Here is a 144,179-nt window from a genome sequence, read left to right on the forward strand (position 1 = left end):
GTGTTTATCAAGCTTTGGGTTAGGGACCAATGATGGGGGCTTTCTTGAGTGGCCTGCAGAGTAACAGAGTGAGACTATATTCTCTTATCAGAAGTATTTGAATGTAAATCCAGATGCAAATGGTCTTCAAAATTGACTGAGACAAAAATATAGATATGGTTCGACATAAAGAATATTGAGGAGCCCAGTTTTATACTGTTTAATGTTGTAATAAACAATAACACTATAGCTTGTAGTCATTGATTCATGATGAGATTATGATTATTTAGGACTTGAGTTTTAACCCACCCCCCAGTGGTAACACTTTCTATGAAGCTCATGTCTATAATTTATTATACTTTGCTTATAACACTGTATAATTATAGTTAGAAGCACTCATGAATATTCATAACGCTGTATAAAAAACTAGAAAAAGTGCTCCTCGGAGCACAGGTCTCCGCCAGGTCAGGTAGGTTATTGTGGCCTCCTGGTGGCGCTATAATAGGCCAATGTGAAAAGGGTGGCATTTCTTCTTAGGCCTTTCAATGGGACACTGCATTCATGATTTGAGGCATTTTGTTCCAAAAATGTGTTTTGCTAAATTAGACCTGCTGGTGGCGCTATAAAGGCCAATGTGAATGTGAAAAGGGGGGCATGTCTTCCTCGGCCTAGTGGGAATCTGCATGCAAACTTTCACGGAAATTGCACACTGCATTCATGTTTTGAGGCATTTTGTTTAAAACTGACCAATCCTGCAAACTTTGGAAGCCACTGTAAGCCAAATAGGATGCAATATGAAATATCGGACAGAACCATCAGAATCACATGACTATGGAGATGCAGTGTACCAATTTGCGTGTTTTTTGGACAGAATCTGAAGGAATAATCTCAAAAAATATATTTTACATAAGTCGGCCTCCTGGTGGCGCTGTAAAAAGCAGAAAAATGCAGTCCAATGTTTTTCCTTGGCCTCTAGGGAGTGTGCGTGCAAAGTTTCACGCAGATCGGTGCAGTTATAGTTAAAAATGCAAATCGGCCAGTTATAGCGCCACCATGAGGCTGATTTGAAAATGTTCAAGTGGCATTTCTTCCTCGGCCTAGTGGGAATGTGCGTGTGCAATTTTATGGAAATGGCAAGCTGCGTTCATGATTGGAGGCAGTTTGTTCAAAACGGACCAATCCTGCAAACTTTGGAAGCCAACCTTAGCCAATGAGGATGCAATATGGGAAATCGGACAGATCCGGGTTGATCACATGACTATAGAGATACTGTGTACCGATTTGCATGACGTTTGGTTAAAAGCTGTAGGTGTAATGGGAAAAAATGGGTTTTGCACAAATCGGCCTCCTGGTGGCGCTATAACAGGCCCATGTGAAAAATGTGGGCCAGAGGTTCTGAATTGGCATCCAGGGAGTGGGTGTGCACAGTTTCGCAGCGACCGGGCCAACGGTGCCGGAGATTAGCTGGTAACACACAGACAGGACACACACACACGGACGGACGGACGGAAGGACGGACGGAGGGTAAAACATACTCTCTCGCCATGCCTTTCGGCCTGGCGGAGACAATAATCATGTTATAAAGCACTTTATAACTTATAAGGTCAAGTAAATGCATAATACTATGTTTACTTACTATAACACTGCATACTTACAACTATAAACACTCATACTGTAAGTACTTAAAGCATTTTATAATGACTTAAAAGCTCTAGTATCATGATGCTTCATAATTGCTGGTTTCTTTTGACCAAGATCATTGTTTAATTTAATTATCATAGTTGTAATTTATTATAATACTTATAGTGCATTATCATGCATTATAGTCACATTATAAGGGTTTTTAAGTTAAGTAATAAGATGAATGTGATTTCATGACAATAGATTAATGCTGTGTGTAGATCTTTGGACCAAATGTGCAAATATTCTGTATATAGAGCTGTGTGGTTTTTGTTTTCTTTTTGAAATAAAGTAATGACATTCCTGGAGTTGTAGGCAGAAATGTTTTGCTTGTTGTCCTTGCATAGACTTAATTATATTTTCCACTTAATGACCACTCATATTGACTTATAATCACACCATAATGCATTATAACACTTATTATAATGCATTATAGAATTATAATGTATTAAAACAATGTGAATAATATTTCACAATGATCCTGGCCAAAATAAAATCATCATAAAATGCTTTCTGATGATTAGTCTTATAAAGCGTTGCGAATATTTATGCGTGCTTATAACAATAAGCACATAATTCATTCTAAGTATGTTTAAATAACCAAACCTTTTACTTTTCTTTCTTTACATACTGTATTTGTTGTCGTTTTTCGTAAATCTGTCAAACTGGCACTTTCAATTTGATGCATGTAAAGGTAATAGTTAATTACTCTTTTACTTTCATATTCACTCCATATGAGCGAAGGAGCCTGGAAAGAAAAGGGTGAACAAATTGATTGGGAAATATATTTTGAATGGTTGAATCAAACACTCATCTCTGTGAAACCCCCCCCTGTCGGGTAAGGGTTTGTCTGTTCCATCATACTTAAAGCCTCTGGCTTTAAGTATGATGGGACTGGAAATATGAACCACTTTTCCTTCTGTAATAAATGCACTGCCATAAAATAATGTAGATGGTTTACGGTCATTTTGTTTTTAATTTAGAGTATGAAGGACAATGTATGAACATTCATGTGCCATTATAATATAAACACATTACTCAAAAATGTAAAAAAGAACATTTCCCAAAATGCTATCACAGCATCGCTTATAAGAGGTTTATTAAGGGTTAAACATGTATATTTGTTAAGAAATTGCTAGAACCCCCCCATAAAGCCTTTAATTGCAATGAGGATGACTAGGATATAAAGAACAGTATAGCATATGTCACTGTACAAGTCACGTAGAAGCACTCAGATGTATAGGGGGGGAAATCCCTAACCCACAACAGATCTGTAAAAAAAACAAAAAATAAGTCTAAAAGTCTAAAAGCCCCACTAGCCTCACCCAACCGGACCAAAGTGGTTCGAACCGACCAACACAATCTTGACCTTGGAGCTTGCCGCTCTCAGCCTGGGGAACAGGGTCAAGGGCGGCACAAGAGAAGTGGGAAGGCCATTGGGGTCACCAAAATCAGTAGGGTTCATTCTCCAGGGAGCATGAATGCACTTTGCAAGTTTAACAGCATAGCACCCATTACATTTTGAGATATCTTGTGTGGATGAGACATTTTGGCCTAGGGGTGGTGCTAGAGTAAAGGCCAAATGCAAAAAAAGTCCATGGTAATCCAGCCAGTAGTTTTATAAATATGTTCTTTTGAACAGATGGACGGACAGACGGATGGAATGACCAACCAACTGACCGTCTGTCCGACTGAACCACATGACCATTCTCTAACAATAAGAGAAAATAAGGGTGAGAAGTCAGAAGGATGCACAACAAATCTAATGTAATTTCTATTTCTATCAATACATCAGTTTGAAATAAACAAAAAAGAACAAGTGCCAAATGGCATTTGTATTGGTACCTGTGCAAAAGAAAGACAGCTCTGTTTTGCACAGGCCCATATTGAATGGTGTGATTCTTTATTTTGAGCATATCATGGTCCATATACAATATTTGACCTGCAGTTGCACCTTATAATGGGTCTTAAAATATATGTTAACCTGCAGGGCTTTGCTTCCAGTTGAAGTGATAGCCTATAAAGTAAAACTGTGTTCAGTTTAAATAGACCGTTCATTTAGAAGAGTCTATTTAGAATCAAACACAAAACAAACAATAATAATGGTCTGTACTCATCAGATTACATCTCATTATGTTCTTCTGGTGGTTACTACTATGTACAGCCTATTTATATAGTTTTATAAAAGTAAAGCTTTCGCTGTTTCTAATCTGGTGAAGTGTGGTTGATCACCATGGCTTTTTATATTTGTACGGTAGTACAATTATGTGTCATTAGGAAATCATAAAGTCAAATTAGTATATTATTGCAGTATTTTGAAAACAGAATCTATCTCTATCTTTTATATACTGAACCTATAGTCAAAGTCAAGAAAACATAAAAAAGAACATATGTTGCAAGGCTGAATCCTCACATTAAGGGACTTGAGAATACCACAAAAACACATGCACAGCTGCCTGGGAAGTGCTTATGAAAAGTTTGAGGTCACATTCTGACATGAGCAGTTTTATTATAAAATCCCTGCAGTACAAACTCTGAATTGCAGCCTACTGTAGTGTACGTATTTGCATTAGTAAATATGACCAATTCTAATGCATAAATGAATGAAATCGACACTACTAATATATAAAAATAATAATTCTAGTCATTTATGAATTGTAATCCTCTAAAACAAATAAATTGGTAACAGTCATAAAATATATAAAAAACATACATAATTCATATATCAGGCTTATTCTTCCACTTGACATTATTGGGGGAGGGGTCTAAAACTGCTCTATCTACCAAACAACTCTACCCCCTGGTAACTATTTTTCATTCCTTCTTTCTTTTTTCTTTATTATTATACTTGTTTTTAGAGAGCAATTTAGAGGAAATTAAGTGGCAAAATATTCAATTACATGACATTCAAGTAGATAAGGCACTGGGCCTGCCAATACCTGTCCCAAATAAGTTTGAAGCCTGTTTGGCTAATAGCACCATATTATTCTTTCAGCATCATTTTCACATTTTCCTTGTGATATATAAAAAAAGGCAAGATGTTAAGATTGTGAGGCGTTTCTTGACCCTTCCTGACATAGCCTTGCGAGCCAGTCTCAACTGATTCATAAAGGTTGTATAGAAATCGTAAGCTATTAAAACCATTATTGTTATAAAGGTATTCATAAATGATGCATAGCACTGGTTTTGTACCATGTTAGGAGAAAAACACACACTACAGTAATTTAACTTTCAACTTACATAATATACTGTTCAATGTTATGCTGCAATCAAATGAGTGCATTGTACACATGTGGTTGGTTGGTTGAGCTACATCCCTAACCATCACTGCATGCTAAATTAGTAAGCTAGCCATACCACATCCCTTAGTGCTACTCTGTAAGAGTTACATTTCTCTGAAAACAAATACAATTCCACAGGTTTATCAACAGAGAAAGTGCAAACAAAAATGTATCATTGTTTCACAATCATTCCTATCTAGTTTTTTCTATCGTTTTTACAGAAGGATTTCCTTTCTTCCCTGTAGAATATCTCTGCCGTACATGAGCAAAATAATTGCCCCACATACATACGTCTGACTGATATATAAATGAATATTGTATAAGGCATTTTCAAACCCGGATGACCTGTACAAGTGGTTCACGTGTATGATTACATGTTATCTGTGCCTGAAAAAACAAATCACTGCTATCCTTGTGACAGCATGTAATTGCACCTTTACAGAGTTCGTGTTAGGATCGATCCAATGTACTGTCACCTCAGCGGCGAGTAGTACGCGCGTTGCCACGGGAACGCTGGCTGCAGGTCTTGCAGCACTGTGCTCGTACTGTGGGTAGGTGGCAGCGGCCCAACCACTGGAGAGTCTGACAGAAGCGGAGTGTAAGTCTATCACGTACACATGTCAACCCTGAGAGAGAGTTACATAAACAACTCATTAGCATTAATTTCCCAACACAGCAATCGCATGCACGTACAATGAATTGTAATGTGCTTATAGTTATAAGAACTCATGAATTTATGAGACTAATCAGAACACATTAGAAAGCATTTTATAATGACTTATAATGTCAAGTATCATAATACTTCATAATTGCCTGGACGCTCACAGAGACTTTCTTTTGGCCAGGATCATAGTGAATTATCTGTCAGTACACAGAATAATGACAAATCTTTTGTAACCCCCTGAGCACAAGGTTAGAATATATGGTAGTGTACTGAAAGCCGATCAACCCTGAGAGAGAGTTATATAACAGTGGTTCTCAAACACTTTCATGTCAAGGACCCCAAAATGTATATATTTGGCCGTGGACCGTCATCTGACTACATTTTGTGTCAGGGACCCCTCATACAAGATTTATGTTGTATAAAGTTTCAAAAACATTACAAATGTGGCAAATGGTGTCAAGACGCGTTGTGAGCTTGTACTGTAGATCGGCTATTTTCAACTAGCCGATGTATATACGGTGAAAGTGTATAAAATATTATTTTTTTATTTTGATGCTAAATTATTAAATTTTTCTGGGGACCCCCTGGAACCCTCTCAAGGACCCCCGGGGGTTCCCGGACACCGCTTTGAGAACCACTGACATAGAAAGCTCATTAGCATGAATTTCACAACACAATGAAACAATGACAGAACAGTAGAACAGTTCTGTTCTAATGACAAAACAATGACAATTATTTTGCACCTTGTGTCGTGGCAGGAATTAACCTTACTTCAGTATAGAATTCCCACAAGGGTAGAGTGGAATGAAAATGAAATGAAAGAATCAATGTATTTATTATGCAAAAGACGAAAGCTCTCAGAGACCCTCTCGATTGTCAGACATACGTGTGTTCCCTTTATACAACATTACATTACAGTCATTTAGCAGACACTTTTATCCAAAACGACTTACAATAAGTGCATTCAACATCGGTATGCAAGAAAACTACTAATCACCGGAAGTCTTAAGTGCATTCTCTTCTAAAAAAAACAACTAAGAGTATACCTAGCGCTAAGGTAAAAGTGCAATATATCAGCTACATACAAAACAAGAGAACACAAATAGCTGGAGGTGTGGTTAGTGGACAGAGTCATACATGGCTCTTTTTACTTGACCATGCTAGTTTTACAAAAAGTTACTCTGACAGATTACCAACAGGTGAGAACATGGCTTGCTTACTCCTGTGAGTTGTAAATAGACCTGTACAGTGAACAGATGTCCTCTTATTAGAAGGCTCATATGGTTATAACTATAGTCACGGATAGAAACAGTGTAGTATTGTCATGAATGCTATTACATTTGCCCTGAGCAGAAGGAAATTGAATGTCATTTTCATACTCAAACCAACTCCGGCTCAACCAACTCAAAAAGAAAATAGCATAACTGCATTTGTATTTAAAACTAATGCATGATTATCCTACTATAATTCTAGTAACCTGACGGTGGATGGGGTCTTGGGACTCCGATCTAACTGCGCATGCGTCGTTGCCAGGTTTCGCGAGAGAAACAAGCAGCGAGGTCTATGAAAACGAGGCCAAACCAAACGAACCCTATACCACCAACATTGGCCCTACAGCGCTTACAGTACGCCGACATGGCAACACCCAGACCCCGCCCACTCTCTGACTACGTCTACAATTCTTTCTGTGGAAAGTAAACACATGACCAGACGGCCCGGGCCGGGCGAGTAACATGCATACGCCATTCTCCGTGCTGATATATATATATATATATATATACGCCCGTGGGGAGGGGTGACCGCGGGCCGGGGGGGGGACGCGCGGGGACGTGCGCGGCGGAGAAACCGCGCGACAGGACGTGCATTAACCCCAAATTTGCAACTGGGTAGCGTTAGCAATTAGCATGCTACGGCTAACAGCTACGTTAAACATCTTATCAACAACCTGTATGAACGTTCTTCCAGTCGTTGGCCCTACAGCGCTTACAGTACGCCGACATGGCAACACCGAGACCCCGCCCACTCTGACTGTCTACAATTCCACACGCCGCGGCCGCCATTGAAATCAGCAGCTCGCTCGCTTCACACAGCTCACGCACAGTTACCTCCTAAATGCTGAAATAAGCACACATTTCGAACCAATGTGGTAATATTCTCACACAAACAAGCCCAACTTACATTTCTGTCCATTACAAATGTCACAAGACACGAAGGAGACGAGGCAGCGGCCACGCGGAAGTTGCGGCCTAGCGCAAGCATAAGCCTCGCCTGGGAGTGGGGCCTTTACCCCAACATCGCCGCGCCGCCCGACGGATGTCGGCGCGCTGCCACCCGCGACGTCCCGCGCCATGTAAACAAACTACCGGTTGTTGCTAATACTGTCTAAAGCATGTATGTGAATGCTTATGTCCAATACTGTGTTGCCGTTAGTTGGGTTTAAGGCAACAGCTGCCTATAATGGGCCGTCAGTGTGGAGCTAAGCCACGGGTAGTGTTAGCATGCGGCTAACGTTAATGTTACACAACGCAGCTGTCGTCACTCAAACGGCTACGTTAAACATCTTATCAACAACCTGTATGAACGTTAGTGTGGTCAATGTCATCAATGCTAACTAATTAGCCCGTTGAACAGTGTTATTTTGGGGACTTTGCTGGGTTTCTGTGACACAATATCACGATGTAGCAACTCACAGTGTTATGTCACACGCAATTGAATAGCTTAGCACTTCCGGTCGTTCCTTCACAATAAAGGTTGCAATCAATTGGAAATAGCCGATCTACAAGCTCTCAATGCGTCGCGATGCGTTGTGAAAATGGGGAGATAGGGAGATGGGGAGAGAGAGACAGAGAGAGGGACGGAGAGAATACTCAAATACCTTGAGTAAAAATACTTCAGAGTACTCAACATGAGTAAAAATACTTAAAAGTACTGAAAAGTTGAAAAAAATAGTAAAAATACTTAAAGATTGATGAAAACACTACAAATACCTAAAAGTTGATAAAAACACTACAAATACCTAAAAGTTGATAAAAACAGTAAAAATACTTAAAAATCTGTAAAAAAAACTTTAAAGCTAATAAAGTCATTAAAAACACTTTCACGTAAATACATTGAGTAACAATACTTACTTAACTACTACCACAAATACTCTTTTAGTACCGCCTCTTTTAGTACCGCCTCAATACCAGCTTCAATGCATTACTGAAATTACATTTATATGAAATACATCACAACACCCTCCTATAATATTAAAACAAACAGCCGAAGGGGTCCGCCATGTTCCACAGGGGTGCGCGGGCCCCCAGGGGGTCCGGGGAACACCCAGGAAAATAAAAAAGAAATGTTGAATTTTTTTCTTTTTTCTTTTTCAGTTTTGGAATTTTTTGTCCCACGCTTTTGGTACCCCAAAATAGGGGGGCGCCACGACGGGGCGCGCGCGGGGGAGAAACCGCGCGACAGGACGTGCATTAACCCCAACTTTGCAACTACTTTCGCCTGCGCCCTTCACCGGGTATGGTCTAGTAGTTGTAATTATACACAGTAATGTACTTAGGAAAACATGAATGATAGTATACAGTGTAGGAGTCTTGGTGAAAACATAAATACAAAGACCCAAGACGTCCAGGTGGCATGTACTGTAGGTAAAACACCATCATTGCACTGACCGGGTTTGATTCCCAGCAGAATTACCTCCAGCTTGGCCATACCTTCCAATGAACATAATATTATAGTGTTCCGAGTAGGGATCTCTTTAAATGACTGGCAACCTGTAGCACTCACCCCACAATGAGTAATTATTATTAGCAGGGTTATTATTATTATTATGTATTTATACTAGGGCTGGGACTCGATTAAAAAAATTAATCTAGTTAATTAGAGGCTTTGTAATTAATGAATCTAAATGAATCGCATGTTTAATCGCATATCAATATTTGACCTGAGAAGCAATTTCTTTTCAGTTAAAACAGATTTTGGATTTTTTGAGTGAATACATAAGTTTAAGCAACAAAAAATAGTTCTGCACACAACCGTGTTTTTATCCACCCTTCCATCAGAGAGTTTTTTAAATCTAAATTTCCCATCCACTGGGCCAAGCAAAGCAGTCTGATCGGCTTCTTGTCCCATTGCGTGCACTGGGGTGTGTTGGCTGTTGGTTGGTGCACTGGTATGATCGGTACACCTGAAACTCGTCCAGTGAGAACGGACGCTCTGTGGTGCATAAACCAAACGCGTTTAATTGCGATTAATTCTTTTAATCGCGTTAATTTTCTGTAATTAATTAATCTAAATTAATCAGTTAAAGTCCCAGCCCTAATTTATTTTATACATATTTTGGACAGTTTTCCTGCAACTGCGATGCAATTGTTCAGAAAGTTGTCCCATTATTGCAATGCGAGTGCATCATGTGGGCCTCAAATATCACTACCCACTATTTAATTGTTATTTCATTGCAATTCTTTTGCTATTTTCTCATATTGCTGCAATGTCAGGGAGTTGAAACCCAAGAAGTGCTCAGTGGGTGGTATATGGACAACCCAGAGCATCAGTGAATATGAGGTTCCTTCCATCCAGGTGTTACTCTCTTTATTCTTGATGAGCCGGAGGTGTAGAGGCTAGGTTGACTCAGACAAACTGTCACAACATGCCTGTTGTACAGATCAAAATACCTGAGTGGGAACATCTTACTGTTCACCTACGCTTTTCTAGAGGGAGGATTTTATGAAGAACTCCAAAACAGTTGCTGTCATTATACAGCAAGACTTTGTTTCCTGATGCAAAATAGTTATACAGTATCTGTCTCCTCTTCCACCTTAACACCTCAGTATTACCAATATAATCATAAAGAAGGCCTGTAGCGCCAATCAACCAATTCAACAACAACAACAACAACTGTGACTCATTTAATCTCTGTGAAGGACACTTCAATTATGTTGGGTAAATGCAGCCTGGCACTGATGACGTGGGATCACTAACAGGTTCCCCACGATATCAGTCTGGACTTTGGCCCATTGGCAGGGAGAATAGTGGGCGGGAGTACTTGCCTTGACAGACAACCCGTCTAGCCAATCAGCGTAAACAAAACATCTGACCTCATCACAGCTCGTCTCAATGTGGATACCACTACAAGTATGATCCTTTTCTACACGAGCGGGAAGCAATGTCTGTTTCTGCGGATATTAACAATGTTTGCCGTCTTTGCAAAGATACAGTAACTGTAGAAATCATGGCATTTTGTGTAACACCCCCAAAAAAATGGGAACCCAACGATGTATTTCAACGTCTGGATGAACTCGATCTAGCATTGCAGCGCCAGGTAAACAAATCATCTCGAATTCGCAAGAAGCGATTCATTCAGGGAATACAGGACTCAATATCAACCGGCCATAAAGCGGAAACATTCGGAAGAAACAGATTCAGAAGTTGGTGCAACAGAAAAAAGAGAAAGAGAGTGTCCATCGATGAAAAAAAGAGACACCTTCCCCCAACCCCCAATCGCTCTCAGTCCAGAACATAAAGAATTTGACAGAGGTAAGTTGTAGGCCTACCACAAACTGAATTAAATCAGCTAGCTAGCAACATGTTTTTAAAGAATAGATGGTAGAGGACAATGCCAGTTGCAATACCGTAGCTAAATCAACACGCCACACCACATTAATAAATAAACCATTGTATGAAAATGTACTTGTGCTGAATGATATCGTGGGGAACGTGTTAGTGATCACACATGGTTAGTCTGGCAATGCCAGGCTAGTGCCAGGTGGCACAGAAAGTGCACTAATCACATGCTCGTGGGAACTTAAGTTCGAATCCGACTCCCATCATGTCTCTCTGCCCTCATTTTCCTGGGGGGGGGGGCATTTCACTGCTTCAGCCCAGCCCTGCACATGAACTCTGCAGCTGCACTGAGGCCCCTGCTGGAAAGCATCCCAGCCCAAACATTAACATAACTAATAATTGGGCCGCGCGACCCGGAAATTAGCGTAACTAGAAGCTCGCCCCCGCTACGCGGGGGCTCGCGTCTAGTTGCCCACGCCACGCCCACGTTGCGCCCGCGGCCACTTGGCAACTCATATAAGTGGCGTAGCGTCATGGGGGTCAGTGGGGCCGTGGCTCGGTCATGTGGCATAGAGGGGCAGATTGTAAATCCCCAGAGGAAACATCCGTGGGCTACCATTGGTTCAGCGATGTGTGCGGTCGCCCTGCGGCCCCTCCTCCTCCACCAATGTGCAGTATTGAGAGCCCTGACGTCACAACAATTGGAGCGATGGGCACTGCACTGTGGTTGGTTAGGGTACACCTAGGGCCCAGGTAGAACCCAGTTAAAGCCTGCATGGGCAAACCCAGTTAGGACCCGCCTTGGTCCCACATAAACATGGCTAGTTGGGGCCCACCTAAGGGCCAGGTAGAAGCTACTTATAGCCTGCATGGGCATCGCAGTTGGGACTGAAGTGGATGCCGCTGACATTGCTGACATGGGGTCCATATGGTTTAGCCCACCTTGAAACCATATGGGAACTACGCTGGCATGCTGGCTGTAATGCAAACGCTGCATCATACCTGCAGTGTGTAGTTTGATGTTGTGTGTGTAGCAGATATACCTGCAGTGTGTAGATCAATGTCCATATGAAAGTCAATGCCCAGCAGTGTTTTTTTTCCCCAGCAGAGTTTCTAGTGTCTCTGTGTCTCTCTGGAAGAGGTTGCACATGAACTCTGCAGCCGCACTGAGGCGCTCCAACACAAACACTCTGACATTAAGCTGCTTCACACACAACAAACATCAGCACCACGCTGCTGTTTGTCCAAAAGACACAATATCTCCTCTCCCACCGACGTCATGTGTTCATTTATCGACAGCCGTACAGACTCCTTTTGACACATTTTACCTCGTTTATCCAGCTCTCACTGACTCTCCACATCGGGCTGTTATTTTGCTGCGATCAAGTCAACGATGTGAGAGATTAGCTATCACAGACGGACGGACAGGGGGTGAAACATAGTCTTGCGCCATGCCTTTCGGCCTGGCGGAGACAATAAAAAAACGAAAGTAAAGGAAATGGCCATTTCTGCAACAGAAGTAGTCAACAAACTATACTATGAAAACATGGGCCACATTGGCAAAGAATGTAAGAAAGAGGCAATCATGTAGAAAATAGCCGATCTACAAGCTTACAAAGCCTCTCAACGTGAGGCGTTTCGAGCTTGTAGATCGGCTATTTTCACAATATTTACTTGTGGAACGGAGTCAAACAGAATGGGGGGGTCCCAGATCAAGTACGTGTATTTGGGGGGGGGGGGGCGGCGTGAAAGGGTTGATAAGCACTGCTCTAATCAGAGCGAAATTATCTGTAATTACTACATGACCATAATGCAGCCTAACATGCGTTGCACGGGGCGGTCCTGCCATTACGTTAGTTACTGTAGTTGCTGTGGAGCTACATAGTTCTCCAGAAGACACACACAAACATACACCAGCTACAATGGACGAACTGAGCAGCAATATTGACATTCACCACACGAACGTGCATTGTTGACAGACAAAGTGATTGCACAGCCGCTGCAGGCATGACAACCACGTTAGCGTTAGCGACATGGCAGCTATCACAGCACCCTGTCCGTCGTGCTGCAACTGCCTGTGATGGCTACAGCAGTAACAGCAAGCTGTCTGCGATGCCATTGTCTGGAGACTGCTCTTAGCGTGACACGACCAATGAGAGTGAGCGCTGTAGTTGTTGCTAAGATACGGTGGCGTCTTTGCCCCATAGCTTGTAGATCTCTCACACATGATTGGCGTAGGCTGCGTTGCCAGGTCTGACTTTGTGTGTAAGCAATGGTCGGCTTATTTTTGCGCGCCTTTGGGCTCGTTTGCATTGTGCGCACGGCAGCGCTTGTTTAGCGTACGTCAGCGCGACGTGGCAACGGACGTGGCAACGTGAAAGGTGATTGGCTGGTGAAAAGAAACACCCGGACGTGAATTTTGTGTTGGCGAAGTGATTTGCATAAGTATTGGAGCATAATGCGTTTGATATTAATTGTACATCCTGCAAGTACAGTGATGGGATGCGAAGCAGCTGGTGTCACAGGCAGAATATTGAGGAATTTTGGGGGAAAATGTGGAGTTAGTTGGGCCATGTGTCTGCTTGGCAATTGAGCACATACACTCGTGTACACTCCATGACTGTGGCCGTCAATTATGGTAGCAAGATAATCCTAAAACGGGAGCAAAAATATTAAAAAAAAATAAAAAAAAATTTTGGGGGCCCAGTGGCCCACTGGGCCAGCGGCCCACCGGGCATTTGCCCGGTACGTCAAATGGCCAGTCCGCCGCTGCTCCTATCTACTGTAAAAACGAAGAATAAAAATAATCTTCAATGTAATTTTTTTTTGTTCCAACATGATACACATACAGATGGGTAGATATGGCATTTTGTCTGACTCTTGTGTGCACACAGTGTGTTCTGAATCAATATAAACCTTTTAACATCTGGCTCCTTTGCTGTGAATGTGAACAGGTACGATAGATGACCAAAATGTATAAAACAGAACGCACATAGCACTTTAATTTGGATTCCATTTGATGTTTTAAACATCTGGTCTGTGCCTATACAAACTCCCTATGTTGGAAGTACAACATTGATACAACAGCTCCGGCCAAAGGCTGTGAGCCGTTAACTGTAACTTTACACCTCATCAGGAACTCATGGCCTGATATTCTTTTCTTGCTACTCTTCGAATATGAGTGGCCGGGAGTCTAATGTCTATTTATGCTAAGACATGTACTCAATACAAATTACTTATTTTCAACTGAAAAACACAGAAAATCTGTTATTTTACATTGTTGTTTGAGTCTGTTCCTTCTTTTCAAATACCTTGGAAGAGAAAAGCAGGAGACAGGTTGGGGAAGAAATCAAGTAAAAGCCCACTCTTTCCTGCAGGAAGTGGAACGTGGGTGAATAGTTTAACGCTGTGAATGGAAGATGCTGTAGCTAATGGATTTCATTTCACTTATAACACAGGTATTTGTAGTGTCTCATGCTATCTCAAAGTATGATTTCCAGAGAAACATAACCGTTTCCTCTTAAGAATAAGGTGAGGAATCCGCACACTACTCAAGAAAAGAAAAAAGGCAAAAAACTATTTACCTTCAATAAGTATGTAAACAGTAGGTTGCCACCCAAAATGTGCCAAATATCCACAAATAAATGTTTTGATACTACATATTCATCAGTTACTGATGATCTCAAGTCTTCCTTGCCTGAGCAGTGGACAAATGCTCGTACTGTACTCTTCAGTGCACTGCATTTGCACACTGTTCAGTGCACCACTGTATACAGTATAGCAAGCAATTTCAACCATACTATAGAAGTGTCGGAAGTCTATATAGTTGACACCCTGATTCAGTTAAAGACAATAGTGAGCTGTTCAGGTAGCCCCGTCTGTGACCTCCCACTCCGCTGTAGATCCGGGACTCTGTCACGTATGGTTAAGATCCGACTGATGGGGGCGACTGGCGAAACGGTCAAGCGGTCAAAGTTCAGAGTTTTTGCCGGGCTGCATCAAATGTAACATGGATGGAAAAATCCCCATTTAACACTTGCATGACTAGCCGGTCAATCTGGACGATTTTGAGAATTTAAAGTGGATTAACTTCTCTCAGGAAGCTCAGAGGAAATTCCCTTTTCATGAATTTTCCTAACTATTTGATACAAATCATCTCTGTTTTTGTTTTTTTCTGAAACTTATTATAAATATGAAATCAGACCCATATATACCATCCCAGCCGTTATATTTTGGCTAATTTGACCGCTCTCACCCTTACTCCCCCATTTAAGAACAGTTAACACCTTCGAGACCCCCCGCAGACCGCGCAGCCATGCGCTCTGAACAGCCAGCGCTCTATGCTCTATGTTTTTCCACATATTTCTATTATTATTATTATTATATGTATAATTACATTATAATGGTAATGGTAAAAACGAATGAAATGGCACCATTGCACAATTCTTAGAAAATACAACATGCTTAGTTTTAAAACTTTTAGTTTTGGTTGAAATCAACCAAAGTTATGTTCTGTTACTTTTACTTTACTGGAGTATTTGCAATTGTCTATACTTTTAATTATTTGAAAACTTTAGTTGGCAGTTACTTTGCAGATATAAATGATTACGTTATAAAACATAAAACACAGAAATACACACTACTGCTTCATGCCTCACTGTTGTATCAGGGCACACACTCAGACAGATACAACGCATGCAGTAAAATGTTCATAGACCTGATGCTTATGCAAAAATTCCCTTTTCACTGCGAAGCTGCGAAAAGCGAAAAAGAGCAGATCTGCATAGACCTTGTCACGCAGGGACTATTTTAGGCTTGTAAATAAGATATTTTGCGCAGGATTGAGCACATGTGTGAAACATACGATGTGTTCACTTGTGCGCTTTTTTCACACAAAAGTAGAGAGAAGCTGTGACCTCACCTCACAAACAAATGGACAAGAAATAATCATTTTGCAAACAACATCCATGTTCTCTTCGTTTGTCAGCAATGATGTAAATGGAAAGTTTATTTCAGCTAGAATGTGACAGTTTGACATAGTTTGAGACGTTTTTGCTGCGCAGCCAGTCCTCGTTTAAGTTCACCTCTTGTTCTGCTACGCACAACAGGGCATATCTCCGCCAGGCCAGGTTTACCTATCCAGGCCATGAAATTCATAGGCAGTCATATTAGCCAATTAGAATGAAATCTGCTAAAACTGACTCATATACTGATACAGAACCATATATAGGCTATATATTGTCGCTGTTGGATGGAAACCTTGTATGTTCTTTTTTTTATTATTATTTTAAAACAATTTAAAATTGTGAAAATAGCCAATCTACAAGCTATAATTATTAATTATTAATAATCTTTAATCATTTTGGCAAAGAGGTATAGGTGTAGAGGGAAAAAAGAGCAGACCAAGTAAACAAAAAGGTTTAATCTGAAACACAATTTTATACAATATAGAGGGGGTCCCAACTATGTGTGAACCCTAACCCTTTTTTATAAAGATTTTACATAAAGAATCTGCAGTTACCATTACAACTAAATTACTATTTTATAATGTTTCTGCCTGCCTACAACAACATAATGTGTGTGAGCTAACTGACTGAGCAGAGTGCAATTGAATGTTAATAGCTATTTAGAAGACAATGGAACCCCCCACTGAGTGGGTGAGAAGGTGTCAGTTGGTCTGGAGCACAGAGGGGAGACAGTAACCAATAGGATCGCTTGATTTGGGGATCAAAAAGACAGTTTTTCAGGCTGTGTGTGGGATGAAGAAACCCCAGTCATGCTAGTGTTAAAAGGTTGTTTCAATTATTTTTTCCAGATCAAATGGAAGAGACATCAATAGGATACTGGGACTACCTTTACAAAAGGCAAGATGTGACCGTAACAACGGTCAGCCCCTCAGCCGAATTTTAGTGACTGAGTCCCAGAGCTACAGCAGAGGGGGATGTCACAGACGGGGCTACCGTTCAGGTAATTATAATGTCAACCAGTTGTCAACAGGGAAACTAATGATCCAACAGAATAGCCTGTTATCTATTATTTCACTGACAAAATACCAAATTCCTTTCTGTATCGTTCTTAAGATGAGTTTTCAGCAATGCATGTTCTAGATACATAGATAATATGCCAGACCTCCTGTCTTGAATGACTCTACCACTGAAAACCATGCCCTATTGCTCTTAGACACACAAGTGTTAATGTGCATAATCTTGCGTTAATCTTGGTGTTACTGTGTGTGATGGACAGCTCCTATAACTTCATACTGGCATACAAAAGAACCTAAATGAAACACGCCAACAATTAACAGCATTATTACTTCAGCTGAATGTACCCGTCAAAATGTCTGCTGTGAATATTGTCCATAGCTTCAGTTTAAGACTTAGAATAAGAAATGCATAAGAACTGAAACCTTCATACAAAGGTTTTATTGAGATAATGCTGCCAGCCAATATTATGAAGCAAATATTATATTGACCTTGTGCAGTTTTAAACTTGTGATGCTGTGACTCAATATAGACAGATAATTAGTCCTGTCATTCTGTGACTAAATAGCATAACAGCTTAATATTCAAATTACAAAGTAAAGGATATGGATATGGCACAGAAAACACAGATCAACAAGAGGAAAAATGATTAAGAATATTGATGACATTTTCTCTTAAAAAATAAGCCATACTGTACTACACACAGGGTTATAAAAAACTAAATAATGAAGTGCATTATTTCACTATATTTTAAAGTATGCCATAAAATGAGTCCAGATAATCATCAGCAACCAAGCCACTGTTCTACCCTACCACACCAAGCAACTTTCATCTCGAGTCACAAAAGCTCCGTTTCACAGCATCTCCAGTGTCTCCCAGATCATAGAAAACCCATGACATCAGTAGGGTACAAATGTCACAGCTGCAATTCAATACATAGCATTTCCTGTGTGCAACTCCCCTTCACTCACACACCCACCCACGTTCATGTGTGCAAGCGCGCGCACACACACACACACACACACACACACACACACACACACACACACACACACACACACACACACACACACACACACACACACACACACACACACACACACACACACACACACACACACACACACACACACACACACACTTTGACCCACTCACCCACTAACCCCATCCCCATCCTGCTCCCAACCCTTGTGGAACAGTAAACAACACATTGGGCAGTGGGACGTGGGAATTCCTGTGCTCTTAAGTTGACTTCCTCTACTCTCTTACTATATGCTTACTGTACGTCACTGTGGAACGTCCATAACTAGCGGCCCCTAGTGGCCACTCTGCTCCTTATATCCTAGCCTCGCGTGGCCAGACTATATCACTGCGTGGATATGAGTCTGGTGCTTCTATGAGGATGTTTTTTTCCCCAAGGGGCGGGATCAAAACAATGGCTCTGCACGCAATTGGTTAGACCTACAACCAACTACCAATTACAGTCTCTATTTGAATACTGGACCCTGTTTGGTCACCCCAGACTTCGGGAGCAGGAAATGGATTCACAACGGAGTGGTGCCAGACACAAATCACAGAGGGCTTTTTTTTTTTGCACTGGCAGATTCGTCTGGTTCCAGGCTACTTATATCCATAATTTTCGCCCAAACTGTGGAACGCTCTTCCAGCCCATGTTAGAGTGTCTCAAACCTAGTGTTTGAAAACTCACTAGTACACATTGGCTTTCGATGATCCAGCCTGAGAGCTGCTGTTTCCGTTTGGTAATGTGTCTATGTGCTGCACCCTCTGGCCCCTATTTAGAGCCACACTGGCTAAATCCACTATTTGGGGATTTAAGGTGGCGCAAGGGGCGTTCCTGTACAAAAGTTGCTATTTTGGGACACCTGCCTTATCCGCAAAACACCTGCACTACAGTTGCTTGTAAATGATGGTAGTTGCGGTTGTGAGCTTGTAGATCAGTTATTTTCAAATAGCCAACATATAAATATGCACATTGTTTAGTAGCCAACATATATAGGTTTGAGGTGCTCATGTGGCCTATAGTCGCTTCTTTTGGGCTTGTTTTCATAGACCTGGTTGCTTATTCCTCTCGCAAATTCTGGCAACACTGCTCATGTTCCAACATGAACTCTGCTACCGCACTGAGGCCCCGTAACGTTGGACACCATATGCCCATAGGCTCTAGCCTTTGATTGCCTTTCAATACAACCATATTTGATGGACATAAGTATCACCTACGTGTTACTGATTAGTGAGAATTTTATATTATTGTAATCAGTTCATTATTTCCTGCGTAATCGATGAATAAAACTGAAGTGTGTAATTTGGAGAGCATTGCGTGACGCACAAATTGTCTTCTTTTATTAGACTATCATCTTATATTAACACAATTGACACAAGGAATTGACACTCTCCCTTCAGCAGATTATAGAATCACAGAAATTCATTGAGAATTAGGAGAAAGGGAATGTTGAATGTTGTGCTGTTGTGCGCCCTGGCCGACATGTCTATTGCTGCAGGTGCACTCTACCAAACGAATTTGGCATAGCGGGAGGTTTTAGAATCCGCTATACGCTTTCCCAAACGTGTGTGGGTAAAATAGCAATTTGGGGGATAATGCAACAACAAAATACCGTTTAGGGACAGTGACAGCACCCTTATCCGTAATTCACGGGTAGCGGGCAGTAACTCACGGGTAGTGGGCAGCGGGTGCGGGTAAAGCAGTGGCAAGAATAGAGCCCTCTATGTGTTTTCCGAATGTTTATTGTTTTTCTCTTGGTATTTGTTTTTGCATTTATTTGTTTTACTGAGTGTACAGCACTTTAGTAGGTCTATAAATAAAGTGGATTGGACAATATATTCTGCCCTGCAAAGCCTAAGTGCAGTAACAACGCATCGATAAAGGCGGATCAAAATGTCTTTAAAGTGTTTCAATTGGCCACTCAAATGTGTTAATGGAATAATTTTATGAGGTACTTATTTATTCCACAAAATCATGATGGCTTATTTTACCTGTGAGACAAATAAATAGGGGTGTGCCGATTCATTTCACGATACAGAGTGTGCCAAGCAAAAGTTCAACACATTCGCTGCCCGTCTTGATATTTGCCACATTGCTGCGCCTGCCACTTAGCACCAGCTGTGCCAATAACAGTCTGGATTTTACTGTGTTCTCCAACAGCTGTGGGAATCTGGTGACCATCACACGTAACCAAGGGAACAGAGGCTTTGTCTACTTAACCTCCCTCCAATTTTCCTCTTCCTCTGGTGCTCCCCTCTGTCTTTCCTTTTCCTCTTACATGTCACAGTCCCACTCATGACACGCACGCACGCACGCACGCACGCACGCACGTGTGCCCAAACCACACCTATGCATAATGTAACGGGTAGTGCAGGTGTTTAGCGGGTAAGGGAGGTGTCCCAGAATAGCAACCTTTGCGGGGGAACGCCCCTTGCCTAGTCCTAAATCCGAGATTAGTGGCTTTAGCAACTTGAACCTGGAATAGGGCCCTTAGTCTTGTTTCATTTCAGTTTATCAGGTCAAGTTGATAAACTGACTAAGCCGATGCCAATTAGGAATGATGAAGTACATAGGGAAAGCATACCCCTACGGTTATGCCATACTCGTTGTGACCATTGTACCCATTGACAGACTACCCGTTGTACCCGTTGTCAGAGTACTTCACAGTACATATTATCATAGGCTATGATGTCAGTACTATTATGTCATATTGATGACATCAGCGATCCATATATGGGGATTTGCAGATTTTATTTTCTTCATATTTTTGGAGATATCTATAACTTCCAGCAAATCTCTTACATACACCAACACTGTTCTAGTACTGTTCATGTAAGCACATGTGACATGATCATGGTCAGTTTGGCAATCAGTACATTTACATGCACGTGTTAAGGCATGAAATAAGGAAACACTTTTATATACGTTGTGTTTCGAGTGTTACTCAAAAACCTGAGTATACATGTTTTGGTCAGAAATCATAATTATTCTCCCCCCTACCGTCTCCAAAATAAGTCTCACATTTTCAAGAATGATAACAATAAAGATTCATATAAACGATAATAATGTGAGCATCCACACCGATAAACAATAACGTTCTGTAAACATGTTGAATGTGATATATAAGATCAGGAGTCCGGAAAATGAGGCTGGCACAGACATTGGGAATTCCCAGCCAGCAAAATGATGTGCTGTGGGAGCACAGGGATTACATTAAGAATAGCAACTGCGCACACACACACACACACACACACACACACACACACACACACACACACACACACACACACACACACACACACACACACACACACACACACACACACACACACACACACACACACACACACACACACACACACACACACACACACACACACACACACACACACACACACACAGTTCAGTTTTAATTTACAGGCAAAGAACGTTACTGCCTGCCTCCAACAAGCAGAGTTATTTGTCAGTTACTTTGAGCTGTATGCAAATGTGGCCAGACCGGCCAGAGATTAGTGAGCACTGAGCACAAAAGCCCCTGTAACATTTAATTACAATAATTGTTAGAAAAATAAGAAAACAAGACATGACACACAGTCATGTATACCAGCTTTCTTTCTTTTCTTTTTCTTTCTTTTTCTGTGTGTGTGTGTGTGTGTGTGTGTGTGTGTGTGCCGTGTATGCGCGGCTTGTTTTTATAGACCTGGTTCCTGATTTGTCTCGCAGAATCTGGCAACACTGCTCCCCATTGGCTTAGACCTGTTGCTTATTTCTCTTTCAGAATCTGGCAACACTGCTAGGCCATAGCTTGGGAGGACGAGACCGCCCGTTCAGAGTATGGGAAAGTATCCCCATTGGCTTAAAGGACAGCCAATGATTTAAAACATGTCGCGAATATGTCGAACACATGGATGACTAGTAGGTCAGTCTCTTCTTAGACCAGCGTGCTTTGCACGCTGGTAAAAAGAGGAGAGAAACCACAGGTATAAATATGTCAAATAATTGCATATTTATTGTAAGCAAACAACCTTATTTGGCACGCCTAACTGAGAAAAACACACCACGTACACTGTGTGGAAGCAAGCAATTTCCTGGACCCTACACAAATAAAAGCCTGGTCTAGGGATAATGTAAATGAATTGCTCAAACAGGTCATCTTTAATTGACACCTGTACGACAAGAGCATACGAAATCAGTGTTTAGAATTATAACTTTATGCTGTGCCAATGTATTTAATATTCTGTATCAATATTTGGTTGCTTTCATACTGTGTGTGTGCAACTGATTTTTGTAATGTATAAAAACTATGTGGCTAATACACCTTTAGCTTCATGGTTAAATAATCAAAAACATTTAGCCCATATAGTTAGCATCATATTCTATTTTTGTGCACATAATACACAGCTCTGTTTTGTTCAGAGCTAGTTAATTTGCAATGGGTTTGTCCACTTTGAAGAAAGAGCCATGGTGTACTGAGGGCTTGGCATGTAACAAAACCATAACAAAGAGAGTGAGTTCATTTCTGGTTGCAAACCATTGTTGCATATGTCATTCCAGTTCCCAATCAATGTTTTTTTTGTGACTCTACAATGTGTGCTGCCTCTACAGTGTCAAATGAGGCACAAACAAAACACTTAAATAAAGTGTCCTTGAACTAAAATAAATAGTTTAAACAGACTTTACTCACCAGTGGGAGTGCTCTCACACTCTGACAGATTACACTTCTGAATGCTCTCAGGTGAGGGCTCATGGTCACACTTGGCCTGATCCACTTCTTCCTCTGTCTCTGCCTTGGTATTGACACATTTGATTAGCCGTCTCTGGACACCACCACCACAAGAAGCAGAACACTACATGGGGAATTGGTTTGGGTTAGGAATTAAACATCAATCATTTTGTATGTACAGTAAGTATGTATGTATACATACATACATACATACATTCATACATACATACTGTACATGCATGCATGCATGTACAGTATGTTTGTACTGTATCTACAAACATATATCTGGCTCCTCAAAACTCTGCCAATTTTACTTGCTTTACTTGCTTTACATGCTGTGTGATTTCACAAAACAGTACCACTGTACCAACAGGAAATGTCTGATAAATAGAACATGAAACTCATGACGAATTTGGAAGTTGGACAGTATTAAATATAGCCTATAGGGGTGTGCCGATATATCGTCCCGCGATATATCGCGATACGTTTTCGTGATGATATGTATTGTTTTGGGGGGGAAAAAAAGTTTTGCAAAGAAAAAAGAAGAAAAAAAAATCCCCCCAATAATATACATCCTGTATAGTGCAGCTTTGTTACTTAACACTGCATTGTGATTTGACGCAGCTTTGTTGCATGAACATGCAATGAACCATAAATTGCCATTGATAAGTAAACACTGGACAGGGAGGCCACACTGTTATTAGAGTCTGTGTCTTGTTTTAAAGGAAGTGTGCAGACCTGACAGTCCAGCTTTACAGTATATTTACTGTATATGTTACAGTACTTCACATAGGAGAAATCAGTACGAGCTTGAAAAGTCTTGCCAGTACAATTGCCATTTTTTGCACTGTACTGATTTCCCTCATGTACTGTAACACATAAAAAAGGTTACTAGAGTAAGAAACTGTGCGTGTGTGTGTGTGTGTGTGTGTGTGTGTGTGTGTGTGTGTGTGTGTGTGTGTGTGTGTGTGTGTGTGTGTGTGTGTGTGTGTGTGTGTGTGTGCACGCACACTAATTATTTGGGCTGAATAGTTTCACATTTATTGATGACCTATTGCTCTCTTGCTTTGGTGGCAAAGATTCCGTGTGGGTGATAATGGCTTTTGTCATGTAAATGAGCTTGAAGGTCATCACTTCAGTGATAGTCTGTCTGACTCAGACATTTTGAAAAACAAGAGCAAGACAACAGCAATATTGCATTGACAACAATAGAAGTCTAAAATCAGTCCATGAATCAGTAAATGAGAAAGTAAATTGGAAATAAATTGGGGGCACAGATTGACCACATTATGTCTGCTAGACTGATATTGCACCCAACATCCAATTAAATAAACACATTATATTCATATACCTTATAACCTTGGAAAAATATGATAATTTGAATTCACAATAGATTTAGTTAAAAAATAGAGCAAGTCGACCAAAAATGAATAAAACAATCTATAGCTAAAAGCTAACAATTATAACGATTACAATGATTATAATAATGTAGCTTGAAGGTGACATATTGCCACTACTTAATAAATCCATACAGATAATAATAACAGTTGTAACGGCAATACTATTTTAAGTGGCTCTTAATAGGGTTAAATGTATTTACCTAAATTAAATTATACTGTGTATGTGTGTTCCGATTTGCATGATGTTTGGACAAAATCTGCAGGAGTAATACAAAAAAATGTCTTTCGCAAAACTGCCTCCTGGTGACGCTATAACAGGCCGATGTGAAAAATCTGGGGCAGAGGTCATACAGTACAGTACATCCAGGGAGTGTGTGTGCACAGTTTCATGTCGATCGGGCCAACGGTGCCGGAGATTAGCTGTTCACAGATGGACAGATGGACAGGGTGCAAAACATAGTCTCGGCGACAATCAGTGCTTGTTTATAGGCAGTGGTTTTGTATGTTATTGTTATCCCTGTGGCATGTGCCAAGGTGAGTGTGAGACAGAGCCTGAAAGTGTGTGTACAGTATCATGCCAAAACCATGCCAAAAATATCAGCATGATGACTGGTGACGACATTCGACATTGATTTTGGTGTAAAATCGTTCAGCTTATATATGTGCTTCTGCAAATAATTACTAATAACTAAATAATTCTTTACAGAAAATGTATTTCAAGCGCGATACTGAAGGTGCTGAGGCGGGGCTGATCAATTTTACGACAGCAGACCTTAATGTGTAATTCAGTACAATTACAACACAATTGTAAGTTTAAGATGAAACACCCTGTTAGACAATTCCTTCATCTTTTTCGTTATAAGGAACAGGTTGGTGTTTCTTAACTTTATGACAGGTGGTACTTGATTATGCAGTGTTATAAGATATACTTTAGTTGTAGTCCATATACAGATCAAATACTTTTAGAAGTCTTTAGTTCAAGCAAAAGACCATAAAGACCCCAACAGGACCTTTTGCCAATGTTGAAAAGTTTCATGTAACATGACTCTTATCTTGTCTGCTTTTCTAACTCTGGGGGAGGAGAAATCCTTGAACCTTGAACATGCTGTGAGTCATGAGGATTGAGGAAGGATGAACAAATCAAAGAGGTATGAGTGTGGGTCCCGTAATTACTGCCTGAACAGCATGAAATGTAAGGTTGCACGGGGTGTTGAACAGCATGAGATTTGAGGCACCATGAGACGTGGTGGTTTGATTTAGTAGTTGATTTAACAGAGTTTCTTTTATTTCCCACGTCGCAGGTCCATGGACTGTCACTACGGACCCCCAGCTACGGCTCAAGACTGTGACTGCGGACCGGGCCTCTCCATGGAGCACGACCATGGATTTCTACTACACTACACTATACCACTATACTATATATACTGTATATTATCTTAACATTCTTATATTATACCATTATATACTACATACACATTATTGCTGTACTATATTATACTATCATATATATCTTACACTATTATATGTGCTACTATTGTTACTGTTACTACTTGCACTGTATCTCTTTCTGTCTCTCCTCTGTCTCTGTATCTCTTTCTGTCTCTCCTCTGTCTCTCCTCTGTCTCTCCCTCTCTCTCTCTCTCTCTCCTCTTTCCCCCGACGGTCGAGGCAGAAGGCCGCCACCCTAGAGCCTAGGGTCTGCCTGACGTTTCTTCCAGTTAATAGGGAGTTTTTCGTTGCCACTGTCGCAAAAATTGCTTGTTCAGGGTGGGATTGTCGGGTCTCTTCTCTACATGTAAAGTGTCTTGAGACAGCTTGTTGTGATTTGACACTTTAATAAAATTGAATTGAATTGAATTGAATTTAAAGACCACTTCACCCATTTTCACCTTATATAATTGGTCCTCACTGATGCTCATTATGGCATTTCTGTCTACTTACTCTCAGAGGAGGGCTGTGGACAGTTCAGAAACCTGTCTACCGGTGACATCATTTATAGGCAGGTTTGATCATTTCAAACAACATTTCAAACTTTCTATTTTAGTTCATTAATGCAAGAACAATAGCTTCTATTTCAGCATGCTAACTTTAAGAGAAAGGCTGTAGTTTCTATAAGCTTTGAATCTACATTGATTATGTCATTGCTAGGTAGGCTTCTGAACTGTCCACCATGAGATGTACAGTGAGTAGACAGGTAAGGGTGCCATCTTATAATGAGCATTATTGACAACCAATTGTATGAAGATAAGATTGAAAATGGGTGAAGTGATCCTTTAAGGGTTGAGAGTTTTCTTAGAGACACTGTAAATACGGTTTGGATGGAATTTTTAATCATTTTACATAGCGTATCAATTCTGTCTGACGATTTGATGTGTAGGATTTCTTCAATAAAAAGCAACCCCTGACTTTAAATGAAATAGTGGTCATTAGAAAACAGAACATGCTAGGCTGTACATATATTATTATTGAATTGCAGCATCATTTTTACGATGTATTATGAATCGAAATGTAATTTGAGACCTAGCTTTTTACAGTCCTTGTCAATTGTAAGTCTACTGTATTCGGTCCAGTCTTTAATACGAAAATAAATATTTCATCAAATCTATGAGCACAATACTGGATTATGTGCTTGCATGTGTGTGTACTTGTGGACTATACCTGTCCCCAAGAGCCAGTCATCCATTGTACACAAGGTTGGATATTGCAGGACTGAATGCTGCTGGGCAAAAGGTCAGTGTCACATCGATCTTCCTCAGGACAAGGGACCATGCGCTGCTGCTCACCACCTCCGCACAGTTCAGAACACTGGCACACACACACACACACACACACACACACACACACACACACACACACACACACACACACACACACACACACACACACACACACACACACACACACACACACACACACACACATATGAAGTTTGAATAACTCAATACAAAATGTTCAGGAATAAAAGATCTGGATTCTGATTTATTATCCAAAGTAACATGAGTAGTTAAAGTCCCAGTCCGCATGTCCCACCAGTGACCTCCGGACTCATAGGCTGCCTTTCTTCTCATTGAGCTACAGATATGATAGCCCTGGTAGTGTCTGTTGATATATATAAGTCTTTCCATCCCTGATGGACCAAGGCTCTGTTTTGCTAACTACTCTAGATCACTGGTTCCCTAACCATCTACCGATAGAGAAATTGTACGTCTCCTCGGAAAATAAACTAGTGAAAGTAGCTGATCTACAAGCTCACAAAACTTTGCTATCTGAAAAGTTGTGAGATTGTAGATCGGCTATTTTCACAATGAAGTATGTCATACATTGAAAAAACATACTCTCAAATAAGCATGTCATGTTATCTTTAACAACTGCACAGGTATTCATTGATACAGCCATGTTGTTTGCAATGCACTTTAAATGAAGTCTGCATGAAGTGAGCCTTGAACAGGCAACCTTGCGGTTGTCAGGCAGATGCTTTAGAGAGAAGCCATTGGACCAACAGACCTGAACTGGTGAAAAAGGAGCTCACACAGATGATACAGTTTCACGCAAATAGCTGAAAAATCCTGGGTTTAAGTGTTTTTCAAACTGCTCAAAATTGCGGACAATCTAAGGGCGGAGCTTACTGGTCAAAGTGATAGATGTGTTCCTCATGAGTCAAGGCACAAGTGTAAGCAAGTTTCACGACTTTCGGCCAAACGAGGCATGACTTATGCCTGTTTAAAGTTTGCATTTTCAAAAAATTGCTATAGCGCGCCCCTTTGGCCAATTGGTGTAAGATTGGTTTCAGTGATATTTGGAATGACCCCCTACATTACTGCAAAGTTTCAAACAAATGTGAGTCTGCATGTATGTTTTAGGCGCAGATGAATAACTGTCATAAAACTGCAATAGTTCAAATCTATCTCCTCCTGGGATTTTTGAGTAATCTGCACGAATCGTTTTACACATGAACTTTGGACCTCTGCCGACAAAACGTTAGTGGCGGATTGTCCATAATTGAAAGAATTAAGCTTTTAAGAGCCAATGAATGTTTTTCATATAATTCAGAATGGTGGGAGATCTAAAGGTCAGAGGTCAAAAGTCAGACCACAAAAGTTGTTGGGCATGAAGAGACGCATGTGTGTATTGAAGTTTCATGGCTGTAGGTCAAACAGGGCATGAGTTGTACCTGTTCAAAGTTGCCACTTTCAATTGAGTGCTATAGCGCCACCCTTTTTTTAAATCATTTTTTTATTTATTTGTCAAGTAAAACAAACAGGTGAGATCACCAACGCACACAAGAGGCCATACACAGGGAAAACCAAGACGAAAATAGCGCCACCCTTTGACGAATGAGTGTGAGAATTATTTCTTGATCGTTTTTCATGACCATCTACCATATGGCCGAGTTTTGTAAAAAGCGTATGCACGGTTAAGCCAGAACTGCCAAAAACGGCAGAAGAAGAAGAAACAGAATAATGCCAATAACAAAACGGAGCCTTGCTCTGCAGAGCCTGGCCCCGTAACAAACTCTGCACCATGGGCGACCGGGCCTTCTACTTAGCTGCCCCTCGACTGTGGAATGCCCTCCCTGACCACCTAAGGGCTCCACAGTCTGTCAACACTTTTAAGATAGGACTTTCCTTTTTAACAAAGCATTCGTTTAGCTATAGTGTTTTACAGTACCTCGTAGGTCTTGCTCATGTGATTGTTTTTCTCCTTAAACCTTTTTAGATGTGTTGTTTGTTTGAGATTTCCACTCTGTATTATAGCACTTTGAGACTTGTTTCAAATGCACTAACATAAAATGTATTATTATTTTAACACATAAAGCATTTTATGACTTATAAGGTCAAGTATGAATGCACTGTAATCAGCTATTAACACTGTATAATTAATTACAGTTATAAGCACTCATACTGTACGTATTTCAAGTATTTCATAGTACTTCATAATTGTTGTGCACTGGTGGACCTTTTGGCAACATTTCCACTGCATCCCATGTTCATTCTTATTGTAATGCATTATAATAATTTAATAATGGTTTATAATCACTGTTATAAATGCATGATAAGGACTTTTCAGATGCATTATACTGTGATTATACCCAAGGTTGGTTTCACAGTTTCCCTTATTACATAAATGTGTTGTTTTTTGTGTGTTCCTGTATGCTGAGCATAGATTTTTTTTTTAAAACATGAAAATCCCAAGCTTGGAACAACGGCAATAATCAAAGTTTTTCAGTAATTTGTCTGGAAAATAAGTGTTTAAATTCTTTTTGAAAAAATCGTATTGTGAACCTAGTATCGTGATTCGAATCATATCATGAGTTGAGTGAATCGTTACATGCCTAGTCTACTGTCTGTGCCCTGTGTATGCAAATAGCATGTGCATGTTCCGTGCATATGATTTGAGTGTGTGCTGTGTAGTTGTGTTTGAATCCACAGAGACGATTGGTGGGGTAACTTCACATGTCGGAAAAGTTCCTCTTCCTGGCCATATTTTGCTTCTTCATGTCGAAATAGAGGCAAGGCCTTTGTTTTCATCCGCCATATTTATCATCACCCGACAATTCTTACTCTGTGATTGACAGGATACGTCCGCTTGATAATCTACGGTGGTTTCTACTCCATTGATAAATGAGATTGTACTACTCGATCTTATTAGAGTTCTGGAGGATTAAACGTATACATAGTCATGGAAGATACTGTAGTGTAGAGCAAAGAAAAATGTTCTGTACAGAGGGTTTTGGGAGAGAGATAAATACTTTGCACTAATTGAATAGGGAGGATTTTTCACACACCACACCAAGGGACATGCCATGATGTAACTCTAAATACGTATCTTTAATAGTTGCTCCATTGAGTTTAAATTTATATTCCAAAATTGTCTCCTCATTGACTTAAATTGCAGTGAGACAGAGACACAGAGAGAGAGAGAGAGAGAGAGAGAGAGAGAGAGAGAGAGAGAGAGAGAGAGAGAGAGAGAGAGAGAGAGAGAGAGAGAGAGAGAGAGAGAGAGAGAGAGAGAGAGACACACACACACACACACACAGAGAGACGGTGAGAGAGACAGGGGAGGGGGGTTTTTGGTACTCACTGGTCCCCAGGAAGATGCGTACCAGTCAAGGCAGGGCTGGAGGTTACAGGATATATGGGTTTGAGGCCTAGGGGATATTGCCTGGCAGTGGAACGGTCGAAGGGGCCTCTGATCCCGCATATCAAAGCAACTGACCTCTCGCCAGGATTCTCCACCCCCACAGTTCTTGGAGCACTACAGGTGTAAAGGTGTGGAGTGGTAGTTATTCAAACATTGCAACCTCCTATCTTGTATGCTGCAGTCACTACTATTTTTGTACACAAGATGTAATAATAAAGAAACCTTGAACATTACAAAATGTGTTTGGTTATATAAACTTGGGTCAGTGCAATGAATGGAGGAGTCTGATTTCACCTTCCCAGAGTAAAACTTCTTTGGTACTAAACCCAAAAAACTAAATATCCAAACATTTATATTTATACATTTATAAATATTAATACTGGCAATGTAACGTGTTAACGCATGACCGAATTAACGGCATTGTTTATCGCATCGACCATAAAGGTTTCACCTTTTTGACCGTTTAAAGTATCCGTAGATCTAACAAAGATGGTTAATTTAGGAAGATACACCATTCTGATTGGAGCCACTAGAGGCGACATGGTAGAGTGAGAGAGAGTCGCTGGGACAGAGAAAGGTTGATAATACAGTACATTTTCTCCTGATTCGTCTCTCTGAAAAAAACTATTTTAGTATGAAAAACTAAATGGGGCTAAAGAATGTTTCAGAAGCTGTGTTCAAGTTCACTCTTCCATTGGAATTAACAGACTCCAACCTGCTTCCGCTCTCCTAAAAAAGCAGATACGGGAAGTAAACCGGAGATGGTAGGTCTTGCTATTTTTGTCTTGGGGTCTAAGCTCCGCAAGGCTTCCTAATCTGAACATTCCCTGTGTGCATCTAAACAAATCACAGCGATTGGGGGGCGGGATATTAAGGACAATCTCTGTGTTTGGGATTCACTTATACGGCCATCTCAACCAAAACAGCGACTGACTGGGAACGTGTAAACACGGAAGCGCTCTACATGAAAACTACATGAAAAACACCGGGCGTGGGTTCGCGTGTGCACAGTCAAAATTGTATACGGCGCACCCAGTCATCGTAAAACGGCACACTAAAGTGCAGAGGAACACCGGTTGAAATGTGCAGTTATACAAATAATATGAAGACGCAGAATCCGACGAGAAGTCTCGTCGGTGGCAGGCAAAGAGTTAAGAAAGGCTGTCCTATTATCCTAGCTTACTTTACAACACAACAATACCCAAAGTGCAACGTCATCCTCTCAGATAAAGTAGTCTGACCTTGATCCACTCCCCTATTTTCCATTTAGAACAGGGGCGCAGGTAACATCGCCGTGCTGGCACAGGCCTCTTGGTGATGTCACAGTCCGAGTCTGATCCAGTGCTGCAGGTCAGAACCCTCCAGGTAGCCCCCAGACCACAGCTAGTAGAGCACTGCCGACAAGCATAGAACCATGACACAGGGAACACTTACTGTGCACTTGATCACAAAAAGATTAGTGTCACAGGATCAGCTGATAGAGAGGCCAGTTGTATGACATTTTATGAAGGTTATTTTTTTAATGTAATTGGAGCCAAATGCATAACCTGGCTATTGGGATTTATTTATGATGTGCAAATTGATGGTCATTCTTGTGTGCATATCATGTAGCAGGAGAAGAAATAAAACCAAATGTGAAATGTACTATAAGACTTCAAGACGTTAAGGGACTTGATTTGAAAGGGCTTTATTTAAAGAAGTGAAAGCCCACATAATGAAATCTCTCTCAAAACAGCAGGAACATTAAGCTTGAGCAATGTGTCAGCCCGATATTGTGTCAGCATACTGTAATAAAACAAGATAGGAACATTCATTTTGAGACACTACTGAGCTTTGTTCCTCCACCACTGTAAGATGACACCATTACAATCTGTGGAATGCATGAAGTATGGGTGGAACTCACTGCGCTCCAGTTGCCAACGACCCAGTAGGCAGCTGTAGTGACTAGGGTGGAGGCTGGGGCTTGGAGTGTTGTTGGCACTAGAATTGACCACAAAGTAGGCGGATGTGTTGCTAGACCAGCAACAGTGGGCTGCACAGTAGCCATAGATATAGGAGGAGTGTCTGTTAGAAGCTGGTAAGATGTATTGTTGTTTTCTGTGACGCTGCTGCCTCTGGATCTCAGCATTGGAGGAATGATAATGGCATTGTAGTCAACGTCAGACCAGTCATGTGAGAAGGGGGTTTGTTCAGTCAAGACGGACTGTGTAGGTAGCTGTGGTTGTGTTGGAGCTGGCTGGGATTTCATTAGGCTGAACAATTGTGAAGACTGAGTGCCTTCCTCCATCTCTGTGGGAGGTAATAAGTGTGTTCCATTTACCAATGAGGTCTCTTGTTTCCCTGAGATTGGCTGGAAAGGAATGGGGGTAATAATGGGTTCCTGGAAGACAGGATAGGATGTTACATTGGATGTTGAATTGCCTTGCATATCAGCAATTGCGTCTGTGTTAAGATGATGCTGTTCAATGGCAATCGGCATTGTTGATGTCGTTTCAAACTGAAATGCAGTTTCTATAGAGGGGGTATCTGCTTCCATTGTACTCTCTACATGATAAACATCCTCCATCACTTCAGCACTAACTGGGGTATTTATGATGTCAATCTTACTAACTGGACTGCCGGTAGTGGTAGCACTATATTCTACTTCAACAATAATGTCTTCATTAAAATCTTCCTCTTCAGTATAATCCTCATGGTTTCTCTGTCCAGTTTCCTGAGTTGGCTCGTTTGTAGTTAATACCAGACTAGGCACTGTGTGAGGATTTTCATGACGTCTAAAATCACCAAGCCCCTTTTTCCATTTCTCTGCATATCTAGTTGGAGAAAATGAAGGTGAAGGAACAGTTGAGACGGGCAAAAAATAGTCCTCAGAAAGAAAAACATCAGTATTTTCTGATTCTTTCGGAGAGGATTTCTTTGACAATGGTTTGTCGTTGTCGTCAACATTGTCCAGACTCAGATGCTGTGGATCCTCAACATCCGAAGTGTACACATGAACCATAGAAATCGTATCAATTGGTGAGGTAGTTGTGGGAACTATTCGGTTTTCCCCGTAACCATTTGGGATTTTGGGCTTGGGATCCCGAGGACGGTCAAATCCCAGGTTGTCCCCTTTATCATTGTCATTGTTCCCAGGGTCAAAGTCATAAGACAACTCCTCATGGAACTTTATAAAATTATAGTCATAATAAAAATCATCCACTTGAACATTATTGTTAATGGAATGATCGAGACTCTGTTTAATGTGATTGTTCTGAGCAAAATCTGCCTCGATGATGTTATTGAGGTCATTGTGACTCCTTGGCTGTGCTCTGGTCGTACCGTGTTTGGATCGAGGGTTGGCTTCAGGTATGGAGTTGATTTCATTGAAGATTTCCTTGCTGGACCACCCGCTTCCCGAAGACTCACTAATGTCAAAGATGTCTGTGATCTGTGGACACTCCTGGAGGCTGCACGGAGTGACAGAAATGGGTTTCTTTTTAGGATCACAGTTGATGCCGGTGTTCCTAGAGCAGGATACGTTTCGCTCTTGCAGGCCACCTCCACATGTCAGCGAACACTGTGAGGAGACAGAGGCACAATCCTCTTGGTCATAGGACAGAAAGGTTGGCAACAGCATTATGAACATTGCACTAAACTGAATACATTGCAATCTTCACAGTCTCAATTTAAAGTTTAACCTAAATACAATCTTTATAGTCAACATGCAGACATTCATAAAGGGGAGTAAATAAATGAGGCATTGTAAATGGCAATTGTTGATATCTAACAGTTTTCTGTTAAACTATTTGGTCTGATCAGATAAGTGAAAGTATACAGTGTGCTACTATGAGAATCTACATATTGCTACCCTGTGTGAGTACATGATGTGTCACTTACTCAATACTCAAGAGCAATCATTTGTTTATTAATTACTTTTTTCTTTCTTTAAATTCTTTGTCTTTTTATTTGGTGTGCAATAATAAATATTTACCTACCTACGCTGCTATACTTGCCTCTACAGTCTAATATACATTTTATATATTGTATATGGTTTGCTAGCTTCTTTTTGCCTATCTTTATATTTACAATAGCGTATCTTTCTAATGTATAGGACAGGCTGAAACAGCTAGATTTTCTCAGACCCTGGAGGCAGCAGACAAGAATAACATTCCACAATATGGCCTCACCTTTGACCAGTTGCCTGCGGTCCAGTCTGCTGGGCAGGGAATGTGTGTGTTGCAGGAGGTCACTGATTCAGGGGCATTTGTTTGTTTGCATTCAGTGGGCTGGAGGGCTCTCTGTTCCTCCACACTCACTGCCTGGATGCAGAGTACTGTTCTTTTAGCCAGGCCTAAGCTCCCACAGCTCGATGAGCACTTCTGCCACTCTCCTGCCCACCATCTACACACCATGTGAAACACCAGATGGACAGAGTTATAATTTAGTTATGGATGGATGATGGGAAAATAGCATGGTTTCACAGTACATGTTCCTATTAGTGTGGTGCTCAGGCACACACGTGTGTAGTTCTGGGTGTGCTAGGTATACTAATGGTGATTGATTGACGGTGCTTCTGCATCTCTCACGTGTTCTGACATTGTTTATGGACCTGTGTTTGTTTGTCAGTCTCATACTTGCCCTGATGAAGACCAGTTGCGGTCGAAACATGTTGGTAAACATTTTGTAGACATGATTAAAGTACCTTGATTTTATGCCCTCTTGTTATTTTTTCAGTGCTCGGATCTTTCCTCTACTGCAATAAAAGGTGTGTATGGTATGTTAAGTGATAAGGTAACTGAATAGTGACATGTCACACACCCGTATGGCTGGATCGACTGGCTGAATGCACATCTGGCCATGTAGGTGTAAAATGTGTTAAAGCCAGAAGAATACAGGGACTAGAATTGTTGTGTTATTTACAGTGTAAATCAGTGTGCTTAGAGGTGTGTGAGTGTGTGTGGGCAGGATCAACTCACATGGCCGGGCATAGCTCTTTGTTACAGCTGGCCTGCTTATCATCCGGCCGGGTCAAGGGGTCACAGTAGTCTTCTTCCATTATTCCAGACATTCTCTCCACACAGTGAACTATCTGACGCTTAACACCTGCAACACAGGTGGGTGGGAGAGGGAAACAGCTGTTTGAAATGTCACATACTGTGCATGCAGTCCTATACATGTTACATGCACTACTACATGCTATTCACACCCACACACACTCATGGGTCAATAGGTCTATACGTAAACTAAACATGCAATCACAGAAGACCACATTGACACACATGCACAGAACTTATGTACCAACTACTAAGCAAATTAAGAAACTAAAAATACACAACAGTGGCATACTCTGGTGACACTTAGAATTTATATTTATCAGTTCAATCATTAAACAAGATGGCTGTCACCCTTCATGTGGCCAGTGATGTCACTACTGTAGTCATTTATTACGTGTCTATGATATCTGAATCTAGCAGTGTAGGTGTCGAACTCTAGATGTTCGTGCCGAAATTAAAACTTAAATATAGTAGTGCACATTATAAACACACCTTAAAATGGTGTTGTTGGTTCTCTGGCGAATATTGACAATGCATGAAGAAACCATGGCCATTTGAATGCCATTCACAAGAAAGTATGTTGTGGTGTAAACATGCAGTATATTAAATTCACGCTTTCAACTGCATTACCACGATAATTCAACTAAAATAAAATACAGACCAAACATTCAGTGTAGTATTACCTACAGCAGTGGTTTTCAACTAGATTAGGCAGGGGGCACAATTGTAAAATGACTTGAAGTCGAGGGCCACAAGACCGTGTTCGTGGTTAATGTATGGCCGTTTGTTGTGTGCTATAGGACACAACAATGGTCATATTATGTCCATTATGCAGGGCCTGCTTCATACTGCATTTATACCTTTTGATGTTTGATAGGGTCATTTCTGTGCCAGTTTTTTATAATGCACAGGCTTTGATTTGGATATCAAGAGCACAAGCTCTTATGATGTGTTTCAAGACCCATTAGTTGAGAGTGACCCATAAAAATGGGTCAGCCCAGGACGCTATTGATGAAGTGGATGAAGATGTAGCAGATGGAATCCACTCAAAAGCTAATGGATGCAGGAGAATTCTTTCTTTGGTGTAACGACAGCCACTCAAAACTAAAACAAATAGCTACAAATGGATGGCATATGGTGTATGAAATGCATTCAAAACTCACCTGTTGTGCTCTTCTATGTAAGTTCTAAGAATTCTAGTGCATGATGTGCTACTGAAATGTAGCGATGTAACTTTTGTCAAGCTACCCATCTACATGGTGAAAAAAAACAGCTGAACTACTTGAAAGCTACCTGAAAGTAGTGAGAAGTAGACAACATTTCTAGCTGTTTTGTTCTTTGTACCATGAAAAGGTCTACTTTTGATGCTTGCACTTTTACTTTTGATACTTCAATACATATTCACACCAGATACTGTTCTTAAGTACGTATGATGTGAGCTTTTGTAGTCACAGTCTTGTAGCCCCCAACTTCAAGTAATTGTATAACTGTGGCCTCCTGCCTAATCTAGACGAGCTACGACAACACACAGCACAGCATGATCTACAGTAGTACATTAGGAAATACATACTCAAAGATTACATTTACCCACTATAGAGATCATGTGTACCGATATGTGTGAAATTTGGATAAAATCTGACGGCTCAACATAAAAAAATGTGTTTTACATAAGTCGGCCTCCTGGTGGCGCTTTAAAAGGCAAATGTGAAAATTGCAGGGCAAAGGTTTTTCCTTGGCCTCTAGAGAGTGTGCAAACAAAGTTTTACACAGATCGGGTGCAGTTGTAGGTAAAAACACAAATCGGCTTGCTGGTGGCGCTATAAAAGGCCCACATCAGAGGTTCTGATCTGGCATCCAGTGAGTGTGTGTGCACAGTTTTGCTGCGATCAAGCCAACGGTGCCAGAGATTAGCTGTTCACAGACGGACGGACGGACGGATGGACGGACAGACAGGGGGTAAAACATACTCTCGCCATGCCTTTCGGCCTGGCGGAGACAAATATACTGTGTAGGGCAGTGGATTAATAAATATAGACTATTGAGCAGGTTATTTGTCTCGATTTTCTGTACTTTTACAGCCTTTTCTGTACTGTATAGTGTATGAGAAGGCTGTTTGAGTGCAAACCTTGGCAATGTCCTGTGTTTTACATGTACTGTACATCATTCTAAGCACATACAAGTAAGCACATACTATTATTTATGATCCAATATCCCCTTTTAGCTGCATATTTTTAGAAGGGTTCACAGGGTTTACAAAGCATCAGTCAATCTGACCTTTACTGACCCTGCTATGGTCACTATTTTCTTTGAGCTCACCCCTGCTCACAGACAACATCTACAGTATAGACAGTTTCAAGCTATAAACAACAAGACAGCTGCCCTGAACACTCCAACTTTTGTGAACATCCGGTTTGTGGCTGCTGCCTTTGGACTATCAGAGAAACAGCTGAGGTTTGCAAAAAATATGTATTTTCAGTCAATATTACCAGCTGAGGTTATTTTCAATAATTATTTTCAAAACTACTACTATTTTATGTACTAGTCCATTTTAGACACATGGCATGTTTATGTACGATAGAAGGTGAGTTACACATGTTTGTTTGTTTCAAGAGCGCAACAGGCATTTTTTGAAGTGGGGGGAGGGACCGAACTCGGACCTTGAAAATCCAATAACCCCCCCCCCCCCCCATTTCAAATCCTTCACATTCACAACTGGTATCGTCTCAGTAGGCATTTGACAGCAACTCATTTGTTCCAAGTGTTTTGGCTCCTTTTCTGCTTGATACAGACTGTGGTGTGTGGCAGATATGTGGTGAAGGGCAAAACTGTCCAGACATGTTTGTCTGGAGGCCGTCTGCTTTGAAAAGATGTTTGTGGCCCCAGACGGGATTGAAGTTGTCAAAAAAGGTCTGTCCTTTAAGATTGCATGTTGCAGTTGGCAACTCTTTCAGAAATAACTTACTGATGATGGACGATATTGAAACAGCATGCTTAAGTTCATCTTAGTTTTTAGCGGCGCTAGCCGCTCTATACCTTTAGGTATAGAGCGGATATTAGCCCTCTATACCTGGCTTTTGCGTCAACGTTCTGATTGGTCAGGCTCGCCAAGGTTCTGATTGGTCAGGTCCGTCAACGTTCTGATTGGTCAGGCTCGCCAAGGTTCTGATTGGTCAGGTCCGTCAACGTTCTGATTGGTCAGGCCCGCCAAGGTTCTGATTGGTCAGGTCCGTCAATGTTCTGATTGGTTAGGCCCGTCAAGGTTCTGATTGGTCAGGTCCGTCAACGTTCTGATTGGTCAGGCCCGTCGAGGTTCTGATTGGTCAGGTCCGTCAACGTTCTGATTGGTCAGGGAAGGGAACTATTCATGACATCAATATTATATCATGAATACAAAATTAGATGATTTATATAAACTGTAAAAGTCCGGAACATAAACACTCTGGGTACGGCTTATAAATTGTATAGATTATTTCATAACACATAGATATCTTTCTGGTACCACATGTATACACACGCACACACAAAGTTTATTTTTTAGGTACCCACTCTATCAGCTATGACAGATCAGTTTTTGCCACTTACCTTGGAATGCATTTGGTGATTCGCTTCCAATGGCACTATTTAGTGCCACTGGAAGCCTTGAAATAAATTTACAGAGATTTAATATTGTTTCTCTAGTAGAAACACATATCTATGACAAAATATATCAAAGGCGCCGCTACCTTCACACAGGTGTGATTTTTTCTAGCGAGAACAGCTTGGTTTCTCCTGTGTCACTTGCCTGGGAAAGGAACATACGGTCCGTGGACTACACGACGGTTCGGCATTCTGCATGGTATGCGGGATGACCGAACCCAGGTTCCTCAGGAAGCGGGTCAAGAAGTTTGACAAGACTTCTGACCCACCTCATCATGGAGGAGTCCATGACAGTCGAACCAGCGGAGGACGAACCCCCCGCCCGACTGCTGCGAGATGTCTCCCCCACGTTGAGCTGGAGCGCTCAGATGGACGCTGTTGACCCAATCCTGGACGCGGCCGGTCTCTTCGGCAACGCCATGGCCATAATAATGACGTCCCGGTGGAAAACAAAGAAGGAGGAAGATGAGGTCCTGAGGATGTGCCTCCCAAAAAGGGCACCCCAGGCCCCAGTGCCCGCTCCTCGCCGCCACCAAGCGTCGACGTCCCGTGGAGGACATCTGCGTCGACAGCGCCGTCGCCAGCGCAGTCGCCACTGAGCCAGTCCATCCCGCCAGGAACCAGGCGCCGCTTCCAGTCAGTGCCTCATGCCAGCTACAAGGGTGTGACAGCAGGAGACGGTGGACAACGTCTCCCCCCTTTTGCCTAGAAAACGCCTATTTTCACATCCCCATTAACCCGCCACACAGAAAGTTTGGCGTCACAGGGGATTCCTAGCCAGTCACTGGAGGAATATACAATTCGGTTCTATGACGTATGAGCGAGATGTCTCGAAAGACACCCTTCTTGTTTACGGACGAGAAGAGAGTGTGTTATCTTGAATTGTAGGAACTGACACACCCCTGACAATAGGAGAGACAAACAAACAAACAAAGGAAGTCGGGACGTCAGGAGGCGATCAGAATCCAGCCAAGCCAATAGAATTGTCTGGAAGTGTATGAAGTAATGCTTCTGTGATCACACCAGAGGGCGCTCTCCCATAGCGAGACATCTCGCTCATATATCATAGAACCGGGGTTACACTTAGTAACCTATTGATTTCCCTCATTTAATTGCTGACATTCATTCACACATGCCTCATAACACTGACATGACATGGCACTAACTAAAAAATAATACCTTACCTGCTCCACAGGTGGCACTGCATTCTGTCCATGAGCCATACTTCCACAAGAAATCTGAGATGGGGAGGTAATTGTCCTCTGAGATCTCTCGTCTGATCGTGTATTCATAACGCACCCCTGGGTTGGTTTCTTGGAAGAGGAGCTAGAGCACAAAACAGGGTGGTTTTCCAACAAAAAGGGAGATGAAACAGCTTGATAGGACTTTACATTACAGTGCAGTAATAACAGTACAGCAGTAACTGTTTAAAACAGTAATGTTATAGAATTTATTATTTGCCCTGGGTGTGGGGAGTAATAAAGGACAGAGAGGGTGATAAACAGCGTCCCACCCAGTGATCCATAGTTTTTGTGGACCTAAAGGAAAGAATACACTATACTGTACTTCCTGCACTTTTGCTATGTGAAAACGGGGTATAAGACGAGAAAGCGGGATGACTAAGCATCTTGGGGACATTCAAATATCAATTACATGATGCAGAATAAAAGAAGACCATGCATTTGACAAATGATTTCTAGAATTAAATATAATTTGTCATTCACATCACAAACATAAGAAGTTCAGCTTTATGAGTAGAATTCATACAATGTATTTTTTTCTGGGAAAACGGAACATGTATTTCTTAAAAACAATAAATGATTGAACTCTCCAGTAAGGTTCATGCTGGGATGCTGGCAGCTGAGAATTTAAGTAACTAAACACAGTAGATTTTCGATGCAGTTAACAATCTACCTTAGATAGTTTCCCAAGCATCTAAAAATTTCCATTCCAAATGTTCCATTTCCTGTCAGCCTACTGTCCTTTCAAATAAAGGCATAAAAGCCCCCAAAAAAATATCTTAAAAAAAAAAAAAAAGTACATGTTATACAATTTTGCTCAGCTGCTGATCAGTCTACTTACTACTCTATAAAATACATATAAAATGAAATAAAAGCCACCTATGGTACTTTTTATCTTCTTCTGACTGCTTAATTTGACAAAAATAAAAATAAAAAACATATTTTAGGCTAAAGGGTAACAGTACTCTTGTTTCATTTTTCTTTTTTTAATGTTAAGTATACTTGATGTGAACATGCACGGTACATCATTACCAGACTTCATTTTAAACTTCAACTTCTTGTTTATGCCCCAAAACGACTGGATATACAGGTTTTGTAGCAATTTGTAGTAATTGTAGAAATATTAGACCTTAACACATTTTCATTTATTTTCTATACTATATGTGGTCTGAAGCAGTTATAAATGTGTTCATAGAGTAAGAACAATATATTGATGAATCCCAAAATTTTGCACAAAGTGTTTAAGCACAGATTTCTGCTTAAGCACAATTAGTGAATGAGGCCCGTTGTCTTGTGTGATATATGGCCCCTACAGGTAAACAAGGGGAATTAGTAGCCAGCTGTTGTGTTTCACAACAAACCAGCCCCCTTCACCCCTGCAGTAGCTCCCTATCCCAGGTATATCAAAAAACTATTCACATACACTGACAAGAGCTCACACTGATGGGAGCCCAAAGTCTTAGCAAGTCTTAGCAAAGGAGCATTATTTCTCAATGAAACATTAATATGAGTGCATATTATACCATAATGGAGCTTTAAAAAGTATGTGGTAATGTGTATTATATGATATTCTATAGTCTCACTTGGATTTCAATCCACACAATAAAGTACTCAGTGTAAATGTGAATGTTAAATACATTTTGAAACTCAAGTGTTACATTAACAGACTTTACTGCACAAAGAAATTTCCCTTAATTAATAATTAATGAATAAACCCCAATTGAGACCACAATTACAGAATTAATCAGCCTCACATCTGTGCACATCCACATTTGCTAGTCTGGAAAAAATGTGCCACATATAAATAAGCAGACACCTGTACGGCATTGCACAGAGAAAGATTAATCACAAGCCTGACTGTTCGATAATTATTTCCCTTAGCTTGTGTGGAACCATTAAACTCATTCAAGCTATCTTGACTCTGAGCTATTCAAATTACACCTCAAATTAAGACTAAGGTTTGGTTGATTGATTGAGGTTTCTATGAACAATAATGCATATACTGTACATGAACATAATTATATTTGTGGATATCTGTCAAACGGATAAAACACAAAAAAGGTTGAGGGCTTATTTGTGGTCCTTTGAGAGCAAATGTGTGTGTAAAATGAGTGCCATAATAAATGGTAAAAACAAAATCTAACTAGAAAAAGTGCTCCTCGGAGCACAACTCTCCGCCAGAAGACTTGCGTTGGTTCGAAGGTCGCGAAGGTCGCTATCCCTCTTGTATATGTAAGTGTCCTATCCATCCTGTCTGGGTAAGTGTCCTCTTCCGTTCATTCTGTGTAAGTGTCCTATCCCTCCTGTCCTATCCGTCCTGTCTATGTAAGTGTCATATCCCTCCTGTCTATATAAGTGTCCTATCTGTCCTATCTGTCCAATAAGACAGATAGGAACAATTGGACCGCGACTACTTGACTACTTCCGGTTCGAAGGTCTGGGAGTGAGCTAGTGGCCGGATTTTCGGTATTGGAATCTGGCTTATCACAGTGACACATGTATTTATAGGTCGCTATCCCTCTTGTATATGTAAGTGTCCTATCCAACCTGTCTGGGTAAGTGTCCTCTTCCGTTCTGTCTGTGTGAGTGTCCTATCCCTCCTGTCTGTATAAGTGTCCTATGTCATATCCCTCCTGTCTATATAAATGTCCTATCTGTCCTATCTGCCAATTATGTATCAGCCATGCAGCCATTTCATGGTTCCCGTCTTACCTCACTCTGACAGTGGCGGAGACACTGTCAGAGTGATGCCATGTATATATAGGCCCGGTGGCGTCACTAGCCAATCAGATCACAGTATTTCACGTGTCACGTGAGGCTTGACCAATCGGTGTGTCATGTTTAGAAAGTGAAAACGCAGTGATAACAATACTCTCCTGGCGGAGAGTAATAAGCAACTGAAGGGCTAATGGTAGGGAAAATAACAAACTTCAATGGAACACAATGGAAAATAATAATACAGGAAATATTTTTTGCTGGTCAATTAATCCTACCTGAATCCATAGTGGTTCCATGGTAGGCCCAGGCGAGGTCAGATTCTCCAGGTGGCCTGTCCTTTCATAGGTGAATATTGTCCCTGCTGCCTTATAGTCTCCATTCCATTGGATAGTCCAGCCACCATTCAGGAAATATTTGTCTGGGTTGTCACTTCGTAGAGCCAAAAAATTCCCAGCCTCAGCCACCTCCTCAATCCGGATATCTCGTGCTCCCTCTGGAATCAGCCCAATATCCACGTAGCCTTGGAAAAAAATCCAAGAGTGATATTTTGAACTTCCCATAGACAAAAGTTTTTTTTTTTTGAAAGAGCAGCCAATTATTTTTACAATTTTTTTCTCTCAACTTAGTCGTCACACGAATTAAATCAACTCTCAGGGCGCGCTCCCACCACACTTTTATTTTACCTCTGGGGTGGAATCTGCCAATGCTTTGTCAATGCAAATGCGTGGATTCTCGGAAAAAAATCCGCTAGACCATGAATCCACGCATTTGCATTGACAAAGCATTGGCAGATTCTGCCCCAGAGGTAAAATAAAAGTGCAGTGGGAGCGCGCCCTCACCACACATTTCTGTGTTGCCACTGCTATTGTACCCTACTGGCTCACCAGTGAGTGAGGAGTCCCCACCAGGAGGATGCTTTAGAATCTAACCCTTTGACTCTGCAGTGGTGGACAGGTACTTTACCCCTGTGCCCCCTGAGTGCCTGAAATTTACAATTCTGCAACAATTCCTGTAAGGGTGATTTCATAAAGTTTTGAGGGATGACTAATGAAACGCAATATTTTCAACATCTGTAACGTTTTTTTAGGGAAACAAATTCTAAAATGACAACAGGACAGGCAGGAATGAAAAAGCATCTCAACACTTTTAGAAATATCACAGAAGAGCATACAATCAAAGAGCAGAGTTTGCTAATAAACATACCGAGGCCTTCACTCTCATTATAGGTTTTCTTCACTGTTTCACATGTAGAGCCGTTACCATGACACACCCCGCACCGATCTTCTGTTGCATTAGAATCAATCACATAGTCACAACCAAGATTCTGCAAGATACAGAAAAACAAATGTACATGCATTATCTAGTAAATTCCCAATGGGCCCTCAGACATTTTGGCAAATAAACACAGCTGGAGGTTACGGCCCATGCTGGCACAGTAAATCCTAAAATGAAACAATGTATGTCATTATCTTCAGGGTTTACCCTCAATATGGCTGCTGTGAAAAGGTTCTACTGGACAATTAATCCCAATTAACTCCCAAGGCAACATACAGTATGTAGTGATAAGGGATTGACCCGGTCACTGATTCATAACTCAGCTATGGTTATTATGGTCATGGATGTCAAGCATCTGAATTCAACTGGAGCAATTGGAGGACTTACACTTACAGTATCAGTTACTGTCACTGTGCCAGTAATACTGTGCCATTCATAGGCAAAACAGCATCTTGGCAGAGGCATAAATGACAAAGACAAGCAACTAGTAGGCTTGATCTGGACAGAATAGTAACTACAAAATACAGGTCCAATGTCCAGAATTGTGCAAGTAAACAAGCTAATTAATGGTACTAGCTTACTATGAAATGTAACCAAATCACTGATGCAATATGTACAGACACAATGAAAAATAAGTCAACATTTTTTTTTAAATCCACTCCCCGCCAACAGCAAACTCAACAGTTGACAGATGTATCAAATGTATCAATTCATCAGTCACATTTGATACATTTACATTTTTGGTGTATTTATTGTTGATATCACTGATTACATGTATTGTGTAGTAGTTATATATTTGTCTATTATATGAACACTTAATACAGTAAATACATCAGCAAAACTGTATTAACAGGCTACATTATTATATTATTATTATATTATTATTAGACAGTGTTAGTACCTTACAGATGCCATCGATGCAGATATCTCGGCTAATGCTGCCTTCATAGCACCGTGTCCCATCAGAAACTGCATCCAGCATCTTCTCTGAGAAATTTTCATTCAGTGGACGGCAGTGCAGTTCACAAGAGTTGACTGGGGGGGGGGGGGGGGGGGGGGGGGGGGGGGGTGAGAGAGATAGAAAGTTTTATACCACAAAGTCTGTTATTTGACCATGTGGAGCAGTGTCAGGTGCCCAGACCAGAGTTGCGATTTTGTGCCAATTTGCCAAAACCAACATTTACCTACACGTGCGTTTCTTGATGTGCTAATTGACTGATTGTTCATTTGCATGTTTCATGTCAACTGACACCATTTATGGGTCTGTGTGTTTGTCAGTCCTACTCTTGCCCTGATGAAGACCAGTCTGGTCGAAACATGTTTTCCTTTTTAAAATTGTCTTGTTATAATTAAGTTATTTTAGATTTACGTCCTCTCCTCCAGTTTTTCAGTGTTCTGATCTTTTCTTCTTCTAAATATGTTTTATATTTTACTTTGTTTAATTTTATAATTAAAGGCAATGCAATTTGCAGATTTGATTACATCATTGATTAATATTTCAGTTTGTTGCAATTGCACTTTTAAATGTCCATTTTTTGCATTTTAGCTTAAATGTATCTGAGCAGACATACACACATTCTAAAATAATACTCAATAATTTCTTATGGCCCACAGTAGCAGTTGTTAACCAATTAGCCAATTATACTGTGCCTGTCCATCTGGGTTATTGGATCTAAACAGCGATGTGCCTCCTGGTCATGGGATTGATGTAACTTGTAAACACAACTCTTTGCAAGTATTCTTATTGACAAGACTTGGCACTATGCTTCACTGTGAAAATACTCCAAAATCGGCAACATTTTGTACACAAGGAACAGAAGGCGTACAATCAATAAATAAGGGTCTCTTGCCATTGGCGAGATTCACAGATACACTACAGACTATTTTAGCCTGGTATCTCTGGCATGTTCCAAGACCAATTGTTCACATTCCCCCATTACAGCACCATGGAAGAGGTCCATTAAATAAAAAAGAATACTGTCTAAACCTAAAATAAATGTCATGGGCCAAATTTAGGTTTAATTGCTCACCTCTGTTGTTGACTGCTACCCATTTGTAGAACTTGCCCTTGTAGGGCATGGTGTTAAAGTGACTACATTGGATGTCTCTGAAGGTGGGCTGCTCTTGGACACATGCTGGCATACTGTTACAGATCTTGTACCTCCGTCGCTCTCCTAGGCAGTACTTCCCCCCCTGTTTAGGACTATAGAAAACAAGGATACATTTTTTAGATCAAATCAATCTTTATTTATAGAGCACATTTAAAACAATCGGTAGTACAAAGGGGAGGGGAGGCGGGGACATAGATTGGTGAAGCAATAGGAAGCGGCGTTGGAATCCAGTGCCTGGGTTTGGATCCGCCCTTCAAGACCATCGATTGGGCTCGTTCTCTCAGTCTACTTCTAATGTGCAGGGGCAAGCTATTCCAGAGCCTGGGGGCAGCAGCAGCAAAAGCACGGTCACCCTCACTTATTTGTCTAGTTTTGGGAACAACCAAGAGCAGCTTTTCACCAGACCTTAGTGCTCTGGCTGGAAAACTCTCAAGAGAGCCAATTCAGTACTATGGCCTAGTTTGAAGCCGGACTGAAACTTCTCATGAAGAACGTTTGTGAAATGGCAGTAAAAAATTACTGTAATTGGGTGTAAAATACTTTCTCCAAAACTTTAGACAGGAAGGGAAGCTGAGAGATGGGCCTGAAATTGGACAGGGAAGATGCGTCAAGATTTTTCTTTTTTAGTAGAGGACCATAAGTGAGGGAAGAGTTAACCAACAGCAGGACACTTGGGCCAACCACACCTACTTCTTTAAAAAATCCAGGAGGGAATGCAGTCAGATCGGCAATTTGTAGGCCACAGGTATATGATCACCTCAGTGTATGTATAGAGATACCGGCTCAAAATGAGTGACGGTTAGTGAGGGATTTAAAATTATTTAAAAGAACCGGGGTTTGTTACCGTTCTTAGTGACTAGATTACAAATATATTCTGTTTTGGCAGCTTTTAGTGCTCTCTGATAATCATAGACGCAGCCACGACATATATCTAAAGACACATGTAGTTTGTCTTCTTTCCATTTTCTCTCAGCACGCCTGTATGTGCGTCTGAGAGAATGGGTCGAGTCATTTACCCATGGCTCATAATGTGCTTTGGTGCGTTTGTGCCAAAGAGGAGCAACAGCTCAGGAATATCGATTTTGTATCGAACATAGACAAATTGAAAATTTGGGGTAGGTTCTGCTCTGACCTCCAGGGAGTGTGTGTGCAGTTTCACGTCGATTGGGCCAACGGTGCCGAAGATTAGCTGTCCACGGACGGACGGACGGACAGAAGTAGGGAAGGAAGGTTGAGTATTGGGAAGAAAGTATGGGTCATTCAGGTTTAAATGCAGGACTTACACTGGGTTAACACAGTCCCTTTGGGCACTCTGGACTCCTGCACCACAGGTTCTAGAACATGCTGACCACTCACTCCATGGTGCCCAGCCACCATTCACGCTCTCAGGGCGACGGTCAACTGCTACACACTCACCACTGTAACACCACTTGTAAAAACAAAATGTTGAATTAACAATATGCACATATCTATTCTAACAAAGATTAATGTATGAAAGTATTTAACAGTCAGCAAAAAAATCTGTGACAACTGCATTCTGTGTGTGTGTGTGGGTGTGCGTGTGTGTGAGAGAGAGTATGCATGCGTGCGTGTGCGAGTGTGAAAGAGAGAAGGTGGTAGTTAATAGAAGTTAGGGGTTGGGGATTTATATACCACATTCTTAGTAATGTTGCTGTTTATATTGGAGTATATTGTTAATTTATCCTAAATTAGCCTCATTGCATTACTACACTACTGTACTTCCATTGCTATATTATACATTATTCCACTACATTCCCTTAAAAACCTCTCTCTGTGCCTGGAAAGTTTGTTTCCTATTCACTGTGGCTGCTGCCACTCAAAAGTGAAGTATTTGTCTCAATTAAATCAGAAAGTATCTTGGCTCCCCTTAGGTTTGAATGTAAACCCAATTGTACAACACCACAGGGATACGACATATTTTAAAGAAGATACACACCATCCATGATGTGCATACCCTTCATGCTTCAGTATAATTAGAACAAACTGCAACCCCAAAGAAACATATTCTCTTACTTACTTTCTCCTGCCCACAATGGGTCCCATCCACAGCCCCATCCAGTTTGGAGTGGCATGTCTTCCCCACTGTGCACCATAAAGTACTGCATATGTTCTAGGAAAGGACAATTATGATGTATATCTTAATAGACAGAGAGAGGGGATATGAGAGAACAATGAACACTTCATAATTTACACAAAAGAATACATTTGAGGAATTATACTTTAAATACAATAGATGAGAAACACTCTTTACAGTGTTATTGGCCATTTAAACTGCAACACTACTGCTGATTTCCTTTAGTGGTAATGTTCCCAGTTACCTGCTGAAGAGCTATGGATTGTCAGTGTATGATTTAATTGGATAATCCATGCCATACTTTTATTTTACTTGTTTTAATTAACTGGGTATATTAAGCCGTATTTTAGGACCTATTGTTTGTTCCCTGTATTTCACCAAACTAGACCTGTGTCCGTCGGGCACCGGCCTACTCGGGAACGATGCAAGTTGGGAACGATGCAATACCCGTTATATACCCATTGTAACCGTCTCTTTGTCTGTCTGTGTCCCTTTTGTGCCCATATATGGAGATCTCTGTCTGTCTGTCTGTCTGTCTGTCTGTGTCTATGTCCTTCTTATGCCCATATATGGAGATCTGTATATCTGTCTGTCCTTGTTCTTTTTATGGCCATATATGGAGATCCCTGATGTTATCAGTATATGGCCATATATGGGTATGCCCACATATGGGCATATCAGGGGGGATCTGCGGTTCTGGAAAGTCCTATGCCGTGCAGTATTAAATGTCTGTGGAGAAAGTGTGGAGAATGTCTGAAGTGTGCAAAGTGACTGTGGAAAGTGGACTGACTAAAAGTAATCAAATGGCAGGTGTGGGTAATTCGACATGTGTGGGGAATTGGGCAAATCAAGCTAAGACTGGGGTTGCCATGGCAATCAATTGGCTCATTTGGGCCACAGCCAGAGCCTTTTCTGGTGGTTCTGGACAACCGCCAATCCGACTGAGTGGACGCCGGGCATTGCACTCCCTCGGGACGTCTGTGACGTATGTGCACAATTTGAAGTCGGGACGGTCGAACGGTTCTCGAGATACGCGGATTACAGACATAGAGATTCGGTGCATTTATTGTGTATGTGGCTTCATGTATGTCATACTGTAGTATGTATATTATAAACTTAATTATTGAATGTTTGTTGGGTGGTTTTCCCTTAAGGTGCTTGCAAAATGCATGATTTTGGCTGTCTTACGATAATTATTTTATATACAGTATATCATATATATATCATTATATGTTGCACTGTGCAATGGGAAAAGGTGCAATTGTGATGATCCTCATCAGACTGTGTGGGTTTAATTGAGTATTCCCTTCACAATGTGCAATTCTGAGTGAACTCCAATTTGTATTCTGCATTAAGCTATTTTGCAACTCAAGACCTTGCCTATTTCTGTGTGCAAAACACAAGCTCAAGGACAATAATAACAATGTTATGGAAATATTATGTCAATAACCTCAATTCATGGAAATATTATGTCAATGACCTCCATTTACTACGAGAACAACAATATGTATTGTCTCAGCTGTATGCTGTATTGAAACAGCAAAACCTTGCACATCCTGAAAAAAGGGAAAAGAAAAAAAAAACAATTTACAATGCACTCACTCTGGACTGTCTTTTCTATTTTATTTTATTTTTTACATTACATTGTTTTGAGAGTTTCAGAACCCTAAACAGGAGTACAGGAGAATTGTGCCCTCTGCAGCTGACTAAAGTTGCACAATTTATCAAGAAGAGAGGCAAGGACATTAAGATTGATCTTATTGTAACTGCAGAGAAAGGCAAGTTGGGCTTTCAGAATGCCTTGTATAGCAATCAACTGCAGAGTCAATTACTGTAGATATAATGTTCTTCTTATTCAATTAACCTGACCATATTGTGACTGATGAAAATAAGCCAGAGGCTGGACAGAGCTTACTGATATGATTTTTACAATTTAAATATAAAGTGACAAATGGCCAGTACATCCTCCTGGGTCTACTCTTTCATCAACTACTGTATGTGGATGAAATCAGTGTGAGATATGTTATATGTAGTTCATACCCTTCATACCCGTTCATACCAGTTTTGTGTGGTCTCTCTCGTCTTAAAATCTATTGATTTAGTGTCTATGACTTGGCCAAAAAATACAGTACCTTTCAAAGAAGAGGGATTCTGGGTATTGTAATTTAAGTTCCTAAACCTAATTAATTCTTAGGTTTAGGACCCTTGGTTTGAAAAACTTCTGTATAATTCTGGTGACTGGATTCCTTAACGTTGGGTACAAGTGGAGTCAGACAGGAGAGGATATAGTCTTGTGTGCATCCTGTGGTTTCTTTCTGGGCTGCTCGTAAACCCCTGAACACATGGCAGCTATTGGAATTTATAGAGAATCACAGAGAACCTACATGTTTGTTAAAGACTACGTGTGTGGTCTCCTGTTTTTTGTTCCATTATTCTCCTCTCTCTCTCACACTGTCACATTTTGTTTGGTTGTTTCATGGGCCATGTTTCTCATTCACTATCCGTTATCCAATAAAGATACAGTATAATTTCAAACCTTTTACATTGTTATACTAATGTATATTGTTTGGTTTTCTTTTTCAAGTGATATTCCTATTTTTATTTATACTTTATACTGCCATTATGTTCAATTTGTATTTGTGTATCAAATTCTGTAAGTACAGTATGTCTGCATGTACTGTATATATTGCGTGTGTGTGTGTGTGTGTGTGTGTGTGTGTGTGTGTGTGTGTGTGTGTGTGTGTGTGTGTGTGTGTGTGTGTATGAATAAGGTGTTACATGCATAAAATCAATGAATATATATGCTTTTAGTACAACCTACATCGTACACTCTCATAGGTTTCATTTATCCAAAATCACAATGGTACAAAAATATATGCCCTGTTGATCATCTGTCTTCCCCTGAATCTCACACCAGCTGCTCTAATGTCACCACTTCTTTCCAAACAGTTCAGTTCTGCCCAGGCAGTGGATGCAATTTCAGCTTGTTTTGTTATTCCACAAGTGGAGACTGAAGGTGCAGGTTTCATGCAGCTCCAGAAGGAACTCTGCGAGATTTTGTAGGCTAAGAGTGGCTAGGAATCTGTTTTGCCTTACTGATTTGCATGAATATAATTCAAGGGAACACGCCAAAAGCGTGTTTTGAAGAAAACGGACCATGGCAGAAAATGTAATCTGGCACAAACAGCCTATAAGTTGCATCATGATCCAAGGAATCCAGGGAAAAAAAAGATGTTGATTCTACGACCTACGGTTCAAGAGTTATAGGCCAAAACATGAAGTGGGCGAGCCACCATGAGATTTGAATAATTTGGGATGGAGGTTCTTCCTTGGCTTAGTGGTAATGTGCGTGCAAGGTTTCCCAGCAATAGGGCGCTGTATTCATGATTTGCTGCATTTTGAAGAAAAAAAATGAAATTATCACAGAGATAATGTGTACACATTTGAGTGAGGCTTGGACAAAATCGGTAGGAGTAGTGGCAAAAACTGTGTTTTGCTAAGAAAATACAACATCAATATAAAAAAAATTATATAAGGGTGCCCTGAACCCGAGAAGTTTGAGAAGCACTGTTCTAGAGGATCTTACGTCAACATCGTCGCAGAGCAGGGAACCTGATCCATACTGCAGGCGACACTGATGAGCAGCGCTGTACAGGACCCCAGGAGGCATGGAGGCATGAGACAGCTTGTCCTTCACTGGCACATCATCCAGGCACCAGCCCCAGCCGCGACTATTGGGGAGTTAGGGTTCAAGCGTAACCATTAGCACGATGCAGACTAGACTCACTCTCTCTCTCTCTCTCTCTCAAAAAATAGGTATATTTACAAGGCAAATCAATGTGTCATTATAAAACAAACAAACTAAAAATAATAAGTAAAAAGTTAAATAAAATGGTAAATGGTAAATAAAAGTGTGGGTAAGCTCAACAGTGACATTGTTCACACGTATAAATTCAAATAGACTGTTAAACGTATTTAGAACTAAACCCAAAGCATTCGCTGGGGCTCCGTGTGTGTGTGTGTGTGTGTGTGTGTGTGTGTGTGTGTGTACACTCTTTCTGCCCCTGCAGAAACCCTAACAGACGCAGCTTGTAACAGACGCAGCTAAGCAGACATCGACACATAGGAACACACGCCTTGCACATACAAGACAAAGGTCAGGCCACTCGTCATCCGGGACATGCTGTTTGCTGATGATGCAGCAGTGGTAGCACACTCCCAGGAGCACCTGCAAACCCTCATGGACCAGTTCACCCACGCCTGTCAGGACTTCAGCCTGACCATCAGTCTAAACAAAACCAAGACGATGGGACAGGGCACTGAAAATCCCCCCTCTATTACAAACAGCAATTACACATAGGTGAAGCCGCAAACACCTTCACCTACCTCGGGTCCACCATCACCAACAACCTGTCACTCGATGCTGAACTCAGTGGCCGCATCGGGAAAGCTGCCTCAACTTTTGGGAAGCTCACAGAGAGAGTATGGGACAATGGTAAGCTCACTGTCCATACAAAAGGTACAGGTGTACAGAGCCTGTGTCATCAGCACACTCCTGTATGGTAGTGAAACCTGGACCCTATATTCCCACCAAGAGTGGCGGCTAAACAGCTTCTACCTTCGCTGCCATAGGCGTATACTGGGCATCATTGGAGGGATAGGATCACCCACACAGCAGTCCTGGAGAGAGCACAGCTTCCCAGTATGTACTCTCTACTGAGGCAGCGACGTCTCCGCTGGCTGGGCCATGTCCGACGGAAGGACGATGGGCGAACCCAAAAGGACATCCTCTATGCGGAACTATCATCTGGCAAGAGACAGATTGGCAAGACCTCAAGTCCTTTAACATCAGCCCTGTCACCTGGGAAGATGCAGCTCAGGACCGCCTTCCGTGGCAGCAGGCACTCCGCAGCGGGCTGCTCACGTCTGAAACCACCCTGGCTCAACACCATGAACAAAGAGGACTACCGGCCTACACGTATGACATCTGTGGCCGAGTCTACCTCTCCCGCATTGGTCTTCTCAGCCACAGAAGATGCTACGCTAAAACCTAACTCCCAGGCACAAGAAATATATGGTCTTCCGAGACTGCGATGCCGATGACTGCTTCTCAAAGTGGGATCCGGGGACCCCCAGGGGTCCTTGAGCGAGTTCCAGGGGGTCCCCAGCTAAATGATAGATAATTAGGAACCAAATGGACCCTTATGTGTCTGTAACTCAGAGTGTACAAATGGAACCATGAGAATTGTAAAAATATAATGATCAGCTGTATATATAGAACTCCAGGTACTTGCATAGATACATTTAATAATAAACTAGCTGGTATGTTTGGAAATTTAAATAATAGTAAAGTGCATATAGTTTGTGGTGATTATAACATAGACATACTTAATCCACATGGAAATAAAAAAACATCAGATTTTATAAATCTAATGTATAGTAGTAGTTTTTTTCCCCTGATCTTAAAACCAAGTAGAATAACAATAGACACTGCAACCTTAATAGACAATATATTTACAAACGAAATTGACAGTGAAATAACAGGAGGACTGTTGATAAATGACATATCTGATCATCTTCCCGTTTTTGCAATTTTCCACAATTTTTTCAAGAACAAAAAGGAACCAAAAATAAACACCTATCATTTCTCCAGATTAAAAACACAGGAAACTATTGCAGCCCTCAACTTGGACCTCAGAAACCAGAACTGGCAGGAGGTTTATGCCAATGAAGATCCCAATAAAGCCTATGATGCTTTTCTAACCATATTACTTGAGCTCTATGACAAAAACTGTCCCATAAGGAAACAAGCCACAAAACACAAGAACGCCAATAAGCCATGGTTAACAAGGGGGATAGAAAATGCCTGTAAAAAGAAAAATCTATTATACAAAAGCTTTTTAAAACATAGAACAAAAGAAACCGAAAATAGATATAAGACTTATAAAAATAAATTGGTAAATATTATACGATTTCAGAAGAAGGAGTATTACCGCAAATTACTGGAACACCATAGGAGTGATACTCAAGGGACATGGAGGGTAATAAACAGTATAATCAGAAAGGGTACTGCAATAGCCGACTATCCTAACTATTTTATAAATGACAATAATGAAAATATTAATAATCCAAAGGAAATTGTTGATAAATTTAATACATATTTTGCAAATGTAGGATATAATTTGGCTAATGAGATTGTGGAACCGACACATAAGGATGGGATAGAGGATATTGTTGACCGTAATTATTATTCAATTTTTATTAGTGGTATTAATGAAATAGACATAATTGAAGTAGTAAATCAGTTCAATGACAAAAAGTCTACTGACTGGACTGATATAGATATGTCACTAGTTAAAAATATAATAATGCACATAGTAAAACCACTGACCCACATTTGTAATCAATCTTTTCAAACAGGTATCTTTCCAAACAAAATGAAAACTGCAAAAGTAATTCCAATTTTCAAAAACGGAGATAGACATCAATTCAACAACTACAGACCAATTTCTCTACTGTCACAATTTTCCAAAATTATTGAAAAACTATTTGTTAAAAAACTCGATCAGTTTCTAGATAAACATAACATTTTGAGCAATCACCAATATGGGTTTAGAGCAAATAGATCAACTTCAATGGCGGTAATGGAACTAGTTGAGGGAATATCTACTGCCATTGAAAATGGCGAATATACGGTGGGAGTATTCATTGATTTAAAAAAAGCATTTGACACAATAGACCACAGCAAATTATTAAATAAACTTGATAGATACGGGGTAAGAGGGATAGCTAATTCATGGATAAAAAGTTACCTAGAGGATAGATACCAATATGTTCAAATAAATAATGAAAAATCTGGTTTAGAAAAAGTAACCTTCGGCGTCCCGCAAGGTTCGGTTCTAGGTCCGAAATTATTTATACTATATATAAATGAGATTTGCAAAGTGTCACCAACATTGAGGTATGTCTTGTTTGCTGATGATACAAACCTTTATTGTTCTGGGAAGAATTTGGAGCAGCTTCTGAATGCAGTGGAAGGGGAATTGAAGAAAATAAAGACGTGGTTTGACATTAACAAGCTATCATTGAATTTAACTAAAACAAACTATATAATATTTGGCACCAGGAAAATAAAAAATCAAGCTACAATTAAAATCAGTGGTATGGAAATAGAAAGAGTATATGAAAATAAGTTTTTGGGAGTAATAATAGATGATAAACTATGTTGGAAATCACATATAAATAATGTAAAAATGAAAATGTCAAAAACTATTGCAATATTATATAAAACTAAATATATCCTCTGCCAGAAAGCACTGTATTTAATATATTGTTCACTCATAGTTCCATACATTAATTATTGTGTGGAGATATGGGGAAATGCATATAAAACGAATACCAACCCTATTTTTATATTACAGAAGAAAGCTATAAGGATAGTAAATAGATCAGGTTATTATGAACCAACTAATAAACTCTTTATTAAGTATAATACCTTAAAATTCTATGATATAGTAGCACAGAAAACGGTTTTATTAGCTTTCAAAGCACAACAGAAACTGCTTCCAAGATGCATTCAGAATCTGTTCCAAATTAAAGAAAATCAATATGAGCTGAGGGGTATACTTATGTTTGGAATTACTATAGCTAGAACAAATATTAAAAAGAGATGTACATCGGTTATGGCAAGAGAAATATGGAATAGTTGTGAAAATGACCTAAAGAAATGCAGTTCAATCTATAAATTCAAGAAAATGTTTAAAGATAATATAATAGATACATATAAAAAAATATTATAAACCATTACATGTTATTTTTTGTAGATGAAAAGACAAATTTTGTCTTTGTCTTTGTTTTGTTTTTGTTTTGTTTTGAGTATTGATTGATGTTTTGTTATTGTTTGTTTTATAACATTATAAGGGTAGGCATTATAAGCTACGGCTTCAGCCTACACCTTTTCGGTCCATGAATTTTATTTTTATTTTTGGAAATGTCAAACTCTGTACATGGCCAAATGACCGAAATAAAGTATTCATTCATTCATTCATTCATTCATTCATTCATTCATTCATTCATTCATTCATTCATTCAACCAAATGGACACGTAACTCTCAAGAGTTAAATCAACACTGATTGTACAGTGTAGATTGGGCTTCCACAGATAAAAGATGCCATCAAATGGGGGTCCATGGCCTCATGCATATCAAACTGGGGGTCCTTGAAATCTTCTCCTATGGGTCCCTGGCATATCTTTTCAAATGGGGGTCCATGGGCTAATGTGTAGCAATGTGGGGGTCCTTGACATGAAAAAGTTTGAGAACCACTGCCATACACAACTAAAAGCAAATACTTTGCCTGGGCACATCACCGGGTAATGCAGCATTCACTGGGGGTCGACCTGCCTAAAAAATATAACATTTCGTTCACCTGAATAGTGCTAATAGTTGCTACTACTACTTTGTTTAGGGATGTTCAGCAATACAAATGCTATGCATGTACACAATGCATAACCCAATGTCTGCAAATAAGTGTGCATATCCCCTGGTATGAACTAGTATACATAATTCATGCACTTTCATTTACATACATAGAGAAAATGCAATGGTTTATGTTTAGTTATCCAATTACATTTGATAATTAGTGTTTAAAGGAATATTGAATATAATGCAGAAAATAATTCTACTTTGGCATGCCTTCACATGCTCATGGAGTGGGCTTTAGGCTAATTGTCTCCACTTTGCCGTAATTAAATGCATGAAAAGCTTTGGGTCTTTTTGCAACCTTCCCCTTGTGCCCTTTTAGGAATTCATGAAGAGTGGTTCTGTTTATGTGCAGCCCATCTGTGTGATAACATCTCTTCCCCACTGTTCAGTCTGACCTTCTACATTCCACATAAACCAACACCTACAGCCCCAACATCTGAAACAAACAGAGTGGTAAAAGCCTGGGGGATTACTACAATGCAACCCTTGTACTTAAGTCAAGAAAATGAAAGACAAAACAGAAAGGGGGTGGGGAGGGGGAGTTGAAGAAGCTAGTAGATTTTTGCTAGAGGAATAGGATGAATTATGAATGGGAATATAAAATGTAAACCTAAAGCTAGAAACACCAAATAAATTGGACCAAGTACTCGCAAGTACCTACTTTGTTTGCTTGTTAGAGAGGCAACTGACAGAAAAGACGTTAATTACATTTAATTTACCAACAGTATAGCCTATGAAATTCATCTTGAATCCATACTTTTGTTGTGCCATCAAGAGCTGCAATTTTAAGTGATTCTTTGTTTCATGCCATAAAAATAAACAAAAAGAATAAAAAAGTTAAGGTTGCAACTTCAATGAAGCCTTCGATGTTCTGTTAATAAAGTCTAGTCATGTCATTTACATTTATTTCCTCCTTTCTTGTTCTTAATTCATTAGATTTCTGGCAGTGTTACAATATATTATCATCAAAGACAGCAGGCAACTGTCTACAGCTCGCCTAAATGAAACCATATCTAATTATTTTCATTGAGTTAAAATGTCTTAAAGGGATAGTTGACCCACCCAAAAAACTTTTTTTCTATCGATTAGTCACCCCATGGAGACTTGAATTCATGGATATTGTTTTGTTTTTGTCTCATCACTAAGCCAATAATTTGATGACCAGTGGACCGGTAGGCAGCGGTTCCGGTAGGAGACACAAAGGAGACTCTTCGTGTCTCCTACCGGAACCGCTGCCGGACATTCGTCTGTTATAGGACAGAAAATCTTCTTTGTGTTTTCGTTTTGTTTAGTATGTTAGTAAAATATTTCATTAGTCCCACTTTCCTACTCTATTGCCTCAATAAATCAATATTATTTGACTAGTATGTTTTGGTACTTGAGCTTCCCTGGTGTGAGTAAGAATTTTAGGAATGACTGTAGATGGCCAAAATAGTACAGTCTGCTGACACCTTTACTAGGTGAGAGATGGCTCATGTTAAGACTTAAAAATGAACACACAGACACTTCAACACATACTGTAGACTGGGGTCGGGAGGCGAACCAGTGACCTTCTGCTGCTTATCAGACGGCCTTTCTATCCACTAAGCTACGGCTGCCGCTAAAGAAGCAGTCCTACAGGAAACTATAAGATTGTTTTATAACTGTTTGTATGCACACAATAAAGGACAGAACATCTAAACTGAGTACAGTGTCCACGGTCCAGCTGAGTTACACTGCTTTACTGAATACTTTTTGTGTGCTGCCAATGGAGTTATGGATATCCTGACATAATAATTGTGAACAAAAAAATGCATACAGACACTGCAAAAAAAAGAAGCAAAATGGGAACTGGGAACCAGCCACATTAGAGTTCACAAAATATGAAGAGGCTTTCAGCTACTGAAGACCTTTGCTTAGATTCACACACACAAACATTAAGCGCTAGAGGCACTGACATATGCCTGAGCATGGAAGCACACACACACACGTGTGTTTTGTGTGTGTGTGTGTGTGTGTGTGTGTGTGTGTGTGTGTGTGTGTGTGTGTGTGTGTGGGGGGGGGGGGGCATCGTGTTGAGCACTCCCACAGGACTGAGGTCAAAATGCTACAGGGTAGCCATAAAGTCCCTCTTAATGAATTCCAGGTGTTATGGTTTCAGCAAAAAAATGGTGATGGGGATAAAAATAAAACATACAAATACATTAATATCTGTGGTAAACTATACATTTATATCTTACTAAACTATATGTATATACAACTTAAAATCATGATTTGTGCAAATGTTTAACAAACATCACCATGTGATGTGTTGAGACATTACTGCCGTCTTTTCTTAGATCTTAAGTTTGAATAAGTATAGTAGCTATTATCTCCAATGATAACTCTATAAAATGCTCACCCTGAGCAGCAATATCCATGTTTTACAGTATGTATAACAAACGGACATACGTACGTACGTACAGAGATTCCGAGCATTTATTGTAAAATGTATAATTTATAAGATTTAGACTATATGCAGGATCTATCTATTTCCATAGACAAGGCCCTGGTGACTTTGGTTCCAACGGCCAAGAACCTTGGTGTTGTCCTGGACAGTCAGCTCTCATTCAAGGCACACCATTGCAGCGATAGGTTTACACTCTATAACATTTGAAGGATCAGACCCTTCCTCACCCAGGCCAGGAGTCAGCCCAGCTCCTTATCCAGACCTCAGTCATATCAAAACTTGACTACTGTAACTCGCTCCTTACTGGCCCCCCATCATGTGCACTTAAGCCCCTCCAAATGATCCAGAATGCCGCAGCACGCTTGGTCTTTAACCAGCCAAAATTCTCTCCCCTTCTCCGCTCCCTCCATTGGCTCCCTGTTACTGCCTGCACAAAACACCCGAGTACAAAACACTGATGTTGGCTTACAAAGCAACCAAAGTTATGGCACCCCCATATCTTCAATGCCCGATCCAACCCTATAACCCCTCCCGCTCACTAAGATCAGCTAACACAGGGAAGCTGTCTGAACCTTCCCTAAAACATCCGGGACAACGCTCCATACGACCCAGACTCTTCTCCCTTCTGGATCCCAAGAAGGGCTCCCAGTTTGGGAACAAACTCCCCATTGCTGTAAGAACTGCAGACTCACTCCCAAATTTCCGCCGTAATCTACAGACTCTTCAGACTAAAATGTAATTTAAATAGTGTGTTATTTAAACAGATGCCAGGTTAATTCGTTGACTTGGCGTCCTATAGTTTGTGTAGTTTGAATTTAAAGTTTTTGTTCTTTCTTAATATTATACTGTTTAGACTGAGGTTCTTAGTTTACCTATGATCCTAGATTACTGAGGCACTACACCAGTATTCAACTGGCGGCCAGTGGACCAAATCCGGCCCCAGCTGAGCTTTCATTTGGCCCCTGGAACACATTCCATATTCCAATGTAAAAATAAACGTAACAGATTTTTACCCGCTTGCAGAGCTGCGGGTCTATTTAGAGACTGACCTACTAGTCGACAGATTTCCGACATGTATTCGACAGATTTTTTGCGTGATTGGCTGTCGCTTAAGCCAATGGGGATACTTTCCATACTCTGAACGGGCGGCCTCGTCCTCCCAAGCTATGGGACTAGATTGCTTCCGCATTTTCTTCTTCGTTGGTCCAAATAATGATACGGTTGCCAGATTTTTGAGAGAGAAATAAGCAACCAGGTGCCGCAAGCGGGGATATTAGGACTTTATGTCATTTCTTGTTATTGGATGGTTGGGTTTACAGGCTACAGAATGACCATTTTAAAGGTTTTTCATAACCGTTAACCAAAGCTCATTAATGGTTAACCAACCATAAACCAATAATAATAAAGGGGAGGCCGCTTTTTAGAATGGAGGTAACTCACTCAGGGTCCCAAATTAACACCCACCAGTACTGCATTTGCAGTCAAGACACTGCTACACTACACTGGGTGTTATGTATTTCCTAATATACTACTGTAGATCTGCTTTGCTGCATTTTGGGGATTAGCCTAACTAGATTAGGCAGGGGTCCAGTGTTATAAAATGACCTGAAGTTGGGGGCCACAAGAGCCTGACAACAAAAATGAACAAAATGTTCATATTTAACCGTTTAACCGGAAACCAATTAATTTTTTGGTGCAAGGGTAGCTGTCAATTAAGCAGCCATGTTACACATAGCTGCAAGTGCTTCATGAGATATACAAGCTCAAGATATACAAGCTCATAGCGCGGCACCGAGTGCCGCACTATGAGCTTGTAGATCCGCTATTTTTTTCCCCAAAAACTGTTTTTTATTTAGATTTAGAATATTTTTAAGAATCGCCTCAGGTCTTAATGGGTTAAAGTCACCCATAAGAAAATCACTTGGGTCAAAGTGTTTAAGAAGCTGTATTTAAGTATCGAAAGTAAAACGTATAAAGACATGGTACAAAGAAATAAAACACCAACACATGCTGTCTACTTCTCACTACTTTCAGAATAGTGCAGCTTTCAAGTAGTTCAGCTATTTTTCTCGCCACAAAAGCTGCATCACTACATTTCAGTGGCATACATAAAAGAGCAAAACAGATGAGTTTTGAGTGCATTTCATCCATCACCTGCCATCCATTTGTAGCTATTTCTGTGTTTTGAGTGGTTGTCCATTACACCAAAGAAAGGATTCTACTTCTGCATCCATTAGCTAGTTTTGAATGGATTTGTTTCTATATCATCATTCACTTTTATACAGTATGATTCATTCGTCCTCAATAGCGTCCTGTGCTGAATGATGATCAAAACCTGTGCATTATAAAGGACTGCCAAAGAAATGATCCTATGAAACATAAAAAGGCATGAATGCATGTTGTGCAGAATCTGGGGAAAGCCATTTCGCCCTTCCTACGTGAAAGCCCTGTGTACCCCCAGATGGATACAGGTCAAGTGGGCAGTAGTGTACATGATTTAACATGCATGGTATATCATTATCAGAGCTAAAGTTACCCTTCAAGTTCTTGTTTATCCGCAAAATTTCTGACTGTCACAGGTTCTATTGCAATTTGTAGCATTTGTAGAAATATTGGGCCTTAAAAGTCAAGAGTAAAATGGGCCATTTCTTTTTTTAATGCAGACATAACAATCAAAAGTAGACGGTCCGAAGGCTACAGCCATGATCAATTTTTTGGGGGGGCAAATATATAGGCAATTGGACACGTTGTACAAGTGTTCTGCAAGTAATGTAAGTAGGACACCTGTACACACCAACTCCGCCCACAGACACACAAACTATGGTCGTTATTTTGAATTATGTAGTGAAAATACTGAAAAGAGAAAGTGTACAATAAGCAGACAGTACCAGACACTTAAAGGGGGGCATACCCTAAACCAGTATTTTGGGCAAACACAACTCTGGTACTCACTCGAGAAAACGGGTTATGTACTGGCGACTGCAGCGGGACCAGCTGGGTAGGGTGTAGCCATAAAGGAGCTGTGGAGACATGACGAAAGGTCTTTTCCCAATGGGCTCACAGTCATTACCGTTCCCATCATGCTGAATCCCAAAGCTGTGACACAGAAGCAAATTCCACAGAAAGGTACAATGTAAACACAGGCAGTATACATTTTGCATATAAGTATGTAGTTATCAGCAGTTGAATAAGTAAGTAATACTGTACAGTTGTCTAGCACTGGCTGGCAAACACACATGCACGTGTACATTTCACTTCATTGCAAGGAATTAAAAACTCATCAGATTAGTCTTAAAGGAAACTAGAGCGCTCAGAGGGGTGCTTCACCCACAAAGATGACTAGAAGAAATACAAAGGCCTAGTGCACTCTTGTACAAAAACAGATAAACAGATTTATTGACAACAAACATTCGGTAACAACTCATAAAAACAAGCACATTCATACACGTAGTGTATGGCTGTGTGTTAGGCTAATGGGGGTCTCCCAAGTTGGACTGGCTCACTGGATAGGCCCGGTGGTCCCAGGGGGACCCTCAAGTGGGTTATGGTTTTCATCATTAGTTAATCATTACTTAAGCCTCAATTCATTCTGAACTAAATGTTAACTCTTTGACTGCCATGGACGCGTTAACGTGTCAAATTCTGCCAAGGCTCAGCCTGCTGTCCACGGGTTTTTGTTTTCAGTGGTTTTCCACTAGATGGCGCTGCTACCTATCCTATGGATGATGCTTTCACTGCCTGATGACATCAGACCTGGAAATGATGTAATTTAAAAAAAATAAAAGCTTGTTTATTTCCTGCAGTGAAACGGCCATATCTCTGCTGAATCTCCGTTCCTCCTGCTTTACGCCAGGGAAAAGCCTCATTGAAACAGCCATAGCTCTTGAATGGAGGATCACGGCCGCCCCCTCTACTACGACAACCCTGTGTGTGTAACGAGCCCATCTTTGTGAGGACAGTGGTCACAGAGAATATTCCATGATTTTTCAAAGGTACAGTAAAATTGCTGTTTTTGCTGGCAGCAGCGGCACACTATTACACAGTCAAAGAGTTTAAGTAAGTAATTATTCATTAATTAATTCATTATAATAATGAATTGAGGCTTAAGTAATGATTAACTAATGATGATTCCCTCTATTAATAGTTTTTGTTGTTTTGCCTCCTTTGTATTGGCAATATTTTCTTTATTTCCTTCAATGCCACACAGATTTACATTGGCCTTCATAAATAAATCTAATGTTGACACAGCAAATAGCCAAGCTGTGTGGTCTAGAATATAGGATAGTCCCTGTGAACAGGCAATGAGATTTTGTATTCAGCTGGTAAGAAGTAGGTCAGGAATGCATCAACTATCAATGTATGGAATGCTTTTTTCTGGGAAGCGTCAGTTGATCTCCAATTTGGCTACATGATGAAAGATAGCCTGTGAAGACTGCTGGGTGAAACTGAATGCACCTGGCAATGTGCCGTTGACAACTAATATGATATAATTGAGAACCCTGAGATCTCATGGCGAACAACTGTATTAGAGAAGACACATCTCCATTTGCTGAGAAGACAAACATTGGTTTTGGAACCAATGCTACACAGTAGAATGTTTACAATGGGTTATCAAAAGACTAATCTCTCAAGACAGATTCAGCTGATGGCAGAATCTGTCAGCACCACTGCCGTAAACATGTAGTGTTGTTGTTAGTAGGAATAAACACAGAAGCACATGTGAGGATGTGGACTAACAAAGGGGTGGAGACAATTTCTTCACAAAAAAGGAAGAGGTGCCGCCAGAGGCAAAAATATATATTTTTATTTTACCGAATATGTTTCCAGATTGTCAAAAGACTAGATGGCTGTCCACACTATCCAAGTACAACGTCCAAACCATTTATGCGTGGCTCTGCAGGAGGCTAGACATTTATAAGAGGGTGTGTCTGGAGCTAATCTCGTCAACCGCTGGACCAACCAGAACCAAACTTTGTACAGTTACAGTAGGCCAAAGACGTATCTCCACTAATGTGTTTTCCAAACATACAGTATGTTTTATACTTTTGGAAATATTTAACTTTATATATAGGTTAACATTGACTAAAGTCAATGGGGCTTGGATCGGGTTGAAACCTTGACCATATTGAAGCATACGTCATAGATACCTCATATTGTAGATAAGTCATAGATGACTGACATCACAGGCTGGTTACATGAAATCCGAGATCTACATGAAGCCACACTATTCCCATGTTGATCACAAGATCCACATGATTTGTTTTTTGTACCATTGTAATGTCACATTTGTCCGAGTGATGACACAACAAGCCACACTTTTCAAAGTGTTCCCCACAGCCTGTCACTATGGCTACATCATAATGACATCATGACAGACCTTCATCATAGCCCTCCCACCCATTGCCTTTTTATACGCAATCCCAAAATTGTCCTTGCGTGATTCAGACAAACAGTGCCAGATTGACCTGGTTCCCCCTTAGCACCAGCAGTAAAGAAATCCTAGACACGCCACTGTGAGTTCATGAAGGTAATGAAAGCATTTTAATACATGATCTTATACAGTCAACTTTTCACTGGGTGCACATATGTCCTGGTAGACCGTTTGTGTATGTAAGCCGCTGTCTGCTGGCTAGTCTGTGTTTAATAAACTGTTGATTGTACTAACATGATACAATTGCTTGGAATCGTTGTATTTTGCCAGAAGATATTAACTGGACTGAAACAACCTGGAAACTGCTGAAATCAAAATATAGAGACTTGACCCAGGCCAACACACAGTAGCTGTACATTGTGAACAGCCTATAGTCAGGGTTACCAACCAGAACCTGGATCAAATACCTACAAGTCTGGCGCCATAGATGGGATATTCTTAAAGTATATAGCAGATAAAGGAGTCACGATTGAGATGAAGAACACACCTAAGCCACGTTCCTCTTCCAAGCCAGCAAGCGTCTCTGCCTCCAAGACTACTACCACCATCACCAGCGAATACTTCAATTCCCCTCTGAAGGCACAACCAATGACTAACAATGATAACGATGGAGATGACTTTGATGTGGTCCCCATGGCAACAACCACTGTTGAAACTGATACTATGAAGTCAGTAAATGAGGAAGACAAGGAGGAGAGTGAGGAAGATGATTGGGAGGAGGTCGAAGAGCTGGCTGGACCTCTGGGCCCAGTAGAGCCACCAGAGCCGGTTCTGTCATCCCATCCAGTGGAGATTGAGATTGAGACTCCAGATGTTGTGCACAAGAGACAGAGAAGGGAAAAGAGAAATGCAATGTTTGAGGCATACCTGAGAAGGATGGTGAATCGGTGCAACAAAGATCTGCTGATAGATACACACAAGGTACACCTTATGTGCCTGATGGCCAATGGGATGTTCCGGAACCGCCTTTGCAGCGAACCAGAACTGTTGGCCATCACTCTGTCTCTGCTGCCGGTCCACTTCAGCAATGTAGCCAAGGAAAGCATGGACAACCACTACCTTTCTGGACTGCTCAAATGGTTTGGTGCTACTTTCACTCTGAACCCCAGTCTTCCCTATGAGAAGCATCCGGACCCCAGGGGTGTGCTGGAGAGACGGCTGGCCAGCCTGTCTGCAAGGGACCACCAGGAGATGACACATCTGTTCCTATTGGTTTTGAGGTCTCTGCAGCTCTTCTGCCGATTGGTTCTCTCCCTGCAGCCAATTTCTCTCAAACCACCACCTACTACGGGCGAAGGAGCTAGATCCTCCAGCAGTGCCCCAGGACAGAGCAACCCTCCTGGGCAGAAAACCTCCAAAGACAGCCTGCCTTCTGAACCCAGGGTCTCCCCTGGCACCAAAAGACATGCAGCTGCTGGCGGGAAGACCAAAGGAGAGAGGTGGGGAAAGAAAGCCAAGGGGGAAAACATAAAAGAGAACATAAAAGAGGAAGAGGAAGAAGATGTGGGAGGAGAGAGGGGTGTGATGATAGGCGGACAGAAACATAAGAAAAATGTTAAATGCTGCAGTGTCGCATCAAAGGTTGGCTACAAGGAGGAGAGCGGCAGAGAGGAGAGGGAGGACGGGCTTAGCGAGGGTGAGGGGTTTCAGGTGACCAGTGAGGAGGAGAGTGAGGATTCTGAGGGCCGGGCTAAATCACAGAAGAGGAAAGGAAAGAGTAAAGCCAAGACAAACAACAAAAACAACACAACGCCACAGAGCAAGAGTGGAGGAGGTAGGAGTAAGAAGGCAAAGAACAATGAAGAGGACAACAACAATTGGGGGGAAGGCGAGGAGGAAGATGAGAGAGGAGAGACAAGTAAAGGAGCGAGGAGAAAGAGTGGAGGGAACAAGATACGGGGGCCAGGTGCAGACGAGTGGCTGGAAGTATATGTACCCAAAACATCTTCCTGGGTTTGCGTGGACGTGCAGCAGGGGGTTGGCCAGCCTCACCTCTGCTTCCAGAATGCAACGGTGCCGGTGACCTACGTGGTGTCCGTGGACGAGGAGGGGCACCTGAAGGACCTGGGCAGGAAGTATGACCCGAGCTACATGACGTTATCCAGGAAGAGGCGGGTGGAGGAGGATTGGTGGGAGGACACATTGAGGCAATTCCTGGGACCGGAGGATGAAAGGGACAGACAGGAGGACAAGGAGCTCGATTCCATGATGATAGACAAGCCTCTTCCAACATCCATAGCAGAGTACAAGAACCACCCGCTGTATTCCTTAAAGAGACACCTGCTGAAGTATGAGGCTCTCTACCCCCACACAGCTGCCGTACTAGGGTACTGCAGGGGGGAGCCTGTATACTCTAGGGACTGTGTACATAGTCTGCATTCCAGAGACACCTGGATGAAAGAGGCACGCACTGTCAAACTAGGAGAAGAGGAGCCATACAAGATGGTGAGGGGTTTCTCTAATCGTTCTCGTAAGGCCAGAATTATGTCAGAGCAGACAAAGGACCTGCCTCTGTTTGGAGAATGGCAGACTGAGGAGTACCAACCTCCTATAGCTGTAGACGGGAAGGTTCCTCGTAATGAGTATGGTAACGTTTATCTGTTTAAGCTGTGCATGTTACCGGTGGGCTGCGTTCACCTCCGACTGCCCAACCTGCACCGTGTCGCCAAAAAACTGGACATGGACGCTGTGCCAGCTGTCACAGGCTTTGACTTCCACGGAGGATATTCACATGCTGTGACTGATGGCTACGTTGTCTGTGAGGAGCACGAGGAGATCCTCAGAGCAGCCTGGGTGGAGGATCAGGAGATCCAGAAACAGAGGGAGAGAGAGAAGCAAGAGAAGAGGGTGATCTCTAACTGGACTCTCCTAGTAAAAGGCCTTCTGATCAGAGAGAGACTCAAACAGAGATATGGTAAGAAGAACCAGTGGCCTGGCGGAGCAGGAACCTCAAGTCAGACTCACACCCAAGGCGTAGAGGGGGCAGATGGGCTGTCATCAGACGATGACGAGGGTGTAAGTGGAGGTCCTGGAACGCAGACGGCAGCAGAGACTCTGGCCATGTCCTGGCCTCAGAACAGACAGGAAGAACACGATAGGAACGCAAATGCACTGACAAAGAAAACAACCAAACGAGAGAAGAGAGGGCAGCAGAAACACCTCTTCCCCTTTGAGAAAGTGTGATGTGGGAAGTCAGTAGCCAGCAGCTTCTGTTCAGATGCTCACCAGTTAATCCTGTCATGAGCAAGAACAATGTGTACTACATGATGTCTAATATGGCATAATATGGCAAAAACATAAACAGCACCTGAATTACTGTTTCCTGTATGTCATTGGGAAGCTTAAGGGTGGGGTTAATTAAGCCTTGATCAAGTGGTTCTTTCAAAACTATTGTATGAAAACTATTTTTCCAAGGAACAACACAAAAGCAAAAAATATATATTTTCACAATTGTCAGGTAAAAAGGACGATTACAAATGCATTACATTTGAGACTGCATACATGTATTTACATTTGATAGCTCATCCCCTGAATACTATATTTCCGAAATTAATTCTGATGTTAGTTTAGTCAATACGAATAGATTAGAGCTGAACATGGACCAGTGTCTGTGTGTACGTTCCAGCTGCTGGCAGCCAATTCTTACTTGTGACCCAGTTCATGGGCAACGGTGAAGGCCAGTGGCAGTCCTGTGTCCTCACTGATGCTACAACTCCGGTGTGGCTGACACATTCCTGCCACGTGGGACAGGCCCAGTGTCTCACATGGTTTGTTGATGGCTGCACAGATGTCTTTTCTATCAAAGAGAGGGAGAGAAAAGGTGGTTGAATGCTGAGGGAGGCGGTTAGTGCAGAAGGTAAAGAGAAATAAGTCTAAAAGCCCCACTAACAGCCCTAGAGGCACCTTGTGCCCAGGCATGGCGCCATGGAGTGTCATCACAATATGTAATATAAATAGGTAAGACAGAATTAATCAGGAACAGTACTTTCTTTTACCACCTCGCCTTGCGGAGACCTGTGCTCCGAAGAGCACTTTTTTTTTTTTTTTTACCGTTGACAATTTTTTTTTTTTTTTACAACTTTATTTTTAGTATTTTCAGTTATGAAGACATACAACCCCACATATACCCCACCCTCCCCGGTTCCCTCAACTACTGTAGACAATTTAATATTCTACTATACCACTATACATCTCACAAAGTCTAAATATAATCCAAGCAAATATACGTGGAGCCTGTTCCCAGATTAGTTACCTAGGAATGTTTATAATAAGAATTGTGTATTGTTGCTTTTTGCAACATTGTCTTGTATGCTTTTGTTATACACAGAGGAGGGGGGTTCGCTCTGGAAAGCCATAAAGTACAGCACATCTGTCTTAACACATATTCTGGGGGCGAACATTCAGCAAAAATAGCAGATCTACAAGCTCACAAAACATCAGAACATGACACCCTGTGACCTTGTAGATTGGCTATTTTTAGTTTAGAGATTTAGTGTAGAGGAAAGAAAGGAGCGGACCTAGTATAGAGCCCTGGGGAGCCCTGGACAACTAAGTAAATAGGGTTTTAAAATATGTAACATACTGTACATATCCATTTTGGGTTGGTTCTTCACTTTTCAAATGTGGATCATCAAAAACAACGAGAGGCGGATAAAAAAAAAAGTTTGAACGTTTTTAAATAAGCATAGAAAAGAAGAACAGTTTGGTCTGACTGAAGGAACAGAAGAAATGTCTGCAACTCTGTTGCTCCCAAAACAAAATGTATTTCTGATGCACTAATGAGACAACATTTTGATCACTGCTGTGGGCATGTTTGTATTGAGTTACAATGGCCCTGTCGTGATATATAGCACCATATAGCAGCTGGTTCAATAACTAGGCAAAATAACTATTCAGTTGCTACTGTCATTCTACAGCAGTGACTTGACAACTATTAGATACAGTAGCCAAGCACGATATGAGATAAGTCAATGAAGCTAATGGCTAGCTGTTGTTGTTTACCTGGTAAGCAGGACAGCTACGTCATGGTGGACAGGGTGTTCGTCTCCCTTCATGTTGAGCTTTTTCTGCCACTTACAGAAACTGTTCAAGCTGTTGTCAGCATGGTGTGTAATCTTTAGATCCTCCTGTCAAACACACAATATATCAAGATGGACTGTACAGCTATTCACACATTAGAAACTGGCGGCACCGAAAAGGCCATCATTCTTCTGACAAAAAAGAGTAATAGACTAAAAGGCCCCTAGAGGCCGTACTGCTACCCAACTGGAAATGTTAACCGAAGGGTGGTTCTAGAGCAGGGGTTCTCAAACTTTTTTATACCACGACCCCATTTTATGGAGGATTTTTTTTTGGCTACCCCATTTATAGTGCAATTTCAAAATGGAAATAAAGAATATCTTCAAATAAAAGCATAACTTATTTTTGTCCTTGTAAAACGAAAAAGTCAACCCAAAGCCGTGCCTTTGCTGAACGAGTACCCAATGGCTATAAAAAGGAAGAGAGATACAAAAGGACAGTTCAGATCTTAGTTAATGCACTATGAAAGCTCAATGTTGTGATCCTTATCTTTCACACGATATCTTATAGTTTATATCTTATCAATATTATAGGTAACATTTCAACGGTCTGTGTATTTGAGCCATACAGTACAACAATAAACTTTATATAGCCTACCCCAACCACCGTATACAAATGTATTTACCTCGTCCTGCTCCAGTATGATGAGACGGACAACTGCAATGTTGATAGCATTTCCAATACTGGGATCCCGAAATAGTCCTGATACCTGCAACACACATGACATAATACCTGGTGGATGAAAACTTGTATCTCAATGGGGGGCACTGCAGGGGGAGGGGGGTCATTGTTAATCCCACAGGAGTAATTCTGTTTTATCCTCGTCTGCAAAAGAATAAAAAACTAAACCTGCTGCATCTGCTGACTTGCGCACAACAGCGACCAGGACAAGATTGAAGGTCCATACACCAGGTCACTCACGACTATTATCTCAATGGGGGGGCACAACAGGGGGAGGGGGGGTCATTGTTAATCCCACAGGAGTAATTCTGTTTTATCCCCGTCTGCAAAAGAATAAAAAACGAAACCTGCTGCATCTGCTGACTTGCGCACAACAGCGACTAGGACAAGATTGAAGGTCCATACACAACAGGTCACGATTATTTTGTGCGATTAATTCTCATTAATTTAAGCAGCTGTTTGTTATGAGTACATGCACACTGAGCACGAATATTAGGCAATGAAGCAACATAATTGGAAACGGTCGATTTTTCAGCATGAATACAAGCATCAACCTATATGAATGGAGACATCACCAAAATAAAAGTTTGATATAATCACAACGTATTTTCGTATTGTTTATTCACGTCACTCCTGGTGTGTAATGACCTTAAAGGGATATTTCACTTTCCCCAAAAAAATTGGGTCATTTTATCATCTACTCAGGCTTTTGTGAACACCCAAGACAGTTTAAGCTGCTCGATTCAGTATTTAGATATTTGATATTCATTTTATCAGACATGCCCCCTTCCTATACAAACCCATTGTAACTTCAAACTCCATTTTAACCATGATTGATTCAGACTCATATCGCCCTCCTAATACGTGAGGGGGCCATGTTTTTTCGATTACTTTTTTCATTTATTTTATATATTTTTTAATTGTATTCAAGTTTTTCGTTTTCCAAATATTTCTTTTTCAAATAAACATAAAAAGTAATTGAAAAAACACAGCCCCCTCGCGTATTACGAGGGCAGTATGAGTCACCAGAACCATTAAATTAACGCTGTCTTTCTTTTTGTTCTACAGTGAGACCATGCCACACTATTACACTATTACAGAAGAGGCCTGATGAAAAGCACATGTCAGGCAGCTAGTCAAGATATTTAATTGTCTGTTGTTTTACTTTCTGTGTAAATAAATACACTGTGTGGTTTCACATTTCAGAAACATAGAACTGCTGTTGTCACCTCCGCTCTCATGTCGATTGTCCCCTGTTCCGTCGCTCACGCACCTCTCGGCCCGTCCGCTCAGCAGCAAAAAAATATGTATTTTACTGCATGTCCGAAACACAATTTTTGGCATAAATGCGTAGCCCCATCAGTAGAGAGCCTAGATGGACAGCAACTATGAGGCATTTTTCTTTTTTAATAAGACGGACAATATTAAATCCTGTGGGTTAATCACCAGGTTCTCTCTCTCTCGAAAGGGACTCGCAGAGTGAGTGCGGTTCAGCCAAAACCTGTCACTTGCGTTTCAAATCATTTATCTTTGATAAACAGACTGTGTGGATTACAGAGGCATTTGAATGAAATCTTAATGTGCCAAATCGTGTTTTTTGAGTTTTTTATACGTTTTTGAAGCTTATCTATGAAAATCCTGGTGGTTTTTGGCACTCTGTTTTTCTATAAAGCATTAATATGGATTTTTACCTCCCAAACTGGCCTCAAGACTGCACTCGCTGTGAAAGCAGGTGTGGCACGTGAGGTACTCCAATCAAATCCTTTTCAAAGGCACCCTAACCACCATGCATATGCATGCATGCCTAAAGTCAGCCTCTGATTGGGTAACATACCAGCGTGGGACAGCCAGACTATCGGGAAGTAAATAGAACAGACAGACCTAACATGTGTGAAAGAGAGTAGTCGGCGCCTCGCGGATACTCGACACGCTTCCCTCTGGAAATGACAGATTTATAGCTTTATAGCCTTCCAGATGTATGCTTCCTTGAATGGTGTCCCGACTCCCGAGGCAAATACCGCCGATCTACAAGCTCACAACGTGTAGATTCCGCGACGCATTGATTCCAATTTGGGTTTTTTGTTGGCATTTTCTTTTGTGGGGGGTGGGGGGCTGGGGGGATTTCTGCATGTTGATTCCAGGGTTTCTACAGGTGTGGCATACAGGCATAATTAATGGATCCTGGAATTCTAAATGAGCTGCAACTAGAAAAGTGCTCCTCGGAGCACAGGTCTACGCCAGGTCAGGTAGGTGAGTGTGGACCAGCAATGTTCTGAATTCGCCAATCAGGATGGAATGTGAAAGATCGGACGGATCCGTCTTGATCACTTGACTATAGAGATAATGTGTACCGGTTTGCGTGATGTATGAAGTTTTGTAAAAATCGGCCTACTGGTGGAGCTATAATAGGGCAATGTTGAAAGGGTGGCATTTGTTCCTCAACGTAGTGTGAATGTGCGTGCAAAGTTTCACAGCAATCGGACACTACGTTCATGATTTGCAGCATTTAGTTCAATACGGGCCACTCCTGCAAACTTTAGATGTCAATCGTAGCCAATCAGGATGGAATATGAAAAATCAAAGAGATCCGTCTTGATCTCATGACTATAGAGATCATGTGTAACGATTTATGTTACATTTGGATACAATCTGAAGGAGCAATATCCAAAAATGTGTTTTACATAAGTCGGCCTCCTGGTGGCGCTATAAAAGGCAGATGTGAAAAATGCAGGGCAAAGGTTTTTCCTTGACCTGTTGGGAGTGCGCATACAAAGTTGTAAACAGATCGGTGCAGTTACGGGTAAAAACACGAATCGGCCTGTTATAGCGCTACCATGAGGAGGCTGATCTGAAAAGTGGCATTTCTTTCTCGGCCTAGTGGGAATGTACGTGCAAAATTTCACAGAAATTGCATGCTGTGTTCATGATTTGAGGCATTTTGTTCAACAGGGAGCACTTCTGCAAACTTTGGAAGCCATTTTGAGCCAATCAGGATGAAATATGAAAAATATGAAAAACTTCTTTCGTTTAATGACTATAGAGATACTGTGTACCGTTTTGCGTGACGTTTGGACAAAATCTGTAGGAGTACTGTCAAAAAATGTGTTTTGCAAAAAGCGGCCTCCTGGTGGCGCTATAACAGGCCCATGTGAAAAATTTGGGGCAGAGGTTGTGAATTGGCATCCAGGGAGTGTGTGTGCACAGTTTCGCTGCGATCAAGTCAACGGTGCCGGATATTAGCTGTTCACAGACGGACACACACACGGACACACACACGGACGGACGGACGGACAGGGGGGGGGAAACCTGGCATGGCCAGACTAATATTCTATTTTGCAATAGCAGATTCGTCTGGAACCAGGCTAGGGCAAAACATACTCTCTCGCCATGCCTTTCGGCCTGGCGGAGACAACTAAGAGATCAGGAACGTGCGCCGTACACTGCTGTTGCAGTATTGAGGATTTGTATCTGACCATTCGTGCGACCAGGCATGCTCAAACATGTGGTGAGCAGCCCCGACCGGAGCAGCTTGGTGCGGCGGGCGGTCCTCGATCCAAGTTCCACTCCAACATTTTTATAAACCCACTCCCACTTTCAAAATCGTTCCGCTCCACTCAAATGCCCTGTACCTGCGTTGTTTGCACCTTCAAGACAATGGCAGATTTGGCCACTTGTTGTAAGCTTGTAGATCTGCAACAATTCAGTACATACATATTTATGATATGTACATCCTGGCAGGCAATGCATAGCCCCAGACATATTACAAAGTGCAGCAACAATAAAGAAAGACAACAACAGGCTACAGATGAAAGACATCCTTTGTTTGGCCATATGCCAGCCCATCACACCTGTCCAGCATTGCATTTTAGTCTGGACAGGCAGGAATGGAGACTTTTGAAAAGTACTAACAGATGTATGATATTTATGTACATCCTGGCAGGCATAGCCAGACATACTACCAGACATACTACAAAGTGCAGCAACAATAAAGAGGGACAACAACAGGCTACATAATGAAAGACATCCTCTGTTTGGCCATATGCCAGCCCATCACAACTGTCCAGCATTGCATTTTAGTCTGGACAGGCAGGAATGGAATTTTGAAAAAGATGATACAGATACCCATGTTTGCTTCCTTATTGAGTCTCAGTCACGTCCTTCCCTGATTCATCACACCCATTTCATCACACCCAACAACCTCTTAACTACCAGTAGTGTTTTTCAACATCGATAAAGAATTACAGGCGTTGCTGACTTTGTGGTCTATGTATGTATCTTTGTGGACTACATCCACATGTGGAAGGAGGAGGAACAAAAACGCCCATAGATATACTTAAGGTACAATAGTATGCAGTGCACATTGTATTACCTTAGTAACAAGGGGAGAGTCAATAAAACCGCTAATGCATTTGGACTATCCCGACAAGTTGCATCAGTCATCATCCGATATGTCTCAAGTCTGTAAGGCCATCATTTTCCTGGGTCCCGACTACATCAAAACACTGAGTAAAGAACCCAAAGTGAAGGATCTTGTCATCAAATTCTAACAAACACACTGTATGCCACAATCATGCTTGGGAAAAATTGACAGCAGACACTGACACATCAAAGTAAGCAGAAAGGGGAACTATTCTTTGAGTGTACAAGCGTTGTGTGACTACAAATACTGTTTCATGGACATTGTTGTTCAATGGCTGTTAAATGTCAAGTGCGAGGTGTTTTACGGCTAGAGGTATTCACGGGTCAAAATGACGGACCCAAACCCTAATGGACCCATGAAAGTTGTTCTGAGATACGATTGGGTCGGTTCCGCCACTTTTTTTAAATGATGGACCTGAACCATAATAGACCCATTAAATTTGTTCTCACATCCAAATGGTTCCGAGATGATTTTTTTTTATGATGGAACCAAACCCTAATAAATGTATTAGATCAGATTTTTCAGAGATATTACAGAACCGCCCCAGACTGTCATGTGTTATATAGACCTGACAAACCTAATAATTACAATTGCTATTAAGAATACCATTTTATTAGTAGATGCCAGTGATAGGCTACTCCATAATGGAATCTAGTAGCTGTAGCAGCCTACAATATACAATTAAATTTAATTGCATATTTTCACCTCACTGAATATGAATATCTATGATTGTGCACCTTTGATCTGCTCTCTCAACTCAGCTTGCGGCCTGGCACACTGCACAGCTCACTGCAATAATCTGATCCTAGGTCAGCCTATAGCCTACATCACGCAAGTTATACAGATCTTCATGCTTTCCTCTGTGAGAGAGGAATGCTTGGCGTCAAAGGTACCTGCTGTGCCGGTAATGAACCCTGCTGAACCGCCTACGTACTGGGGTCAGCCGCTTCAAATAATCTATGAAGAAGTGAAGCTTGGCAGAGAGCACAGCATGCAAGTGCAGAGAGTCTAAGCAAACTGCAAAACATATTATTACCACCTATACAGACCATCTTCAGAAACCGGCTTCTTTGACGTAGGAACAGAGATGAAGGGCATGGCTACACAACACTGAGGAGACCATCTGATGATAGAGGAAAGAGAGATGCTTTCCTCTACTGATCAGTACTGAGTACGGTTCTTCTCTGATCCACTCCACTGATCCACTTAATATGCGCTGTCCCGTCCAAATAAACGTATAAATAAATAAACTCGGGTACTAAAAATTATTTAAAAAAATAAAATAAAGAATAATCATTGAACACGGACCCGAACCAGTACAATTCTCAGATATAGTCTTTTTGGTGCGAGTGGACACATGAAGACCTCCATTTCAGTTGTGTACTATAGACGCAGATTATTTCTGAAACCAGCCCTAAAATGCTTGTGTGAATGCATGGAGATTGTTTTCTTTAAAATGTTGTTTTATGTACAGTAGCCTTAGAGCATGTCAAAGTCATAAAGGTTCCTCTCTGGAATGTGTCAATTTCAAAACTACTTTGAAGGTTTATCAAGAGTATCAATCTGTAGCCATGTATCGCCTTGCAGATACTATTCTTTCCTTATACGCCTGACCCAGTACTTTCAATGCAATATAGTTCATAATATGCAATGAATTAACTGCCTTTTCTTTCCAAAGTTCAGCTAATGGCAGAAACATTTTAGCAACAACTCATCCAATCTTCTCAAACCAACCAAAGACAGTTATGCATAATTAGTTAATAAAAAACAATAAAATACAGCTTCTCAGTGGCATGAAAGAAGCTTCATTCAATACATTTCTTTTTACCACTTCAATATTCTCCCAGTCAAATACCATTCATTTTTCTTTTCCTGCTAGTCTCCACATAATACTGTCTACAGCCATGTTGTAATTGAGCAATGCAGACAGAACATCTCTGACACATTACATAAAGGACCTCATTCATCAATGCCTGTGGGCCATGTTTCTCACTATGGAACTATTCTGAAGGTTTTCTTAGTGCTCAACTTCATAATAGTATGTTTCTCTATTCTATCTATGTACAGTATCTTACAGCCTGGTAAACCATCCCGGGCACGTGAATTCACATTATCACGTGTCTTCTGCAGACCAGTCTGACCCCAAGTGCTGAGTGGGTGTTTTGCAGAAACCAAACAGTGGAAGAGCCAATCAGCGTCTGTAAATCACAGGGCCCAACGCTTGGGGCCAGACCGGTCTGCAGAAGACACATGATAATGTGTATATCTACTCTATACTGTATGTATCTTACAGATATAGAGTTACCACAGAAACTTCAAATTTGTCCGTGTCCGTGTGCGTCTCTGTCCGTCCGTCCGTCAGACCTGTCTGTTGTCTGTCTGTCTGTCAGCTAATCTCGGACAGCACTGGACTGATCAGCATCAAACTATGGATGCACACTTCCAGTAGGAAGTGTGCATCCATAGTTTGATCCTGATTCTGAAGGAAGACACTCTGCCCCAAACTTCTTTTGTTACAAATGAATCTCATGGTGGCGCTATACTGTACCAGGCCGCTTACATTTTGGCCTATAACTCTTGAACTATAGGTTGTACAATAAAGAATAAAATGACTTCCTTCCTTGGAATATGATGCACATCCAAATATAGGCCACGCCCATTTCCGCCTGACTACACTTTCTGACATTTAGCATTTTCTCTTATCACATTGATTGCCAAGATCGCATATACTCTTTCTTTCAAATGCATCACTTGATGGCCAAGATCGAGTTGATGCGTTCATTCCAAAAACTTTTTTTTTTTTATTCCACAAGAGACACCCTAACACAGCTTTGGAATGATCGATCGTCACTCAGAGAAGTAGTATGTGGATGTGACGTCATCGCAAAAAACATCACATCCATTCATCCCAACGATGGGATTTTCAGAAAAACAGCTGTAACTCAGTTTTTTTTTTTGCATTGAAAACCACCCGTTTTCAACGGACCATAGTCCCAAAATGGCCGATCGCGGTTGGAACGTTATTGTCCCTGTGGATTCACAGATCCCTCCGCCAACCCACAGGAACTTTTTTTGTGTTTTTTTTTGTATACAATGTATCTTCCACGGCGTTTCAACAATCGTTGATTTAAGGTAATTACGGAGATAGAAAACTGTTGAATATCTTGGCAGTCAATGTGTTAACACACTTTGCTACTACTCCTATATTTTGTCCAAAACGTTATGTTTCAGAAACTGCATTCATGGCTAATTTCTGGAATTCTGGTCTCACTCGATTCCAGATAACATGTTTGCATCTTCAAAAATCAGACATAGAGATCATGACAGCAGTGGAGCTCCTCAGGTCTCTCCGTGATTTTGTCTCAGCGCAAAGAGATCACTTTGCAGAGTTTGAAAATGGTCCGTCAGCTGTGCCAGGTGTGAACCAGATGTACACACACGATACCCAGCGCACCAGAAAACAAAAGAAATGTGATGATGACAGAGGAGAAAATTAAGGGAAACTTCTCCAAGTTTTTGTTGGAGTGAGGTGTGTGACAATCTTTTAAGTTAAAAAAATATTTTATTTTGTTTTATTTGTTGTGCTTGAAAGCAATAGTAGTACACACCTTGCACTTAATGCCTCCGTTGAGACTGTTGAGATGAAAAACAGCAACTGGAATTAATTTCTGTTTGGGCCCGGGTTATTTTCAAATGTTTATGTTTTGACACAGCAGCGCTACAATATTGTGCTTTATAGAATGTAACAAACCTAAAATGGCAATAATGTAACGTGTCAAAAAAGAGAATGTGTGGTTGCGCTACTGTGTGCTTGGGTCACGGGTGCATGCATGGGTGCATGGCAATAGGCTGCGGTGCGCATGTACTTTTGGGGGGCCAATTTTCACTTAATCCGCCCATGATCATAGAAGTGTGCATTGTTGAATCGTTTTGGTATATTCAGCACCCTCTGGTGGACAAATATACAGAGAGTGACATACAAACACAGGCGGCCTCATCCTACTATCCTACAACAATCTAAAAACTATAAAAGGAAGAGCCTCTGTCTGTCTGGAACAGCATTTTCTCCTCGGTTGACTTGATCTGAACTTGCACACAGACCATTGCCATATGAAGAGAGTGTCAACGACAATTTAAGCTGTTAATTAGCGTTTTTGTGAATGATCCTCGCAGACCTATGGATCTGTAGTCGTGGTTACATTCCCATAGCCCGGATGGACGGTGGATGGAAATAACGGGTATGGACTAGTTACAATAGTAGTTTTACACTCATGATTAATGCAGATCTACTAACAAAAAAATGCTCAGAAAACTGATCAGCTTGTTGACTAGGATGATGACACCATTCATAATTGTTTACACATGTATGACAAAGCAATGGTTTCCCTTGCAGCTGTAAGACACATTTTTCACAGTTTTCCAATTGTTCTAAACTCTAAAATGTTGCCAAAACAGAACGGTCAAAGGATACAGAATATAATGGCTGCTTCCTCCATGTATTATTGTCTGTTGAGTGAGTTAAACTATAACCTTCATTATGATTGAATTCCCCTTCCTTAAATCCTGTCCTTGAGCCATGTCAGCAGCTGTGGCCAGGCATGCTGTATTTTCACTCCCAAAGTGCTAACAGACACGGGCCCAGCTTATTAAGCTTCCCTGGAGGAGGTGGTAAGACTACAGTGGTGAGCAGGGATAGTTGTTGTCTTTTGGAACAAGAATTAAGAGGAGAACACGAGGGCTCCAGTCCTGCAGGAACTGGAACATGATGTCACTGTGCTACCAAACATGAGGATGGAAAGACTCAAACAGATTGTGACCTCATTATAGCCAGACAATGTTTTGGATTAAGATGTATATAATATGGCCAAACAGTTGCTACTGAGGTTTTTCTGAATTATGTCACAAAGATGTGTATAGGGCTGTCTTAGGCGACTAATGGTCAAGTTTGTTTACCAATCGAATAGTTTATTTCATCAGCAAAGGTGAGTGATGTTTACTACATGCAATAACGCACAACAACCTATTTTTGTGAGAGATGTGCAAACTTTTCAGGAAATACTGATGAATTAAGATAAATTGACTAATTAAATATAAGGAGAACATAGTCGTTTTTAGAGTTCAATGAGCTAAACAAACTCACTGATCCTCCTTTAGTCTATACTCAGTGTATAATAGATAAAGAAATATTAATTACACTTTCAGAGCCCTTGACAGCCCTTCGTCTTGATTTCAATTCATCAATTAATTACATCGGAGAGGATGAAAGTGTGTGTGTGTGTGCGTGCGTGCGTGCGTGCGTGCGTGCGTGCGTGCGTGCGTGAATGTGTACGTGCGTGCGTGAATGCGTACGTGCATGTGTGTGTTGCACTTACAATGTTCATGACAGCCAGTACATAGCTCTCCACTCCCTTGCTTCCATGGTATTCTAGCATTTTGGAGTCAGCTACCACCAATGTTTCCACCCACTTCTCTTTGCTGACCGAGCGCTGGCGAATCCTCCTCTTCCTTCCACGCCTTCGTTCCCAGCTCTCCCGTTGACTTTCAAAATCCTCAAATACTCCATGTGGATCTGCAGATGACAGACACTCAAATTATTCTTGTTGTTATAGAGGTTCTGCCACGCTAGTACAGTATGACTTGGCAAAACCACATTCTTCAAAGGTCAAACCAATAATTGTCTCTGTCCCTTGTCTATGATATAGAACGTCACACACCGAACCGAGTACGGCAACTAAGCAAGACGACCTTAGCCACGACCAACAGGCTTTTTTCCAGTTTTGTTCTCATACCAAGTGAAGAGGTTGGTAATTTAAATGTATCTTGCAACTAAATAGGTTATTAACAGTGTTTTTCGCAGGGATGAAGATCATCCATTCGGTTAGAAGCCATGTGGAGCGAGGGAGGTGCTAGGTGTTCTGTCTGGAGTTTAGGGAGGGGAGCCCAATTCTAAAGAGGAGCTTGGAATCCAAACACATTTTGACAATGGTCGGTGGTGCACATAATTGGTCGCTAGCATAACTACCTGAAGAGCCCATGACAGAAATATCATACAATGCGGGGCGCCGATTGCCTAGCGGTTAAGGCATATACTGTACCACATATACAGTAGGCTCTAATGCAGCCTGACAGCGAGTAAATTCCCGAGTCAATTCCCGAGGCTGATGACCTTTGCTGCGTGTCACTCCCCGTCTCCCTCTCCCTGTTTCCTGTCACTAGTCTCCATTTTACTATGCAAATAAAGGCAGGAAAGCCTAAAATATATAAATTGTATATAGAAAAAAGAAATATCATACAATACAGCTTTAACAACATACACAACTTACAATAAATACAATTAAATTGTCTTTTAATCACTGAAAGGTTTATGGATAAAATGGATCTTTTACATTCTGATATCCTTTTGTTCGATCACATTTGCACAACCTATCTCTATTTGGACTGCACAGGCTAGCCCTCCTCTCTCCATTATATACTGTATACATTTGTCACTTTAAATAATACATTCAAATGATATAAACATGCTAGTAGGATATGGTCAGATATGAAAATAATTCATATTTTGGTATACTAGAAAAAATAATATAAAAATCAGCTTACACTCGTTACTCTGGCTTACTGTCAAAGTACGTCGTTGGTGTGCGTGTGTGTGTGCGCGTGCGCACGCGCACGTGTGTGTGTGTCCCCGTGGGGTTGGGGGTTTACCTTTGACTCCACAGGTACCGTTTACAGTTTGTTTTTCTGAGATGGGCTGTGCTGTCTGTCTCCATGAGGGCAAAGCATGGCGCTTGTAGATGACATGGGCCTGAGGTGCAGTGGACTCGTCACTGGAAGGCTCCAACGGCCGAATGAAGAACTCTTCAGTAGCCAGTTTGAACAGTCCTGTCTACAGAGTGGAGGTAGGGCTTACACACAAGAATATCTTTCTCTCTCAAACTCAGAAGAGACCCAACAATATGACAGGGAGGAGGATGAAGAAGATGAAGAAGAGGGTGTTTAGGCAGGAGAAGAAAACATGACACATTGACACAGTGCTAAATACAATTGACATTTCAATGGCAAGTGCATCTTCATCAGAGTCAACACATGACAGGGACTGTGAGTATGGAATCGATGCTAGTGGTTACCTGTTTTAAACTAAATCAAATGGCATACAAAAACTGCTACCGTTTGCTGTTACATACTGTAAGGTGCTGTATGCTATGTCTGCAGAAACTACTAACCCTTCTTCCAGGTGATTTTTATGTTGGTCTTTGGCTGTGTGTGTCACAGCGATTAGTCTGAAAACTACCAGGTCATGCCTGACTGTATACAAGTGGCCCCACGAACACACAACCACACCTGTTCAACAGCATCCTGTACAACCACCACTTCCTTGTACAACAACATATGATGTTCCACTAAATAATATCAATAGCTATGAGAAGACGTTGAACCATCAGTTAATCTTACATTTATCAAAAACTTGCAGCTTTAAAATCTCCTAACAAAATGGTAAAGGCCAATCGCACAACCAGTGTCAATGGCAGGATAAATTAGCCTTAAAGATCCAGCTATTTTTCTGCTTTTGCATTTTTTTCCCATAAATCAGTGCTATTGAACACCCTTTACGTCTGTGTGTTGGTAAAAGCAATATTGAACCAATGAAAAGTATTAAAAAGTGCTTCTGACAAAACCAGCTAACTCCATTGGATCATCAAACTTCTAAGCTAAGTCCACCAAAGGGGGGTGGAGTTGGTTTAGCTGACTTCAGGCTCCACCCGCTTTTGACCTCCAACCTCATTGTGAGCTTGGAGGTCCATTCAGCTGTTCTCATCAATGATGAACAAAACCTCCTAACTCCATTTTTGTTTTGTTTTTTTTCATTTCCTGAAAAATGAACATTTTGGAGTTAGCTGGTTCCTGCCGCACAGCAAAGATATAATAGTTTGTGATTACTTCACAGCTTGTCACTGACTATCCCTTACTTAGGTAGTACGCCAGGATGGAGGGTTGGTGCAGCGGACAATACTGTACAGTAGACATCCCTTGACTGAGACTGATAGGATATTAGACATAATGTAAAACTGTAACTGTAACATAGTATCTTCTACTCAATTAAGGAGTTATGGTTCTTGTAATGGCTAGACTTTATTGGACTGTTTGCTTTGGAAAAGAATAAGTTCTGTTTGAACATGAATCAATTGTCTAAATTCATGCAATGTTATTTATGTTCTTATGTAATCCTCACTAAATGTTTTAAATGTACAATTAGGCCTATAGACTGTTTTCAAGCAACAAAGCGCAGGCGCATGCATGGATGCCTGCCTACCGTACAAGTGTCAGTGCTCCTTCCAGCGATCAACCAATCTAAATCATGGGGCAGGCAGTTTCTCCTCCTAAGAATAATACTGATCCCTCCGAACAAGCTTTTAATGGGGTATTACATAACTTCACATCCATAAACACATTTTGTAACTTTATTTACTCAGTGATTATTTTCCGGCCCTGTGGGAAACAGAGGAGTATGCAATGGAACAAGTCCCACAACTGCAGAACTTAAATACTGTATAATATATTCATTGCTGGAGCTATGAACTGTGGCTAATTGTGACGGGCGCTCAACATTTTTAATGTGCTTTCCTCAAGCCATATACTGTAGTTATGCTGAATAATTCAATTTGGCCTACTGCTTGAATATTTTTATTTAACCTAAACCTGTGATAAAGCAAAAACAAATTCCCTTTACAGAGCATCTTATATTTGACTTTTGCCCTCGGCAGTTTAACATTTGTGTGATGTGTAAAAGTTACAGTACATACCTTGAACAGTACAAGTTTGTATTTAAATTAATTTGTGGGTGTGACTGTGAGCTTTGGGAGGATTGGACAGATTTTTCTTTTGTAGTTAAGAGACATGCTTTGTTATTACAGAAAAGAGATGTTCAAGCAAAAAAAGTTAATGGCTTAACATCTAAGAAAAGAAGAAACTGCACAATTATTTGTTGGTGTTGTAACTGTTTAGTCTCTAATCCGTTTAGAGGTACTTTGTGTTTAGTAGTACGATTTGGTTAGTTTGTTCCACAGCATCCTGTTGTGGCCCATCTTTCTATTATTTATTTCTAGGCCTTGCTTAGCCAGATGATCAGAACTCTCCCTTTATTCAGTGAATGGGCTCAAACGGTGTGGAAATAATTCTGATATATATATTTTTTTACAGCATCACAGAACCAAATGCATAGGGAATGGGATAGTATTAGGATTGGTTTTCAAAGCAATGGGCATAGGTTTGTTACTGCTGGTTTTCTGCAGTGTCCAAGCCCATTGGCACGTTTGACCCTCAAGGTTTCAGCCTCCAGGTAGAAACTCAAAATAGTCAGAGAAGACATAAAACACCATAAAAACACCACCATGGGGCTTAATGAAGTTCTATCAACCTCATGGACACATGAAAAACAGAAAAAGTGCAAAATCATGGCACCACCTCTTTAAAGAAAGGACTTACTTAAAGATGGGGTGCCGTGCTTTTCAGTGATTCCCCCCCTCCCCCCCCAAAAAAAAACATAATCATCTGGTATTGTGGTTATACTAGGAGGAAGATTGATTTCAAAAAAGTGTACAGAAATTGTTAAAATTATGTTTTTATGTGGACACGCCTCCAGTTCATTAAGTATACCTGGTTCTCACCTTAGCACCTCCTCCACCACCTTAGCACCACCCACCTGTCCTAGTCCCTCCTCCTCCTCATGCCCACACCTGTTGTGTTATGATAATGAGGGGGAGGGTATGTTTTTACTATGTCGCTAAAGCGCTGTTTCTCTATTGGCATATTTGACCGTCAAGGTTTCAGCCTCCAGGAAGAAACTCCAAATAGTCAGAGAAGACATAAAACACCATAAAAACACCACCGGGGGGCTTAATGAAGTTCTATCAACCTCATAGACACATGAAAAAAAACAGAAAAAGTGCAAAAACATGGCACCAGCTCTTTAAAGGAGCCCTTCACCCATTTTTAACCTGGTCCTCACTAACTCATAAGATGGCACAATTTCCATCTACTCACTCTGAGTCTCATTGTGGGCTATGGACAGTGTAGGTTCTGTTTTTTTCTTAGGCTATACTGTACAGTATGTTGGCAATAACAAATTATTTAATTACGCAGGTCTTCATTTAAAAAAACACTTCTGGTATCAGCCACCAGCACTAATTAACCTATCTATCACTTCTGCAACTGTTAACACCTCAAAGCAATATCTAAACTACACATCACATTTTTGAATGAATACACCTCCTTGTCACTATTCAAAAACTGAATGAGAAGTCAAGGACTTCTCTCCCCCAGAGTCTCCCAGTCAAGCTCAGTCTGTTGAAATAATTTAGTGTGTACAGAGCTTGTACCGGTGGCAATCCTGCCTACGTTTACCCGTTTTAATTACCCATTGGTGTGACTGAGAAGGTCACTTCTTCCCACTGATTCAGAGCCTCTGCCCCAACAAAGTCCGTTTTAAATTAAGTGCAAACTCCGCCCATCCGTTGAACATTTTGAACACTTTGCACTGTAAATGGGGAGACCTGTGCCTTTGCAATTAACATTTATTAGACCTTATTGCAGCTAGAAAATATAGCTACATAGCTATGCAGGAAAGAATTAAGACCCCCTACACATTAAATACATTTTAGGTGGGTTGCACATTTCAGCCAATCAGGAAAGAGTACCCATTTATCAGCATTAGTACTCCAGTTCCAATTATGTCTGCTAATTTCTTTATGTCATCACTTCCAAATTCACTTATCCTGTATCAGTTCTCTTCTCCAGATTGGATAATATTGATATCCTGACTTGAAAATGCAATTTCTGTTTAGCGCTGGAGAGACAGGGAGACTGTTACTGGAAAAAAACACTCTATATCAGAGTGTGTCTGAGAGTGACCAGTAATGATGTAATATTATGATATATATAGACCTTATAAGACATTATAAAATGTGTTATTATGACTGCATTATGAGTAGCCTACTTGAGTGAGTGCTTATAACTGTAATTATACAGTGTTATAAGTTGTTTACAATGCTTTATACATGGCCTTATAGTTATAAGTCATTATAAAATGCTTTATAACATGTTATGAGTATTGTTATGACGCATTATGAGTATTTGTGAGTTGTTATAACTATAATTAGTGCTACAAGTAGATTATAATGCATTATAAGTATGTTTATAAAGAATTTTAGAGATGGCATGCATGGCAAGTGTTATATGAAAGAAATACTCAAAGTAGCCATAAGAATAACAAAATGTTAAGAAATCAGGTCCATCATTCACTTTGCACTTTGTCCACTCACCAGTCCTTCACAGGTGCTTATGGCTGCTCTGCCTTGCATAGTGGCTTGGTCCCATACTTCACCTAGGAAGTGACACTGGGAGGAATCAGGGCTGTTAATCCTGACCCCATCCAGGCCGCCATACCTCCTCTCGGTCACAAAACCTGGAGCGAGCAGGTGTGGGTTGAGGGTGAGGTTAAAATGCAAATCCTGGCCACCATGTTGCATCTGGTAGAAGACCCGCTCTGAGTTGCCTGGTTCATCTGAGGCGTCCCGCCGCTGTATGCGGCTAGCGTGGTGGGACAGGAAGTTGGACAGGAAGTGGCCTTTGGCATCTACTCTAGTGGGGTGAACCACCTCATACTGCAGCAGCTCTTGTAGAAAATCCTCTGTGAGGAATATGGTGGGGACAGAAAATACTGTTATTAAATCGTTCATTGGTTACAAGGTTGTAAACATCATTACAACTCTAAACAAATGGATCTGAATGTTCTCCATCTGTCATTTCAGTGATGTTTGGTTGCTGCTACTGTATATTAACTATATACAACAAGAATACTGCCAAGTGCGGCAAACTAAAAGGCAGCTGAGCCTCTACTGTTTCAAATGGAAATGTCATCTACTATATTATGAGTTGTACTTTCACTCTGTCATTAGTGCATTTGGAGCAGGGTTGAAAGGTTGCTAAATCAAAATTTCTGGGGTTGAGTAATATTACAATACTATCAGCATCACGTTGTTCTGGCAGATACTGTACCAGAATTTAATTAGTTGAACAAGGGAAACCATCTGAGCTGAGTGGCTCATCACCAACCTTGTCATTTGACCACCCAACTGCACCATATGTTTGAGTTAAAGATCTAATATATGGAGTTTCATGGCCTTGTGTCATGAATGGACCTGCCATTTCTTTAGAGCAAAAATAGACATTCAAGTCAGATTTGGCAGAGTACTGAATTGAGAACAGCAGCAGAGCATGGCTCATTGTACTGCTCACCAAGTCACCATACCATTGGCAAAGGTAATTCTGTTCTCTGCCTGCAGCACTATACATTATTTAATGGAAAACTATCTGTTGACAATTAAATGTAAACAGATTTTGTTCAAATACATTCAAACTTGGATATGATTTGATTTATGGTGCTAATCTAGCACAGATGGGCTCTAGCTGTCATTGCTATTGATTTGAATGTACATAGATCTAGAGTTCTGACTACATTAAGGAGGCCATCTTCACATACTGTAAGCATAGCCACAACCCACAAGTAACTGGGTGGCATTTATAATAATAATGCTTTGATCCTTGGCAAGTTGGCAAACACATAGACATATTTAATTCAAAACTTGTTTTGAAGGTCAAAATCAACTCGGACAGCTGTGATATGCGCAAATATTATTCCTCTCATCAACAATACTTTGGGACTGTTTGTCAAGGCAGATTAAGTGCCTATCAATGCACCTGTTTGTTTGCTGTCATGCCCCCCTGTTATTGTGTACTGTAACCAGATGTGTAGCCTATACAGTAGTGATTGAGTCTGTTTTTGTGATTGTATGACATTGTCCACTTGGAGACAGGCTATTTTCATGTCACACTTTGCATGTGCACCTTATTTTTTTTAAAGCCTATGATGTGCATTCTCTCTCTCTCAGCCATGTTGCCCCCACTGATAGTGGACCCGCTCAATAATGTCTGTCCCCAACACACCCATGCTGCATGCAAAACAAAACAGGAGACTCCTCGCCAAGACAGGAGTGTTGGCAGATATCTCACACACACACACACGCACACGCACACGCACACGCACACACACACACACACACACACACACACCATCAAATTACATCTGGTGACAAATCCTGACCTCTAACTAGCCCTAGGCATGGGCTGTACTTTTTTTCCAATAGGGTTACACTTTGGCAAGTCAAGGCCAGATACAACAAAGAGGGTGAGAGGCAGTGCAGTGGAGTCATTGATCTCTGTTTGATGTGGTGATATCCTGTCTAGCTAGCTAGCAGCTGATGAAGGGCTGTCTTTGTAACAATGGGGTAGGCTATGCAACTTCATGGAGCCAGTCACTGGATTCTATTGGATTCTAGTCCAGATTAAGAATGAGTTGTGATGATAAAATAATGAATGAGTCTGTTTAATTGTATATTTGTAGCCAGTGGTGTAAAGTAATTAAGTACATTTACTCAAGTACTGCACTTAAGTACAATTTTTATTTCCAATCTAACTATATAAATGGCGACCAACTTCCGCACCCTCGGTGTCCACACCCCACAGCTCTATTATCGACTAAACAACGCACCGCCAGACCACATGTCGCCAACTGACTCGCCACGCCGGCCGCGCTGAATTTACGCCTCGCGTAGGGGACATCTCACTGCTCAATACACCTTTTCCACCGCGCAACATAATTAATTCTACTCACCAAATGTCGGACAAAACGGAAGGGGAGGCAGCTTCGTACCGTTTACCGTGCGCACGACCTCATCACCACAACAGCACGCAGCCGCTGCGGGGTTTCTTTCCTTTTTTTCCACACTTTTTTTTTGGTCACCATTTTCTCCAGGCACCATTTCTGGTGTAACGTCGGGTGTTTCTTTTCACCAGCCAATCACCTTTCACGTTGCCACGTCCGTTGCCACGTCGCGCTGACGTACGCTAAACAAGCGCTGCCGTGCGCACAATGCAAACGAGCCCAAAGGCGCGCAAAAATCAGCCGACCATTGCTTAGACACAAAGTCAGACCTGGCAACGCAGCCTACGCCAATCATGTGTGAGAGATCTACAAGCTATGGGGCAGAGACGCCACCGTATCTTAGCAACAACTACAGCGCTCACTCTCATTGGTCGTGTCACGCTAAGAGCAGTCTCCAGACAATGGCATCGCAGACAGCTTGCTGTTACTGCTGTAGCCATCACAGGCAGTTGCAGCACGACGGACAGGGCGCTGTGATAGCTGCCATGTCGCTAACGCTAACCTGGTTGTCATGCCTGCAGCGGCTGTGCAATCACTTTGTCAACAATGCACGTTCGTGTGGTGAATGTCTATATTGCTGCCCAGTTCGTCCATTGTAGATGGTGTATGTTTGTGTGTGTCTTCTGGAGAACTATGTCGCTCCACAGCAACTACAGTAACTAACGTAATGGCAGGACCGCCCCGTCCAACGCATGTTAGGCTGCATTATGGTCATGTAGTAATTTCAGATAATTTCGCTCCGATTAGAGCAGTGTTTATCAACCCTTTCACGCGGCCCCCCCCCCCCCCCCCAAATACACGTACTTGATCTGGGACCCCCCCATTCTGTTTGACTCCGTTCCACAAGTAAATATTGTGAAAATAGCCGATCTACAAGCTCGAAACGCCTCACGTTCAGAGGCTTTGTAAGCTTGGAGATCGGCTATTTTCTACATGATTGCCTCTTTCTTACATTCTTTGCCAATGTGGCCCATGTTTTCATAGCATAGTTTATTGACTACTTCTGTTGCAGAAATGGCCATTTCCTTTACTTTCGGTTTTTTATTGTCTCCGCCAGGCCGAAAGGCATGGCGCAAGACTATGTTTCACCCCCTGTCCGTCCGTCTGTGATAGCTAATCTCTCACATCGTTGACTTGATCGCAGCAAAATAACAGCCCGATGTGGAGAGTCAGTGACAGCTGGATAAACGACGTAAAATGTGTCAAAAGGCGTCTGTACGGCTGTCGATAAATGAACACATGACGTCGGTGGGAGAGCAGATATTGTGTCTTTTGGACAAACAGCAGCGTGGTGCTGCTGTTTGTTGTGTGAAGCAGCTTAATGTCAGAGTGTTTGTGTTGCAGCGCCTCAGTGCGGCTGCAGAGTTCATGTGCAACCTCTTCCAGAGAGACACAGAGACACTAGAAACTCTGCTGGGGAAAAAAAACACTGCTGGGCATTGACTTTCCTATGGACATTGATCTACACACTGCAGGTATATCTGCTACACACACAACATCAAACTACACACTGCAGGTATGATGCAGCGTTTGCATTACAGCCAGCATGCCAGCGTAGTTCCCATATGGTTTCAAGGTGGGCTAAACCATATGGACCCCATGTCAGCAATGTCAGCGGCATCCACTTCAGTCCCAACTGCGATGCCCATGCAGGCTATAAGTAGCTTCTACCTGGCCCTTAGGTGGGCCCCAACTAGCCATGTTTATGTGGGACCAAGGCGGGTCCTAACTGGCTTTGCCCATGCAGGCTTTAACTGGGTTCTACCTGGGCCCTAGGTGTACCCTAACCAACCACAGTGCAGTGCCCATCGCTCCAATTGTTGTGACGTCAGGGCTCTCAATACTGCACATTGGTGGAGGAGGAGGGGCCGCAGGGCGACCGCACACATCGCTGAACCAATGGTAGCCCACGGATGTTTCCTCTGTGGATTTACAATCTGCCCCTCTATGCCACATATCATCCGCACTACAGGGTCTTCACTGACCGAGCCACGGCCCCACTGACCCTCATGACGCTACGCCACTTAAACGTGCGGCAGCATGCGCTGGGTTGCCAGGTTTGCACAGCCTGCGCCAGAAACAAGCAACCACCTTCATGAAAAAAAAAAAAAACACCGAAATGGTCCGCAATGTTCCAGGGGTGTCCCCGCGCGTCCCAACACTCCACAGGGGGTCAGTGGACCATCAGGGGGTCCGCGGACCCCCTGTGGACCCCCTGAAACATAACAAATATTATTTCTTCAAATTTTTTCCTTTTTCAAAAATTTTTTTCCACAGTTTCACTCCGGCGATTTGGGTCCCCCAATATACACACGGCTGGGCCCCGTGCGCGGCTGGGGTTGAGGGGGGCGTAGCCCCCCGAAACTCTAGTTTTCAATAATTTTACTTCTACTCTACTACATCTCAGAGGCAAATATTGTACTTTTACTCCAATGATTTGGACTTGAACTTTAGTTACTAGTTAATTTGCAGATATAAATTATTATATTATAAAACATACAGTACCACTTCAGCCCTATTTTATGCATAGGCTATTTGATATATATAAGATATATATAATAGCCGATCTAAAATGTCGCATCGTGACAGGCTGTGAGCTTGTAGAGCTGCTATTTTCAAACATTTTAGTACTTTGACTTTTGGTACTTTAAGTATATTTTGATGCCAAATTGCCAATACTTTTGTACTTTTACTCAAGTAACATTGTGGGCCTTTTACTTGTAACAGAGTATTTTTATATTGTGGTATTGCTACTTTTACTTAAGTAAAAATATCTGAGTACTTCTTCCACCACTGTTTGTAGCTTTTGTTTGTACCTGACTCGTGTGGTAGTCCCAGCGTTGTTGTGTTCTCCAGGACCGCTAGACTCCCCACTGCGATGAAAAAGTGAATGAGAGAAAATCTCCTTTGTCCTGGAAGATGAAACCCGTAGTAGTTCAAGTAGCAAACCATCTTGATAGAACCGTTTTAGACCCTCAACGTCTTCGGTGCATTTTCATTGCAAATACATTCCATCTGGAGTGACACACTTTTGTTCGGGTGCAGCTGCAGGCTACAGTTAAAAGTAGTACAACCTTACAAACTGTGCCAGTTCCAATAAACTGCTATAGTTGTAGGTGTGTGCATCGTCCTCGTCCGTGCAGCATTTTCTTTTTGCATTCCTATAATTATAACTTGGTGTATTGTTTGTGTGTTACGACAAGCTGCCCCCTCTCTCTCTCCCCTCCATCAGTCTCCTCCCGACAGCCTGTGACAGCTCCAAACTTTCCTTTACAAACAACAGTTAGTTGGAGAGCCTCCCCCTCCCGATGGGTGGACGCTGGCCTGCCCTGGCTGTATGGCTTATTTCGCTGGCTTAAAGGGGAATGCCACTCAATTCCACACTTATTGTTCAAGTATAATTGGGGGTTTTGCTTAGTAAAAAAAAAATCTTTCATGTAAACTCCCCGACTTGAAGTCAACTATCTCACGAAGTGCAGCTGCTTGAGGACCTAATCAATTAGGCTAGTTGTCACAGTTTCCATTTCCATTGGGTTTGCACACATTTTGCACTAAAGGACCACAATGGAAATTAAAGCAGCAAGCAGCGATGACCGGGCCTCGCATCTCTCAATCAGAATCAGAATCACTTTATATTTGTCACTTTCCCCATGTAGCCTAAGCCTACATCCATATATACAGAAAATGAAATGCCGTTCCCCACTTCCCCCTCAGTCACTTGCAGTGCAACTTGATAAAACATCAAGCCTATCTAAGAAACATAAAAGACCCAGACTAAGAACAGCATAAACAAACACTTTCTCTCTCACCATTTCCTTTCAACCTACTGTCCTGTCAATAAAGGCATTGATAAAAATCCATAAATAAATCCTCCTCTGACCAATCAGAGGAGGGGGCGGAGCTAACCAACATCAATGAAGAACAAGGGCTGTCATCTTTTGAGCACAATTGGGCCCTCGAAAGCGCGATTAATTTGTTAGAGCAAGAAACATTGCAATTTCTATAGGGCTTTGCACTGGTGTGGTGCTCGGGGCCTCGGGCCCCAATAAGCTCTCGTGCTGTTTGTGTTTTATCCCGACCTTTTGACAGCGATACAGGGGTACAAATATCTGTTCATGTATAGGCTTAGGCTATGACCTAATGATCAAATGATCAAAAGGGCAGGGAAAAAATGTGCTGGAAAATACATCATGTTGAGAGCTTCAAAGCACTCCAGTCTCCAGCTGATTAACTTGCCAAAGGCGAAAAGCATATTAAATAGTAGCCTTTATACATGACCGTCTTGATAGCACCTCCCAGGCTAATTAAATAGTAGCCTATGGCTACACTACACAACAGGACAACTTAAACTTAAAGTGCCCATGTAGCTTGTCAACTAACACGTGCATTATGTTTGCGCCCCCTCTAGTGGGAGAATAAAGACATTAGCCACGTTATTTTCAAATGGAATAGATTAATGATGCTGTGTATTCTTGTTTAATGTAGTGAATTGAGATTTTAAAAAAAAGGTAAATTAGAAACAGTAGGATAATAATAGGGATTGTATTGTAAAAGATGTAGGCCTTTATTTTCATGTAATTGATTGATTGATGTACTTTATTTAGTAAGACATGAGAACAGTACATGACAGTACATAACAGTACATGGAAGTACAAATTCACAAAACAAGGTCTACTAAACTGGATAGCTCATTAAGCACTTAGCTTGTTTAAGATGAGATCCCCATGCACACAAATCATGATGACATATAAGAGACAGACAGATATACACAGACACTACTATACAGAATGTCATACAATCAGTTTACAGGTTACTGGTATGAAGAGTGAAAAATATGTACAAAATAAGAAAGAGAGGGGGGGGGGGGGGGTAGGGAGTAAATTAGGTTAGGACTTGGGGTAGGTTAGGACTTGGACAGGGGCCATTTAATGGCAGTTGATACGCCTGTTGGTAGCCTTTTACACACACTGGCACAGTCTAGTAGTAGCCTACTATAATTATCTTTTCTTCATATAATTATGAAGAGAAATGAATGCACACCGACACACACTCCTAGGCTAGCCGTAGATTACGACTCTCGTAGATGTATTTTATCGATTCTAACATTGATTGAAAATGTCAGAATCGATCAAATACCACAACTACGAGAGTCGTAATCTACGGCTATACGCCTATAGGCCAAGGCCAACCAAACGAAACCAAACCGCAAACACACACACACACACACACACACACACACACACACACACACACACACACACACACACACACACACACACACACACACACACACACACACACACACACACACACACACACACACACACACACACACACACACACACACACACACACACACACACACACACACACACACACACACACACACACACACACAGACAGACAGACAGACAGACAGACAGACAGACAGACAGACAGACAGACAGACAGACAGACAGACAGGCAGACACACTTTTTGTCCAAGCTGTTACTAGAATGGCTTGTCGATCAAGTCTATTTGGACCAATCCTCGCTCTTCTGCAGTGTCTCCGGGCGCGTATTGGAACCCATATAAAACCACATCTTTGACAAATCTGTCACTCAGAGAATTGTGATAGAAGCCGACGGACACAGGCACTGACTGAGGCACCACTCAAAATGAAGTGCAAACTTGGCTACTAGGATACACTTATTTTAGCGAGTAGGTTTTATTTGGATGTAGGCTACATTGTAGGCTACCATATGATCTGGTGCCAATTGACGCGCCTGCCCTGATTTCTTTCTTTGATGATGGATGAAATATTATTATTATCATTATTATTATTTGTATAAATCTTTTTATTGGAGAATAACAATTGTATTACATAATACAGCTCTCCATGTTTAAACGATGGATGAAATATTTAACCACAGTGGAACAGTTAACCAAACTTTGATGGAAGAAGACACTGATGTCACCGCAGATGGAAGTCCTGCCCTCAGGATACTCATCTCCGTGGTGTATTCCATAGTTTGCGCCGTAGGTTTGGTCGGAAACTTAATGGTCTTTTTCCTAATGAGGTTAAGACGAGCCCGAAAGAAGAAATCCAGCAGCATCAACATTTTCATCATCAACTTGGCGGTGACGGACTTTCAGTTCGTGCTGACGCTGCCCTTCTGGGCGGTGGACACCGCGCTGGACTTCAGCTGGCCGTTCGGACACGTCATGTGCAAGATCATCCTCTCCGTCACGGTGATGAACATGTACGCCAGCGTGTTCTTTCTCACCGCCATGAGCGTGACCCGGTACCGATCCGTCGCCTGGACTCGAAAGAAGTTGAACAGCCGAGCAGGTGGAGGATCCGGGTTCCTTAAATGCGTGTGCGCAGTGCTCTGGATTTCGGCGACCGTCGCCACCGCGCCGACCACCATCTTCTCAACCGTGACGGTCGTCGCGGGGGAGAAACTGTGTCTCCTCAGGTTCCCAGAGGGGCCCAACAACTGGCTCGCACTTTACCACGTCCAGAAGATCCTGGTAGCCTTCGTCATCCCTATGCTCATAGTGTGTGTCAGCTATGTGATGCTGTTGCGCTTCATCAAACGGCGGGGCAGCATGATGCACAACAACCGGACGTCTTCTAGAGTGACCAAATCCGTAACCATAGTGGTTTTATCATTCTTCATCTGTTGGATGCCAAATCACGCCATCACCCTTTGGGGTGTCTTGGTCAAATTTAACGCCGTCTATTGGGACAAATCGTATTACATGGTGCACGCCTACGTGTTCCCACTCACCGTGTGCCTGGCGCACACAAACAGCTGTTTGAATCCAGTGCTGTATTGCCTGGTGCGCCGGGAGTATAGGAAGATGCTTACGGATTTGTTCTGGAGATTCTCCTCAGCACCAGCCATGAGAACTAATACCTCTCATGGGTCGTGCGAGGATCAAGGTCGTATAGACATTCCTCCACACAGGTCTATTATAGACATTGAACAGTGCCCACTGTCCATCATAGACAGAAAGGGTGTATCCAACTCGAATATCATTACGCACAAATAAAATGATTGATTTTACTGGGGATGTAAACTGGACTGTTCCTTCATGTCATGGTGGCACATCTCATTCGGAGTTGTAGATAATTATCAATGTTTCAATCGCGTGATGCGTGCTTCAAATAAGCTTCTGTCATTCATTACGCACGAGGAATAGGCTACTCATGCGTAATGATGATTTTACTTCTTAAAATGAAGTAAAACATTTAAATACGAGTCTATATTTATTACCACAAATACGAGTGTAATGCGATATCATGTCTTGATAGGCTACTGGTGCTATTTTTTATTATCTTTCTCATTTCGTTTTTGTTATTCCCTATATTATTTATTTATTTATGCATTTATTTATTTATTTATGTATTAGGCTATTTATTGTGTGTGTGTGTGTGTGTGTGTGTGTGTGTGTGTGTGTGTGTGTGTGTGTGTGTGTGTGTGTGTGTGTGTGTGTGTGTGTGTGTGTGTGTGTGTGTGTGTGTGTGTGTGTGTGTGTGTGTGTGTGTGTGTGTGTGTGTTTAAAGTATTTATTCTGCATTATTGTGTTTTGTGTGTTTGAAGTCGTCTGTATTATTCTGCATTATTGTGTTATGGGTATGTTTAAAATATATTATTCTGCATTATTACGCTAATTATTACGTTTTGTGTGTGTAAAGTAGGTATTATTCTGCGTTATTGTGTTTTGCATGTCACGACAGTGGCATGCAGGGACAGGTGCAGGGGGAACATCAGGCATGGCTTTGGTCAGGGTGCAGATGATGTGTGAATTCTTGATTATGATGTATAAAATACTACACACATGCACGGGCTCTCACACGCACATGCACACACTCTCTCTCTCTCTCTCTCTCTCTCTCTCTCTCTCTCTCTCTCTCTCTCTCTCTCTCTCTCTCTCTCTCTCTCTCTCTCTCTCTCTCTCTCACACACACACACACACACACACACACACACACACACACACACACACACACACACACACACACACACACACACACACACACACACACACACACACACACACACACACACACACACACACACACACACACAATGTAAGCCACTGTTACTGTTCGGTCTTGTTCTACATTACAAAATCAGAATGTATACTAGGCTATACTAATCTCTGCACATCATCATGGAAATAAAGTACTTTCACATCTATGAGGCAACAGAAGTGGAATTATTTTTTTAGAAAGACATTGCTTTGTACTCCCATGTGTCTAATTTGCTGTGTGATCTATAATCTCAGACAGCAGCATAAACATGTTTCAGATATAGTATAATTATTTGGCCTAATTCAATGTGGGGCGTCTTTAAATGCATATGCATGGAGAAGAAAATCAACACAATTATGTCTACACAGGACCCTTAAATATTTAAAATGTATAATATTAAAAAGAATTCTGAAGACAAATGTTTAATGGGGGTATTCATGGTTTTCTTTCCTTGTTTTCTATTTTTCCTTTTTGAGATTTGTCTACAAGTAAAGAAACCTAATTTGTTGTTAACAAATGCGTTTGTGTCACCATGTTCATTGGGTTTCGCAAGAACAGCTTTTGCTCAGAAAATTGGTTAATTGGTTTTAAGAGTTAAGTTCTGGAATTTTGTTTGGCAGATGAATGCATCATTCTGCATTAATATAATATTTTATATACATCATTTTCAAATTCAAGCTGTGGATTTGTATTGATTCAACCATGATGAACAACTTTATTCTTTTGTTACTTTCTTCTTTTTTTTTTTACAATTTAGAAATAATCTTCACACAGATTCTAACTAAACATGTCTTTATTTCACCCCATATTTACTAACTGAATTCAGCAGCTTACTGATTTAAATTATTCTGAAAAGTTAAGAGATATGACTTCAGCAAAGAAACAGCGCCCCTTACTGGTAAATGAGATGTCAGTTTGCACAGAAAATCTTTACATCCCTCATCCAGACTTTCATGCCAGGGCCCTCCGGAAAGATTATTTGCTTACATTTGAAAATCTGATTTAATTTATTTAGCATAGATAGGTGTATTTTATATCTATAAGCTGTAGTTGTGGCTTATTTCTGTGAACAAGGATACCCATTCTGGTGATAGCCTACATTTTGTAATTGAGCCTAAAAGTAAATACCTTATTTTGATGAATTCAGCAATTTTTTATTATTCTAGGGACTTTCCTCAGTCATCCCTCAGAACTACCGCATCACTAAAATCAAATGTACATTTGTCAGTTTCACACTTATAACAGGATATTTCTCTATTGATTTGTATTAGAAACTCTACATGCCTAGCCATCCATATAACCAATGAATTCCAGGAAAATAGAAACCAAATCAAATTCATAGTTATACAAATTAGATGTTTAATTCAATGTGTGTTACAACTTTTCACTGCTCATTAAATAGAAGTTTGACATTCATGGTTATAACACCAGATGGGGTGTTTTTCTGAAATACATACTTTTTGTCCAAATTTGGACTTTAAAGTATCCAATTGCCGTATACAGTTCTTCTTGAAGTCTTAAACATATTACCCGAACCATAGATAAACCATTGAAGGACATTGTGGGCAACACAGAACTGTATGCATATCCTTTTAAAAGGCTATTTGTTGTGATGCAAAATATATCCAAAGACAGACTGCTGTGTGGCAACAGGTTTAGTAAACCAATGATGACCCATTGTAATTTACAAAGTAAAGCTGTATCCTTTTTTTGAAAATACGGAAAAAATAATATTATATTTGACATGGTATAAAAAGGTATTGACTATTTACAAAATTCAAGTTAATTTCACTACAAAATAAAAGTGCATGAATTTCTTTTTTAATCATCCATAAATTTTCCCAGGATGAAGGACGATAAGAAACGTCAGAAAGAGGATGTCTGCTTACACAGTTATTCGCTGTACATTTGGTCCTTTGAAATGCTTGTATCTTAAGAAAAGATACAAGTATTCTTTTTTGCATTTTGGTGATTTTGGTTGATTCTTCATCTTGGTGCAGGTGCCATCTTCTTTGAAAATTATAATTGTTTTGCAATAGACAGTATGATGCTTTTAGAAAGTCTGGGTGGAACAGCATCCTTTGAGGTTTTATACATGTTAAAATTATCCACAAGAATAAATACACATTAAGAATAAACAAAAAGTGCTTTACCCAATCATAGAAGTAATTGGGTAAAGGTGCTTGCCTCAAGGCCGAATCCTGGCCATCAACCAGAGCTTTCTCGATCCTTCTTTCATACAGGAATTAAACATACCAAAGCTCTAGCTTTTAGCCAAAAAGTAGAGAGCTCCAAGCTTTAAGCCTAATTTATACATCGTCGCTTGCCAAACATAACAGATTTTAAACAAAAGTTGAAAATCCTTCATTTTCAGCGAGTGACACTGTCGTACAAGAAAGCATGAATTAGACTTTTCAGGGGGACAACACCAAAGGCAGTGGATTGAGTAGACAATGGGCCCTAGAGTCATAACAGTGCAGAAATGCTAAGTGTGTGTGACAGTGCTGACTCGTTGGGGGTTGTGGATCATAACATGGGAGAGATCCAGTGCACTGAGCAGGTCTTGCTTCAGCAGTCATTTGGAGCTGTCCGTCTATGCTGTGCAACGGTGGTGCTGGGGAACGGCGAGAGGTGGAATGGTCCCTGAGTGTTTGGGTCTCCTGGGGAGAAGGTATGGTGTGGGTGCTTGTAACGTGCGTTACCGTTCCTCCGCCACCTTCCCATTGGCCTCCTTCTCATCCTCATCCTCATCTCTCCTCTTCTGCCTCTGAAAGAAGCCAAGCTGGGCATCAAATACAGAGAAAATTTAGATTAACCATACACATTTGAGAGACAGGACTGCACAGGAAAATCCAGAGTGTTCATTTAACTCTGATAGTGCACAAAATGTAATCACATTTGTACACTCCGAGTTACAAATTGATAAAAGAACAGCACTGAGGATTTTACTGTGTGGCTTTCCCTGAGTGTTCATTGCCTGAATATTCTATTTACTCAATCTATTAATTGATTATTGATGATGACTCAGTTATGTAATTCTGATGGAGCAGGTTAGATTAGATAGAGTCAGATCAAGAACTGTGTCCATCTTTCAACAGCTCTTCTATCAACAGTGAATGTAAGAGTTAGCTTTTAACATTGTTCAAAAGATGCACATAGTATAACAGGGGCCAAACTCCCACCCTAATGTAAGTGTCCACAGTCATTCACATATCCAAGTTCAGTAGCAGTACCTTAAAATTAATTTTATAATATTTTTTTTCAACTACCAATTTTGTTATTTTCCAAAACAGCATATAGGTTTTATCTACATACAAAGAATACAACTCAACTGTCATGCCACATGCGTTACAGGCTGACAATCCCACATTTGAGCACTATACTGACTGGCTGTACTTTAGGCAAATCACCATTACACCACCGGGCAGAAATAATGTCTTCAGTGTTAGGACCTACAGTACATATGATACTTGTAGTTATGATGTTTTATAATTGAAAATCATGTGTTGTATAGTGCATAAAGAGTATGTGTCAGATCACCCTTACAGTACCTTCCACAGAGCCAGGATGAGCAGGAATAGCAGTAAAAGCCCTCCCAATGTACTGCCGATGATAATCCAGATGGAGATTCTGTAATCTCCCTCCTTCCTAATCTCCAAGATTATCTGCCAGATACATAACATATGATGGGGGGTCAAAACAAGGTGGTTGAATGATCAACCTAATTGGTTCAATTTGCACAAGTGAGATACACATTATAAATGCATAAATATTAACATCAGAACCCATCATGTACTGTATTAAATATTAAACAGTAAAATTCCTCAGCGTTAGTTTATCCATTTGTAATGCAGTTAATGTACAAGTGTAATCAAATGGAGTGATCCATTTGGTTATATTTGCACTCTCTCTGAGTTAAAGTAACACTTGGATTTAGCCACACTGCATTGGCCAATGTCTACCTATTAGCCCTCAAAAACAAATGAACATGACATGCAGTAGTACATAAAGGGCAGTAGATGGCAGCACATATTCGTGTATTCAAGTATGATGTAACATGCAGTGCTGCTGGTCCTTTGGGTCCCTCAGCACCACAGCTTGCTTTGTGCTGGATCTTAGTATGATGGTCTGCTGCTTTACAGGATGCTATTGTATGCTTAACTATACACTGAATCCTTAGTGTTCATTTACGTCTGACCCTTACAGGTCCATTTCAGTAACTTTCTGAGTTCAATTGACACAGATGATTTTACTGTGTATACTGGAAAGCACTCTAAAAAGAGTTTCAGTGATTAATGCCAATTTTCAGTCAATGACGTTACATGGAGTACATTGACTTTACTATTTTCAAATCTAATAGAGAAAATGTCTCTAGTTCTGAAAGTTGGTTTGCTAATTTAATAGTATTAATGCAGGCTAGCTGAGACTGATGATCAGATTACTACTGTATGCTACTTGTATTCCAGATCTTTGACTCATGGGACAAAAGCAGTTAGTGTTGACTCACATGTCTGACAGGCCTTTCTTCATGTAGAAACATGGGGCTGGAGGAGGGGAGCTCCACCGATGCACTGGTTACAAGCTCCAGGATTTTAAACTTCAGCTGTATAAGAAATCAAAGCATAGTATCACCACTTACTGCGACATGACTCATCTGAAAGATTACAAAGACGGATTTGTTACAAACAAGAGAGAAAAAGAAAGGCAGACACTGTGTGTGTGTGTGTGTGTGTGTGTGTGTGTGTGTGTGTGTGTGTGTGTGTGTGTGTGTGTGTGTGTGTGTGTGTGTGTGTGTGTGTGTGTGTGTGTGTGTGTGTGTGTGTGTGTGTGCAAGTGTATTATACGTGTGTCTTTTTCTACATACAGTACATCATATGTGCATGCATGTGTCTATGTGATGTGTATGTGGCTAAAATGTACTCACTGCATGTAGGGCGTCTATCCGCAGTGCCCCTGTGATTCTGACACCAACTTCTCTGTAAGAGGCCATGTTGATATTGCACTGGATTGGCAAAGTCAACGTGTTGGATCGGTTCTGCAGAGAAAGACCAGATCACAAACATCAGCACTACATTTCTGTAAATATACATGAAAGTTTATGTGTGAATGAGGTTGAGTTGGTCTGAGGTTTACCAGGCGGGAAAAGCGAGAGAGGTCTTCGGGTGATGCCCTGCTCTCTGCCACGTGTTGAGGTGGAATACAGTGAGTACCATCTGTCTGAGTTGGGACACAAATGTAAATACTCATCATGGTCATTGGTCTCTGTTAGTTTTGACAGATTTTGGGATGTGGAAGATGTTTGGAAACTTGTGGCTTGTTGTTGTCGATACAACACTGCTTAGGTAATAATATTAAATAATATTAACCACATGAACTCTAGCATTGCTCGAACATTCAGTGAAAATAGAATATCTACAAGCACACAACGCGTTGTGAGCTTGTAGATCGGCTATTTTTGGCGAAGAGATTTGGTGTAGAGGGGGGAAAAAAGAGGGGGCCAAGGATAGACCCCTGGGGACACCAGTTTAAAAATACTGTAGGGTCCTGGGTATAAGTCGTTAATTATGGGGGTGTTTCATTTAGGTGTTGTGTTGTGTTGGACAGCACCTGTACAGCATGGACAGCTCCTGTACAGTTAACTTCATGCTGGCACACAGAACCACTTAAACAATGAACGTTATTACCTTCAGCTTTAGAGTTTAGCTGTCAAAATAGTTGTGGTGAAAAGGGTCCACTGACCTTTTCCCAAAGCTGATTAGTTAGCAACTGATTAGTTGAATCAATCGATGAGCTGAAAAAATACTTTTAAACATTTTAAAAGTCATATTGTGTAACATCTATTTTAGTCGTTTTTTTGGCGACACCTCTGGTAGCTCTACTGTCTGTTAGAACTGCGTTTCCAAGAATTCTGTTGAAACTAAAACACCAAAGTACCTATCCAAAACGAATACTGCACTGAGGTTATTTTGGAAAGCAAAACTGTTTTCAGAAATGGTATACAGAAATGGTATATATTATTTTAAAATACATAAATAAATACATTTCCGGTACATTTTTGGTGCCTGCGTTATTTTGCAGAGAGTGTCAAGGGCAAACATTCAGCAAAACATTTTTAAACTAGAAAAAGTGCTCCTCGGAGCACAGGTCTCCGCCAGGTCAGGTACGGTTAGTGTGGCCTCCTGGTGGCGCTAATAGGCCAATGTGAAAAGGGTGACATTTATTCTTAGGCCTTTCACAGCAACCGGACACTGCATGCATGATTTGAGGCATTTTGTTCCAAAAATGTGTTTTGCTAAATTAGACCTGCTGGTGGCACTATAACAGGCCAATGTGAAAAGGGTGGCATTTCTTCCTTGGCCTAGTGGGAATGTGTGTGTGAAATTTCACGGAAATCGCACGCTGCGTTCATGATTTGAGGCATTCTGTTCAAAACGGACCAATCCTGCAAACTTTGAAAGCCAACCTTAGCCAATGAAGATGGAATATGGAAAATTGGACAGATCCGTGTTGATCACATAGAGACTATAGAGATACTGTGTACCGATTTGCATGATGTTTGGATAAAATCTGTAGGAGTAAAAATGGGTTTTGCACAAATCGGCCTCCTTTCACAGGCCCATGTGAAAAAGTTGGGCCAGAGGTTCTGAATTGGTATCCAGGGAGTGTGTGTGCACAGTTTGGCTGCGATTAAGCCAACGGTGCCAGAGATTAGCTGTCCACAGACGGACGGACACACACACACACGGACACACGGACGGACGGACGGACGGACAGGGGGTAAAACATACTCTCGCCATGCCTTTCGGCCTGGCGGAGACAATAACATGAATGTGGAATGCTGTGTGAAAATATACCAGTGAGAAATGATATCAAACATAACCTTTGTTTAAATTAAAAAGTTACACAGCATGACTTTCAAGACCAAAGTCACAGAGGCTCTCATGCTCACCTGGTCAATATAGAAGTCTGATATCTGCAGGAGTCTGTTTCCATTTTTTGTCATTTCAGGGATTTCAATATTTAGCTGCAAATCTTTTACTGGGAAGAATCCAAGGTTCTGGATCTGAGAAATAAAAAGGAGGAAATTATTCATGTTAGGGCACAGTCACACCAAACTATGACTACTGGCTGATAAACTCAGGTTGTGTGCGGCCGACTGTTTTTGCAGCCAGTGCATTCTAAAAGACAGAGTAGCTTGCAGCGCCTTCTGTCCCAATAACCAGTGACGCACCTGTCACTCACTTTCAGGACCATCCCGTAGCCGTAGACTAGCAATCGCTTTGTCTGTATCCCGGTTACGTTGCGTCTTTATCCAACTTTATTAGGCGGCCGTGGCTATCTTTATCAAACTAGATCTCAGGTTTAGTGTCTATAATGGACAGGCGGAGGGCACTTGCCCTCGCTTTATTGGAAAGGAAGATACAACAGCAACAAGCTAAAACAAGGAAGAAAAGAAAAAGAGTTTGGGAAAATAGGAAATAGGAAACAAGAAGGGGATTACAAGTGACTGGTCCAAGAACTTCGCTTTGATGATGGACGGTTCAGATTATATTTTAGAGTGACGCAGAACCAGTTTGACAAGCTCTTGGGATGGTCCGCCTTTGACTCACTCGATTGGACAGAGGGAGAAAAGCAGCATCTGTCTCGAGCATACAGTATCTGCTTCAAATATCTGCATGGCGTATAGAACGCATAAACGCAAGGACACACAGGAAGATGCGCAAGACCATCAAACCACGCCATTGCCATTGAAAAGCATTGGCAGAATCCACCCTCAGGTAGAATTAAACTTCGGTGTGACCGTGCCCTTTTGAAGTATTTTCTTTCCACTACAGTTTTGAAAGTAATGCAGTTGGGTCTCACCTGGAAAGAGAAGTTGAATGGTGGGCCAATAACTCCAGGTGTTTCAAGTGACAGCTCTGCTTTGATGTCATAACGAGTTGGAATGGAATCCCTTTAAAGATAAACAAGCCAAAGATATTCAAAGGCAATAGATGACAAATGTTATGTTATGAAAAATATATCTTGAACCCTAAACACAAAATCTAGTCTTAACAGATTTGATTTAGTTCCCCCAACATTCCCAATACAGTAGTAGTCAGTATTCAGCATTTTTCAAATTCCAAATTCTTATATTGCTGAGATAAAGGTTTCGAAAAATAGATTACCACAAGAGCAAATATACTGCAAAGTTCAAAGTCGGAGAGGACATTTGTTAAAAATTCAAACCTTGTGAAAAGTATGTCAGCCTCGTACTTCAGCGAGTAATAAATGTCATTGAAATTGTCCGCTGAATTCATCTCCTCTCCGTCGCTGTTGAGAGAAGGAGACAAAGGAACTCAAAGTATTTAAACAATTTCAACTTATCCGTCTTGAACTCATGAACAAGCCAAATGACAGCATAAACAAGAATATTAAAGTCATTTGAGGATAGACCTCCTTTAACCAAATAGACAGAAGCTCAACAGAAATTAACATAATGCAGCACAATACAGTCCCCTGGCGTCAGGAAATGAATTCCCGATTTAAGCAGCTGGGCATAATAAATATGACTCAACTAGTTGAGATTATTAGGACTGACTGAGTTCACACCTGCTGGCCTCCAGGATGACCCTCACATGATCTAGGAACACTGAACGGCTGAACTCAAACTCCAAGCGAAATGATACCTACACAGAAGAGAAGGACAACATTGAACTTTATTCATTCAATTACTGATTCACTCATTCAAATTGAATACTTTTGTGAGCAGCATCTAAATGTCCTGCCTGAAATTCTTATTTGATACATCTATCTTCGTTTTCAAAATGCATCATTAAGTTTGTCATCATCATCAATTTAAAAAATGTCTTGATTCCATATTCTACTCATGTTCTATTTGAGGATTCCAACAATGACAGAGTCCAGAACAACCCATAGAAACGAGTGCATTCTCTCTCTCTCTCTCTCACACACACACACACACACACAGACACACACACACACACACACACACACACACACACACACACACACACACACACACACACACACACACACACACACACACACACACACACACACACACACACACACACACACACACACACACACACACACACACACTTTATAACTCCCCTCTGAAAGCAAACACTATACATGCATTTGGTTCCAGCATGATGGGCAGTGCATACACACAAATTAATTCAATATTGGCAGGTCTGCGCAGACCTTTAACACACTATTGTTGATCAGTTACTGAAAATGGACAACATTTAATTTTATTTCTTGCTTTTTGTTCTATTTTGAAACTTTTGGGCAATAGCTAGTAGCAGAATAAAATGGAATCAAAGAGGTGAATTACAACAATGACAAAGAAGACGAGGTAACACTGGTAACAGAAACACATGATAAAGGAATGAATACTAAATGAAACCAGAAGAGAAGAAGATGAGGGTAATAAAGCTACAGGTCACATGAGAGGGAGGGGGTAGAAGAGAGAAAGCAAACAAGGCAGAGGAGAGCGTTGTTTACAATCCTCTATAACTCTAATGAAGTCCTGATGAGAGATGTCTGGCCACAGAGGAATGCCTAACAAGTCATACTTTAACTTCCCTCTAATAGACTCACTCATTTCTGACAGAACACAGATATGGTATGTACCATACATGAACATTAACCTTCTTACATGTAATTATGTATATTGGTTAGGAGAAATAATGATGTCTTTTTTCAAGTTATGTTTGCTCAACATGCATCAGATGTGGAAGGTTAATCTTTTGTTGTCTGGGAATTCTAGGATAAAAAAAGGAACGAGGGCATGCTTGAGGAGGGAGGTTTGGATTTGCTCTCTCTCTCGCACGCACGCACGCGCACACACACACACGCACGCACACGCACACACACACACACACACACACACACACACACACACACACACACACACACACACACACACACACACACACACACACACACACACACAATGGTGTGGGTTTGGAAGTCCTCAATGTCAATGTCTAGGGCAGATTCTTGAACCGGCATAGTTGAACATGGAAAATCAAATGCCTGAAACTTCCCTTCCTCATCAGAGCCAATTTCTTCAACAAGCCACCCACACACCCGCACGCACGCATGCATGCACACACACAATCAATACAATACCTAACGCACAAACAAACCAAAAAATTATGGTTTTCAGAAATGGTACCTCTCAGCAATACCGTTTCAGAACAACAGCTAAGACTGTCTCTACTGATGTAGAAGCTGGCCAAGTAGAAACATTATTGTTAACTGGCTACTTTACACAGCTTGCCCTGAGGCTCCAACTTTCCTTCAGGGTACATGGTAGTTTGACTTAGCTGGTTTGGCAGCCGCACTGTTGCACGAGGAGTCTTGTTTAGTTCCGTGCCGCATTTTAAAAGGCTCTCGACCAGAACAGATCAGCCTTGTGGCCTCTGGTACACATCCAAAATGAATGACTATGTATGAATCATTCAGTGCATTTTAAAGGGTGACTGGAGTCCACATCCACTGGTTTAGTTGCTGGGGAGTGATGCAGGAAATAAAGAGATCTCGTTTTGTTGTCAAGGAGATGATCGTTATTTGTGCTAATGACGTGGTTGGGTTATATATGGTGGGGAGGGGATTAGAACCGATGGCTTTGGGCCGTGGGTGCGTGCGTGCGTGCGTGCGTGCGTGTGCGCGCGCGCGTGCGTGTGCATGAGTGTGACGTGCATGTGCCTGTGCATGTGTAAACGTATTTGCATGCCTGTATGTCACGGTCTGATTGTTCACATGAATGCCCCTCGCCAAGATCACTTTATTATCCACAACAGTGCCTTTCTTAATGGCGGAGCGACTATAACAGCAGTCTGTTGCATTGGATAGCAGTGGTGCACACAATAGTGGCTACGCTTTAGTAGCAATACTTTGAAAAGTGTCCGACCATGTGCCATCAATGTCCCTCTCATAGTTAATTCAATCAACGTTTTCTGAAAAACTGAAACTTAAGGCAACACTATAAATATAACATACTTCAAAATATAAAGTCAAATACATATTGCAGACATTACACAAAAGATTGAGGCTATGCCAGAGAAGTGGGGAAAAAAAGAATCCCTAACAGAGTTCCAAGTTGGTCACAATATTATTATAGGCAATATAGTCCACTGGAGTCACAGCAATTTTCATGTACAATTTTATGCTCAACTAGAAAAAGTGCTCCTCGGAATGTCATAGAACCTTTAATCAATCAGGATGGAATATGTAAAATCGGTTGATGACATGACTATAGAGATACTGTGCACCGATTTGCGTGAGGTTTGGACAGAATCTGTAGGAGTAATATAAAAAAAATGTTTTGCAAAAATCGGCCTCCTGGTGGCGCTATAAAAGGGCAATCTGAAAATGTTGGGGCAGAGGTTCGGCTTTGGCATCCAGGGAGTGTGTGTGCACAGTTTTGCAGCGACCGGGCGGACACACACACACACACACACGGACGGACGGACGGACGGACGGACACGGACGGGGTGCAAAACATAGTCTCGGCCAGGCCAAAGCGGCCATGTCTTTCTGCCTGGCGGAGACAATAACCTAAAAAGGCCTGGATAGCCCTGCTGGGGGGGGTGGGAAGAAGAAAATAAAGAAGGAATTAACTCCTTAATTGTGAAAATATGGTATTGTTTATTATTATATGTTTGAGATATTAATGTGAGGTTAAGTGTGTACAAGGCAGGCTACTCTTTTCTAAATGTCTAGCTACTCTCTTGTTGCAATGAATGCACGTCATGTCACACTTCCCCTTAGGATTGTAATAAAAATGAAGAGGTCTTAAGTTTTAAGAGCACTTAAGAGACATAAGTGCTCGATGAAAAAGAAAAGAGGGATTACAGGGAATGGAGTTTCCATGTTAATATGATACTTTGTGTGCCCTGGCCTGAATGCCATACACGCCACGGATCTGTAAATAATGTTGAGCAACCAATAGGTTTGATGAGTTGTTTTGGCTGTAAGGACAACAGAGGGCAGGACTTACTCGAGGTAGATACAATAATTTGGGAAAAGTTTTAAATCCTTGGAAAAGTTGGAAATAGCTTAATTAATAACATACTATTCAACAGTCTAAACAGCTAAACAATCTGTTATAAACAGTGATCCTTAAGACTAATTTACACTTTGTTTACCGACCAAGTAGCCTAAGTGCAACACTTTTGTTGTCGTTGAAAATACGTTATGTTTGTTGTACGACACGGTCTATCAACAAAGGATACATTATTCGTAATCTGTTTGAGTGCTGATGTTCTGTACATGACATTCACCACAAAGACTGGGATTATCACATACCAGAACTAATGTGGGTCTCTGTGGATGCCCTGTGGTTCTTAAACTGATCATTAACCATGCTGGCCTGTCGGTTCTTAAACTGATCATTAACCTGATCATTAACCGGTCTGTCACAGTCTACCGAAGCCTTGCATGTTTTGGTCCCCTATATCCCTCAATGTGTCTAAATGGATATTTTTTCTATAATTTCATGATCATTTTGAATCTTTATGGTTGTAATTAACTCATTAACCATTAAAACCAGGAAAGCATCTGTGTCTTTAAGATTTTTGCGTTGGCTAATCAAAAATAGCAGATATACAAGCTTGTACATCTATTTTTTTTTACATTATAGAAACATTTTGAAAGTGTGAGAACTACTGATTTGGCAGGCATTTGTAGTATCGGGTTAATGTTGTGTAAATATTTTTTGTTTGGTGGACATCATACCAAAACATGAGGGGGCCAGTAGTCAGGTTGCTTTGTTAAAGGGATATTCCACTGTATCAATAGGCGTACATGAAGTTCATCAACACAGATAGTCTGTGTGTGGTGACATACAAGTGCTGAATGAATTACTCTGTATTACTGGTTCAGACATCAATGCTCCATGTTCAGAATGGGACAAAAAAAAAGTTTTCTCAGTTGGTAATAGGTATTATAGAAAGCAAAACATTATTGCAGTGATTGACACATTCAATGGCACAACTAAACGTCCACAAATGTGACAGTTCCTTTAACACGACATGTCTTCTCAGTGTGCACTATAATTGGTTTGTTAACTCACCTGAGCCTTGGCTCTCATAAAGGGTGTGCTGACATTGCAGATCTTTTCATTTCGCAGCCTGTCCTCAGTGCGACACTCTATCTTGATGTCTGAGTTGTCCTGGATTGAGAAGAATAACAAACTCGCTGATAATTAGAATGAAATCTTTTTGTTTTTTTTTGTACATCTGCAACATAATAAAAGGTATGTGGATGGCTTTTCTGCAGAAAGCACAATCTGAAGAATTACTGTCTCATAATCAGGGTTTGGTTTGTAAAAAAAAAAAAAAAAAGTGCTGCTTGGAGCACAAGTATCCGCCAGGTCAGGTAGGTTATTATGGCCTCCTGGTGGCGCTATAATAGGCCAATGTGAAAAGGGTTCCATTTCTTCTTAGGCTTTTCACAGCAATCGGACACTGCATTCATGATTTTGTTCCAAAAATGTGGTTTGCTAAATTAGACCTTCTGGTGGCGCTATAACAGGCCAATGTGAAAAGGGGGGCATTTCTTCCTCGGCCTAGTGGGAATGTATATACAAAATTTCATATATCGGACACATCCATCTTGATCACATGACTATAGAGATACTGTGTACCGATTTGTGAGGTTTTTGGACAGAATCTGAAGGAGTAAGAGGAAAACATTTGTTTTACAAAAGTCAGCCTCCTGGTGGTGCTCTAAAAGGCAGATGTAAAAAAATGCAGGGCAAAGGTTTTTCCTTGGCATCTAGGGAGTGAGCGTGCAAAGTTTCACGCAGATCGGTGCAGTAATAGGTAAAAACGGGAATCGGCTTGTTATAGCGCCACCATGAGGCTGATGTGAACGTTTTCAAGTGGCATTTCTTCCTGGGCCAAGTGGGAATCTACGTGCACAATTTCACGGAAATCGCATGCTGCGTTCATGATTTGAGGCATTTTGTTCAAAACGGACCAATCCTGTAAACTTTGGAAGCCAACCTTAGGCAATGACGATGGAATATGGGAAATCGGACAGATCCGTGTTGATCACATGACTATAGAGATACTGTATACCGATTTGACTGACGTTTGGATAAAATCTATATTAGTAATATCCAAAAATGGGTTTTGCACAAATTGGCATCCTGGTGGCGCTATGACAGGCCCATGTGGCATCCAGGGAGTGTGTGTGCGCAGTTTCACAGCGACCGGGCAAGCGGTGACGGAGATTAGCTGCTCGCAGACAGAAGGACGGACGGACACACGGACGGACGGACAGGGGGTAAAACATACTCTCTCGCCATGCCTTCGGCCTGGCGGAGACAATAATTATGATATACAATTATAATGATATAGTTATTATTATTATTAATCATCATAATTATACATGCACTGATAATGTTGCATCACATTACATTATACTGGCCATACCTTGACTATAAGGCTGGAGAAACGTAAATTGGGAGTGTAGGTGATGTTGAGGCGAGCGCCATAGGCATTCTCTCCTTTGTTATCCAGTCGAACATCCACCACCATCCTCCTTCTGTTTTCCTCCAGGACCCGCTCGGACCCCTCCAGCCCTCCTTCACTCTGACGACGGCAGAATGCACCACGGGAGTGTACAGCCTGTCCACAGAACTGACTGGGAGAGAGGGACAACAACAGTGAACACTGAGAATGAGGGTGGTATGGTACAATTCTACTTGAAGAGAAATCATCAATCACAACCGTAAGCTATATATCGTCTCTGTCATATGTCCAAAACTGTTACTTTTCAGGATTCAAATAAAAAAATTGCAAAAGTAGCTGATCTACAAGCTCAAAATGCGTCGCTTCGCCCCACGTTTCGAGCTTGTGGATGATGAATGGTGATGAATGTACTGTATGTGTGCATACTTCCGAGTCATCAGGTCTGTAACACTCTGCAGTGATAGGTCTGGTATGCAGCGGTCATCCTCGTCACAGCCATTCCAGAAGGGCAGCTATGGCAACACAGACAAGATATAGGAATTCGAGTGCAAAATAAATACATATCAAGTGAATAAATACAGGTGTGCGCGTGCGTGCTTGCGTGTGTGCGTGCGTGCGTGTGATTAGTGGTCAGGTCAGGTCTGTCTTACCTCTGTCCTTACAACAGTGGGCCAGCTGTCATCCAGAAGTGGCCCATGCTCAGCATCCTGCATCCCCGCTTGGACCGAAAACACAATGGGCCTTACATAGTCTGTGGTCTCCTGTAGTACAGCGTTGTACATGATTACACAAAGAAGAAGAAGAAGAAGAAGAAGAAGAAGAAGAAGAAGAAGAAGAAGAAGAAGAAGAAGAAGAAGAAGAAGAAGAAGAAGAAGAAGAAGAAGAAGAAGAAGAAGAAGAAGAAGAAGAAGAAGAAGGAGAGGAGGCAGAAGAGGAGGCAGAAGAAGAAGAAAAAAAAGAAAAAGGAGAAGAAGAAGAAGATTAGCACATGGTAACTTAAATGTGTGTTGTACGTCCCACTAAGATACACACACAGTTCACTACACCTACTGTACAGTATCAGCAGCAGAGTCTTTTTATTCCCAAAAATTCCTCTAAGTACATTTGAAGAAATATGAAATTGTCATATCAACATATGACATTTACAACATGTGACATATGACCTGAAACAGTGACAAGGACTCACTATAACATGGAAATAGATGTGTTCACAGGTCTCTTTCCCGGGCAGTAGAGTCAAATTCTGAAGCTGTAGCTTTTCAGGGTTGTCCATAATGGCTCGAGGGTTGAAGCGGCGCTCGGCAGTCGACATGTTGTATTTGATCGCTAGTGGACAGTAGGCAGACAAAGCATGACATTACAATCTGTAAAGATCCTATTCTTATGTGTTAATTTGTAAACATTTGGAATCTATTCCATGCTTATTGACTAGGCTATGTGTGGTAACAGCCTGTTTGGCATTACTGCACTTCATAAAATTCTGGAAATATGACAAATGTGTAACAAACAAAACTAGGAATCTGAGTCTGACAGCAATTATTGTGCCACTTCAAACAGTTCCTTGAAGTCAGCATTTGTTCTGTGACTTGATTGAATTAAGTATTTGAAAGAATGAAGTTTTAAATGCGAAGAGAGCTGGTTGGGGAATGGGGAAGCACAGGCCTGCTGGCTTTTGAAGTGAATACCAAGCTACACCATTTTAAAAGGGATGCATTCATTCGCTTGCATTTTCATAGCATGGAGAAATGTCTACAGTACAAAAACAGACCATGAGAATACAATGATAGTGCCATTATGGCGCCTCCTCTGAATGTGTTATGGAAATACAGTACATCCAATGGCTTAAGTTGTAGATATAGAAAACAAAGGTATACAGTACCAGTAGTTTCATCCTGTTTCAAGTCGTTAATTATCTATATCACCTGTTACCCAATCTGATGGCTGCTCAGGTCTATGTATTCTGAGGCAGTTACAGGTAATTGTGTTGTGTGCGATTGTTTTTTAGAGAGTGTGATACACTGTTCTTGTCCTCGTTGTGCCTCAAATAGCTAATGATGTCATCCAAACCCAGTTTACTATATCTAGCTGACTATGGTGGTTTTCCTGAGTCTGGTTGTTCTAACTTCACTGAGACTGCAGAAAACAGATTCTACGGTACAGCAGGGTCAACTCACAAACATCAGCACATCTGCCGCAAATTACTAGCCAGACATGACACTGAGAGGAAAATCAAATGAATACGTTCCACTGTATACAACTGCAGAAGACAAGATAACCCCCTCTGTACTTCTCCCACTCTGTCTGTCTGGGGATTTGATAAAGACAGAGCAGGGTCAAAAGTTTAGCTATTGCCCAAACACATCCCAGCACACCTTCCTTGTGCATCTTCCTTGAGTGAGACAAATAAACCCCTCTTGATCTCTGGATCTCTTATCCCCAGTACAAAGTGAAACGTAAGCCTATGTCCAATGTTTTAAAACTAACTGCAATAAAAAATAACCCTGTACTTGTATGTGTATGGGATGATTTATTGCCAGAACACCTCAATCATTTCATTTAGTAACACGTTCCACCAAGGGTGTCATTTAGGGTGTAAATATATAAAAACAAGTTTGGAAATTTGGTACAGTAGATAATCGTAACAATGTTTCTTGGCAATAACTTTTATACCATTGGAAAGCCTGTTTATTTACCTTTAAAATGGTGCCCCATACGTAAGGAACATGCATTTGTGGGATGAACAGCGCAGCTGAGTATGTGGGTTGTGCCCATGAACATTTTGACAAATCTCTGCTAATGCTAAAACAGCTTATTCTGCTGTTGCTATTAACTCGCGTTTTGAGCTTCCTACCCAGGGCCCCAAGGTACCCATGGTATCTCAGGGTACATGGGGTACATCAGGTAAATGGGGAACCTGTGGGGGCCTCCGGGTCTCCCCATAGGATCCCATTCTAACAGACCTCCAGGCCATTAAGGGGCTGTTCCACTAATTCTATCGGAGGTACAGGCCTTCCTTTTCCCATAGTCCCTCTGTTTTTATGGAGGTTTTGCCCAGAGAGGGGAGAAGGGAACAGCCCAGGACCTCCTGTTAAGAGGGGAATCCTATGGGGAGACACAGAGCTTCCCAGGTACCCCATGTACCGCCACATACCCCTAGATATACCATGGGCACCTGGGGTATAGTATTAGCTCAAAACAAGAGTCAAGGGCGCCCGCTGGCCTAGCGGTCCAGGCGTATATACCACACACGCTGGTAATCCAGCTTGACAGAGCGTCGCAGGTTTGACTCCCAATCCCGACGGCCTTTGCTGTGTGTCACCCCCCCCCCATTCTCTCTCCCCATTTCCTGTCAGCCTACTTTCCTATCAATAAAGGCAGAAAAAGACCCCCAAAAAATATCTTTAAAAAACAAAACAAAACAAGAGTCAACAGCAACAGCAGAATAAGCTGTTTGGCAGAGAAGGTTTTATGCCACAACCCACATTCTCAGCTGCGCTGCTCATCCCACAAATGCATGTTCCTTACAAATGAGGCACCATTTTAAAGGGAAATAAACAGGCTTTCCAAACAGTCTCTCTCTCTCTCTCTCTCTCTCTCTCTGTGTGTGTGTGTGTGTGGGGGGGGGGGGGGCTTGGTTGGTTTGGTTGGCCTACCTATTTCCTGTGTAGATGGAATGGCAGTCTTGGCAGTGACATTGAGGCACACTATGGCTGACATACAGGTCACGTCTTTGCCCCCTCGTCGACAATCCTTAACAAACATGTTGATCTTGTCTGGCTCAAACCGGATGCTGACATGTATCTGGACAACACTGCGTGACCTATGAAAACAGAGTTCAAAGTAAAAGTGTTCCAAAGTTTAAAATAGCGTTAAAGGAAAACTCAAACCACAGTCAACGTCTGACTCATGTTCCTGTTCCGCTGGATTTTAGAGGGGAAAACATCTACAATGAAGTCTTTGCATTTAACCTCTGCTTTACTCTACAGCGGTCTTAGAGGGAGGGGTAAATCATTGGGCTAAAATATTATTAATGAACCCCCAAAAAACACAAAAAGAGTGCATTGTACAGGTCTTCTTCATCTCTGCTAACATGTCAGTAAAATTCCGTTTTAAATGTTAAAAGCCTATACTTTCATGTTGGGTTTATTTTTAACATTTAAGAGATAAAGATTATATGTTGTATATATACTATCATCCACTGACTAAAGGTGAAATACTATCATCCACTGACTATAGGTGAAATACCAACCAGAGGAGAACAGCTGCACCCAGGGAACCCACTGCCAAGTCCACTAAACCATCCTCATTCATGTCCATGTTCCCATGGATGCTACGGCCAAAGTATTGCAGGCCAGGGGCCAAGTCGGCTGCTGCTATCCTCTGAGAAAAAAGAGACATAAAGGTTTGGATGTTGAAGGCTCTGAAGAAATGACAGCTTACTACAATACAATGAGACTATTATTGAAGCCTCATAAGATAACATATTGTAAGATAAGATAAGATAAGATCTTCGAGGCCCGCTTGTGGAGACGGCTAGAGTGGATGTCACTCAGGCGTGGTAGCGGAGAGCCGATGTTCCACTGCGCTGTCTTAACCACCTGCTGCAGATCTTTTCTCTCTGCATCAGTGCAGCTGGAGTACCACCGTACAGGCATAAGTCAGGATACTGTCTATGGTAGAGCGGTAGAAGTTGATAAGCAGCTTCTGTGGGAGTGCTAAGGAAAAACAGACGTTTCTGGGCCTTCTTGACCAGACTGAAGGTGTTAAGGCTCCAAGTCAGGTCCTCTGAGATATGCACATGGGGAATTTTAAACTGGAGACCCTCTCAACTTCATAGGGACTGTGATTATGAATAGTAGCCTACATTTGATAAAGAGATCAATGTTTCTTTTATAGTGTGGCTCCTCGGATGAGAGATGTCTAGAAAAGGGGCTGTGTGTGTCAATGTGTCTGTCTGGGGCTAATCTCGCACAGTACTGGACCAGCACATTTTGTATTCACATAATTAATGATTTGTTTTATTATTATTTCTAACTTTTTAGAACTTAAACTTATACTGGAATACTGGAAGTGAAAGGAATGAGTTGGAGGTGGCCGCAGGAGCATTGTCCAAATAACTGCCGTCATAATAATGACATCATACTACTGTCATAGATGATTGACGTCATAGCACTGGTAGAAACTGAGTAGAAACCAGGCTTTCCACAGGTTCTGCATGCAGAAAGCCTGGTGACGCAAGGAGGTTAATAGAATTGTGGTCATAGCTGCGCCAGAGCAAGTTAGTTGAATGATTGAATCAAGTTGAATGTAAAATTGGACCCATCCAGTTCACACTGTTGAGGAAGTCTTCGAGTACAACAGTTTGACTGTCTGCAGTGTTGCTACGGGCTATGGTGTGTAAATGAGAAAATAAACAACCCAAACCTGAGTTAGCATAAAATTACCAGTAAATTAGGTCATAGGAAATATATTGTTCCTGGCTGCCAGGCTGCCAACCAGACTGCCAACCAGTGGAGTCACTCCCTGCTGGCCAGTAGATATAATGCAGGACGAGACACTTCTGCTCTGGCTTCATTTGTCAGGCCGAAAGCTTCCTGCTTGGTTCCAAAAAGAAGTTTGATTGCATGGAAGTCAAATGGAACATGACCCTGCTAAGTAAACATTTCCAAATGAGTTTATGTTTTCCATCACTAGTTTCAAGTCTTTTTCAATACAACATGATGTTACATCATGTTGTATTGAAAAAGAGTGTTGTTAATTTAGCAAATTATGGTCCTATTTAGAGTAAAGACCATAAAGCAGGGTATGCTTTATGGCGCATCTACGTTGTGATTAACAAGTCGCTACCATATAGCCTGCCATGGCGATCGGGATATAGAAGCATCCATTTACGATCATTTCCATAAATGCTCCAACGTTGGAGCCAATTGAGCAGGCGCACTCGCGTTTCAGACGACAGAAGCATGTGCAGTAGCGTTCTAAATGCTGAAGTCTTGCCATACCAGATTTGGACACCAGGCTTCTATGGCCTCAATAATCCACAGCAAGAATTGCAGTCGATTTGTAGGTGGCCCTTTGTTTTCTTACTCTTCTTTGGATACATTAGTACCTTTTAACTGTCAGTTGATGCTTCATAACCATATGAGTAAAATCATTTATATTTTCTATTTTTGGAACATTGTTCTTATGACGTGATATTAAAAAAGGGATTTTGAATGGGAAAAACCCTGCTGTGACCCAGGGGGCATGATGTGATACTTCGGCACACCATTAACAATACCTGTTTGTATTTGCGTAGTATTCTGTTCTGCTGGCTGAAGAAGATGTAAATTGCTCCTTTGTGGTCATCTTCCAATGGGGCCCCCACCACCAGGTCATTGAAGCCGTCGCCATTCAGGTCAGGAACAGGAGCAAGGGAAGAGCCAAAGCGGGCATTCTGGCCACCATTATGGATCTCTAGTGCCCCCTCTAGGATGAACCGATTCTGAGGAGGGAGGGACACTTAATGATGCCACAGCTTTTATCTCATGTTGTTGACACACAGATTTGTAGTTTGAAAGTAATGTGTTCATAGATGTCTCTCATTGTTCGTTTTTAGACAGGACAGACAGCATCCCTGTCACCATTTATGCTATTTGATTCCACAGTGAAATTACTTTTGTCACCTTGTTTATCCTATTACAGTATATGATCAATATTGTATATAGATAATGCCTACGTACACAATAATGTTGTATAAGCATAACACCAACTTCCCAAGACCTAAAAGCAATATTGCGCAGCACGCACGTACACACACACACACACACACACACACACGCGCGCGCGCGCGCACACACGCACACACGCACACACGCACACATACACACAGACACACGCACAAACACAAACAAACATGTTTTCATTCTACCCTTGCTTATTACACAACACTTATACAAGCACAAACTTTATAGCATGCATTCTCCTTCACAAACAAAAGCACATGCCAAAGGAAGTCTCTTTCCAAACAAGCCATATGTCAAGGAAATAGGGTCTTGGTCCAACAATCTTCAATGTCCTGCTGTGGGTAGATCCATGTCCTCTGGCATTGGCCTCAAATTAATTGCAAGTAAACAAGCCAACACGTACAAGATCAAGGAGGATTGTTATCTTAACTACATAAACCCTAGCATTCCTATACTAGGCATGTCATAATAAGGCTAACATTCGGCGAAAGTTTGCAAACATTCGGCCAAAATAGCCAGTGCGTTGTGAGCTTGCCAATTTTACTTGTTTATCTTGTATTGTGTATGAGTTTTCTCTCTTGACTGAATGCAATTGGTATCGCAACCTCAAAATGTATTTTCTGTTTACTTAATTAAGAGCTGCGGAGATGGGGGAACCCTATTACTGAACAAACACTAAATAGCCTAAAGCAATGATTACTTGAACGCCAGTGTCCCTATTCTGGGCATGTCATAATAGGTTATTTTTGGTGAAGACATTTGTAGTAGAGGGAAAAAAGGAGGGGGGCAAGCATAGACCCTTGGGGATCCCGGTCAATTATATATATATAGGGTTAAAGTGATTATAGTGCCAGTTGAACTCTGCACTTCCTAATAGCATGAATTTTTGCAGCATTCAAGGAGTTTCTGTTTAGTTATTTTTACACTATGTTGGGCTAGTTTGCAAGCCCTTCCCCCACAGTTTTTGTGGTTATGAAGTCAGATGGAAAGTATCCCATGTCTGAAATCTGAACAAAATTAACCATCTGGAAAAGAATTAGAGGGAAAGGTATGATTCCCCGGTATTCTAATGAAAGGGAGAATTGAGCCCATCATTAGCCATGCATATCACCACTCCACTTGCTGTCCCAATATTCTTCACAATTTATGACATCGTCAGCAGACGAAACATGAGCTCACTTATTTTTTCAGTTGAATATACGGAAAGGGAGTTGATTTAAGGAAGTAGACTCTACTTCTCAGCTACCTGAGGTGCGTGTATGTGTGACAAAGCTGGAGAGAGACAGAGAGAATGGGAACAGCCAGGACTTAATTTGAAACATATGGATTGTGGAAAAAGCATTACTGACCATACAGACCATACACACTGTAACTGCAGTGGCTCACGAGTAGAGTCGGACGGACTGTCATCATCAACAAGTAGGATATCTTAAAATATTTTTTTTCCAAATTAGTTTGACTTCAGATCTAAAGGGGAATTTCATTTTAAACACTTGAACACACTGAGGTTATTTCAACATATACTCTGTCTTTTATGTGCAACCCAGACAGTTTTTAAATTGCTTGATTCAGTATATAGATATTTGATATTCATTTTGATCAGACATACATGCTCCCCCTGAAGTATATCAGTCCATTTAAGTGAACCAAGCAAGAATACACCAATATGACCTCCAACAGCCAAGCAGTTAATTCTCACTGTCAACAAATCATCCTGAATCTATAGTAACACTTGCATAGCAAGATAGAAAGGCCTTAGACAACTAATTAGGGATGTTCGATATTTACTTTTTTACCGATAAACGATATACTGATATTGTCCAACTCCTAATTTCCGATACCGATATCAACCAATACCGATATAGGCGGGCTTTTTCACCAAAAGTCAACTAATTGTCATGTAACAACATGACATATCTAATAAATAAAATAGCTATAATATCAATTTAATATCTAATAAATCTAATATAATACAGTGATTATTAGGTTAGGTTAGGTTTTCAATAAAGTGAGTCCTGGGACTCACCGGTGGGGGTGGTCATTTGAATGAGTCCCACTAATTAGATTAGATGTTGGCCTATTTGTCAGTGCAGAAGCATACTTGCTTTGGTGCCTATATAACATTAACGAGCGTCAACGAGCGTCAGCTGGACACAGACACACACACCTGCCCTCTGCAGTGCTCTAATTTGAAAGTGACTGGAGTCTCTCATTTCTCTTAAACCCTTGAATATGATGGAATATGATTAAGGATTACTGTGATTATAGTAAGCTCACATTTCATATCACACACACCATACAGTAAGAACAACTCCTGTAACTTATAAAAACAAATTAAAAAATAATAATCGGGAGGCCGATAATATCGAACATCCCTACAACTAATGACTATGACTGGCTATGTTGGCTAAAGATTATTAGCCAAAATAGCCAGTCAACATGGCTGTGATTATCTTTGGCACATGGCTATGTGGTCTTGTGTGTACGGCCAAATCCCAACCGTTTGATACGCAGTATAAACCACTCCCTTTTGGGTGATAATGCTTAAATAACTTTTCTTTCCTACCATTTCCACTCTTTCAAGCAGGCTTTACCCTCCAAATGTCTTGCTGGAAATGACTGAAGCAGTGAATATTTTCCTTCTGAGTTCATTGAATACATCTATGAAGCCTGCATTCTGGCATCGGTGGGGTTTCCCATTTAAATCTGCATGTGTTCAAGTGCGCCATGTCTGCCTGCAGCAGTTCAATGTGTTAATTGTGAAACTGGAATGCAATGGCATCTGGTTTGTTATGGTGTGTTATAGTATGCAGAACTGCTCTGGTGTGATTGCGTTAGAACTGGGAATATCTGGATTTCTGCTTGCTGCAAGGCTGGAGTGTTAGCACAGGTGGAGACCAATTTATTGTCTGGCATATATGGTAGGTACTTGGCCATTCGCGTGTGTGTGTGCGGCTGTGCGCATGTGCGCGCACATACACGCACGCACGCACACACACACACACACACACACACACACACACACACACACACACACACACACACACACACACACACACACACACACACACACACACACACAGTCTACTCACCAGCTCGGTCACACGGTAAATGTAGACCTTGCCCTTCTCCAAACCTCCACTGAAGAACATGGGTGCTGCCACCAACAAGTTATCTGTCACTCCATCTCCATCTATGTCCAAGGGTGCAATCTCACTGCCATAGTATGAGCCAATCTATGAAAGAAATGCAAGGATTCATGTGACAATTCACCATTCACTATCCCTTTTTTACTGACACATTAGGTTGACTGGGTAACTGCAACACTGTAGGCCTACGGTTTGTTATCAGCCAGTTGAAATTCCAGGACTTCATGCTATTGTTGTTTACAGCAGCTTGGAATCCTTGGCATTTCCCCTTTGCTTACTGAAGCACAGCTTATTTGGGGTTTTGATGATTTACTGATGACCTGGAATAACGTTGAACTTTACTCTGGGATGGGAAGCACATAAGGCCCGTGTAATGTCAGTGGCTGTGGCAGGCACGTCTAGACGCTAGCAGATACAGACTTTCTGAGAGCTCTGCTGGGAAATACTGTCACTGGATGGGATGGTGGTGATTGGTTTCCAGATTGGAAACATCTGTGCTAAGACCTCCTTTGTCACAGATTGCCAGAGAGACATTTGTATGCAAGGAACATCTGTTGTTACACAGATGAAGTATTACTGACAAGATAAAATGTAGTTGCTGGAAGATGACTGTGGCATTTGTCCCTGTGAATTGTCACCTGATGATGAAAAATGATGTGTTCTTTTTAGATATGAGTTTGAAAATAATATTTATTATATTAGAGCAAATCCTCATGATAGATCCGTCAAATTACAGCTGGCTCCCAAAGCAGGCCTACACAATGATCTTAATCTTCTAATGAAAATAACATTAACAATGATCTTGAATGATTTAGAACAAACTGTAGCCTTGACTAATATCACTAATATCACTGCGTAGATATTAGTCTGGAATCTCTGTGTGGAACCTGCATTTCCAAGGGGCGGATACAAAAAAAAGCCTCTGGTGATAAATCCGCCCCATATTTGCATACTGGGCCCTGATTGGTGCCCCACAACTTCGGGCGCAGGGAAATCCAATCACAACCGAGCGGGGCTAGACTAATCTGCAGAGGGCTATTATTTATTTTTTCTCACTGGCAGATTTGTCTGGTTTCCAGGCTAAACAAACTTTCCTATTTCCTATATGGGCATAAAAGTGTTGCCAAATAACGATTTGTGCTCATCTTCATAAAATAAGGACATCATCTGGGCACCTACACCCACGGTATCTCCATATATGGGCATGTGACATGCCGATTTGCGCTGCCATCGGGCATGTCCATATTTGGGCTGATCAGCCTGCCCGTCGTTGGCGGGTTATTGGGCATCTGCACGCCCACCCGCCTGCCTGCCATAACTTTAACTTAGTATATAGTAGATTTACACATAATATATCATTTTATTGGAGGGCCTTACCTGTAGGCCTTTGAGGGAGTGAAGGATGGTGAGGTTGCCAGTGTTCTTCAAAGTAAAGATGATGACTTTGCCAGTGTGGTTAAAGCGTGGTGCGCCAGCCACTAATAGACGACCATTCCTAGCTGATACCACAGAGGTAACAGTATAACCTGATGACAGAAAACCAGGTCATATGTATGCATACACACAACCACAACCTAATGTATAGTACATAGACGTGTTCTTATTGTACACAGTAAAGTCCTCAGTGTTAACGTAAATCTGGGTCACAAATGGATAAATTAAACCTTGTGATTTTATCTGGCCAATTTATAAGGCACTACACAACATTTAATTCTAAAGAAACTAGATTGTTGTTAGACACATTGCAATAGCCACAATTAGCTGTTTTCTCTTTGGCACTTTAAAAAAGCAACTCGAAACTTTTGTTTACATGAAAGTGCACTTTCCTTTGAGCTTACAAGACCTCCATTTGTGTCCTTTTTTTGCTTTAACAACCATAATTTACTTTTCTTTCCAAGCAAGGCTTCTTTTCTCGTTGAAGCACATGGTTGTTGTATCTGTGACAAATGGTAGCATTTTGTACCGTGTGTCATGAACTGCACACTTCTTACAAAGTGCAACATCATCACACAGCAAGAAATAAAATTACAGCCGAGTGTTCAGGGCGCATATCACACGGTCTCTAATTAATGACAATTAATGACAACTAGTCCCCGGTTTGATTCCCAGCCAGCAGGACCATTTGCTGCATATCACTCCCCTTCTCTCTCTTCATGATTCCCATCTTATACGTGTCAACTAAAGGCTCAGAAAAGCCCCCCCAAATAAAAAATAATACCACAGTGTATACCACTATATTGTGTGTGAGAGAGAGCGAGAGAGAGAGCGAGAGAGAGAGAGAGAGAGAGAGAGAGAGAGAGAGAGAGAGAGAGAGAGAGAGAGAAAGAGACTGTGCCACAACACTGTTGCATTGTAGTGTGTCCTTCGGAGGCGCTTTGTAGTATTGCAGTCAAGTATCATATGTCCTTCTGTTTCCTCCATCTCACGTTCTTTCTTTTTGTACTAAACTCATATCACTTTCTCACTCCTCTCATCTTTTTCCATACTTCTTCTTCTTCTCCGTCTCCCTCTCTGAGAGGGAGTGAAAATTATGCCTCCACCTCATGTTCTTAATGTGTCTAGAATGACCTCCATTGGCAGCCTGGCCAGGCAAAGCAGAGGGGCAGAGCCACTGATGACAAAAGCAGAGGTTCTGTGGTGGTGGGGTGGGATGGGGTTGAATGTGGTGGGAAACAGTGGAGCTATGGAGCACTTTATAGAGATGGGTTGCAGCTAGGACTGTTGGTGTTAAACCACAAGGCTTCTATCAGGCCTGCCACACACATCCCTCACTCACAGAAAGATGGTGTAAAACAGAAAGGAAAGACTAACAGCTCATTTATACTTCGTCATATCACTGTGGCGCTCGGCAAAATTGATGCATTTTCAACCAATAAAGTGTCGACGTTAGCCGTCAACACTTTTTTCAGTCATGCAGCAAAGCCTTAAGAGAACAAGAGAGACTGCAGCCGAAGTGTTGAAAAGGTGGTCAAACCCACTTTAATGCATATTCTATGGAGTTGTCCAAAAATCCAGGTCTACTGGGCTGATATACATGTGAAGCTACAGAGTATGACAGGGTTGGTCATCCCCTTCTCTCCCAGGCTCTTTATTCTGGGTGACCCTTCCACTTTACGAACTGTCTCTCCTTCCTTAGCTGAGTGGATTCAAACTGCCGTTATGTTAGGCAGGAGATTGGTGGTCAGGGCCTGGAAGGATCCAGTTGCACCGGTTCCTCACTGCTCACTGTTTGTTTGTTGGTTTGTATTGTGGGTTTGTTATGTCTTGTCTTGTAATGTCTATGGTATGTTTTGTTTTATTACAGTACGTCTGATACGTCGTGAAAGAAACATATTCTGTATAAAAAAGTGGAATAAAGTACAAATCATAAAAAAAGGAAAAGGTGGTCAACCCATTCTTAACATATCACAAGCTGCTGTATATTCTTTGCATTTTTCATCCTTTTTGTTTTACCTATATCCCTCACATTTTCTATTCTTCAAACATTTCTGCTTCTCTCACTCAACTCAACGAGTGCTATAAGGTTAGTGGTGATGTCAGCGTCTTTACTCACCCAGGTAAGCGCCGTGGTTCTTCAGCTCCTCAGGGAACTCCTGCGCGTAGGAGGACTTGGGAGGGATCACTTTCCCCTGGCGGGTCTCCTTCAACACTGCTCCATTCCAGTCATAGGCCCCCACAGCACCCACTAGAATCCCGTCCTGTAAATGAAGGTGCAGAATAGTCAACAATTTCTATTGGTCAGTGTAGCTGGAATAGAGCACCGTATACTCTACGCTGCATGTCCTCAAGCAATGATAGACCGATGATGAGTTAAGTTAACCTATACTTTGTCCTCTGCATTTGACCCATCCTAACTATTAGGAACAGTGGGCAGCCATTGAGCAGCACCCAGGGACCGTATCCTGCGCTAAAGGTCAGTGCCTTGCTCAAGGGCACTATCAGCAGGAGTATGTCTTTTACATGCATGTGTTTTTGGTGTGGGAGGAAAGGAAACCCACATGAACATGGACGGGACAAGGCAGGTTTGAACCTGGGACCTTCTCGGCTGTGAGGGAACTGTGCTAACCACTGATTGAGCCATGACAAAAATTGTGCATATACTATTCTTTGGGTATACATATGGGTATTTCGGGGCGTGGCCGAATCTGCCATTACTTTTTCGGGTGAAACAACACAGCTTTCACCATTGGAATTGCATTACGGAACGTACACGTTGTTACATTTTATGGGTTTATTTCGTCATAGCGCAACATATGGTGAAGTATTGTAGCGCAAGTCATTGCAACAACACCGATCTTGTGAAAAATGAAAACGGGACCGCCAAATATTCTAAACTTTCTGAGATTCTGCCAATAATCATATTCTTGAGAAACATCAGAGTTTTTGCTGGGCCAAACAAAGGCATCATTCAAGACGTTGATTCCCTTCCCCTATTCGCTCATACTAGGACATGACGTACTGTACTGTATGTGTAGGCAGAAGAATAACCAAAACCTTTTCTGTGAAAGGTGGGAGCACAGGGTGTGTGGCAGTCAATAAGGCAAATTATATGAAAGTATGAGTTAAAATGACCTCCATCAAAATCTAACTGTGTATTGATGATGATAGAGGTCATCTTTGTTAGATCGATTAAGTCAATGATCCACCTTCATGAATATTTTTTCTTGGTGGAACAATATACTTCAACAAGATGTTGCAATAACTAGACGTGTACTAATATAACAAATTTGACATCCTAGTTCTGCCAACAGTGGTTGAGCCAACAGTAAAGGGCATAAAATGACTCAAAAGACTGCTTACCCACATTCAATATATTTTCCTTCTCTCTCCTCCCAAACTGTATTTAAAAGTAATCAGATGATTTCAGTGGATCATAAATTAAGCAGCTATAGTTTGTCCCCAATTATGAAAGAACAAAATCTTTACACAATTGCTCAACAATGGAATGCAATTTACAGATAGCACTAAAATGGGCTCAGCCATTCAGAGGACTATCTTAAAAAGCCAATGAATTGTGATCTTTTCTTTCTTTTTCTTTTTTACAAACCATTATTCAACAAAAGAAAGACCCCGGAAAATGTACGGTAATTAATCAAACTGAGAGGAACTAAAAGAAGGCCTTCCTATTACTTCCAAGGTTGACTTTTGTTCAGAGTACCTTGAATCTATGACACTGTAATGATAGGGTTCTACTACTTAATTAGCTCGGTTTTCTGCCATATACACGCTATGCAGACAACACATTTTCCAAAGGTTAGGATATGTTGGGGCGCATTTACAATTCCATACTGAGAAATGGAATTGTCTGCTCACCAAACTCATGCTCTGTCAGTTTCTGATGTTAGCCTTTGTGGTTATCTGTTATGGTGAAAACGGTCGCTATGGCAATTGAATAAAATCAGCTAGATCTATCTCTTTTTTATGTAGGAACAACATCCTTCCATGATGTGCCCTGGCTTCACTGGGATGTCAAGTTTTCCTTATGATGGAAAAATCCAGATATGTGGTCAAGATATGTGTTGGCAGTGCACCCATGCTTGTCAGCTGAAATAATTTAGGCCCCAGAAGTAACATGAATAAGAATAGAGTGGAATAGGTATGCAGTGTATCTGCATACATTTGTATGCAGGATCCAATATCAGTGACAGGGAATGCACATTTAACATAACGTCAAAAGCAGCCATTAACTTATGCTGGCTATGCTATGTCAGTCGTACATTTTAGATAACAGGTAACTTATATTTACATACTACAGAATAACAGGAACAATATCAATTGCTTTTTTACGTATAATTATATGAAAATCGGAGAAATGAGAAGTTCTGAAAAGGCGGCTGTACATGTAGCAGAATGGTCATAACAGGAAGAAGATGCTAGTTGTTTATATTGTATTGACAGTAGGCTACACGGTACAATACTGACCTATAAATGCACATTGCGTCTAGCATTCGAAACCAGCTATATTTACAATGCAATGGAAGCCTTTCGACTGTACATAAAATTAAACATAATATGTATACGTATATATAGCGGTCAAGCAGCAGCAAGGTAATACTACTTGACATGGTAAATGTTGTGGCAGATTTGGCTGTTCGATCATTATTACAAAAATGTATATAACATATTTATTAAAATCGAACAAACTATAGGAATTCTGTTTTATTTTTGTTTTTCACATACAAAATTCCTATGTTTAAAATGATCTTGTTGCCCTGTCTCTAAGTAGCCTTGCGTGGCCAAACTATGAGGGCAATTTGTTTTTTGCGCTGGCAGGTCCCAGGCTAGTCTCTAAGGGCCATTTTCAACATTTATTGAAACTAAAGGGCACCAGCCTATTCTGGGACCACGCTGCATGCCTCACCCGGTTATGCAATACCCGTTGTGCCTGTTGTCAGCGTACTCGCTCTACCCGTTGCCAAAGTACTATTAACGTTAGATATTACAATCAATGGGTGCTTTAAACGGGCTCAAGCCTATTCGGGAATGATGCAAGTTGGGAAATACCCCACCCATTTATTTATTTAAGTTCTCAGACCCACTAATACAGCTACAAACTATCAACTAAATATGGAGATTTCATTTCTTGGAAACCTTTTATTTGTCCTCGCGTTATCAGACAGACAGACAGACAGACAGACAGACAGACAGACAGACAGACAGACAGACAGAGGTTTCTGTAATTTGAAGATAGAAGATACAGTAACTGAAGAAAATGAGTCAGAGAAAATGCCAAAATACTTGCGACGTCAGGATGTGTATGACATAAGCAGCATTCTAAATTGGCATGCTTTATGTTCAACAAAACCATCTGGGCTTTCAGGGCTGTTTTTCTCCTTTAAAGACCCAACATTCCTTCCAATAAGTTATCCTACTTTCAACACTCAGGTTACCTTTATTGAGCATAGTGCTATCCCTGGAATCCAGCCTTTTGGGCAAGAGAATTTCCAACCACTGTTGTCACCCAGCTGCAACTTATGCTATATATTTATGTATTGTCTGAAAGGGATATATTTATGATTCTCTAGGCTAGTACAGTTTTTTATGAATCAAAACTGTTGCATCTTCAAATGTCAACTTAGGTCCCAGATGGAGACAAAAAGAAGTTACCTATGAATAGGTAACCAACCACACCATGTATAGGGCACTGCAAAATCCTTAGTGTTAATTGAATACAAAATAAATGGATCCGTAAGGGTCCATATTCATGCTGTCAGAGTTAAATTAACAGTCAGGATCGAACCGTATGGACTTATCTCACTCCTCCAGCCTTAAAGCCAACACACCTGCTGCTATCTGCTCTCACATACAGCCAAAAACCTTTAAAAAGTAGAAGGGAAAACAGTCCTGTCTTCCGCAAAGGCTGCCTCAACCTTGTCTCAACCTTTCACTAATATGTCTCCCATAGGAATTAGTGGTGTCTTATTTCCCGTTCTTGTGTGGCTGAAGTGGAAAAAGGCATGTCTCTCCTGTCAGAGGCCTTTAAATCAGGATGACCTAAGCCTCAGGGGCCACCCAGCAGGGGGCTCAGAGGAGAGGATGGATAGCGATGAATGGAGGGTTGCAGGGAAGAGTAATGGAGCTGTGTGGCACAGAGACAGACAATAACCTGAGTTCTACTTAGTTGCGTGCAGGCGTTGTGTATCGAAAATATCCAATCTGCAAACTCCCGACGGGTGACAGCATTTGGAGCTTGTAGCACACATTGTGAGCGTGTAGATCTGCTATTTTCGGCACGTGACACGGCATGCAACCAAGTATAAATCAGACAAAAATGTGTGTTTCTGCGCAGTCAACATGAGGAGACTACCAGAAGTTTGACTTACCTCTACGATGTGTGAGGAGAAGCCAGCCTGAGACATCTGGAGGCCAAACGCTGTCCCATTCTTATTGGTCCCTAGGTAAACAAAAACATCAAATATGAGACTTTGCAGCACTGGAAAAACGTTCAACTCTTGGGATAATTGCTAGTAACAAGGTTTTCAAATTATTATTTTCACAATTGAGTAATGATTGATAAGCTTTTCGATTATTCAGATTATTCAGCAACTTATTTAGGCTATGACATAATGGCAAAATTAGGTAACTAAACGAAAAATAAATGCTCATCACACATTATCTTAACCCAAACAGATATTATAAAATTGCTTAATGTGGTTAGTAAAATGGTATTAACTTAATTAGTTTAATTTCTTCATCCACAGTGGCAGGTTATACAAATCAGTGTGCATTTAAGGTCATAGATCAAAATCAATTTCTTGTGAAACCTTCCAAACTGAAGATGCGTTCCCCGAGTGCATCCACAATGTCCTTCAAAGCCGACTCATCCGTTACATTAAAGAAGTGTTTGTCATCCGGGTCGCTGGCAATATACTTGATCTCATTGAGGAAGGCCTCAGGGTTGATTCCACGGCGGTTGTAGTACCCAAGAACCTATGGAGATTAGTTCACATTGTTTAGTTAGAGTGTAATCAAAACAAAAAATAGAAATAAAAAAACGACATAATAACTTTTACCCTGCTGTATCTTCAGTACTTTTCTTGCCCTGTAACTGTATCTTAACTGCTGTGCTGCCTTTGGTGACTACATTTCCTTCGCGGGATCAATAAAGGTCTTATCTCATCCTATCTTATCTTATCTTAACAATAACCATCTTGAAAATGTGCAGGTAAAAATGGATGGACATAATGGAGGGCATTGATAGTAGAGTCCCACAGCTCTCAATTGTTTATGGTCTTCATAAACAAAGGAATAGGATAGGACAAAGTCTCTATTGAAGGTAGATGTTTGTTGAAGACCCTAGCTTTTTTTTTTTTATCTCACCTGCTTATTACCTCTGCCACTAAGTAATGTTTTTGCTCCTGTCTGCCCGTCTATGTTTGTCTGTCTGCTTACAGGACATCTCAAGCAAGTACTGTAGCAGTTATGAATGGATTTGCACAAAACGTGGTGGAAATGTTGGTCATGGCCCAAAGAAGAACTGATTTACATTTAATGCTGGTTATTTGACCCCAAAACTAAGGCCATGACCATGATGATGAGCATGGTGTATCACAAAAATGAACATATTGCTTCTTAACAGATTGACATACTGTAACACCACAATACTATGACAAAAGCTTTATCATGGGCCCAGGAAGAACCGAAGGACTGGGAGGACTGGGAGAACCGGACCAGGCGGCCAGTAGCCAATTTCATTACAGGATTAGCAATTAGCTCCTGCTCAGTTACTCTTTTAAGGCCTGATTCATCTCAACTCTGATGCTACTGAGAGCCATAATCCAGGAGAAACATACTGTAGGTACTCACAGCAATGGCGTAACGGGTGATGCCTTCCTTCTCGCTGTCCTCGATTGCCTGTTGCAGGTCTGGACTGTCGTGTGACTCTCCATCCGTTATCACAATCATCACCTTCTTGGCACCTCGCCGACCACCTTGCTTGAACCCCTCTGAGCTGTGGCAGATGACAAGAATGACAAAGTAATTGGTTACAAGAAGTCAGATACTGTAAACTCCATTATGGAGGAGAACCGCTGCTGCAGATGTGCTGCATAGAATGCTGTACTGTGCAACATTAATGTAGATGTGTTGCATAGAATGCTGTACCGTGCAATATTAATGCCAAGAGCCGTGTTGGTCTCCTCTCCTCCTCGCTGGTCAATGCTGTGTGCTCTCTTCACTACTTCTTCTACTGATTTGTAATCACTAAGTTGGAACTCATGGACCACCTTTTCCCCATACTGAACGACCCCAACCTGAAGCATGAAAAATCAACACACAAATAATAATGTGTAATAATAATAATGCTAATAATAATAATAATATCCACATCGTAATATTATAAAGTATACAAAGTATAAGTTCCATGGTAAGTTTTAACTTACACAGTGTGAATAAATATTTTTTGAATAATCTCTGTTTAGTATTCAGCAGTAGATCTATTCCTTCTGAATGAAATTAAGACCTCCATCTTTACACACACCTGTATCTGACCTGGTCCAATGTAGAACTTCTGCAGAATGTTGATGAGAAAAGCCTGGACTTCATACCAAGGATAGATTGAGTTAGAACCATCCAGAACAATCATTATGTCCATGTAGGTCTCGCATCCTGGGGGAACATTTACAAGACATAACGAACAGGTCAATTGATCATCACATTCTTTACAAATAAAGTGTGAAAAGAGACATTCAGAAATGAGAACATAGAAAACTCCAATTATAATTCCATGAGTCTCTGTCAAGCAGGACTTAACTTAACCTTACTCTGAAAGGCTGGAGCAATGGTTCTGGAGAACTTAAAGCTGGCATTGACTCTGGAACAGATCCCAGTGCTGTAATATGAGCTGCCACACTCATACGACCATAGTGGCCCACAGGCCTGCAACATAAAACAAAGTATTTATACCAGATACACCATTCACCATATTTACATGGTGGCCATTCAACTCTTATGTCAAATGTCTGCCGTGTGAATATGGTCAGTGGCCAACAGTACTTGTACTGCATATACTGTACAGTATACAACTCTATATCTATGTATTCCCTAAATGTATAAGTTCATGGTCAAAAAGAACTTTCAAAGGATGTTAGTATACAGTATGAGGAATGGTGGAATAAAAATGTTTGGGTTTTATACAGCATAACTATTCCATTAAACCTGTCTGCTGATATTCACAAACTTAGGAAAGTGGATCATTATATTATGTTACAAGAACCTATGTCCACAGGTCTCACCACAAAGCTGTTGTCTTTGGGGTTGGATGTGAGAGTCATTCCCAGCCTCATCTTGTCCTTTCGCTCAGAGACATTGGTCAGAGATATCCTTCCTTGAGGAAAACATAGTCTTAGTGAAAAGGTGATGGAATTGCTGTAATTTCTGTGCTAAACTGGCAGAATTGCTGAAACATTTTTACGTATTATTATATAGTACACAGTAAAATCCTCTATGTTAATTTATCAATTTCAAACTAGAGTGTGTGAAAGCTGGTTACATTTGTACACTCTCAGAGTTAAATTAACTAAGGATTTTAGTGCGTATAGATATCTGGACACAATCAGCACACAATCAGCATCCTATCAGTATACATTCCAATGGAGAACAAATTTGGGGTTTGGGGTAAATGTCTCCACCTGGGACCCGGATTTGTTAAGTCTATTTAGCCAGCCAAAGGTATGTCTACATCCTTAAGATCTAACCACTTAGCTCACACAACTTGATGTGTCTATTTAACCAATACAACACATGTGCCCCGTATAATGGCACATGTGGTGCAATGTCTGGCAGAGCACATATGTGGAAATGTACACTGTGAAAAACAGCAGTAAAACGTGGAATGAAGGAATAGTATGGTTCCCAGATTTCTCCTTTACTATATGTCCCACAATGACACATGGCATAAAAACCTGCAAACATGTAAAACACACAGGCACGCACGCGCACACTCACATGTGCACGCGCACACACACACACACACATTTTTAAAAATTGCATACAGAGAGAAATACAGAGAGAAAAAGTATTAAGTGATACCATAATACCGTACCTAGGTTGAGCTTGGAGCAGCCATTGCCATTGCCACTCGTTCGTTTACTCAGTGGACATTTATAAATATCCCCTGTTTGGTGTGGGCCGTTCATTTCATAGGGAGCCCCAACTAATAGCCTGTGAAAAATAAAATCCAAAAGTCAATGTACTACAGTACACATGAAAAGATTTGAAATGGTTTCGTGCTTGGATTCGTGCGAGGCATGAGGCAGGCACGGGATAAAAAAGAAGAAAAAAGATTAGTTGTTTGGCAACGCCAGGGTTTTTATGTCCCCCAGAGCTTGGTGCCCCAGGCTGCCGCCCCCTGAGACCTGATGTCTGAGTAAGTGTATCTCAATCTGATAAACAAAGCATAGTGGGAATATGTCGCTGTATGTTGAACAATTAAATGTATAAAAGAAACGTATACATTGAGCTTCATACAGTTATACATACATGGCCCCTGCAGACCACGGCTAAACTAACCTGGGTTGTACGAGTGGAAAATCGATGTGGTGCTCACACACTCGAACACCCAACACACGCACGCACGCACATTCAGTCAGCAGGAACCTCGACTGGTACACATCTGTGTGACAGGCTAGCATTTAAGGTACTGACCATTTCATTTCCCACATGCAGACAGCTTTACCACAGGTCTCTCCTGACAGCTGAATGCTAGTCAAACTAAATATCCATGTCTCTGGATCATAGACCACCATAAGCTCACGAGGATACTTCTACAAAGCAGGCTGCTGGCATTCAGAGATTCTTTGGGAATGACGTTAACCTTGTGGGGAGATAGACCCACACTTGACTTCAGAATATGTCCTCTGAGGCAGGTCAGCGTGGTCTCATAAATGTCAGAAAGAGGTTTTCAGTGACTTAATGCAATGGAGAATATAAAATAGTCGTACGTGTTTTCCTCAGGACCAAGTGATGACTGATGAGATAAAGACCAAAGGGAGCTGTAAATCAGGAGGGTATTTCACAGATAAGGGCTCTTTGTAATTCCAAGTGAAATACAGGCCACTCTATGTCATGCCTAAAATACCATTACTGTACTTTCTGTGGGAAATATACGTTAGGGTTTGGGGCAATACCATGTGATGTTTTCCTTGGCATGACCATATATATTCTTAGAGAAAAAGATCCATAGTTTCTTGTAAACACTATTACTCACTGTCCTCACAAATAATACATTGTACAGTCACAAGGTTCTGCCATACATTGCCTTGAGATTTCAGCATAGCTCAGAAGCTGAAAACAAAAATACATACAGTAAAGTAGCATGTGGTAATGTCAGCTACTAAATTCCTCTATTTTTCTCTGTATGCACAATTTTCAGTGATGCCATCTGCAAGTCAAACTCATCAATAATGATGATTTTTAAATGAAATGGTGGATTGTATCTTAATTAATCATATGCCTACAACTGCTTCAACATAATAATAATAATGGCTCAGATTTATATAGTGCTTTTCTAAGTATCCAAAGTCGCCTTTCATGCAGGAAAGGAAGGAACCAACTTTTATAAGAAAAAACGAAAACAATAAAGACATAAGTGCTAGATTAAAATCGCTAAAATGTTAAGCATGGTTTGGGGAGACATTCTAACTGGTCATAGAGGTCACCTAGGAATAGAAGTATCTGTTTTCATCCAAGTGAAAACCAGAAGGATGGCAAGAGGCGTAGGAACAGCTGTCTCAGTTGTCCACGGGTATCCCTTAGGATAGACACTTGACACCACATTATAACAAAACCTCCGACCTCCCGCTAGGATTTCTGGGTCGACCTCAGACACCTTTAAGTTTCAAAACATGTCTAATTATTACTCCCTGTTCCATGTGGTAAGACTTGGTAGCGTTTACGTTTAATGGGGTGCAGTCGTGCACAGTACCTCTCTAATGTTCTGTTACCTTGACACTTGGCATCAACAGTCTGTGTTTTGAAAGTAATAAGTATACAGTATTACATTATGCAGGACACCTTTGTGTCGTGAGAAGTGGAAAAAAACCAACTGCTGCTTATAATTATATTATGCCAATCACGTTACATATTATTTAATAATCAATGAAGAACTTTTAAATGACCACAAATGCATTGCGCTGGTCCCTGTTAATTAATTAGCTTACTGTAAACAGTTATGGAGTATGGAAGTCCTGATGTCAATATGCAACACCTGGGTCATGAAGATCTTTATTCCATTCAAAGATCCCATAGACTTTTAAATCACGTAATATAAGAACTGTGTTCCAAAGACTTTGGTACTAATTTGGTAATTGTGGTAGGTCACTAGCTAGTAACTGACTTAAGTTATTTAATTCATCAAAGGATAACTACAGCTGAACTTTGAAATGCAATTGAGCTCATTCACACAAAATTTGAGCAAAAGCTCTTACGTTTTGATGTTGTCTTTCCTAATAAAATGATTAAGATTATACCAAATATTCACTGCGTGTATATAAATATATATAGGAAAAGTCGCACCAGACAGTTATTGTGGCTTTTACAACACTGACTGAAGCCAAGAAGAGAAGCTGTTAAAACAGTACAGTAAATCACTGCAAATCTATGAGTGACTCATATGCAAACAAGCTGTGATGGATGTGCTCCTCAAGCCAGCCGATTCAACTCTCACAGACTCTGGAAATCATTTTCACCTCAGAGCCATTAATATCAGGAGTATTACTTCAGTTATTGCTGTCCAGTCGCACCAGGAGAAGCTGTAGCTAAAGTTCAATTCAGGACACTACTACCTTGATGAATGGGAGCCATTGTTGCCTTTCACTTGGAGGTCTGCCTGAGAACGTCCAGTTCAGTTCAACAGAAGCTGTTCAAACAATTATGTTCCAGAACTCATTAGAGTCAAAAGCTAGTTATGGGGCATCAGCAGAGATGGTGATGACATTGTAAGAAATAACTTGACCTAAAATGTAATGACCGGACGGACAATTACTTCCATGATTACCAGAGAATACAGGATTTTTTTGTGTGTCCCAGTCCCAGTCCAAGCTGGCATTAATGTGGTAATGTTTTCCATATTTGGTAAGAGGAGATGTGTATACCGTGAAACCACATCCCTAGTCCCAAACAAAAGCCTGTGTCCACTCCTGCTTCAATAACACGCTTGTTCGCTTGCTCCTTACATTTCATAGATTGACAGGTTAGAGTATATGTTGCTGTGGAAATGTTATCCAGTTAACCAAAGACATTATTGTCTCCGCCATGGCGAGACAGTATGTTTTGCACCCTGTCCGTCCATCCTTCTGTCTATGAACAGCTAATCTCCTCCAGCACCCACACTCACTGCACACACACTCCCTGGATGCCAATTCCGAACCTCTGCCCCAAATCTTTCAAATTTTTCACATGGACCTGTTATAGCGCCACCAGGTGGCCGATTGTACCTGACCTGGCTGTGCTCCGAGGAGCACTTTTTCTAGTTTTACAATAAATTAGCCTCAGTAAAAAGTATTCCGTTAGAGTGCCAATTGCTAGTTTTAATGGTTGCAATGTTGGGACCCCCCCAACCCCACCCCCAACCCTGCTTCCTCTCAACTATCAGGTCTAGTAAACAATGCAAGCTCTGTGTCTTCAACGCCACCCAATATAAGCTCTCGCCACCTTACGAATTCTGTTCCTATTTAGCTATTACGATTTTACAGTGAACTCAATCCAGCACTTTTTTTCTCTGTTCTGTTTGGCATTAGAAACGCCACTGTCATTTACCCGCTAAACATGTCATTGTTGATTAGTTCATGATTAGTTCGGCCAACTATTTTCATTGGTTCTTGAATTACTTTGTTTTGAAAACACAGAGACAAAAATAAACCTAGGCATGAGTCCCTGGTTTTAAAATGCAGACTGTGATGGTGTAAATAGAGTGCATGCACGGTGCTGTACTGTATTTCTCTTATGGAAACTCTTTCAATGATTACTACCAATAAAGCATGACCATTTCCCTATATATATATAACTGGCACATATCACAGACCACACCAATGGCTCCGTTCCACATACTGTAAATGAGCTCTAAAGATTGGCTAGATCAGTTATGTTACTGTCTCTACAGTACACAGAAATATTTCTACACCCATAGGTGTCACAGCATCTCACTGTAATAATATTACGGTCAAGCCCTGTTTTAAATTGAATTCAATGGGCAGTGAGACAGACCTCCCAAGTGAAAAAAAAATGTATTTTTTTTGTGCTAAAGTATACTTTTAGCACAAAAAGTATGTTAATTGTCAATTTGAACTTTTGTCAAAGCATACTAACAGTGCATTTTTGGGCAAAATATATTTTAGCAAATATAATCAGAGTGTATTCAAAATATATTTCTACAAAGCACATTTAATGTCAACATGAATTAAGTTGTAATTTAGCACATTGTTCAAAGTGTACTAAACAAAAAATATATATTTAATTAAATAAAAATGTACTTTTCAAAAGTCTATTCATATACTGTTGAATTGTTGTTTAACTTAAGTACATTTAATGTTAAATATATTTTTAATTATTATATTTTAAGTGCTTTTAAAGTATATTCATAGCAAATTATCCTCAATATACACTTATTTTAAGATATACTATAATATGCTTATTAAAAGTATACTTTTCACAAAAACTATTTAAAATATGTTCAAGTATATATTTTTGTAAGTATGTTAATGCCTATTGTATTGAAATTTCACTCAAGTACTACTTCGTAAAAGTACACTTTTCATCAGTGCATTTATAGTATAAGGCTGGAAAAATATACTGAAAAAGCATTATACTTAATGTTTGCTTTAGTATACTTTATAAGTATACTATTTATGAATATGTTCCAGATGCTATTAGTAATATACTTCTTAACATTATGCTTCTAATATACCTGTTTTAAAGTGCATTCAAAACATATTTCTACAAAGCACATTAAATACTAACATAAATTAATTTGTAATTTAGCACACTTTTTTTAAGTTTACTAATGTGCTTTGTAAAAATATATTTTGAATGCACTTTAAAACAAGTATATTACAAGTATAATTTCAAGAAGTATATTACTCCTGGATGCTATTAGTAATATACCTCTTAACATTATACTTGTAATATACTTGTTTTAAAGTTCATTCAAAATATATTTTGACAAAGCACATTAGTAAACTTTAAAAAAATGTGCTTAGTTAGTATTTCATGTGCTTTGTAGAAGTATATATTGAATGCACTTTAAAACAAGTATATTACAAGTATAATGTTAAGAAGTATATTACTAATAGCATCCGGGAACATATTCATGATAGTATACTTAAAAAGTATACTAAAGCAAACTTTAAGTATAATGCTTTTTCGGTATATTTTTTCAGCCTTATATTATAAATGCACTGATGAAAAGTGTACTTTTAAGAAGTAGTACTTAAGTGAAACTTCAATAAAATAGACATTAACATACTTACAAAAATATATACTTGAACATATTTTAAATCGTTTTTGTGAAAAGTATACTTTTAATAAGTATATTATAGTATATCTTAAAATAAGTGCATATTGAGGATAATCTACTATAAATATACTGTAAAAGCACTTATACTATAATCATTCAAATATATTTAACATTAAATGTACTTAAGTTAAACAAAAAATAAACATTATATGAATACACTTTTGAAAAGCACATTTTTATTTAATTAAATATATATATACTTTAATTACAAATATACTTACAGTATCTATCTGAAGGACACTTTTGCTGATGTCATTAAAGTATACTATCATTACATTTATGGTGGCTAGAGGAAGTCCATTTCCCAGCATGCACTGAGGCGCAGTGCATGCTGGGAAATTTGTGTTATTGTTCTTATTTGTGTTATTATTTGAATATGGGAATGCGTAGTGCGGTTATGTTATGGGTTATTGAGTTTAGTGTTTTGTTGTGGTGCTATTTGGTGATTTATGGTATTTTATGTCATTTGTTAGTAAAACCATGAGTGTAAATGTCTGTTTGTTTGGTCAGTCTCTCTCCCCTTTTCACATCATTAAATATAGCGTGAGTGTGTTGTTGAAGGTTGTATCAATTGAGAGTTGTTATAGCTCTTACAGACAACTAAACCTCAAGCTTTCACGTTACATTGCTCTTCCATTCGTGTAGGGTTATTTAGAAAAAAATATTAAATTACATTTCACAGAAGAATATTGAATATACTCATTTGTACTTTTTTATAAAATTCAATTTAAATTATGTTGATTGGAAACATTTAAGTTGTACTTAATATACCAAAGGTTGCACTACAGATAAGCTAAAACATATCTTTAATATACTTTTATGTACTTTCTCCCCCACAAAAAATAGAATTTAATTAGAAATATACTTAGTATCTGAAGTACAGTTTTGCTGATGTCATTAAAGTGTACTATCATTCAATTTATAGTGTATTACCAATACATATCAAGTACTAAATAAATAAATATAGAGTACATAGCAATTATGCTTAAAATATACTTTCAATGTAATAATAGTATATTCTAAATTAACTAACTGTGTACATTTAGTTAAATTGAGTTGTAGTTGAAATACATTATTATTACATTGAAAGTATATTTTAGCACATTTGGATTGTAGTTTAAATACTTTATTATTACATTGATAGTATACTTGAAACTATTAAAAGTATACTTCACATTCATTTATTTTATACTCCAAGTATATTTGTAATACATTGATTGTATATTTTAAGCATAATTGCTATATACTCTATATATATTTATTTAGTACTTGATATGTATTTGTAATGCACTATAAATGTAATGATAGTATACTTCAGCAATTGTACTTAAGTTAAGTAAAGTTGTAATTAAATTGTGTTTTTTTGGGGGGGGAAAGTACATAAAAGTATATTAAAGATATGTTTTAGCATATCTTTAGTTCAACTTTTAATATACTAAGTACTACTTAAGTGGTTCCAAAATAACACAATTTAAATGTCATTTATCAAGTACAAAAAGAGTATATTAAGTATACTTCTGAAAAATATATTTAGTATATTATTTTTTCACTTGGGCTGGCCAGACAGCATAGAACATTTATTTTGTTTGGAGAGGAATGCTCCTCAAAAGCACAAGTTAAACAAAGGCAACAGCATCTAAGGCCAGCGGTTGGAGGACTTCACAGACTCCTACTGGTTCTTTGTGGCCTGAAACTCTTGACTGAGCTTAAGGAGTTAAAGGTCATGTCCCAGCTGAGGAGACCTGGTACATCTGTAGAAAAACAAACAGTGGCAATGGAAAGAAGGGGGTGTACAGTCATGGAATTCAAGTCAGGGTATTCCGTCAGGAATAATGTAGGTGGAAGCTTGTTGTCACTGGGGGTGTTGTGGCCTTTCCTTGGCTCCCCAAAGACCTGATCTGGCAGACTGTTTAGAACTCCATCATCTTGGAATGACACGAGACAATGACACATTCTAGACATCTCAACTTTTACCCAGCTGTGTAGCTCTACGGGAGTCATGGACAGAACCTTTCAACAGGCCTTGCAAAGATGTTTGAAGTTAGTTGATGTCTATACTCAAGAATGGTGTCAAAAGTGGTCACGGAAAAATGTCACCCTGTGAAAATTAATGGCAAAAGTGTGTTTGAGATGGAACACTCATTTTAATCGCCATTTCCCGACATATTAATTTCATAGGGTTGTCTTTTATAGCACAAAATGGCTTAATACAACTAAAATATTGTTTTTGAAAGACTTTGAAAGAAGTCTTTATTCGAGATTTACAATGCTGTCTCAACATCACAGACATACTAACTGCATGAATCCTGTAGTAAATGTCTAGTCCTCGCACACTGGGATAAAGTGCACATTACTTTCTAAGACCTGAGGCCGATTCTACAAATGCTTTCTACAAATCAGCAGTTGTCACTTTCAAGATTTTTCATAAATGTAAAAAAATAGAAGATGTACAAGCTGGCAGCACGGCACAAAGTGTTGTGCTGTGAGCTTGTAGCCTACTAGAAATTTGGGCCATTACGCAGCCCAAGAGTTCGACACCTATGTGCCACTGCCAATGTGACAGATATGGCCATATATGGTGATCTGTGTGTCTGTCAGTCCTTGTCCCTTTTATTCCCATGTATCGAGATCCCTGATGTCATAAGTGTATGCCAAATTGCCCATATATCACGAAAATCACGATTTTTGTGAGGCGGAATCACGATCCACGATCGTATCACAATGAATTTTTCATGTTGGTTTTTAGGATTGTTATTATTTTATTATGCTTATTAATAATATTCTAAGATTTGTGTATACATATATATATATATATATATATATATATATATATATATATATATATGTGGCGAGAGTATGTTTTTCCACCTGTCCGTCCGTCCGTCCGTGTGTGTGTCTTTGTCTGTGTACAGCTAATCTCCGGCACAGTTGGCTTGATCGCAGCTAAACTGTGCACACACACTCCCTGGATGCCAATTCAGAAGCTCTACCCCAAATTTTTCACATGGGCCTTTTATAGCGCCACCAGGAGGCCGATATGTGCAAAACACATTTTTTGACAGTACTCCTACAGATTTTGTCCGAAAATCCTGCAAATCGATACACAGTATCTCTATAGTCATTAAACGAAACGGGTCTTTCAGATTTTTCATATTCCATCCTGATTGGCTAAAATTGGCTTCCAAAGTTTGCAGGTGAACACAGCATGCGATTTCTGTGAAATTTTGCACGCACATTCCCACTAGGCGGAGGAAGAACTGCCACTTGAATTTTTTTCAATCAGCCTCAGCCATCAGGCGCTATAACAGGCCGATTCGTGTTTTTACAGTACCTATAACTGCACGATCTGTGTAAAACTTTGTATGCGCACTCTCTAGAGGCCAAGGTAAAACCTTTGCCCGGCATTTTTCACATCATGAACGCAGCGTCCGATTGCAGTGAAACTTTGCACGCATATTTGCACTACGTTGAGGAACAAATGCCACCCTTTTAACATTGCCCTATTATAGCGCCACCAAAAGGCAGATTTTTGCAACACTTTTCTTTTTTATATTACCAAACATCACGCAAACCGGTACACATTACACCAAATGGACCCTTATGGGTCCATTTGAGCTTGTAGGCCGGCTATTTTGAAATAGCCAATGTATGTGTTTTGGGCTAGTTTTCATAGACCTGATTGTTTGTTTCTCAAAACACCTGGCAACTCTCCCAAAACCTGGCTGTAGCATAATGTCACTCCCATGCCCCAAAAAACAGATCTACAAATGGACAACGCGTCACGTTGCGACGTGGCGATTACTTGTAGATCTGCACTTGTGCACAACACATCGCCGTACTATGGAGAATGATTGCGACGTGCAGATAGATTAACAGTAGCTCAGCTGATGCTGTGTGTTAGTGTGTGTGTGTGTGTGTGTGTGTGTGTGTGTGTGTGTGTGTGTGTGTGTGTGTGTGTGTGTGTGTGACACAGTGTTGTGAGCCTACGGCTGGAGTTTTCAGACAGGCAAAACCGGGGGTTGGGTTGGCGATACCTTGTAGATCTGCACCGTCGTACTACGGAGAATGATTGTGACGTGCAGATAGATTAACAGTAGAGGCGTCTAGCCTGTTTTGTCACAATGGCGCTAATGAAACACTAAACAGGATTATTTTTTCATGTCGACATTCAAGTACAACTATCAGAAGATGTAGCCCAGGTAAAGTCATGTGTTACTCTGCAAGTTTAACTCAAGTTTTCCACCTGTCCAAAGTCATTTCTGTTACAGACATAACCTTTTTTAATCACCCTATCCTTGTTGATATAATGTAATTTAGGTCAATGATATAACATTATGCAGTGATATAATAATAATATATGAATAGCAGGCAGTCATTGACTGCCAGTCAACTTCTGTGTTTTGGTACGATTGATGCACAACTACTCCCCCCGGGGGTCCCCGGATCCCCAGCGAATGCTTGCAGGGGTCCCTGGACCCAACGCTCTGCAGGGGTTAGAGTTGGGATATTCAAATAGCCAATGTATATAGGGTTAGAGTGCTCATATGACTTAAGTCGCTTCGTTTGGGCTTGTTTTCATAGACCTGGTTGCTTATTTCTCTCGCACAATCTGGCAACACTGGCGGCTCCGTCCGGATGTCTTGTACTGACGCACACTTAAAATAGCCGCTTTATAGACGGGTTTCCGCGCGACGTCATCACAGAGTAGAATGCGCAATCTGCACATGCCCGGGTAGAACGAACCGGAAGCGCCCTTCACTCTGTTGTTGTGTTCGGGATTTAGATAGACATAATGCTGCTATTATAGGCATAATAGGCACAATGCTGCTATTATATACAAACAGATCCAACTTCCGACAAATCATTTTTATTGAGTAAACAAGATTATACAAACTGCATAATTTAATCTACTTTCATTAAACCCGGTGAAGACCATTTTTTTATGAATGGACATTTGACCAGAGCTGCTGCGGGTAATGGCGCCCTCTATAGGCTCACTTTAGAAATTGCATGCAAATCCCTCTCTTGCGCGCGCACCATCCTCTCATGTTTACTAACAGGAAACCTGTCTATTCTGTTGTTTACAAAGTCCTTCTATGAGACTAACGTGGTTAATAATTTAGACCAATTGAAAGTACACTATCCAAAGGCAAGTACACTATCCAAAGGGGCAGGGCATTATAGATTTTTAGGGCGAAATGTGGTGGAAATTGGAGAGGTGGACTGGCAGAACATAGCATAACGTAGAAGACAAAAAAAAGGAAAGTCGGACGATAAGCCCCTTATAATAGATATCTGCTATTTTTGAATAGCCAACGCTAAAATCGAAAATGACACAGATGCTTTCCCGGTTGCAATGGGGTGAAGTCATCATCAAAGAATGCCGTTTAACCGTTTTAAAGTTCTACTGTGATCCTTTTGCTATCCACATACCAAGCTGAGGCTGTTGAATAATCATGCTAGAATGGCTGACAGGGCTGCTATTTGGCACATACGTTTGTGGGCAAAGTAAAAAACAGTTTTTAAATTCCCATAAAGGAGAAGTGATCTAATACACTATAAATAAAGTTTTGACATACCAAAATTAGATTACAATTAGAAGGAAAGAACATGAGTGGTTTAGGACAATGATGTGGGTAATTATCATGTTTTGTGTATTCTCAAAATATGTTTTTAGCATTCAGTACAAACGAAAATAGTTTCCGGACAATTTTCTAATTTTCAAGGAATGTAGTTTGTTCTTTTGACCATCAAGCCATGTTTTTGACCATCAAGCCACACACACACACACACACACACACACACACACACACACACACACACACACACACACACACACACACACACACACACACACACACACACACACACACACACACACACACACACACACACCAACATGTTGTGCAAAGCATTGTGAGCTTGTAGATCGGCTATT

General features: G+C 40.9%; 4 protein-coding genes across 6 annotated transcripts in view; 2 read left to right on the forward strand and 2 right to left on the reverse strand.

Moving 5' to 3' along the window:
• Positions 1–4,143: 4,143 nt before the first annotated feature.
• Positions 4,144–92,058, reverse strand: adamts7 (a disintegrin-like and metallopeptidase (reprolysin type) with thrombospondin type 1 motif, 7). 2 transcript variants are annotated; one of them, XM_084065668.1, is made up of 24 exons: positions 91,654–92,058; positions 86,376–86,743; positions 81,763–81,943; positions 80,433–80,629; positions 70,585–70,668; positions 69,882–70,006; positions 68,527–68,676; positions 62,402–62,545; positions 52,125–52,269; positions 48,482–48,574; positions 47,727–47,872; positions 46,363–46,535; positions 45,234–45,367; positions 44,261–44,381; positions 43,333–43,577; positions 40,283–40,424; positions 35,385–35,511; positions 34,596–34,809; positions 32,330–33,985; positions 31,668–31,820; positions 30,367–30,540; positions 26,944–27,090; positions 22,847–23,009; positions 4,144–5,522 (listed from the first exon to the last, which is right to left on the reverse strand). In XM_084065668.1, the coding sequence occupies exons 1-24, from the start codon at positions 91,787–91,789 to the stop codon at positions 5,413–5,415; spliced, it is 5,328 nt and encodes a 1,775-aa protein (XP_083921794.1). In that variant the 5' UTR covers positions 91,790–92,058; the 3' UTR covers positions 4,144–5,412. The 2 variants fall into 2 exon arrangements, with proteins under 2 accessions (XP_083921794.1, XP_083921793.1); XM_084065667.1 differs by having other exon boundaries at positions 4,144–5,566.
• Positions 65,355–68,063, forward strand: LOC311043686 (DNA repair protein complementing XP-C cells homolog; the record flags this gene model as incomplete). Its single annotated transcript, XM_084055024.1, has 1 exon — positions 65,355–68,063. One exon carries the CDS (start codon positions 65,355–65,357, stop codon positions 68,061–68,063), a length of 2,709 nt encoding a protein of 902 aa, XP_083911150.1.
• A 2,714-nt stretch (positions 92,059–94,772) lies between the features above and the next one.
• On the forward strand, positions 94,773–95,876 carry LOC311043557 (relaxin-3 receptor 1-like; the record flags this gene model as incomplete). Its single annotated transcript, XM_084054854.1, has 1 exon — positions 94,773–95,876. One exon carries the CDS (start codon positions 94,773–94,775, stop codon positions 95,874–95,876), a length of 1,104 nt encoding a protein of 367 aa, XP_083910980.1.
• A 2,348-nt stretch (positions 95,877–98,224) lies between these two features.
• Positions 98,225–144,179, reverse strand: part of itga11a (integrin, alpha 11a) — a 58,972-nt gene continuing 13,017 nt past the window's right edge. The window contains exons 3-30 of one of the 2 annotated variants that reach the window (XM_084059367.1): positions 132,773–132,891; positions 131,964–132,055; positions 131,493–131,607; positions 131,210–131,337; positions 130,834–130,982; positions 130,537–130,681; positions 129,495–129,660; positions 129,054–129,124; positions 124,784–124,928; positions 122,608–122,756; positions 121,174–121,317; positions 117,637–117,840; positions 115,606–115,736; positions 115,010–115,176; positions 112,543–112,682; positions 112,007–112,117; positions 111,783–111,868; positions 111,318–111,528; positions 109,952–110,050; positions 105,454–105,530; positions 105,091–105,174; positions 104,725–104,815; positions 103,811–103,924; positions 101,995–102,078; positions 101,786–101,896; positions 101,369–101,464; positions 100,413–100,526; positions 98,225–99,628 (exon numbers count right to left, since the gene is read on the reverse strand). In XM_084059367.1, coding sequence (XP_083915493.1) covers positions 99,560–99,628; positions 100,413–100,526; positions 101,369–101,464; positions 101,786–101,896; positions 101,995–102,078; positions 103,811–103,924; positions 104,725–104,815; positions 105,091–105,174; positions 105,454–105,530; positions 109,952–110,050; positions 111,318–111,528; positions 111,783–111,868; positions 112,007–112,117; positions 112,543–112,682; positions 115,010–115,176; positions 115,606–115,736; positions 117,637–117,840; positions 121,174–121,317; positions 122,608–122,756; positions 124,784–124,928; positions 129,054–129,124; positions 129,495–129,660; positions 130,537–130,681; positions 130,834–130,982; positions 131,210–131,337; positions 131,493–131,607; positions 131,964–132,055; positions 132,773–132,891 — 3,412 coding nt within the window. In that variant the 3' untranslated portion in view covers positions 98,225–99,559. Of the gene's footprint in view, positions 99,644–100,412; positions 100,527–101,368; positions 101,465–101,785; positions 101,897–101,994; positions 102,079–103,810; positions 103,925–104,724; positions 104,816–105,090; positions 105,175–105,453; positions 105,531–109,951; positions 110,051–111,317; positions 111,529–111,782; positions 111,869–112,006; positions 112,118–112,542; positions 112,683–115,009; positions 115,177–115,605; positions 115,737–117,636; positions 117,841–121,173; positions 121,318–122,607; positions 122,757–124,783; positions 124,929–129,053; positions 129,125–129,494; positions 129,661–130,536; positions 130,682–130,833; positions 130,983–131,209; positions 131,338–131,492; positions 131,608–131,963; positions 132,056–132,772; positions 132,892–144,179 lie in introns of both variants that reach the window. The other variant, XM_084059366.1, reaches the window with a different exon arrangement.

The sequence above is a fragment of the Gymnoscopelus microlampas genome (assembly GCF_963454915.1).
Source record: "Gymnoscopelus microlampas genome assembly, chromosome: 1".
NCBI classification, from domain to species: Eukaryota; Metazoa; Chordata; class Actinopteri; order Myctophiformes; family Myctophidae; genus Gymnoscopelus; species Gymnoscopelus microlampas.

What these genes read in the sequence shown, in the direction of transcription:
- adamts7 (XM_084065667.1), bottom strand. Translation starts at nt 91,789, where the DNA reads ATGGTTTGCTACTTGAACTACTACGGGTTTCATCTTCCAGGACAAAGG. An exon ending in GCATCGATGGCATCTGTAAG is followed by an intron (nt 44,382 to 45,233) that starts GTACTAACACTG and finishes TGTATCTTGCAG; the next exon opens with AATCTTGGTTGTGACTATGT. An exon ending in TGGAACCACTATGGATTCAG is followed by an intron (nt 40,425 to 43,332) that starts GTAGGATTAATT and finishes TTTGTGCTCTAG; the next exon opens with CTCCTCTTCCAAGAAACCAA.